Consider the following 144,179-nt stretch of genomic DNA (forward strand, 5'->3'; position numbering starts at 1 on the left):
TGGAAGCACGAAGTTTATAAATTCATAACTGCACCAGAAATAGGTATCACATTTCTGTAAACTGCATCCATCATAGCATCTAAAGCAGACAAATCTGATGTACAATGTTTGCAATGGTTTTGCATCCTGCTCGCAAACAAATGGTGCATTCCTAAGTGGTGTATGATGCATGAATTTTGTCTGCTTTAGATGCATTATTAGGTACAGTTTGCAGAATTGTGATCACACTTTTTATTACCGTGTTAGCATTTTAAACTTTCTTTTAACACTTGCATCTGAAAAGACTAGCATATTATCATGGCCCCTTGGAGTTTGTCTTAGCAGGAGTCTGCTGTATTTCAGGGGAATCTGGTAGTGTGCTTGCTCAACCACCACAAGAATTGGGTGTTTTGATTTGTTCCAGCTTCTTTACTGGTGTATGTGTTGCATTTAGCATTCAGAAATAGTTCATCTCACCTTCTAATGTTGAGTGTAACATGAAAGTGTTCCGCTAAACTTAGAACGTCACTGCAGGTAACTCAGTTTTTGATGTTTTAAATTTTTTTTGATATGTTAGTATTAGGAATGTAAAAGTGGAAAAAGGTGTGTGCGAAGCCGGTCTTGTGGTGGAGAGGGGATGGGATAGCTTAGAAGAGCATGTGTGTGTGGTGCAACTGACTGATCTGCTGCGGACCGCCTGTTGCACTTCGCTCCTCAAAGAAGCAGGGTGTATGCTGAGTGAGCTCCTGAATAGTACTTTGCAATGTGGTGAACACAGTTGAAATCACAGATCCGGCACCTCAAAGAGGTGCGAAGTAATGCCAACACATTTACTGCTGAATCGCCACTTAATTCTGTGGTAATCCAAAATCAGACAAATTGTATTGCTGCAAGTCGTAACGAAATGAGTCATTCTCGCATTGCAAATGTGTCATAAATGCATGAAGGGCAAAGTTTAGGCAAATGCTTGTACTGCCAGTGATTCCCATTCTCGGCAAATGGCTATACCGTTTGTGGGCATGTGCATGAGAATTGGACCTCTTTTGCAATGTTACCATAAATCTGTGGGTTCAAGGTCCACACCTAGGAGGAACGCCCAATTTTTTGTCTCGATGGCTGTGGGATTCTGCTGCTGTACGAAAGGCTGCAGGTTCGACTCCTGGCCATGGCAGCTGCAGGCTGCTGCATGAATGTTATAGAAACCGAAGTTCTCAGTCAATTGCAAGCCCTCCATTAGGGCATCTCTCATAGCCCTACGAATCGCCAGACGCCTGCAGGTACATATTTTCATTGTATACCACTGCCTTACAAGTTTTATTGATCACTTTAGGATTCAGCAATAATTGAGTTCTCTGTAAGAGTAGACTGCAATGTTCACCAGCATTAATACTAATAGTGGTTGTATACTATTGTTACCAGAGTACTAAGTTTATACCACTGCCTGCACCAGCCAGTTCATTAGAAACCACACCAAACACCAAGGTTATCAAAAACAGTTTAATCTCTCTCAAGAAAAAAAAAGGGGGGGTGGGGGGGTGGGGGTAGGTTGGCCAGGTCAGCCCCCCCCCTGCTTTGCTATTGCAACATTCTGCTTTTGTAACGGCCTTGCATACCCAGAGCTTGCCGAAGCAGGTGCCCCAGTTCTTTATACCGCGCACTACTGCATCACCTAAACAGTCTATGTAGGCAAGCGGCTTTAAAACCATGCTGCAAAGTACGCTAATGGTCATGGTCTACCTCAGACCACCTAAGAGCTGCAATCAACCACACTGCTTTACAAAAAATGAAGCAACCGTCAGTTTCCCTTGCACGCAGGGCATCAACAGTCTACAACCAGAAACCAACATAGTTGGAATGGTATAGAAGGCCGAAGCTTGACAAGCACTGCTGAGAAAAACAGTTTTGGCCCAGCATATTGTTATCCCCCCTCCCCAACCCTTAGAACATTCCCAGAGGTCCCATCTCTCCCCCAATGTGTTCTCTCTCATAAAATGATAAACAACAAAACAGTTGCAGCCAAGTTTTGATTGCAGCAGTTTCGCTCACGCGAATGCATACAGGAATGCACTGTGATGCATAGTAACTCCAAAGCCTTGGCTCCTTCCATTTTGTTTATACACTGTGTACAAAACTATTCATTTGCTAAAGTTAAAAAAAAAAGAAAACGGGAAAAAAAAGATGAATCTAATATAGACAAGACTGCAACGCTCACTCCCCCATTTCCACTTGCAGGTGTGTGTGTGTATGTAGAGCAGGCAAGTTCTTTTCTTCCTCCTTTTTCACATTCTTTTTTTCAGCATTTGTATCTTTCACATACACACACACACTGCTTATGCAGTTGCACAAACCCCTGTCCAATGTTAGCGCCAGTGGCATCAGTGCGCTGGCCAATGTGTTACACCTGACAGTTACGCACGTATAAAATTAGTGCTAGAAGCTACACACAATCAAACTTGTAGAATGAACAAATAAAGAGAGGTAGGGGAAAGGGGGGCAGGGAGGGCAAAAGAACTAATTCAGTGAAAGCAGTTGTCGTGTGCAGAAAAAAAAAAAACTGAAATGGGCACAATTCGGAGGCACACAGGCTTCCCCAAGCAGTGCTAAGGGTTCTGTGGCCTCACCCTAGAGTGTCCCATCACGCCTTCTCTCAATTCCCTCATTAAGTACACGCAGACACATGACACCACATGTGAGTCAGTCATTTCTTGGCAGAGAGAGTGAGACAGCAGGAGATGTGTGCGGAGAGAGTTAAGTCCCACACAAGAAGTTGTTCTCCGATGACTCCCAACAACGAAGCGTCGCGCCTTTGGTCCTTCTGGCGGCGAGTTGAGGACGAAGCAGCTCCGAAGTATGTGCGACGGCATTAAAAAAAAATGCGAACCATTTGGCGAAGAACCAAACACGACGAACACACACGCACATCTGACGCAGGAAACGACAACTGTGTGCCGCGCTGACGCGCACTCACAACACCGCAGCACAGCAGGGGTGGGGGGCTTGGGGGGTAAGCGCACCGGCAGAGTGCCGTACGTCTCAAGGGCCCCTTCCCATTTTTCACCTGCGCCCCCTTCCCCTCGAGTAGTTTTTTGTTTTTCTCAGCTCGCAGCAAGTCCCTCTTCCTGTCGAAGAGCGCGAGTGGGATACAAGTCTGCACTGCACAAATCGTTTTCCTGCCGTCCGCACGCACAGAGACGATCGTTGAAGAGAGCGAGAAAGTAACAGGAAGGACACTTGCTCCTCGGCCGTCGTGCAAGTGAGTGCACTGACGGGGAGTTGTACGCAACCAGACAAGTTAAAAAAAAATATATGTGTATTTCACACCATGCACACCGCATCACGCACTTAAGAAAACACAACGAAGGCGCGGACGACAAGACGGAGACCTTGCAGAGGGGAGCGGGTAGGGTCTTGTTGCAGAGATGACACGATGATCTTGTTCTCAAAGGCCTCGTTACATTTTTTTTTCTGCTTCAGTTGCGTGCGCAGAGCCAGAACATGTGGCCCTTTCGCTCCTGCGAAGGTGCATCTCGGCGGGCATAGGGACGGAAGGAGGGGGATGGGAGGCTGGCTTCACTTTTTTTTTTTTTTGCTTCCTGAGTGCTGGGGATTGCCACAGTTCTACACACTAGCCTAGGCAAAGCTTGTCATCCGTCACGTGGGTAGGGCAAGAAGACTATGCTAACGACAGGTGCTGGATGCCCTGCCAGAGTTAACCTGAAGGAGAGCAAGCTACAACCTACCTTTAAGGACAACGCAGAATGACAGCTACAAGAGCTTATTTGCACGAGTGGCATGGTCCTGCAGCTGATGCACAGATCACCTGCCTTTTTTTATTCACTTGTGTTCTGGCTTGCTAGAGTTCCTGTCAAGTGCAGCAGAAAAAAAAGAAACTCAGGTTTCTCTTTTTCACACAAGAAGCCTAGGGTGTTGATAAAAACGTGCGGCGCACACGTTGGAATGGCTCTGAATTTTGTGGCTGGGGTAAGGGGTGGGGACAAGCACTGCTGAAGTTGTGAGCTCATTTAGTTTTCCGGAACGACGAGACAAAAAAAAAAAAAAAAAAAAGAATGCAACAGCGCAGCCTACCGGGTGATACGAGACAAGAAAATGGAACGGGCGGGGAAAAAAAAAAGAAAGAAAAAGGTGTCGGACATGCTAAAACAAGGAGCAACAGAAGTAGTTGAGTGCGTGCGACAGCCGCCTATTGTTTCCACAAGAGGTACACAACATCACTGCATGCAGAGGGAAGGGGGCCTTTCTGTGGCACAGTGTGTCTCTAAAGCGGCCAGTGTCTTTCAAAAAAGAAAAAAAAAGAAAAAAAGGCACACCATCGCTCTGCCTCATCACCTCCTCATCCAGCTTCTCTCTTCTTGGGTGCTTTTTTGATTTTTTTTTACGACGCGACAGTCGAAACAGCAGCAGGATGTGTGCATGTGAGGGTGAAGTTGGGAGAGGTGGGGGAATGCAGCCAATGGAGTGTGGGGTGGGCGAAGGTAAGGGGGCAAACGCTGTGTGCTTGTGCGGCAGGCCTTCGCACGTATCACTCGTGCTTCTTGTCGTGCTCCTCGTTCTCCCAGTCGTGCAGGCCATTGATGTGGCAGTAGCCGTCCAAGAAGCCACCATTCTTTTGGCGACCGTTGGCTGTGTGCTTGACGAAGCCGTTGGTTCCGTTCTTGGCAGTGGCCTCTCCGTTGAGCTTTCCGTTGACCTTGCCGTTGGCGTCTGTGGTGACGGGCGCTGCGCCGTTGGTGCGGCCGTTGGCAACCGCCTTTGAGCGACCCCTGCCGGTGGCAGCGCTCTTGAGCCTCTTGGCGAAGTAGGTGTTCTTGTAGAAGTCCCAGAAAAGGAACCAGAACATGATGGCATGGAAGCCGATCCACCACATGAAGCCACGAGGGTAGTTGCAGTCGGGCCGGAACAGGAGTTGGAATGAGTGCACGAAGATGGCAATGAACTGCACCTGTAGGTAAGCAAGGTGGAACACAGGAGTGAGGCACTGGGCTAGGTTTAACACTGAAGTATGCATGCAGGAATCAAAGCATTATGGATCTTCATCATGATGGACTCTGCTCATATTTTCAGTAAGCTCTGGAACATGCATTGTCACAGTGGGATGGAACCCTAAAAAATTGTGCCCGATTGTTCTAGCTTATCAAGCCCAAGTTGATTAAAGAGTAGAGTATACACACATTTAGCACAGGTTGTCTACAAGTGGCAGAGATAATTTTTCCTTTTAATATGGCCTCATCTGGAATGCTGATGCTACTCCAGTTAAAACTGGGGACATCACCCAACTGTGTGCAAGGCAAGAAGAAGTGGCAAAATGTCACGCTGCTTTTCAGCATCCATGCAAGAGAAGCAACACAGAGACCAGAGCATGCCAAACACTTCTTGGCACAAACAGACTGGTTTTCTTTAGTGTAGGTAGGCAGAGCACAGGGCATACCATCTGAATGGTTGTCATATGCTGCTTCCACCAAAGGTACTTGGACATGTGGGGACCCACTGCTGCCAGTCCATAGTAGAAGTACATCAGGATGTGCACAAAGCTGTTTACAAAGGCAAAGAAAGTGCTGTGGCCACCTGTGGGAAGAAGAATAAAAAACGTTGCTCGTGAACAAAACAACCAACAAGGCTGATGATATTGGGGCCAAAGTGAAGCTCAAATACGAGAACTGCAGTGACTAGTTTCTTGCATGGGTGCACATGGGGGTAAACCCCTTCTGTGCCACACTACTATACTGAATTCTGACCAATAATCTTCTTTCCTGCTGAATCTTTCATGAAAAACAATGTAGAAGTATTTTGAGCATTCTTTTATGTACTATTTCAACAGCACTATTCTAAAAAAAGAAAATGAAATTTATTGCCAGCATGAAAATGAATAATGCAAAAAGATAAAGTATCATCAATGAGCCGAGTTCCTCCTTAACCCATTTTAACAGAAATGTGTGCAAGAAACCAGCTCGTCCTATGGAGGGAAGAGTCTAGATAAAGATTTCAGATATAATTAATAAATAAGCACATGGGCGAAAGTACCATCAACAGTCTCCTGACAACTGATAATCCCAAAAGCACAGATGTGTTGTCACATGCCCTTCTTTTTTAATTTCACACTGTTTTTCCATTGGAAAAAAGGGACCACACATTTACTAGGTTACTTTAAACACTATTATTAATCATTTCTCGACATCCTCCTCAACTTATGATGTTGCAATGATTGGGTAAGTTCATTAATAGATAGCCAATTGTCAACTCACTTCATAAACATTATTGCAAAATGAAAAATGAACTCGTAACTAGCATGAACAAGGCCCATAAACATAGTGCGGTCTGCATAAAACCCTTCATTATTCCAAAATTCTTGGCAACATTCGGCTGGGACAGCTGGTCTATGACAAGCACAAGTCAATATTGCTCTTTCTGACAGTCTTCAGAGCGTTGCTTGCCATGCATGAAATGGAGGATACATTCAGAGTTGATGATGCTGTGCACTGAAGGTTGAAACGGCACGCTCACCTGGTGTAAACTTGACACCCCACCACACACTCATGGGCATCATTCCATGGTGGATGACATGCAGTGTTGAGATGTGTGTGAACTTCTTTCGTAGCACAAAGAATATCTGCAGAGCACAAGCAAACAATTGTACATTGCAAGCCTTCTGGGCAGAGCACCTTCCCAAAATTGATTTATCAGCTGAACATGCACGGCCATTTTCAAAAGTTTATTAAAGCCACAAGATCCATGATAAAACTAAATTGTGGATAACTTCAATTTTATTTGTAGCCTGGCTGCATACAGTTGAATTCAGAAATGCAGCATGGTGGATGTTCATGGTAGCATTGTGTCTACAGTAGAGTACAGATCACAAAACAATTCCCTCCCCCTTTCGCCTGTCCATTAAAACAAAAATTAAAAATACTTATGTCCTTTTTCATACTGTCCATTTTCTTAGTGGTTTACTTATGATGGGCAGTCAAGATTTATTCAGTGTTTTGTAAAAGTTTTGTTTGCATGGTGACAGGAGTTATCACTGATAAACAGCACGAAAGTGCACAATACCATTAGGTAGTTTTGATTGTCACGTCTGCTGGGTGGTTTAATAGGACAGTAATATGTTTTTAAACTGTACAGGCATACGCCATCTACACATAAGTTCTCAGAGTAAATTATTTCATAGAAGTGTTTAGCTGTAATGTATTACGATTTTGTAAATGCTTGGGAACGTGTCGCCAATTTAACCTAGTGAAACTCATCTCGAACAGCGTGACTTATGAAAATGTACTCACTGTGTCAATGAATTCAACAAATTTTGAAATGTAGTACCACCAGGAAAGATGAGTCATCTGAAATATGGAGAAAAGGAAACCCTAAATGAAATTGCACTTCAAGATACTAAAGCCACCTAACTCCACAGTGCCAAGTGAGCTACAACCTTAAACAACAATGAATATACATTAAGCCTTAGCAGTGGTTTACATGTGTAATTTTGCTAAATTGTAACACAGTATTTTCACATCATATTGAAGTGTCACAGGCTTACGGTAAAGGGACATGGGTTTGCAAAAGTAAAGGTCCTTTTACTAGACCAGGAAGAGCAGGAAGAGATGCAAAATTGAAATGAGCATATGTACACAGAATCACCTTTTCTTTTTTCACTGAAATGAATGCCACCACTATACTAAAGAAGAATCTAGCACCGAGCCTCAATCTAAAATCGAACAAAAGCTTCTGCTCAAAGACCATGAAAAAAAGCTATTGCCATTCTTCAAATCAACATATAATGAGAAGGTTCTCAGCGATGTGCTAGCTTTCAAAAATTCCAGCTGAACCCGTCTCACAATGAATGTTGCCACCGCAGACGCACAAAGTGGCAATCTCGTTGCCAACCACAACGCCAAATTATACCATGACAGTATATTTTGTGATCACTTCACCCCAGCTGGAACTTCAAACAATCGCTAGTACGATGTGCTGCAATGGGACAGAGTCATTCGTACAGCAAAACAATGGAAGGACCGGGGGGATGCTTCTGTGATGATGCCACCAGTATGGCGCTGCGATCGGCCGGCATGCCTAGCGTGCGAAATTTAAACATGTGCAAAACTTTAGGCGTTTATAAACTAAAACGCTCTAAAAACTCATTTGAACTTATTATAATTTCAAAAAGAAAAATACAAACGATTAGGATACACCAATAACGCCGCCTAAGCTTGAACGCCTCCAGCCACAGGTCGTGTAGTGTTCCCGATTGTCTGCTTAGCGTTTTGGTTGCAGAAGATAAACACTCGTCTACTCGTTCTGTTCGGTAAGCACAAATATGTTTTTAGTATTCCGAAACACGCGAGGGTGAGAAGCCTGGAAGGAGCAGCTGCACTGCGCCTGGTGGGTTAGACGGGGTTCTTTTCGTGTTGCATGAGCCAGAAAAGCAGTAGCCAGGTTTCACTGAAGAAAAAAAAAAACACTGCTCTTCGACGAACGCAGTTGCCATCATTTGGATACTGAGCCCCATAAAAGGGCACCGAAGGGCAAGAATACAGCCAATGTTATCAATGTGCCCCATTTGAAGCAGCCCGGGGTTGTTCTGATCGTTATGCAGGAACCTCAATGCACACAGACACATACACGAAAGACATTTACAAACCCAACGCTTGCTGTGCACATAATGAATGTGTGCAAAACCACAGCAAGCAATCGGTGAGCTCCACATGTACACGCATGACCTCCGCAACAACCATAACTGCTAATCCCAGAGGCCCTGCGTTGCACCATTCTTTTTCTTCTTGCCAGCAGTGACTCCAGGTTGCAGCGACAAATGGTGCTGCAGTAGACTGGCGTGCTTCAGCAACTCCGGCCGTCATCACAAAAAAAGAGGCACGTTTTGGTCGCTGGACGAAACATTGCCCTATTCCAAACGTCTCTGTTGTGCATGGGGCATTACTGTTTTAGTATGCTTAAGACTACACCACCCTTGTCATCTTGGCACATCCCCTTTAGGGGATTTAGGAGTGTCGAAGTTTTCTGTTCGGGCACACACTCGGTGGTACATACCCGCTGGCACATATCCAGTGACCCAGGTTGGCTACTAGGCCTGACAGTAGCCAGAAGCAAGTTGCCTGTTTGGCCACATACACAGCAGCGCATGTCTGCTCAGCAAGACAGCCCAGTAGATACCAAGAGGCCCAAGCTAGTAGACAACTAGAGTCACGGAGTTAACTTTCTTGCTTTTATTGGTAAATTAATGCTAATCGCACAAAGATATCTAGCCTTTATGAAGGTTTATCACTTAATTAAGGCTCAAGTTACAGGTGCGCTGTTGGCCACTAATTGAAGCCTTTCTATTGTAGCCAATAGCATTTGACTAATAAACGAGTGAGGAGCTCCGAAATTACCAGCATGACTTTGGGGGCCATGTCATGGGAACCAGGGACTCCCACAGAGTTAAAAAACAAATTAAATTATGGGGTTTTATGTGCCAAAACCACTTTCTGATTATGAGGCACGCCATAGTTAGAGACTCCGGAAATTTGGACCACCTGGTGTTCTTTAATGTGCACCTAAATCTAAGTACACGGGTGTTTTCGCTTTTTGCCCCCATCGAAATGCGGCCGCCGTGGCCGGGATTCGATCCCGCGACCTAGTGCTCAGCAGCCCAACACCATAGCCACTGAGCAACCACGGCGGATCCCACAAAGTTCACGGTGCTTAAATTGAAATGATTAGTTTCATTCAAGAAAGCAAGTAATGCCATCACAGTTTCCTTGGAGGTTCATGCAAGCACAATAGAACATGACAGCTTAATAGAACTTCTTAGGCAAGTTGGTGGGGTTTACTAAACATTATTTTCTTGGGCAATAGATTTAACATACGAAACGAAGGGCGTGTGTGTCCTTCCTTTTGTATGTTCCACCTGGCACCCAAAAACATTGTTTAGTAAACATGGCAGCCCGTTGCATGCTTCTTTCAATAAATCGCCTGCATGTAGTGGTAATTCGGTCCACTGAACTCTCTTGTGGATGGACATATGAGGCATTCAGAGGGAAGTTTTAACCTGTGTGCTTTCATAGGCAACACCTTGCTTGATTCCCTACAGGCGGCATAGCACACAATGCTATGGCTGCGACTACACTACATATATAAAAAGCATTGGGTTCACTCATGATATAAGAGGGCCTGTCAGCCTTAAGTATTATCAGAATTAATCACCATCACATATTGTTGCCTGGAAAATAAAAGAAAAGAGCTGTCATACGGAAGTCTCTTTGCTCACCAGTATTGCTTCCCTACTCTCTGTGTAGTCAACGGGCTGGCACTTCCAGTTGTAGTGGCCAAACCAGCCGTAAATGCCCAGCTGCAAAGAATGACCAAAAAAGGCATGTCACAAAGGGCGGCATCACAAACATCAGTGTCCTGAATTGGAAGTACACAACAAAGCAGTCTCTGTAATTAGATGCTCATGCACAAACTTGAACACAGCCTTGCCTCATCACCACCGGCAGCTCCCCAAGTACACTGCAGGATGATAGATTCTTCCAATCATCTCCAATTAACGTTGTCCAGCATCAACCAAATCCACCCCTAGACTTGTTTAGTGTCATCCTCCTAATTTATTCCTCTGCCATAATTCAACTAGGTGTGTTCAGAAAAGAACAGTCAGTGTTGGGGAGGGGGTCCTGACATAAAAAAAAAAAAAAAAATTGTTATGTGGCATCCTTCCACACATTAGAACGGCCTTACATGGAATGGCCTTGTTTTTCCATTACATGCCTTTGCTTCAGTATGAACGAAAATGTAGCTCACACAATTGCACATGTTCGGACTTTGAGTAAAAAAAATTTTCTGTTTTATAATTTTCATGCCTACTTTACACAACTTCACTAATGTAAATAAAACTCGTCTGTGCAAGCCCATAGTACAAACAAAAAGGACAAAGGCTCTTGAACAAAAGGGCAGAAAATGGACCCTTTTCACAATTTTTCACGAGTCTTGTTATCTTGAGTTTCTTTTAAAATTATTTGTGTACATACTTCGCTACATGCTAAATGAGCAACAATATGTATTTAGTCTCTTTTACAGACCATTATCTTTTACTCTGGTGGCAAAATTTTAAAACTTATAGCATCGTAAACTTGACAGTGTCGGCATTCTAATTTTTAAAAATTATTTTCAATTTCACACGAACTTCCGCAGGTTATTTATATAAAAAAAATTAATTATGGGGTTTTACATGCCAAAACCACGACCTGGCTATGAGGCCCACCGTAGTGGGGGACTCCAGAATAATTTGGATCACTTGGGGTTCTTTAATGTGCACCTACATCTAAGTGCACGGGTGTTTTCGTACTTCATCTCCATCGAAATGCGGCCGCCGTGGCCGGGATTCGGTCCCGCGACCTCGTGTTTAACAGCGCAACACCATAGCCACTAAGCTACCACGGCAGGCTTACCTATTTACTGTCACCGGTTATCTACTTTATGAAGTATTATTTTGTTCTAAATACAACAATGCAACAGATTTCTACTGGTGGTGGGTAGTAAAGGGACTATCACGACAGAAGCACGCAGAAACCAAGCTAACAAGAGGCATCATTTACTGCGTTTTAGCAATTATTATCAAAAGTTTTGTACAAGTCCTGGGGTTCTGACTTTATGATAACCTATACATTCTGCAGGAGATGTGAAAGAACATCAGGAATGTTATGCATACATTAAAAACAAAAGCACATTGTGCACTAATTTCTGTGAACCATGTTAGCCACCGAGTCGAAGCTTTCTTTTTTTACTGTGGTATTGTTCATACATTAGCAACCGACAATAAAAGTCTTGCAGGCTTTTCACAGCACTGTGAAAGTCTCAAGAAAAACCAACAGTTGGTGCAGCTTGCTTTTCATAAAAGTGTGCTTGATTGTAATTGTTATGCATAAACACTTAATTACGTTTGGCAAGAAGGGTTTCATTTAGAATAATGTCAACAGCAAATTTTGCCTACTTTTCCACAAGAACAGTTGCATGGGACATTGACATCATAGATTGTGGCTGAGCATATCGCAACAAAATATCACTGTCTCCAAAACTCTTGGCTATGTAATGTCATCACAGTAATATGGTATCGGTATAAATATCACTTTTCTCTATAAGAGCTTAAAAAATACTGAAAATAGCTGCATTTCGTACATTGTAGATACCAAAACATTAAGTTTTCTGTGCTTGTGTTCGTGATTATCATAAAAATTAATATTACTAAGCTGATTTGTGTTGTGTGGGCATTGGACCCCTTAACATCTTTGTTCCATAACCATGCAGGTGGGATAGTGCTTAAGGAACCGTGTATGTAAAGTTAGAGCTGGTATAATTCAGCGATTCCCTTCACTTCATTATATTCCTTTCTCATTTACTGCTCAGGACTGGCTGATCCTGGTAACATAGGCGAACTACTGCTTGGACCACCGACGAAAAAAAGAAAACAGCTGGAGTGGAACCACTACATCTTGGCCCAGGGTGGTCAGAGAGGAACAGGTGAGGTAGGTAGCCTTGTTGATTGTCTCAAATCTCACCCTACGACTCTGCCCTGTCCAGCACGCCAGACACACAACTGTGAAAAACTTAATCACCCACAATTACTATCCGTCACGTCCTCACTTAACGTCTCGATATGACAAGAAGCAGCATAGCAAACCCCCAACAGAGATGCTCACGTCTACTAGTTCACTTTGTAACTGCACCACAAGGTCAAAGTCAAACAAGTCTTGCACGCTTTTCATAGCACTGTTTTAAGGCAGTCTGTCGGGAATTGCACAACGGTTGGCCCACTGACCAGAAGGAATATGGCCAGGCTGACAGCAACCATGAAGAAGTTGTACCCGACCATGACCCAACGCAACTGCATCGGCTCCCGGTTCTTCATCAGGGATGGGCCCAGCACCTTGACAAAGTAGGCGTACGACAGGCAGATCGTCAGTGTCGGCCATGGGCTCTGCATGAAGAGCCATTCCTGCACCCTTGAGTCTGAAATAGAAAAAGATGGAATAGACAGATGAGAAGAGGCCAACAACAGCTAAGATGTACTAACGTCTGCACAAAACCCTGGCAGTATGCATTGACTAATGTTACTGCTGAGTGCGTAAGTATTGAGAATGGCTACACTGTAATGACTGTGTAGTCAAGTACATGAAAAGCACAGCCATGTGCTATTGTGTATGTGTGTGCTCTTTGGTTGTAGTTTGTTTTTCATATATTAGCAAGTGTAGTTATGCTGCTGTGCCACGTAACCCCATTCTTCACTATTGATGCCTACATTGTAGCCATGTGCTAGTGCCACCATTTATGTCCGTGTGAATTTCCACAAAAACAACAGTGCACCGTGATTAATTCATCAACTGAAGCTGTTATAGTGAACAAGTCGTTAGTTGATACGACTGGGCAGAAATAGAACAGCACGCTTAACAGTCTTCCAGATACTAGTATCAAGTGAAATATGTAGCCAAGTGAAGAAAGCTAGATAAAAAGCAAGGCTTTTAGACTGCTTATTGACAAGGTTAACTGCCTGTACCTGATGCAAAATTAACATCAGGAGTCACACATCAGTTGTGCATTTCACAATGTCATTTTATAGCTAATTTTCTAGGTATTGCTCACTGTAACTACAACACAAACTCTCATCCAACTTTTTCACACGTTTGCACATTCTGAAGCAATGTTTGCATGAGACATGACGTGACACTAGGGAAACGTTTGCCGAGTTGGGCAACTATTTTCCTCAAATGAGAACAGCCGATGGTGGCGTGAGCAAAGGCTCTGTCCATGTTTGCATTGTGTGTTTGCCAACTACGCATATGGCAGCATCGTTCTACCAACACAGAGCTCTATATGCCAGCATAACTGGCACTAGGTTACTGAGTAGTTCCGCAAGGTAAAATAGTCATCAGCGAGAATTATTACCCTCTGGTTAGTAATGGTAGTTACAGGGCTTAGCTATATGACTTCTCAGCTGCCCTTTCACTGCTTTCAGAGGAATGTTATTTGTTCATTGACTGGTGACAAATGACACTTCTGTTTTCATGACCATGATGCAGCTTTAATTGGCCACAGCATGACTGCAGATGCACTGGCCGGCTTACTGAAATGTGTCGTAGATGGTCCTGTGTTACATGTTTTGTTCATAGTGGAAGCAACACTATCATGCTCAAATACTGTGCGGCACTGCATGCTCCAATGAATGTATAAGAAACTCCGATGTAGAGACCACAACTCCAGTGAAGCACACGGTGACGCACAGAAAAATCAACCACGACTCCTTTCTTGCCAGAGGTGCTACTGATAAAGCTTCCGTGATCATGTATTGGCAGCCTCAACTTTCCACACGTGTAAACACAATGTTTCGTCATGGAAACTACCAGTCTGCAGTTCCAATATATCTCGGCCTCTTGAACGGCGCATGAGGTACTGCAAAACAGGTGAGACGAGCAAAAAGATCACACGAACGAAGTTTCCAGACAAAACAGATGTCTAAGGATAGCCGCAAGCCAGTGATCACTGTTACTAGCGAAGAGAAATAATGGCGCCGGCTACAACAGCGGGCTCGCCCGATGCGGTAACGCTTTCCGGTAACGCGCTGCCACATGACTGCGCCGTCGTCGTACGGGCACTGTCTGGGCGGGAGGCTGTTTCACACCACGCGCAGCATGACGCTGGGATCAGCAGACCACCACGCGTGTCAGCTGCAGCCGTCCAGATACCGGCGGCCTTTCACAAACGCACCGCACATTACCTTATCCCGTATCGACGTTGCTGTAAGAAAAAGCAACACAAGTGCCGGGGCACTTCTGCTGCTGCGCCGAGGAGGATCCCGTTACTTTGATAACGAAGCCGCGAGGTTTTGGTTGCCAGTGCGGCAAAAGGCGCGACCTTCGTCATGTGTGCGACGCGTCTACGAATCCGCTTTTTTGCTCTCGTCATTTATAGTCGCGCGGCTGCTTTTCTTTTTCTGGTTCGCCGATGAAAGCGGAACCGGCCGGGGGTCAAAGTCGAGGCTAGCTGGAAGGTGGAGGTCGAGCACTCGCAGTACCTTATCCTCGCGGGTGTAGTGCACACTTTGTCTGTGAGCAGTGACGCCCTCGTATCGCGAGAGATTCACATAAGCGACGGGAATCTCTACCGGCGCGCGAACGGCTTCCCGTTAATTACTACCGTCGATTACAAAAAAGTTAATTGTCAACGCGAATTACGTGAAACGCGCTTTCCAGCGTTTCGGTCTGTCTGTGGAAATAATCGGCCAGCAGCTACGATCGAGTAAATCGGTATACGGCAATAAAGCGAGCTCATGCGTAGTACTATACTAGGGTGGCTCTAGCCACCCTCACTATACTACACGTATACCAACGGAGTCATCGCACTAGCAGGATCCCCGACACCCACGCAATCCCGCTACACGTATGGTATCACACAGTATGCCCAACACCAGCAGAATTCCAGGCACCTACGGGATCATGTACACAGACAGGATCCCACACACCATGAGCGATTGAGGTGCCATGCAGGAGCTACGGCAGCACCGATGGCGTCTTGCTAGTTCACGTGTTAGCAACGTTCGTGTTAATGACAGTGGCGCACGGCGGGAGAGACAGGGCATTCCCACCTCTGCTAAATGCTGACATATGTATAAATAACTGTCCTCGTGTACACGCCGAACATACAGGTGCTGCTCGTGGCAACGTATACACATCAGGTGCACGCCTGCAGCGACGGCAGCAAACGGCTAAACGGACAGTTTGGCGCGCTCGCAATGGCGGGGCAGTTTGGGGCCGCGGGAATTGCCTCCGATATTGAGCATGCAAGGCAGAGTGAGATAACTTTTTCAGAGCCAGGAGGTTCAAGATGAAATGGCCGAACGATCAAGCGCAGCGGGAGGCATTCATCGAAACAACCATTCGAATGAAAAACGCTGGAAACGTGCTTTGGGGCCGATAAGATGAGCGCTTCGCAGAAACTGCGGCACTAGTGTGGCGCAACAGTAGCTTGACTAGCATAATTAGCGACATCGCATGTGCTGACTACTTCAAATACGCGCGGGCGCGAGAGATAACTGGAGTGACGCTTACGTCGCTTATGACGCGTTCCGGACGAGTAACTCCCGAGATCGGGAGGCGCACGTTGTGCTGCTTGTGTGCGCCGCGAGATCTCGGAGGCTATGCTCACAGGTACATCGAAGCAGTTCAATATGCTCTTCGCCTGCCCTATATTAATCAGCGGAAAAGGACCGTAAGTCTAGGGAAATATGGCTGAACCTCCGTGCACAATGAGAAATGAAAGGGGTTAAAAGAAAATAAACACGGCGAACAGTAACAATTAACCCAGCCGATTCGCTGCCCATTTTCAAACGAGTTTTATTTCGCATAGCGATACGTGTGGGAAAGTGGCTCGATGATACATATAACTCATATTTGCTAGATAGTGTTCGAAACTAAAATTCGAAGTTCTTGCACTCATGTTTTTTTGCGCTTGAGTACCAGCGCCTGCATGCGTCAGGGCGACGTCACAAATTTCAGATCATTTTCTCGCATTTTGGCTGTTGTGCCGCGGCAGAAATTGAGGAAACTCATGTTCGGCCTTGGGAACCTTCAGAACACAACGTAGTCTGACCTTGTAGTCCAGAAGTTCAGCCTTGGGAACTTTCAGAACACAATGTAGTCCATCTTGTAGGCCAAAAAGCTAACTACAGGTCCAAAGGGATGCCGCGTCATCACCCGTCTGCTCTTTCTTTCCGTCCGGTAGGAGTGGCTTTATTGGCATTGAAGAAGCTTATTTATTTATTTATTTATTTATTTATTTATTTATTTATTTCAAATATTGTTAGCCCTTCCAGACTTACAGGGTGGGAAGGGTGCATTAAATCAATACAGCACCAGCTCAAACTCTTCTTCAAAAGTTTCTAGTGAACAAGCGTTATCAAATACGCGTCGGTCAAGGTTATTCCATTCTGTAATTGTTTTAGGCAGAAACGAATATTTGTAGACGTCAACTCTTGGCACTTAGGACATAGCTGCAAAGGGATGGTTAGTACTTGATGATCGTCTACCGGGCGGCAACCTGTAATCTAAATTGGATCTATTGTGACACGGCTGGTAAAGATATTTAAGCCTGGCAATTTTTCTGCGAACAGCCAAAGTTGGTAGCTCTGCACGTGCTAGAAGTTCCGTTACTAATAAATAATTAAATAAATTATTTAAATAATAAAACTTGTTTTCTTTAATGCCCCTTTAACTAGACATCACGCAATGTACCCAGCAGTTCAGCATTCTCTCACTTCTCTATGCCAAGAATGTAGCCATTTTAGTCGCGCATTATGAACTGCCGCTAAGTACGTCAGAGTTGCACAATTTATGCCAAGGCACTGCATACTCTGCTGAAGTAATCTCGGTGGCGATGCGCCGTACATCTTCTAGTCAGTACTGACGAGATTACGGAGTAATTAAATATCATTTTACCGCAGAATCGCTCACGTCTCGCTGTCGATCCCTTTTTTTTTTTTTTTTCTAATAAGGATATCTGACTGACCATTTCAAAGCATGTGGGAAAGTGTCCCCGGTCGCAAGCATTAGAAGAAAAAGATTATTTTGCCATCGCTAACGGAACGTACAGCACGTCGAGCGTGATATTGCCTTCAGTAAAGTGATCGCATGCAGCAATACTGGGCGCGCTCAATTGAACTGCAGCCGCACACTTAGTATGCAAGGGGCTCAGTTTACAGGCAGCTCTATGCCCGACGTTTTTCCTTGTGACCGCTGGGCATAACTGGCAAAAAAAAAAAGGTCGCGTTCGCGTGCAGGAATACTGAACACGCCTGGCTTATTTGCATTGACGTCATCGCCAAAATTGGGTCGAGAAGCTGCGTAAACAACAAACCTGACAGCACCACAGACGCGTCATGGGCAGAGCGACAAATCGTTAACAGTGATAATCGGTTAAAAATAACCGCCATCGTCAAAAAAAAAAAAAGCGAAGTATGATAATATGGTGCACTGATTTCATCGTGGCCGCCATGTTCGGGTACTAGAACGGTGAGAAGCCGCATCCGTGACGTCACGTGAAAATATACACCAAAAACTTCCTTGCACATTTTAGGGTGCCAGTTTTGTGGGACAACGATAATGGTCAACCTTTCGCGCATTTCCTTTCTGCAACCGAAACGTAAATTCAGACTAACTGGACTCGCTTAACAGCTTTAAATCACAGCACATTAGACAAGGGACGACCGTAGGAACAAGACACAGCGCCCTCCCTTACGACAGTCGTCATGCAAGTCCCACTGCCGGATTATGTTGCATTGAATAGACATTCTGTCGAAATACAATAGAATATCCATTGTATCAAATAAAATTCAACAGAACATCAATTGAATACAATAAAATGAAATCATAAGACAACATGCCTTCAGTAACTACTTTTGCAAGGGGGATAGTGCTCTGTGTGTCTCGTTTCCACGGTATTGCCGTATCTAATGAGATGCGATTTACCTTTCCGTAACACTATGCGACCCGCTACTTTCCTTCTAGGAGTGCCGCGGGACGCTTAAAAGCGCATGGCACTCCCGATTATGTATCGGGTGCGCAGCGTGAGAAATGAAACACGCTGTATTAATAACGAATACATTTCTGCATGTATGACACGACCTGCCACGGTACTTCGATATTACTTGTCTATAATGCAGGTGAAAAGAACCAACGTACTTCGATACTACTTGTCTATAATGCAGGTGAAAAGAACGACCTTTGGAGATATTTGCCGCAGCGTGGAGGTACACCGAAAGAAGTGAACGGGTCAAGCAGCAGCTCTATAGTGGCGACACCTCGTGCCGCGGCTTTCAATTAGAATGCGTCATAAACATTCCTGCATGGCACGACTGTGATTACAAATTACGGCGTTAAGAGCAACACTAAACCAGTCGCTGGGCCGACGTAGTGTTCCGTCAAGGCTATGGAGTTGCGGCCGAGCTACACGGCACAGTGCGAGCTTTCGACGGGCGCCGCATGGGACGGAAACGGCGCTGCTGCGCTTACATCCGCGTGCAACTGCTCACATATACAGTCGCCGTCAGACAGCTTTTCTTTCTTGTTTTGCGCAGTACGTAATTAATAAAATCCCAGCGAGAAAGCTTGCTGTACGTTACCGCAAGGCACTTTTAAGTACTCCATCCAGCAGTAATGGTCATTGCCGAACTCCCTTCGTCAAAATCACGATTTAACTTCTTTGGTGCAAGGGAGACTGTGCGACATGGAGCGCCACTCCCTTGACGTCTTTAAAGACGAAGGAGTTAAATGAAGTTCGCGAGGGCCCGTGCGACAGGGGCATCAAAATTACTTTCCCGTATTTGAGACGCTGTGGCACAGGGAAAGTTTTTGAAATTCGCGAAGTTCAGCCTTTGACTCCTTAGAAAGCAATGCAGTCCATCTTTAGCGATAAATAATTAACTACTCCTTATTAACTACATTAATTTTTTAACTATTAATTAGCTAATGTAGAAGCGCAGCTTACCAACACTTATTTTCATGTTTAGTATTCTTTTTAACGCGCATCCAAGGCACGGTACACGAGCTTTTTTCTATTTTTTTGCATTCCGCCCCCACTGGAGGCATCGAACCTCGTCCGTGACGATTATGTCGCGACACCTTTATCGGCCGTTTAGTAAAACACAGTCACAGTTCCGAGCGCTTTTAGGGGACATGGCGCCCCCGCAAGATGTCTCCACCTTCGCAGCTAGTCCCGTTCGCGTCTTTCACTTTAAACTACGTCCACGCTAACCTGACGCACTTTTTCACTTTGCCAGGGTGCTGCTCTGGACATCGTCACATTCCGCCATATTGTCAAATTATGCAATGGTGGCACTTCGATCCAGAGAGGCCGTAGCAGCGCTCTCAGCCAATCAGAGCGCTCAAGATGGCGAAGTCGACAAGATGGCGGTATTTGTTCCGTGTCCAGAACAGCATCCCGGCACATGTGGTATAACCGATACCTGACGGACAAACTCGGCTTCAGTTCAAAGCCTGCGTCGTTTTGGGTCGGTGTCATTCGCAGACTAGCGACACGGCAAAGTGACGCTAGCTGCAAAACGCACTCGACAGCGAACTCGCTTCACTCGGTCCAACAACGGTGTGCACGCATAGCAACATTTGTAAGAGCAATAATAAACACACACACACACACACACACACACACACACACACACACACACACACACACACACACACGCACACACACGCACACACACACACGCACAGCCCGCAACGAATTGACACACACAGCTCGGAACGATAGACGCCGGTATGTTTTTCGTACACGTGCCATTACCACGGCGTTTGTTTAAGCAACAGAAACAGCAAAAAAGAATCGTTTCGCTATTCACTTCAGCATCGGTAACCGTCGCGTCTGCGTGCCTGTTTGACGTGCGGTTGTCACTCCTGCCGCGGGATGCTTTCAGGAGGAAAAACGGCGCAATGCGCGATGTTGCTGTTCGCACAAAGCTGCATTAAGTTTCGGGACGACATAGCTGGGCTACGGTATTAAGTACCGTGGAGTGACACAATATAAACCTGAATACGAAAGGCAATCATGGGGACACGAAATAAAGTCGCATGCAATACGATTTTAAAAAGAAATATTTAGCAGACGACCATAGCGAGCCGGAGGCGCCAAAACTTCACGATGCCCTGCTCCCACGTGACCACCTTCTGAGTCACGTCACGACACACATACCTGAGAAACGAAATCGAAACTGCTTCGCAGAGAAGCTACTATAGTTACTCTTGAGGGCGCTATGAGGCGTGCTAGTTTTCTATGATATGGAGGGGCTGAGGGCCTTTATTTAACGAAAAAATAAGAGAAAAGGATAAGGAAGGTCGCAAATGACACGTGAGTGTATAGTTATCTTAGGACTCCTGAAAACTTGAGCATCCGAATGCACTAAGCGAAGCGAGTTTGACGTGCCAACGTCCAGAACAAAATCTTCAGGATTTCAGGGTGCTCCGAGCGCTTATTTGAACTCTCCTTAGAGCTGTTTTCAGACCGACGTACGGGGAACTTGTTATCGGCTTATAGTTGGTCTAAATGGCGTAATTCTCGCTAGTGAGCTGCAGTGCTTGAGCAAGGAAATGTCTCGGGGTGCAGCCACTGTTTCGAAGAAGCAGGCGCGTAGACAGGGAGGGTGACCCGGTTTGCCACATGTGAACGATACACGCGCGATTTCGAAGTGCATGTTTATTACGTTCACCGGGCTGGTAGACGCAAACACCCGTGACCAGATTTTGCAAAACGAAGCGAACGGGAAGCAAGCGGGTAAGTGCGTTCGTTGTATGGCGAATTCGCTAAATGCGCATATGTATTAGGCAAAACTGCTGCTGCTGCCGCCGCCGCCGCGAAATGCCGCGTATGTGCGAATCTAGTATTGCGTGTTTTGTTTTTCCCGGAGATGCGGTATCCGCACATGCGGACTTCGCATTCCCGTTTCAAGTGCACCGATCGCGTCGATTGCGATTTTCGCATTTACGGGCACCTAGCCAAAAAGCTTGAATCATTGTCGGTAAAGAGAAGCAAACCATAGAACGTTTTTCGTGCTTGAGCTCATTAATCTATCGAAACAAATGAACAGAAATGGCATCTTGGATAGTCTTGACTAATTGCACGGACAGACGCACAACAATGAAGGAAGCAGCGTTGCTCCTTTCATTCTAGTACCGTGTATCCGTTTCCGCCGTTTCACCGACGAAGATAAAAAATACGCCGCCAGGCAGGTCGTGACGCGTGTGGTAACCGGCGTTGTTATTGGTTGCCCCGTCCACGCCGCAGGAGCGATTTCTCCAAACATCGAAAAATTGCAAAGCGCGAAGAGGTTTGGCAGCTCGCCCGCCGCCGTGTCTGCGTAATCGCGCGTGGCGAAATCACCAAAATAGCACCACACGAAACACGCATCGAAGCTTTTCACCAAGCACGTGCGCGGTTACTAAGCGCTAACCCTGCCGAGGTGACGCAAAGGTAGAGGTTTCGCGACAAAGCGCAATGATAAAACGAAAAAAAAAAAATTGAGAAACTGCAAACGGCAGCCGGCAAAGCGGATGTTCACCTGCGCCGAAGCGAGCCAGCTCCCTCCGCGCAAAATGCCAGTTCCGCAGCACCCGACGCGTGTGTGTCTCACGAACCGACTTGCGTCACACGCAAAGCGGCCGGCTTCACTCGCCGACAAAGTTAGCGGTGACTAACGAGCGCTGCAGCGAAACGGGCCCACAGGCACGGATCCGGCCTTTTCGCTCTTTTTTTTTACGGCGCGACGATATTCGCAAAACGTTTGCGGAACGAGTGCAATTTTTGATTTCCGATTTATAATATGGAGAGAGGGATCACTCAGACTGGTGCCAACGATTAATGCATATTCAAGCTGCCGTTATCTCACGAGAGCTCAATAGCAACGAATCAACAGCCACGCGCTAGTATCTCAAACCTGAACAAGGAGGGAAAACATCGGCTACGGACAAGAGCTATAACATGGGGGGCGTGAGATTGTTCCCTTATCCATTCAAAAGCTGGCCAAAAGCCCAACGCGCCGCCCTTGACTTTCTGGAAACGCGGCACCTCTTAATATATACACGATCTTCTTCCACACATCGGGCTATCACGTTAAATGCTGCATGATCCGCGAGTGACAGCGTCTTACACAATGTGCGCTCTCTCGCGAGCGTGCAGTAGTGGGCACGCGACGCCGACGCAAATCGCCGAGTTCGCACGGACTCGACGCCGCATTTGGACCCAACCCACCTGCACGCACAAACGCCGCCACAGCAGCTGCACATCGCTGAAGTGCTCACACCGGACGCAGCGACAAACATACCGCAGCACGTATTACATAGCCCGCTCGCGGTGGTGTCAAGTAGCCACAGCTTTCGAGAATGAATGGCGCTTTCGCGCGAAGCTACGCGCTGGACACTAGGAAGGAAACGGCCGAAACAGGACCGTCATTGGCGGAGGTACCGTTCCCTCAAAACGACGTGAACGGTGCTGCACGAATAAAAGGCGTATACGCTACCAATGCTCAGTCAACTGGCTGCAGAGATCGGCGAGCTAACCCACCAGGAGGAAAGGCGGAACACGGCAAAGTGTATGTATATATATATATATATATATATATATATATATATATATATATATATATATATATATATATATATATATATAATAAAGAAGGTGAAACGAACAAGGAATCTGCAGCATTCGAGGGCATACTAAACGAGGTCACGGATTCCTCTCGTGCCCGCTCGCAAACTCGAGGGAAAGAACGAGCGGGAGATGGAAAAAAAAAAAAAAAGACAAGGGTGCCATCCGCCCTCCGTAAGAGATCGACCGAGCTACTTAGGGTTAAGCGGGTAAGAGGATACGTCCACTTAACGCGAATTGAGACGGCACCACAACACTCGACCACGAGCGACCAGGAGGGGGTGGAGAGTTCGGCCTTTTGGCGACGACGCCCGCTACTTACGTAACCTGGATGTGTATCGAAGCGAGCGAGCGGGCCCGTCGTGCGGGTCGGCGCGGCACACACGCGAGAGCATCGGAAACCACGGTGCTGCTAAAGCGAGGCAGGCCCGGGCATCGAAAAATAGCGGAGCCCGCACTCAAACCCTCCCATGTTTTTCGGGAATAAACACACACGCCATGCACAGCGCGGCCTACCGCGGAGCCAGCCCTAAGGGGCGGTTGGTTGCCGCGAGAGATGGGAGCTCAGCGCAACCTTCGGTGACCGCGGCGCGGATGACGCTCCCGGCAGCAGCAGCAGCAGCGGCGGCAGGATTTATTCCGAGCACCGCGCAATCCTCCTCTTAGCGCATCGCGAAGCTCGCTACAGTGCCAGGTTAAATGTACGAATACAGGCTTGTTTGTATGGTGGCTGGTACGAGTACCGGCTGTCTGCGTTCTTGTCGGAGTTCGCAGCGAAACACACGCCGCGCACGTTTATTTGTTCTCTGCCTCGTCAAAATCGAACCAAAGCGACTACTACAGTTTCGGGTACCCCTCCACTCCCAAGCCCCCTGGCCGCCCGGCTCTTTAAAAAAGCGTCCTGCAAGGACGTCGTTTGCACGCGTCGAGATCAGCGGGCGTGGAGGGAGGGATGGGAGGAGGGTGCTCGCTTGGCCGTAAGTTTCGCGGTCCGCACTTTTTTGTTGTTGTTGTTTGGTTCGTGTTTTGGTTTCCGTAGGCAGGGCCAGAGAAACCGGCATTAGGCCTAGGCGGTCGCGGTGCCCCGTGCCGAGGGATGCGCTCGAATGAATGGAAAAGGTCACGGAAACGGGCTTACCTCCGCTCTCCAAGGTTTTGTTGTAAAAATCCCGGATTTCGCTGAGCAGGTGGTACATTTTGGGGCGACACTGGATAGCCGACGCACAGTCCACAGTGTCAGAGGTGGATCTCGGGAGAGACCGGGTGGCACTTCACGAGTGTCGGGTCACGTGACCGAGCGGCGCCGCCACCTGGGAACGGTTGGGAGAAACAGAAGAGAGACCCGTTGCAGCAGACGACACCTGAACGGCCGCAGCGGCAGAAGCGAGGCGCGGCCGGCAAAGGGAGAAGAGGCGGGCGTGCCGGTGGCCGGGCTCGCTACCGCCGTCGGCGCGGTCTTTATTTTCTTATCTCGATTGTTCCTTTTCTTTCTTTTTCTTTTTGCTTTCTCTTCTTCCTCTTTTGCTTCTCTAACTGGGCAGACAGGCCGCCGCCTACCGCGCTTAGCGCTCAAACGTGCACGCACCTGGCTTGTGTTGGCGGCACAACGGGACGGTAGGGACACGAAAATCAATTCGGTGACGGCAACAGACGACAACGCGCTGTCGGCCAATATGAATCATCCTAATTCAGTTACAAATCGATCAAGAGAGACCGCTGCGTCGTGTTTGTGTGTGTGTGCGAGCACATGACACGGGGAAACAAAAGAGACGACCGAAGCGCGGATTGCGTTTTTCTTTTTTTTCGTTCGTGTGTTTGCATAGCTTGTCTTCGTGCGCGTGGGACGTTCTCCTTGCGGGATCTACGGTCATTACAGCTACTGCCTCATAAAAACAATAAAACTAAATGGAAATGGCACTTCGGAGATGAGGTTCATTTCGAGAAAGGCGACAACACGGCAGCTAGTAAGGAAACTATTAACGATACGGGAAAGAGGAAATACTGGCTTAACGAGGTGTGTAATGTGGTAGAGGGCACTTAGAAGTGCAGTTACGAGAAGAAAGAGATAGCTTCCAACGCGTTAACGTTCCTGTCTGCGAAAAGAGAACTTATTCCGCGATGACATTTTTCTCTTTTTATGCGTTTTCAGCCCCTCACAGGAGCACTTCCTTATCGTTCCTCTGTGCTTTAGGTGAAGACATCTTTAGACCACGCTTGCGGGCTATTGTCTGGGGGCGCGATTCGCGGGTGAAGGCCGACGCATTTATGTAGCACATAGTTGTCGCATTTCGCCCATGCTTCCAAACTGTACAGTCGTTAACAATGTGAGAGCTGCATACCGAGTTTGTTTTTTAAGCAAGTTATTCATGATGCATGGATTCGAACCCGACATGTTGATATGTCGCAAGTAACTTTCCCAGTTGAGCATTCGGTCAAATTTAAATACCTTAATTCGTGTTAACCACTATGGCATATTTTCCGATGAAGTAGGGTCGCGGATTCGGTGAGATACAGAAATGTACATGCTATGACTAAGCGAACCGCCATCTGAGTGAAATTGACACTAGTTGAACTTAAATGAACTGTCAAACGTAAACACTGAACAGACGATACTAAGCTCTCTCTCTCTCTCTCTTAATAGAAGGTATTTAGGAATTATTGCTGCCTTTAAATGGAGCCGGTTGCACTTCTTTCGCATAAAATTGCAGATACTGTAAATGCAAGCTTCAGGAATAAAACAATCGCACAATTCGTCCTAGCATAAGTCCTATTTCGTTCCTTAAAGAAAAGAACTGTCTGCGACTACTAAAGACATGGAACACAGCGTCGTACATCAGTCTTCCTGCAATCGTACAGTCGCGAAGAGACGACATATCACGCTAGACGATATTTGTTTCATATTTCGTACTTGCGCACATGACCCGAGCTAGCAGAAACGTAAGCTCGGCGAAATGTCGCGTTATGCAGACATCGCAGGAGCCGCCTACTTAATCGGCCGTTTTTCTTAATTTTTCATCTATTCCTTCTTTCTTTCCTTATTTCATTTTTTTTTTCGGGGAGATTAAACTGTCGGATCACTTTTATAAAGTTTATTCCCCCTCGGGGTACTTGGCACGGTTGCATAGGTCATGACAAAAAGCACTTGTGCTGGCGACCTTTATATTTATTTATGATTTGTTTACTTTTTTAGTACGTTCTAGCGTGCCGTTAACCTCGTACCGTATGTAGCATGTTTCGGCACCGCGGAAAAATGAAGCGCTGTTAAGTGTCGGTTGGACCAGCAATACACTTCCCCACCAATCTTCATTATTATTACTTTTTTTATCCAGTGCGCACACCTCGTACAAGATTTCTGCTAAATCGCTACGCCTCCATTACTGTTCCACTTCAGTTGCGCATTTGGGACATGTGCAACACCAATAATTAGGGAGTCAATCAGCGATAACTTTCGCTAATTATCTAACGTGTAGATTGCGATTTGTCTGGAAGTGTTGTCCGTCGATTCAAGTATGGTCCGTTCGATATGACATAATTGCGTTATCTACCGCAGTCTGAGTGTACAGAAGCCTGCCTTCCCCCCGATAATAATAATAATAATAATAATAATAATAATAATAATAATAATAATAATAATAATAATAAAATCTGGTGTACAAGATTCCATGATCGGAACCGGAAGCAGACGAAGATGAAGCAAGATACCGAGACTGTCAAGGAAGAGAAGAAGAGGAAGACAGCAGGCAGGAATAGAATATCGCGACTTGGGATGGTATTTCAATTTCCAATTGTAGCTAGCATCGAATACAGTTTACGTTGCTTGCTAAGAAAACATCTTCCAGCCGACAAAGGAACGCATTTGGAAGACATCTCTGCGATTCGACGCTACCCTGCGTCGTCGGTTGCCATGTGTTATCAAACGCACGCATAACAACCGCGACGCGTTTTCGGCTCCTAAATTAGTTCCGGTGCATGCAGCTTGCAAAAGCATAGCCTTCGAGATTTACTTCCGACTCTCAGAGGCAACCGTCGCTGAGACGTGGGTTTGGACACCGCATGTGCAAACCTACACTTTAAAAATAGTTCACACCATCTGGGCCGTATCTTTGTCACACGAAAAATGTCGTCTGTCTTTGTTGCGTTTCATTTCTTGAAACTTCTGTTCTCGCTACTTTCCTGTTAAGAACGGTACGCAACGCTGATAACGCGCATGCCGTTCGTGAACGGGAAGTATTGAGCGTGCAGCGTTAATGAAAGGAAAGACACACAAGAAATAATCATGAGCCATTCCACTCTGTGAAGGCGAATGACCAGCGAAGCTGTTTAGCACCCGACACAGAGTTGTCATAGAATTTTGAACAAAGGTATGCGAACATATTTGCTGTCCTGATCGGTGGTCATTGTGACGATGAGCACGTACACGGATTCTCGTACCACTTCTGTTCTTAAATGCATCCGTCACGCACGACAATGAATGGCTCATCGCCCCTTAAGCAATGGTTCATACCACTGTAAATTTAAAAAAACAAGAATTTAACGCGGCCTTCTCATTACGACGACAGAAGAGATATGAAATTATACGCTGGAATGATGAGCGGCGTCGGAGCCATTTGAGAAAGCTGACGACGACGAAAAACGCGAGAGCTAGTTCGCGGGTTGTTCGGAGACGATGGAAATGCCCTAGCTATACACAGCTTCGTTGTAACAGATGACGATCATGTTTCTGGGACAAAAAGATACGCCCCAAAGGGTGTAAATTGTTTTGGGGGCTATATATTCCAAACAAAACGTAGCTTGTGTTTCCAGGCAGCCGTCGCACTAAGCAGCTAACCGTCGTGAAAACAAAATAGCTTTGAATAAAACCGTGGCAAGGTTTCGAAAAAAAAAAGAAGAAGGAAAATGGCGGGAGTATCCATTCGGCGACAGTAGCTGGTGCTCAAATCTATGCCCCAGGGATAGTGGCCTTTGAGTAACAAAAACAGATCTCGAAGGCTATGTTTTTGCGGAGTGCAGGTGCTGGAAGTAATTGTGGAGCCAGAAATACGTCATGGTGACCACGTTTCGAACATTTCCTATTCGCAGGCAGTGCACGCAATTTTCAGCTCTGCATGAACGCTAGTTGCACAACAATACAGAACAGTTCGCCCTGTACAACAATGATTGTGAATTGGTGTTGTTTTTACGAGAGATAGGGCTTTGGCCTGAACAAGCAAAAGGAAATGCTGCGCAGAACAATATACTAAGGCACAGAGCCGAGTTTTCAAAATGATTGAATGTTTAACTCACGTCATCTTTTGTTGAGGGGGGAAAAAAAAAAGAAAGGAATGATTTGTCGATTGTTGCCGTGCTAATTTATTCGAAGAAACGAGAAATTTATTTAAGAAGGATAGTTGCGAGGTTGGCATAGTATATCTGGTGCGCAAACGTGGAAACCTGAAAGGTCAAATTAGGAGCACGTCTAAAAAAAATAAAGAAACAAGAAATATATGTATTTCTTTTTTTTTTTTCTGAACTGAATATCTCATGTTTTTGTTTCGTCATCAAATTATTTATTGCTTTGGACTTTCAAGCCGACATCGATCAATCAACCCATTCACTTGAGCTTTCGACACAATGTAATCATCAACATAATGTGCTTCTTTTTTTCAAACGGCAAAGGATATTGGATTATGATTAGAGAAACTCACCCGAACTAGCAAAGCTGCAGAGGCAAGTTCGTCCTCGTTTACTATGCAATATAAGGGAACTCAGCTATTCAACAGTTTTGAGTCGAATAAATGACTGACTTAAGAAAATGGTAGTAGTAGAAGTAAATGTTTGACAGGCCGGGCTCCATCAAAAATGTGACCTCCGGGAAGGCCTCAAAAAAAGAAGGGGGGGGGGGAACCGGTACCTTGCCACCAAAGTGATAATTTTGGGTACCTAATCACGTTCTTCAGCTTCCGGTTCCCTATGTTAGCGAAAACATCTTAAACTGCCGCGAGTCCTTTTGTCCTTTGACAACGTCACCATAGCGGGCAACCTACCTAGTAGACAGCGGAGGTCGTACCAGACAGCGAACGAGGAGCTGTGCTAAGCTCCGCTCGCCTGCCACTACAAGTTTCTCACTGCATGCGTGTCGCGTTTTTGCACGTGTGTGCGAATAGCGATTTTTGAGACCGAATCGGATACGAATCGAATAGTGCCAGAAGCGAATCGAATCGAATACTTTTCGGGTAGTTTTCGAATAATGAATAGCCGTTATCACAATTAATATAGAACGATGTTCACATCCCAGTATTCTTAAAGTTAGCAAGTTTGTGCCACTACATAGCACGTTATAAAGAGTTGTTTGTTAAAAGCACAAATGAAGCACTAGGAGCGAACAAGTAGTTTCTTAGCATGCACAGGACTTCAGAGAGTGCAGATGATCACTGTAGAGACTGTAAAGTATGGTTACCTAAGTGACGTAACCTGCTTCACTCCGAAAGTTCTCATGTTTTATGTCTATTATACGACCGCGGGAGTGAAAATTTACCGCACTTTTGCTCCAGTTTTATGCTTATTTGGGCGCAGTCGACGTTTTGAAGTATTCGAAAAGTGTTCGCAAAATATTAGCATTTACGAATAGTGACTGTTCGATTCGTAGACAGAATCCAATAGGACACTATTCACTTCGTTATTCGAAAGTTTCGAATATTCGCACACGCCCACGCTTCTTTTTTTTTTTTTTTGTATGTGTGTAAGCTGCCAAAGTGCGGTAGCACTGTTCAGTATACCGCAATGAGTATGTACGCAATCTGCTTTTGTCCATTTATTTTTTTGTTTTGCACAGATAAACTTTCATTTGTATTCTTCAAGCTCTGCATGTGTACGATAAGTTCTTACGTCTTAATATGTATGTGTAAAGCTCGCTGGCACGCCATAGTTCTGATCCCCCTTCTCATTACTCGTTGTGTTCAGTGTATCCGTCTTAGTGCAACTTATAGACTACGGTCTTTTTTGAAGCGAATCTCTCTTTACATACCCGCCCCTCGCCCCTGGCCTCACTCCGATTTCAACATAGCTTGTGAACGACGTAGCGCATAAGTATAAAAAATTGCAGGATATTAAACTTGTGACCTTTCGTGTGCATAAACATTGGACAGGATTAAGCACTGCACAGGATGAAATTAAACGCAATTGTGCGCATCGCCGTTGGATGTATTTCATTTAATTACCAGCTGCACTAAGGCTTCGCTTTACATATATTCCAATATGAGCGTTGGATCTGCATAATTTTTTCGTCTTTGTAGATACTTCCACAGTGCGGAGCTCTCTGTTATCAGAAATTGTAGAGCCCATGCAGCCACGTACAATCGAGCGCAAAAGTCTGCGAGACCCCGGCATATGGAAAAAAGAAATTAATTTCTTCTAGTACGGCTGTGCAACGTGAAATTATATTAAAACATGGCGGTGATCAAGCAGGCGCAGGTGGGCAGTGCACTTGATTTCAGCCTAGGCTGAGAAGAAAAAAGACATTTAGCGGCAACTCTGGTCCTTAAGCGTTTGCACTAGTCTGTACAGGTACACTGAGAAATTAGACTTGCGAAGCTGTAGCATAGTGCATCGAGGTACATTCTCCTTGCGATGCGTACAGCGTGTGCTCGACTGCCAGTAGAACTAAGACGCGCCGGTTTGCTTAGTCGGGTTCATCGATCGTCAGCGTATTAATGCATTTTTTTTCTTCTAAGCATACAGAGCAGGCAACTGCCTGAAACATCTCACCGTGTAGGTTTAATGACGACAATGCTGACGTTTACAAAGCTACTGCATCAGTTCACAGTTCTTTCGCTAGTACGTCAAGCTGTCAAATTTAATTACTCTCACTAAATTCTTCGAAAAGGCTGCCAGGCGACGTAGAGGGAATGAAATCAGCAGGAACGCACGCAGAATCTTTAAAATGATTTCGCTTGAGTTCTTACTCCGCTCACGTAGCATCTGCTGATCAACCGGCTGGTAAGTTATTGCGATTAAAGCATTTGTAAAAAAAAGAAAGACAAAGAATAAAAACACATTAAAAGGTCAGCGGTTGAGTCAACGACCAGTTCCTCCATTCACAGCAGTGAGAAAGATCTGAAGGATCGCATGTCACTGAACTTCTTGCGCGGGCAGGGAATCACGATGGGTGCGCGCATGGCCTCCGTGATCTCACGTTGTGTTAATCTCGGAGGCCACGGTGGGTGTGGTTGTGTCACAGACTCTCTGAAGGACTGGGATTCGTTGTCGCTGTAAATTAGTAGCCCTTAATATAAACATCACGTGGGCGGGGAAAATCGCTGGCTCACTCACAAACACGATCCTCCACTAACCCACTCAATCTGTACGAACAGACGCGCTTGCTAACCATGATACCTCACTGTCGTACCCAAAGCGGGCTCGCTGGCCCACTCATTCGCTTACCTACTCAATCTTTAGACCGTTCACTCGCTTTCACTCGCTCGCTCACTAATTCCGGTGACGCACGAAGTTGTAGGGCTCGCTCGCCCAATCACTCGCTTATCAGCTCACTCGTTGATAGCACGTCCGCTCGCTCGCTCACTCACTCACTCAAAACAGTCTTTTTCGCCTCCCTTTTTCAGCGAGACGCTTCCTGAGAGCGGCATGTGTCGCACGTTTCCGTGCTCGCTTCCGCGCTACTTCCTCCAAACCGGTGGTGGGGGAGAGGAAGAGAAAGAGGGTGAGAAAAAAAACCACAAGAATGGGTAAGATGAGAATTTGAGAAGCGTGTGGGGGGTAGCCGTCGCTCTCGTCGTCTTCGGCTATGCCGGCCGGATTCGGCGTGGCACGGCGACCTCGGGCGACCCCGAAAAGAAAAAACAAGAAAAAAACGGCGCAGCGGTGCTCGGTGCGACGCTGCCGCGCGCCATGCCGTCTGGCAAACGCCGGGACGACACACTAACCCTTGCGTCAAACGGCGGTTGCTGCTTCTACGCGCGCTGCCTGCGACGAGCCGTTGCCGCTGACAACGCGACGCCGACAGTATGCGCGTTCGTTTCGCTAGTTGCGTGCAGCGCTGCGAACGCTCGGGGAGCGTGCGGAGGCGGCATGCAGTCACAAGTGCGCGGCAGAAAATAGTGCCGAGTCTTTCGTGTCCGCAGTGAAGTGAAATGTAATGAATGAATGAATGAATGAATGAATGAATGAATGAATGCATGAATGAATGACGGAACGACGGTAAATGTGGACGAAAGAAAATAATAAGAGAGCGAGAGAGTGAAATAAATGTGCCGTTCTTCGCACTGCTGGCGAGAACGCAGGCTAACGTTCGTAAAGCTGTGACAACCATCTGCGAATAAGGCGACAACGTTTGAAAACCGATATCGGGGAAGCCTTGCCTGCTCTAACGGGTGCGTTTACCATAGGTCAGAGTGTCACTACATACGGCCTTCCCAGCATAATACGCGCGCAGGGACCTGCATTAGAGGGGGTCAAACTGTCTCGCAAAGACCCTCTCCCATCCATCCGTCCACTCATCGATTTGCGTACCGTCCTCCCCCCCTCCCCGGACCTGCGAGGAGGGGCCATGGCCCACCTGCCACCCTGTGTGCGCACGTCTGTGTTTCATGCGTCCATGGGTCGACGAAACTTCGCCATGCTGCGTGTAGAGGGGCGGACAAAAGTAACTGGAACACGGGAGCTGTGGCGGAACTGCACCCCATTGCAGCCTCAGGGCTAGCAATTGGATCACGCATGTGTGCCGGGCGACTGCCACTTCACACATTTCGATCCCTCTCTTTACCCGTGGACCGGAGGTCGTTCGCAGCATCTGCGACTGAACACTCGTCAGCGCGATGTCGCTGATGGCACAGCTGTTTCTGTAGTTTGCACGCGCGCCTCTGGGACACCGCTGACGGGTGTAGCTATGCTATGAGCGACATCACTTTAGCGACTGTTAGCAGCAAAAGCTGCGAACGACGCTCCATTCCACGGGTAAAGAGAGAGATCGAAAGGTGTGAAGTGGCAATAAGCGCCAGCCTGCTCACATGCCTGATGCGACTTCTATAACTTACCTCCGAGGCCGCGCTGGGGTGCAGTTTGGCCACAGCTCTCTTGTTCCAATTACTTTTGTCCGCACCTGCACGTGCGGGTCACATACAATGTACCCAGCCACTACATGCCTTTGGGAAACCAATGTGACTGCTTGTAATCTTAAACAAGTGTCCGTGTCTGTGCGATCGTTCAATGAGGTGTAGCGTTCACCCGCGTGGGAAACTCCCGCGTTCATTGCGCTGGGCCTGTCCGGAAGAATTCCAACTTTTTTTTACTTATTTGTTTATTTTCAGCCAGTCACCGACGAAGAGGCCGAGCATTCCCGCTTACTCGACAACAGCAGTAAAATAAAGGCCAGCAGGTAGGTACCATTCGATCATTACATGCACGTCAATAATATTAATTAAGCGCACAACAACATCAACAGCGGCAAGTATAGAAATGAAAGAGGGAAAATATAACGAGAAAAGCAGGCACATTATTAAAGGGCCGAATATTAAAGAACGCAGTATTTGAACCTGCAGCAAAGTGGCTTGTTGACGATGTATTCGTTTACGAAAAGAGAATATCCTTAAGCGCTATTGTTGCGTCTTTCTCGAGAATCAGACGAGCAGTTGTGTTCACGCTGAGCGGTCGCGAGACGCCCGTTTCCTGCGTCTCCGTATGTTCTCCGTCTGTTCCTGCGGGCAGGCGACTGCAGCCGCCAGCTGTCTTCTTCCAGATACTCGCTGCTTTGATTCGCGAACGCCGCGAAGCTCGCTTCAACGATGTAGCGCGCTGTCACATGCGGCTAACCACACTCGCCAGTGACAATATAAACGGGCGCGAGTGTACCCGATTCAACGCATGTCGTTTTATTTTTTATTATCTTTCCAAGCATACGTTCCGGGGATGAATCTGTTTGCTTTCCCGCGCAAGCTTTTCTAATGGGAAGCATTACTTCGGAGTCTGTCCGCCGCGGTAGCTTACAGTGGCACGGCGTTGCGTCGCTGAGCTCGAGGTCCCGGGTTCGTTCCCGGCCGCGGCGGCCGCATTTCTTTCGGGACGAAGTGCAAGAAACGCTCAAGCAGACGGCAGAAGCGTAACCGCGGTCTACTACATTGTACGGCAGGCATTAACAAATCCTGACTGGCAGCTTACCACTGTCGTTGAAAAGAAAAGTGTAAAGTCATTGCATTCTACCGCTGCTAACGTACGATGCGGAAACTTGGAGGTTAACAAAAGAAGCTCGAGAACAAGTTAAGGACCGCGCAAGGAGCAATGGTAGGAAAAAGGTTAAATGTAACGTTAACAGCCATAGAAAGCGGTGCGGACCAGAGAGGAAACGTGGATATAGCCGATATTCTAGTTGAGATTTAGAGAGAAAAGAAAAAAGAATGGAGCTGGGCAGGTCATGTAATGCGTGGTGCAGATACCCGGCGGACTGTTATAATTACAGAATTGGTGCCAACTGAAGGGAAACGCAGTTGAGGACTGCAGAAGTGGAGTAATGAAATGAGTAAATTTGCAGGTGCCAGTTGGAATCAGCTAACGCAAGACAGGGGTAATTGGAGATCACTGGGAGAGCGTTCGTCATGCAGTGGACATAGAAATATGATGATGCTGATCATGATGATGGTGATGATGACGATGAGAACTGTACTTTGTTCTTCCAAAGCCGTGCATTGCCTCCCGGGTGTTGAGAATTTCACTCCCCGCTGTTGCAGTTATCGCAACATAAGAGTATGAACCTCACAAACCCCATCACATGTCTCTCGTGCCGCCTCGGACGTACGTTGCGCATTTCTTCAGTCGCCGCGTTCACTAGTCAGCGTAGCCGGGGCCAGCTGCATATGCCTGCATGCAAAACAGGCCTTGTCAGCGGACGCGGCCAAGGCTGCAGACACACAGGCGCAGCTGTGAGACTCTGTCGTACGAGGAAAGAAGGAGGAGAATAAGCTGGGCGAGCGTAACGACCCACGAGGCAAGGATGAACCGTTAGACAAAAGGAGGAGTCGGTTGCGAGCGTCTCGGAGCAATCTCGGCAGCTGTTGCCATTGTTAGAGATGGATACGGCAGCCACTTCGCAGGTGCTAAGAGGGTTCTCTCAAAGAGGAAGGCCCTGCAGGATTCCTCTGGCCAAAATGAACGCGCATGTCCAGAAGGAAGTGTTGGTGTACCGAATCGTCTTGATGAACCAAGGGAAGCGCGGGTGTTTCAAAGCTACGCACTCGGCTGGGCACCGACCTGGTGCGCTATAGGGAGTATTCGCGTGACCTAACGCTCACGATTTTGTTGTCCTGTTCGCGGCTTTCACTGCACGGCTGTGGATGAGCTAATCGATCGAGATAAAGCGCAGATTTTCACCGTGCTGGATGTATGGCGGCCACGATGACGTCAGTACCTGCCGCCATAAGTGGGCATGGTCTTAAGTGGCCTAACTTCACGAAACACTACAGCGAAGGAGGGAGGCACACGCACCAAGCGCTGCATAAAGGGTGTGTCTGAGTAACAAAAAAACAGATCTCGAAGGCTACGCTATTGCGGGCTGCGCGCACCGAAAGTGTTTGTGGAGCCGAAAACATGCCGCGGCCGCCATGCACTGTAGAATTACGCCATTTTTGTCGAATTCGCCATCTTGTGAGCTCCGGTTGGCTGGCAAGGTTGGCTGCGCCGTCTGTGAGCGACTCAAAACGCCAGCATGGCGGAATACGAACGCGTTCGCACCAGTGTCGTCCGAGCAGACGACGCTGGTCTAGTCCACGTTTAACCTTAGCGCTGCACACTTAGGATTATCGATCACGAACTTGCCCTGTCAGCCACCCGGCCAAGTCGCATAGACGTTGCAAGGCACGCTAGGTGACAGTACAGTGAATATATGCGAAGTGACAATACAAGCATTACAATGTGCTTCCAACAGTACCGTATATTAAAAACAGAAGAAATAATTCTAACTATCAACAGAATGCCAATAACATCTGTATGACTTTATGTAGAAAACTAGCATGTGCTTTGTAAGGTCGAACGACCATCGAAACTACTTGCTTTTGCGCACATGCCGAATGGCTAATAGCTTTCGCGACGTCACGCTATTCACGAGGCGGATATTACAGACATTTCTTACGTAAACACCTCTTTATTCTTCGTTTACTTTTTTAGCAGCTCGAAAATTGAAGCGCCTGCTCCTTTGCCATTTTGTGTGTGCTGCTCTTAGAAAAAAAAGAACATGCTTGTCGAGCCTCTTTGAGACTCGTTGCCCTTCGTTCGAGTGCAGAGCGTTAATTAGCTGCGTCAAGGTTTCCGTCACAAGTGAGCGTGACATATGTCCAGCACAACTTGGACTCGCGCCTAGCTGTCGCCTCACACACCACGTCACGGAGCTGCTTCCTAGTGCCCATGATCTCATCAGTTTTTTATGCCGCAGTGTTTATAGCATAGCTCTGTATGCTGCCGCCATCGCCCCTGGCATGTGTTATGTGCGCATGCTCGGCAACCGGTGTGTAGGTACAGTGATCGCGTAGCTGGTGTGTGAGTGCAGAGTAGTGGGCAGCACCGGCTATCGTAAACTGGTGTAATGCTTGTCCTATATAGAACGATCGAATAACCCTCTCTGGTTCAACGATTCCAGCAGGAATCATTTCGGGAAATATATACGACCGTCGAGAAAATCAAACAACAAAGCTATGCTCAGCAATGTGAGCGTCAGCAATATAAAAAAGAAAACATAATTTGTCGACTTTGCGCGGCAAGGAAATGTGGCTTTCGCTAATATTTCGCACGTGTCCATGCCTATAGGCCTCCACTATTAATTTTCGTAGCCTTATGCAGGTAAACTGCTTTGGGTGGCTCCAGAATGGTCTTCAAACATTGTGTGATTACATTTTACACCATTACGAGTGCTGATTGAGAAGTCTGAAGAAGAAAAGGGATGCTTGTATACAACACAACCGCCGCGGTGGCTAAGTTAAGCACGAAGTCGCGGGATCAAATCTCGGCCGCGGCGGCCGCATTTCTACGGAGGCGAAATGCAAAGAATGCCCGAGCCCCGTGTGTTGAGGGCAGGTTAAAGTGGTCAAAATTAATCCGGAGTCCCCCACCATACAGCGTGCCTCATAATCAAATCGTGGCTTTAAAGCACGTAAAACTTCATGCAGAACTTTAAAAAGAAATGCTTACATCATATTGGGTTTTCGGTATAGTCATTGCCAAAAACTGCAGCGGGATTCTTATTTTCCCCCGTCTTTTGTAATTCGTATCCACATGATATGATATTCTTTCGCTTCGTCGAAAAAATTCGGATTATAAAGGGTTTAAGCGTCTCTGCAGCACCTTCTATCTCCCAAATCGTTAGCGGATGTCCGATCCCGCCAGATGGACTATTCCACGCGAGCTGCAGCCCGACTGTGCTGCAATGTCTAGTGGCCATCAAGCACACCGAGCCAGGTATTCAGTCAAAAGTACACAGCTCCACGTCCAACAGTCCCGACTCTAGCTCGGACAGCGACCCCCAATTCGTACTGAGAAAACAGAAAAAAAAAAAACAGAAAGTTTCCGTCCATCGACGATGTAGAGAACGAAGTTACAAAGGAAACGACTGCGGATTGTTCGTAAATAAAGCTGCGCAGCAGGAGAAAAAAACAACAACAACAAGAACTTCCTGTTTCGTAGAGAAACCATCTAGCGCAATGCTATGAACTGTACTGAGGATAACTTTTATTTTATAAATCTCCTTCTACCTGGTGTATTTCCGCAAAAATCGCTCGATTAGCCATTGACGATTAGAAGGCAGTATACGAACAATGACCACACGAGAAGAGATCACAAGGTCCTTTTAAACACCGAATTTCAACCAATGTTTGCGAAGGTTTTGTTGGGAATAGAAGCGAGATTCATCTTCTAGTGCGTAGCGCAAAGATTTGTGAAAAAGAACGGACACGAATCGACGCGCACGCAAGCGTTGCGTTCGTTTTTTATTAAGTTTTCTGCGCCAAGGACTTGAAGATGTGTCGTATAATTGACAACAGAGGGGGTGAGGGCGGTGAGTTACAACTGGAAGCTGTTTCGAAAGTAATCGTTCCAAACTGTCTCACCGGCGACGCACGCGCTGCTAGTACTACCGGCATTTTCAAGCAAAATCGTACCCATTGCACTCGTCAAGATGACTGTGGCGTGCGCGAGCGAGATCAAGCGTAATTAAAGCGAATGGATTTACGAACTATAAGAATCAAGGTGACACTAACTTTCCAGGCTTCTCGCTCGCAGAACGATCCTTCGTAGCCAGCTTCCAGTTTATGCGGAGCAGTTCAGGAAATAAATAAATAAATAAATAAATAAACCACGCTTTCGTTCTGGAGCTGTAGCGGTATTATGTCAAAGAGCATACGCATGAAGAGAAAACTCGAAGCTATGCAACACCCTCTCAATATTGAGAGGGTGTTGAGCTATGTACGCGCCCCACCTCCAAAAGTGCTCTCTCTCCAGCTGAGCACATCACGTGGGTTCGCAAGGGACCTGGGGAGTGTGCGTTGCGAACGCGTTCGCTCTTTCTGAATGACAGCAAAGATTCGCTCTTTCTTTCCGGTGTACGCATGGCGTTTCGCAATTGGCATAGAGGGGCTGTCACGGTATACGGACTGACGACAGCATGGTGCCTGTCACTCCTTTTGACATTCCTCTTTGTTACTTTTTTTTTCTTTCTACTGCCGTGCGCTTGGATGGCATGTTCCATCTTTTACTTTCTTCTTCTTTTTTCTTGTTTAGTCGACCTTTGCTTAGAGAGAGTGGTTCGGCTTCGTCACAGACGCGTGGCGGTGAGATAATATCGGCGAGGTTCCGCATTCAGTTCGTTCGCAACACGCAACGTTTGGCGCCTTGCCCGCAATATTTGTCGGGCGTAGAAATGAGCGGTATATATATATATATAACTCGCCAGTCGTAAATCTTCGCGCGTCGCCGTCGGCGGCGTCTTCTATATTCCACCGCGACGGAAGGCAGCAATTTGCACCGATTTTCACGCCTGCTTCACGCTCTATAGGCACCGCGCATCGACCAGATGGCGCTGCGACACCGCTTTATACTTGAAAGACAGCTGATTGAATGCAAAATAGAGGATGCAAAAAGCGCCAGGGAGTTTGACATAGACGGCTGCCTGAGAACAAGGGCGTATACAAGTACGAATATTCGTAACTGGGCGTTACTTGTGTGCGCTGTGGAAAACGTCCGGAGGCGACTCGGATCCTGCATATTGCGTTGGAATGCGAAGGTATCCAAAGAGTGGGAAAGCAGGGAATCTCCGCCTTCCCGAAGCGCTTGTTTTCAAAACTGATGAAATCGTTAACTGGTCGAAGGTAGAGATCTGCGACAGAGACGATTCAAACAGTAGCAAAAAAAAAAAAAAGTAGAAGAAGAAGAAAAAAAAGGCTTGAAATATATGGAACAGGGATCGTCACAGGCATAGGAGCCAGTGTTATATTACGAAATTATGACGCGTGAGTAGCCCACACAGGTTATATGTAACTATATTTGTCACCACCCCGACTTCGATGGGATACCGTTAGAACTTATCATCATCAGCAGCAGCAGCACCACCACCACCACCACGACCACCATCATCATAATCATCATTTGTCCCCCACATCGTAGCCGCCTACAAGGGCTGTGAAGACAATGCAACGACGCACAAACGACGGGAGGCATACATGCTTCATCGCTCGTCTCAGCTCACGTCTGTTGACGCTTTCTTATTTCGAGTTCTGCACTGTGCCCAGTCACGTGCACATACCACGTGATCTGCGACGTTTGCAGATCGCGGACACTCTTGCCTCGTGGTAAACGATCGGGGATGATTGCTGTCGTCGGTTCGATTTGAAAACTTCAACATTACCGACACCCTTATACGTTTCGCGGCTTGAGGAACGCAGAACCACTACGTGTTCCCGACTTTCACCTGGGGGTTACGTCGGCAACCTTGTCCGACAACTCGGCGCCTCGTGCTGATACCAACGTCAAATACTTGCGAACTTTGACAGCCTTCACGCCGTCAGCGCCATCCGATCTGTTCGTCGGTGCTCCCAACAGGCTTCGCAATCGCCTCGTCTTGGCTCAGAACCTCCGTCGTATCCGTACCGTCGTCGACCACCTTATCCAAAGCTCACGTTTCCGTAGCGCCTTTTCCGCTGAAGCCGACTACGAAAAACTGGGTTCGGCGTGTTCGTGAATCTGCGAAAGTGTGTTGCAGTGTACGTTCGAGGCGACTTTAGTTCGCATATATGTGGTTAAGACAGCTTGCAGCGCGTCTCAGAAACGAGGGCGTGGCGAGAAAGAAAATACCCGACTGTTACTTTCAGGTGAGTTTGCGAAGGCACGTTGTAGTGAGTGAGGTTGTCGTTCGTTCGTGTTACAGACTGACAGGCGTGCAAACGCGACCACAAGAAGGAAAGAACTGGACAATGCAAACGCCGTTTTGTCGCCGTTTGTGTCGTTCTCTTCATAGATAGATAGCGCTTGACGAAAACGGCAAGAAAGAAAATCAGGAGGGAAAAATCTGTAGGATAAATGCAAGAAACAGTGCCTTGCTATTTGAGGCCCCGAGCTGGCTGCTTGAGGGCAAGAACATACCGGAGAAAATATGCGCCACAGGATAATGGATGTGTGTGATGCAAAATAAATAAATAAATAAATAAATAAATAAATAATAATAACAACGAGAGAGGGAGAGCGAGAGACTTGAAACGATTTGGCAGATCGTAATGGAATGCTAAGGTATTGGGAGTGCCCACCTTGCATCAGCGTTGGGATTCAGAGAAGGTGGAAGGATTAACGGATGAGCAGTCGAGATAAGTAAGAGTAGATTTGAGTATTTGTGGAAGAAAAAGCAGAAAAGGACATTGAAAGAAGCGGAGTCATTGCAAGTGTAGGTAACCGTGTAATATAGCGATATACGTTTTCAATACGAAAGTTAAGATCGAGATCAGGTGGGCAAACGCTAGATGGCGATAAGTGTTGTAAAACCTGAATAACTCGAGCAGGCTAGGTGACTATTTCTATCCGCCACGTTTCAAAGATGTCAATAGGACCATCATCCTTACCACGAGTCCCTGCCAACTTGCCCAACTTTCAGCAGTTCTACAGCAAGTGTCACAAGGGCACTCTAGCCCACGATTGAGCCCGATCGTGCTTGATCGCGGCCGAAAGTGCATCGTGTGCCACCCGTATTTGTGTCATTTATTCGACGCTAGTATAACTCAGAGGACGCGATGATGTGAACGGCAAGCCTGTGGTGCTTGCTGGGGAACGCAACAATGCAGTTGTTATTGAGGTGTCACCTTCTACGAAATGTTTGATTTCGTTAGAAAAAAATTCGTTATACTCATAGTTTATTAGGAGCGTGTTGCGAGGCTGTTTCATTCGTACTAGGAGGGTTAAACGATGGCATGCTTTCGCACGAAGGCGACACAAGGACACACGACTGTCGCTTCGTTTTACTGTGTTGCTTTACTTGTGTTGAAAGCTGCACTGTGCTTCTTAGTTTTTTTTCGTCAACTTCTTATGAGGAAGCAACAGTATGCTCCTAACCCGCTGCGGTGGCCCAGCGGCTGTGGCATTGCGCTGCTGAGGGCGACGTCGAGGGTTCGGTTCCCGACCGCGGCTACCCCATTCTGATGGGGGCGAAAAGCAAGTACGCTGGTATGTTTTAGATTTAGGTCTACGTTAGGGTTGGAGGCACTGCGTGTCACGTACGTTACGAGTGATTTCGGGAGTATTTAATAGCCCTACCTTAGGGAGCGCATCCTGGTACCGGTGACCACATATGTCTATTGGGATATATAATGAAAGTTAGAGCGATCAATATCTTCAGCGTACTGTTCCGCCCATGCGTGGGCGGTTACGTAGCACGTAACTCTTAATTGAACGTAATGAAAGAAACTATAGCTCATCTATATTTTGCATCACTTATGTAGGTAGATAGGTTGTAAAATGTTAGTAAATGTCCGTCCGACGTATTAACTACCGCGGTTGCTAACATTTCACTACCTGTCTTTCTTTAAGGAGTGCAGCTAAAAAACCCATTAATCGACACCCCGCATGTTAAATAAGCATATCTGTAAGGGAAACTCTACTACTACTACTACTACTACTACTACTGCTACTACTACTATTACCGAGACATGCGGTTGAAGCGGCTTATACAGAACGATAGCGTGTCCCGCAGTAGGCGATCGAGACGGGCATGTTTTGCGGGTCATTGGCAGAGCGTCCGAAATTGCTGCGGTCGTGGGGGTGGGGGGGGGGGGGCGATGATCAGCGGGCTGCGTAGGCATCGTTAAACGCTTCCCGGTTGGCGCACTGTACAACGGCGCGCGCGAACCACTCGACGCTCCTCGAGAGCGCCGGCGTTTGCGCTTCGGCGCGTCCGCATTCATACGTGCATCAAAGTTCGCGCGCACCGACGCCGCCACGTACGGAGACCGTGACCCGGAAAAGTCCGCTCGCCGTCGCTCCCCGCTCGAACGCGTGCGCTTCCCCAATTGAGTGCCCGTACGTTCTCGTCCGGGCAAAGTTGCGTGCAGCACACGAACTATACGTGGCCTCCGAGATTAAGCGGTGGGTGCCGCCCGATCTCTGAGGCTATGCACTACGCGCACAGTATTCTGTACTAGCGTACTAGAGAAAACCCTAGCGCTGCAGTCATTTGGCTACCACGGGTAATTGTGGGAAGTATTCGCGGATTTGTTCGATATCCGTGCTTGTGGCTTCCGGCGAGTTCACGCGGCTTTTGTCACTACGCTTCTTTATCTGGCTTTATTTGCCAGAATTTCGAAGCAATTCTGTGTTCTTCTAAATGCGGAAGGCGACGAGACTCCGCGTAGATGCTTAATCACAGCGAATTGTTGCATTTATGAAGCAATGCTTTGTTGAAAATGAGCAGTTTGCAAAGTCACAAAGCCGTTCGAAGCCAGAAAGACTAATCTTAGGCAAATCCGTGTATTAAGCATCATTCCCATCTAGTTAAGCTAATCCAGTAACGTAGCTATGGCCAAATCGCCATATTTGCAGCTCCCGTAGACGCTAGCGCCAGAGTTCCCTCTGGTATTTTTTTTTTCTTTTAAGAAACTCTGTGGCGCTACGAAACCCGCAGAGGTGCCGAAGCACACGGGTACGCTCTCCTCCCTACCTGGGCGACGCAAACTAGTGCGCCCACGTCCTGACGCCTTTATCCGAGACTGACTTCTTTGAGTGTGTAGATAAGCTTGCCAGCCAGCAAAGTGGTCACAGGGGCTGCGTTTGTTCATCGCGGCAGTAGCCTTTGCCGGGATGTTTGAGATTAGTGAAATAGGACAGGTTTCCGAGCTCTCTCGCTGCTCAAAGTCGCCGTCATGATGACGTCGTTGTAGGCATCTTGACTAAGAACTTAGAAAGCGCCACGACAGTCACGAAGTGCGCGCGGGAGACCCAAGGATAACAAAAAAAAAAAAAAAAAATGGTGTGCGGTAGAGGGGGGGGGGGAGCGAGGGCGTAGTTGTGAGAAAGCCACGTACGCATGTCAGCGGAGCACTTGTAACGGCTGAAACCGTTTCGTATACAGCCACTCCTGCTTCCGAAACACTGCACGGAACAGAATAGAGGGGAATGTGCTCGAGTCTCCGGGCGGCGCGCGCGTAAGGTGATGGCGGAAAGGTACTACGAAGGCGAAGTTCGTGCGCCTGATGGGAGGAGGAGGGGAGGTTGTTGTTGAGGAGGGTAGCCGTTAGCCAGGCGCTCGCTTCAGTAACGGCTTTTATATCTGGGCTACGCTCGGGTACACACACACACGTACGCACATGCGCGTACTAAGTCGTCGTATTTGTTGATGTTGTTCTTCTGGCTTCGCCGAACACCGACGTCTGCTGGCCCACCTTCTCCAAGGCGGCGGCTTGGAATGTGGGCCACCGGGCCGGGAATGCCCCGCTTTTTTTTCGGGCGCGCGCTTCGCACGCAGGCATACGAACGCGCGTGCGTACGTGGGAGAGGAAGAGATAGAGAGATGAGTGAAGAAGTTTATATAGAGGCAACAAAACGGAATACGGGTGGGAGAGAGTAGGAGAGGAGGGTAGATGGCGCGATCAGCCGCCGGGTTTTGTAGTTATTCCACATCCTGTGCGCCTCGACAAAACGGTGCAGCTGTCCGATGTTTGGCCGCGCACGTTGAGGCATGGTCAAGTGCGCAGGTGCGCGCGACAAAGTAGTGCGCAGCGTCTGAACGGAACTTAGCTCCATCATCGTGGCGCAATCTAAATTAAGCTCAGTGCAACGCTAACCTCTGTCCCTCTCCTCCCACCGTACGCATTTGCGAGCTGTCAGTCTCATTACTTTGTGACAGTGTTTACTTACTCCGACGTTACCCGCCGCGGTGGCTTAGTGGTTGTGGTGTTGTGCCGCAAAGATCGAGGTCGCGGGATCAAATCCCGCGGGATGAAACTGACTGAGCGCATGCATACATACAAGAAGTGCGAGAGACCAGCGCTTCTTCGATTGCGTATTTCTTACTGCTCAAAGGCAAATATTTCTGATCGAAGCAATTCGCTGTAGCACGAAGCCATCTGGTTGTTTGCTTGCCGTCAGCTTGGCGTTGCCAGAAGCACACGTCGTCGTCGCCGCGGAAGAACACAATTCATTCGCGGCGCGCGCTCTTGGACGCCGCTGCACGAGTTTAGTGAGTCAAGGCGTAGCCGACTCTCTATGAGTCGTCGCGCGCTCAGTGGCCCAGTCTGTAGCTGCCGAGGAAAACGAAGCGGATAAGAGAGGGGAGACACCGATGAAGACACGAACAAAATAAAAGGTATGCTGCTACCGAGCAGGAACCGGGTCTGCGTCGCCCGTGGCCGTATAAAAAGATCCGGCAGGTCGGATCTCTTTTCCTCCTCCTCTGCGAGGTGCGTAGCGGGAGGCTCACGTGTTGTGTGCGTGCGAGAGACGGTCTACAGCAGGCCGCCGCCGCCGTTGCTGTGAACTTGACCTAGAGCCCCGAGCGCACGGGCGACTCGCACCAGCGCGGCACTTCGTCGAGGATGGCGCGCGGAGCACCGGTCGGATGACGGGAGCACTTCCGTTGCATGACGCTTCTAGCGGACCCTCGAGAGTCTGCGCTCGCTTCGCGTGGCACAGTCACGTCACACCCACCATTGCGTGGGCTCGCATTGGCGAAAAAAGGGGACCCTCTCTTATGACGTCGTAAGTTGCAGCGTCACCACTTATGTCGTCAATACGCTTTTTGTAAGTCCCAGCACCTGTAGGTCACACTCATCGTCAACCGCGTGGCGTCACTGCTCAGGCCTTGCGGAGCTGTTGCTTCGCGGCGCGTCACAGTTGCGTTGAGGGGGCTAAATGACGTCGTACATTAGAATGTGACGTCACATGACGTAATCATGTTCTGAACGTCCATCTTCCGATCCACCATACATTCTTTCGACATCCCCAAGTGCAAGCAGAGCGCGGAATTAGTGGTCGCCCTTTAGGAGGGCGTAATCAGCAATACGCATGTCACGGCCTGCTTGTGACGCTAGGCTGGTTGATTTCCTTTTTTTCGAGCAATCTGACATGTTGTCCCTGAATATCAAAACTTTTAACAATAGCATGTGCCAGGGTATTGTGCTCCGTAGTGTATACACAGCGGAATAAATCTGTTTGCTTGACGTTCTTTAACGTGCCCCCATCTGGCTAGACGAGTGTTTTCACGAGGTGCTCAGTTACAGGTCGCCAAAGCCACTGCCACAGCCGGGGGCGCAGAGACGACATCAGACTTAAGCGCTTTAATAGACACGTCGAAAGTGCACGCGCTACGGCAAAATTAACGCAGGGTGAAATTTCGTCGATGCTACGCCTCAAGGGCGAAAATTTAGGCTCAAGTATTTCCGAGAACAAAAGTATAAATGATCGAGAAAAACCTAAAGAGGCCGCCAAAGTACCACGCGATAAGCACCGCCGCGTACTTCCCGCTTTCTCGCGTGCTAGCCGAAGGCAGGCGTACATGGCGCGCAAAGCAATGATCTCAGCGCACGCAATGTCTTTTCTCGCTAGCTTTGAAAGCCGACCGTGCTGCTTGTGCACCATGTAAAAGGTGCGCGGGAACCATGAAGTGCGCTTAAACGTTCCTAAAGGGATACTACAGGATCAACAACACTGAAGTATCAATTTAGAAAGTCTATTCCTGCTCGTTTAGCGGTGAAAGGTCGACTATTAGCAGAGAAAATGAATGCCCAATTTTATTTTTCTTTAGACGAAAGCGCTTGACGTCACTAAAGACGCGGACGGAGCATACTCAATCAACACGGATGCCAACCCCCAAGTGATCCTTTGTTCGAAGACACACACGCATCTTTATGGCATCCCGTTTACAAAGCGAAAGCAATCATCCCGACACATAAAAGCACAGAAAACGGAATACGACTCGCGCAGGCTTCTGGCTGAAATCTGTGCACCGCGGAACGTTATAGTGTTCGATATACGTCACATTTCAACGCATTCTCTCGTATTTGGGAAAACGTTGCCTTCGTATAGGCAACGTTTTCCGAAACTTGTCAGGTTGAGAAATCGGTTTCTCTGGAACGCAACGTAGACCTTTACCTATAAGCACAGTTAACTTATAGACCGGAGTATAGACGCCGTCAAAATCCACGACGTCGCGACCTGGTCTTACGTCCGCGGTCGGCGCCGCTGTAGTCGTCTTTTGTCCTCGAGTCTTTTCTGGCTTTATGAAGCCTCCTTTCAGAGTAGTTCTGCCCATTTCTGTGTCGCAGAAGCGTAACTTAATGTCTGTGTCGTCACCACCGCGAGCTATTGCGGGAACTTAACGGTGGCGGCGCCACTTCTCCTTTGTGCCTTCCGGCTTCGCAAGCGTCCTGTCACGATAAGAGCTTAAGCAGCTGAAGTCAATATTTATCTCTAGTGTCCCATTTGAAATATGGGACGTGCAGGCTACGCCCACAGATGAGTTGACATTACTCCCTTGCTTCCTAAGAGTTCAAAGGCAGCACCTATACGCCGACCTTTACATCACCGGCACCACTCAGCCAGCGTGTCTGGCCCCTCGCGTCCTCTCTCCAAGGATTCTGGTGTCTACGCGTCCACGCTTCCACCATCATGTTGCCCATACGATGCGTACACAGACAGCCGCGCAAATGGCCGACCTCTCTTCTTTCCTGCTTCCGAAATAACACAACCGCCGCCCGCTCGCCCGGTCGGCAGCGCGGCGGCAGCGCAGGCTCTGTAATCGCTACGCGGCGCGGGACTCTTTTTTTTTTTTTTCTTTTCATCGCGCCGAAAGTACGGCGACGCGTACTAAGCAGGCCGCGCTCGCTATTACAGCCGCCGTTGACGTCGCCGCCACCGCTGCGGGCGTTTCCACAAAGGCGACGCAACCGACGCCAAAGCAAGCGAAAGAGGGAGGCGCAAACGGGCGCGTCTTTTACCTGCCAGCCTAGCTGCTCGACACCGGCGCGTTGCGCGCGCGGCATTCACTCTAACCCGCTTCGCACGGTCGCGTTATACTTGTTTTCCTAACCGGGAAGTGAGTGCGCGGGGTTCCCGCTTCTGCTGCTGCTCAGCGAAGAACGCTACCGCCGTCAGCCAGGCGGGAAGCCGACGGAACAAGAGCGTTTAAGTGCATAATGTAACAGAGCCGCGACGACTGCTGGCTCGAGGCTTAACCGCGCTTGCGGGTACCCACCGGGCGGGAGATTGCCAAATCGAGTGGGATGTATTTAAAGCAGCAACGGCGACGGCGGCGGTGTGCGCTTATTGCTGTAGGGCTTGAGGGCGCTGGGCAGCTGCGGAGCGCCGTGCCGCGAATGGGCAAATGGCGCTTTCGCTGTCAGGTGAGGCCCAGATGGACGTATGTACAAGCCTCATCGGGATGGACTCCACGTTTTGTCGGCCGCGTAAACGAGGGGGAGGGAAAACGCAGGCAAAGGAGTTCAGGGCTGCGCTTGTGTTGAGAACCAAGAATGCACGCACGAACGGTCTTTCCAGCGAGCGTGTGTGCGCGCCTGTACGAGCGGAAAGTGGACTGAGCGGAAGATACAAAGTGGCTGGCGACGGCTGGTGACCCAGTAATGCGCGCCGATACGCGGTGCCGACGGTTTCGATTCCGTGCTGTTCGGTGTTCGGCGACTGCATGCCAATGAGTGCTGAGCCAAGAAGAACAGGCGAGGGCTTGCTTGCGCTGGAATAATCTTCTCAGCATCTTCACTGATTCAAGAGGAAGCGATCAGCTATGCTGCTGCGGTATCCAGCGTGTGTCATCGCTTTGTGTTCGGACGGGATGCTTGGTGAAGGACATCCAAGCTCGCAGCCCAGATGTGTTGGCTTTTCCCGTCTTGCGGAAGAATTCTGTGTAGCGCGGCTCATAAGTACAGCGCGCAGTGGGCTGAACCAGGTTAGGGTAGGTCGGGTTAGGTTTCGAACAAACGTATAGCAGACGTGAAAACAACAGCGCCTCGTCTGTTCCCTTGCCATCAACCCCTTTGCCCTCTTGCGTCCACACTTATAGTCACTAACGCCGTTTTGTTTTGCTTCAGGTGCAGTCAGGCAAACATCGCCCGGTCTCCGGCTCGGATAACTCTGTCCTGCACCGGTCACCGGATGTTATTCTTTAGCGAGCCGTTATAATTTGAATTTCACTTTCCTGCCTTCTCGCTTGGAGCAGCGCGACACCGCATGAAGCAGCAGGACCAGAGGCTAAACGAGGACGTGTGTCTGCTCGCGCGCATGGACGCACGCACAAGGCCGGTGCCTGTCGACGTGTGCACTTCAACGTACACGCCGCCGTCAGCACTTCCGCTATGACCCACTGACTCCGGCTATAATATGTAGCAGTTGGCCTAGCGCTCTTTCCTATACTAGATGCCTGCCGACACGCTTCCAGCATCTCTTAAACCGTCTCCCTCGCTCTCTGCCTTCAAACCGACGTCCTGTCACAAATCAAGAACGCGCGCGCACGCAACCACCACCACCACCGCCACCTTCCACGGTTCCTGGCTGCAGCCTTCAGATATGGTTGCCATCCGCACGCAACTGGAGCACGCTTCGCTTGGCGTCTGGCGCGAGCTCGTTATCGCCATCACGCATGGCTGCCGCCGCTATCCTGAAGCTCACTTCCTTCCTTGCATCGCGTCTTTTTTTTTTTTTCTTAAGGAGCGCGGGATAAAGTGGCCCAGTCACGCCCTTCCTATGCGAACCTTCGTTCCATATAGGCGAAGAAGCAACCCGTTCTGGCCTACACCGAGGAAGCACGGTGTCGTTGTAAGGATATCGTCAAAGTATGTCACCATATTGTCAGTATAGGTTAATCGCCCAATAGGTACGTTTACGCGAATTCTACGAAGACTGTCGGCTTGGTAGGCTCGTCAGACTGATTCGTGGAATGTCCGGTCGTCCAGTTCATGGCGGGTTGGGCCGTAGGAACATCGGCGCGCGTTGGCTCGGCTCGGCTCGACCCGCTTGGCGAAATGCATGTAAAGTCGGTCGGGTCGGTTTGGATCAGCCCGGCTTCCGGCTCGACCAGCTCGCGGCGAGTTCACGTAACCGGAGCTTATGTCCAATGCACCGGTGAACCGTTGCATTGTAGCCTTTGAATGAACCGGTCAAATGCACCGAAGCCGAGCATCATTAAATTCGGCCAGTTCTCGGGACCGCGGGCCAACCAACACACAGTGACCACGACTCATATTCTGTCGCGGAATAGTTCGGGAGTGCGCCTAAATTTGCCGCGACAGTTGCACTGTCCGTCGCCGGGGGACCTTCTCTGACCCTCAGTAGAGCTATTGTGACTACTGACTATTGTGACTACTGACAGTAGAGCTATTGTGACTATTGACTACCTTTGGGAGTCGTACTCTATACCCTCAGCAACAACACCCAGTAGTCCCGGAGTACGCTAAAACGGCATAATCGTAGTCATATTCAGGTGCGAACCATTTATCGCTAACTGAATGTTCGGCGCTAGGTTAGGGTTTATATATGATAGCCTCTTTCGGACTCGTCAAGCGTGCGAAAAACGACCGCCATATTACACTCACTATACGAAAAGTTATCGGTCTGTGCACTGTAATGGAAAGTACTGCGTTCCTTCGCATTACATGCTTTTCGTAGAGCCGCTGAAGTATACGTCGTCGCGCCTCCCAAGAGCCGTGGGGCGGCCGCACGCCTTCAGCACGCGCGTCGCTGCATGAAATTAGTGTGCGACACGCGGCATAACTGTACACAGAGTGCTCGAGTCAATGTCACTGTGCGCTCGAAACAAGGCGCGCTGTGCGGCAGCGGACGTATACGTGAAGCGCGTGAAGTTAACGATGTACGGGTAAAAAATTAGGGCGACGAGCAAGAAGCGGAAAAGTTAGCGAAAATCGGTAAGTGCGCGGCGCACTAACCGTGCACGTGCCGCGCTTATGCAAAGTTAGCGGTCTTATTTCCACGTTATGTGCAAGCATCGCAGTAAATGCACCAGTAGCGGCACTATCAAACAGGTAACTTCTTCCAATAACCCGCCGGGTAATATGCGTATATACTCCTCAAAACAAGGCCAGCGATGCATCGACGTTGAGCGACTTGCAGGAGACGCGTAGCGAACATGTGCGAGGCACGGAGTGTAATTCACGTGACCGGACCTCCTCCCTTCATTAGAGAGTTTTAGATTAGGGCGACGCAAGCGTTGGGACCCCCCTAGCGCTTGGGGCCGCGGTACTGCGCATGCGCAGACCGTCTCTATCGACGCCCAGTAGTTATGTTGCGCAGTGCGCCGTAGGTCACGTGATCGAGCTAAACGGCATGTATAGCAGGCAACCCTTAAGCATACGCTCCGATGATCCTGCACGGAGTGACACTGAAGTCATTATGGCAATAACGGCCAAAGGCCAAGGTTCACGTACCCATGCTGGCGCGCCTGCGCCTGCGCAGATGGTGCAGGACACATCGTACACGTTCAAGCGCTTTCGCGCGCCGGCAATCGTATACGTGTAGTTTGGCCTTAAGGTGTACGTCAAGTCCATGGACGTGAGGCTACGCGGACATTTCCAAAAGCTGGTTCAACAGCTCGTAATAGCTCTTGGTGCAAAAAGGGAATCAGGATAACAAACTACACAACATTGAAGGTATAATGACGTCGTTAGGTGACGGGGTGCAATCGGATTGCCAAGATATTCACCCAGCAAGACCTGTAGGAAACGTCCGCCTTCCAGAAGAGGATGGAAGCCTTAACTAATGAGTAGAGAAACGCAAGAGATGTTTAGAGTATCGGCGGGGAAAAAAAAATCAGTAAAGAGATTCATAGAAGCGGAGCCGTTTACAGGCATAGGTATAACTGTACAATACAGATATAAATGTTTTGATGAAGAGAGGAATATCAAGGAGAGTTAGGCAAAACGCTAGACTGATATATACATGCATATAATACATGATTAGCTCACTAAACCAGGCTAGGTGACTATTTGTCGCCTCTCCGTTTCGAAGGGGATGCCAGTAGAGGCCATCATCATCGTCACCATCATGAAGCGTACAGTAATGCTTCTTCCCAGGAGTTGTGGAGCGGTGTGCCAACACCGGGCCGTATAGATGCGGTGAACCAATGAGGGTGCAGTGCTTTTCAAAAGTTACCATGCCACGTTGCAGCAGGTATACAGTATATGGGGAACAGTGCCGGCGCGGACAGACTGAAGCCGTCCGGTCCTTCGACGATACTCCTCGTTTCGCGAACGTGAAGAGCACGTCTTTTCCGCAAGGCATCGTAGCTTGCGCCGAAGCGCAGGACCTGGAAGCGCCGGACCTGGCGTCGTCGACACTATCGAGACGTCACAACGCAGAGCAAGATGTGCCGACGTCAAGCAGCGATAAGACTGGGGAGGACGACGTTGCTCATAGCAATAAAAAAATGACAAACAGGATTGCTGCGCGTTTTCTTTCTTTCTTTTTTCTTTTTTACGGTCCAGCCGGAGCGATTGCAGGAACGCAGCGAGCCGACGTATAGTGACGTCATGACGTGTCCCCCCCGTTCTGGGTACTGGAAGCGAAACTATTTCGTGAACACAACTATTATAGTAAGCTATTTAGGGAGTTTTGACGCTAGACGTTATTTGACGTTATTTAGGGAGTTTGACGTTATTTAGGGAGTTTTGAGTGTTTGGATTTTCATTTAAAGGAAATAAATAAATAAATATATAAATAACAGGAAAGAATAAGAAGAAATACAAGTAGAAAATATGGCTCCTTCAATCGACATCTTTAAAATCGTTAGCCTTGGGTATGACGTTCTGGTCCGTTCCCTGCGTCCTCGTAAAAATGCTTCTGATACCAGAGTTGAGTGAAAGAGCTGGCGGTCATATACTTTCACTTCCTCCTTACCGTTATAGCCTCCATAGAGGTGATATATATATGCGGATAGTGAAAAACCGGCTGCCATCGTTTCCACTCTTGGCCCCCCGCGCACTTATGTCCACGACTTTTCGGGAAGTCGATTCAAGCGCGGCCACTGACCAACAGGTTGGCCAACCATCGGCGCAGCGCTTCCAGAAGCCACAAACTTCGACACACCGCACAAGTGGAGAAGGACCGACGACAAGGCCATTCCTTCTTTTTCATTGCTTCTTCATTGACTCTCTTCGTCGCGCGTGTGCGTACTTATTTCTGCAGACGCTTTCGTACGGGCAGGCAAAAAAAGAAAAAAAAAGAAGAGTCGAAAAACAAGAACGACGTAGAGGAAGGTGCTGTCTTCTTCCCCGGACGGCGGAAGAACTGTAACGGTACCGTACGTATATTACGGTCCTCCGGGCCCCTTCGTCTATATGCGACCGTATTGTGCGCTCCCCCTTCCCTTTCTGGTTCGTTTATTTCATCTTTCTTTTTCGGACGTTTTCCCCCATAGATTTCCTCGTTCCGAGTTCACCACGCTCGTGCTCGTGGCTGCTATACAAAGGACGCGCGCAATACCTCGAAAGAAGAAGAGGCCCAGAACGGTTTCTTTGCTTCCACGCTGGGATGCCGTATATAAGGAGTCCCTTATTTTTCTCGGGCGCCTGCTATACCGGGCGTCCGCTACTCACGGTTCGCCTCCGGCTCACTTCATTATTTAGTTATTTCTTTATTATTACTTTAGGAGGTGCACAAAGGGGGTATATACGCCGCTCGGTTTCGGTATCGTGGTGACGTTGACGTATGGTTAAGAAGTGTACTATCAGGCTGTGTGTGTGTGTGTGTGTGTGTGTGTGTGTGTGTGTGTGTGTGTGTGTGTGTGTGTGTGTGTGTGTGTGTGTGTGTGTGTGTGTGTGTGTGTGTGTGTGTGTGTGTGTGTGTGTGTGTGTGTTCATTCGTTCGTTCGTTCGTTTCCCCGCTTGAGCCATGCGAGCGTGACGATTTCATCGGCGAGTCGTTGGCAGGTCTGCATGAGTTGTGGACGCCTCGTCGCGTTGAATGATTGCCTTTCCGCATGTACGTGTGTTAGGGGGAGAAACAAGAAGAGAGAGAAAAATAACCGACCTGCTTTTCGAAATTTTCGCCTACATTCCCTATGCACATTTCGAATAGCATCGACGAACGAGTTCCTTCTGTGTGCTCCCGCGGTTTCCTGCGCGAACTTGAATGGCTTGCTCGTTTCCAGCCCTACGTGTTCTCCCGTATCGTCGTGAGACTCAGTGGAACGACGTCTCAGGATTCCTCGCAGTAACGGGGCTTGGCTACGACCACCACCTAATACGTCACGCGTTGGGCCTCCGTGTCTGTACTCTGTTCCTTCCTCGCATTTATGTAAAGCGTGCGAGATAGAGACGACGTATACACCTCAGAATAAAGGACGCGACCACCGTAGAATAGGCCTGCGGAAGCTGGTGTACTGCGGAGTAGCCTCGTGACGTCACATACGCCGTATTGTTGTCATATTCACACCTTCCACTGTGCAGCTGGAGATAAGCCAACCGAGATAACCAGTAGCTCTTCGTCGCGCTGGCGGCACGACATTATGACAGCCTCGATGACGTCAGTGCATATTGGATGTTCCTTACAAGCGCGTAGCTGTTGTGTGCGCGCTTTGTAGATATCTATATTTTGATCTTGTCTATAAATCTCGCATCCGGTGCAATGCGTAGTAGGGCCTACACGTGGTGGTGCAACTCTTGAGTAGGCTGCTTTCCCACAAGCGGCGAGGTTATTTAAGCGGAATGTAAATTTTTGGCGAGTCGATGTACAGCGTACAGCACAACCTATACGGTACAGCGCGGTACAAGAGAGGCGCGGAGCAACGGCGTTTTTTATCTCCAGTTCATATCTTTGTGCCTTTCTTGTTTCTGCGCTGTATCTTGACGTCATAAAGTATTTGAACTATTTTTTTTAAGGAAATGAAGCCAGTGCCAGAGATTGTTAAATATTTTGAATACCATGTTGGTTGTGAAACCCTTGACGGAATGCTTATCACAACTCGAATATGTATATATGGTTCTTAACTTCGGCCCGCCGCGCTGCTTCCGCGGCCGAGAAACCACTACGGAAAGCCTTGCGTGGTGATATAATCCGATTTTCGCTCGTCTTCGACCACTGCTGTAAGCACTCCGAATCGTCCGTGGTCAATAACTCTCCAAGCAGAGCGACGATCGGCGCGAATGCCTTTGCGAGCGGCCGTATAGTAGCAAGAACAGGTCAACTTCTGAGGCATGCCGGACCCGGTCTGTACGTTACTGCGACCGCCGCCTTGGCCTGCTAAGGGACGATTTACGCTCAAGCCGCCCATCGCCGCGAGCCGCACCGCACGCTTGCGGTTGCGCGAAAAATTGCACGTATCCAGCACTTGCGCACAAATTACCGTTTACATTGTGTGCACAGTGTATATGTTACACATTGTAAACCGAAATTTGTGCACAAGTGTTTGATACGTTGCAATATTTCGCGCGACCGCACGCGTGCGGTGCGGCTTGCGGTTGCGTGAAAAATTGGACGTATCCAGCACTTGTGCACAAATTACCGTTTACATTGTGTAGACAGTGTATACCTTACACATTGTAAACCAAAATTTGTGCACAAGTGTTTGATACGTGCAATCTTTTGCGCGACCGCACGCGTGCGGTGCGGCTTGCGGTTGCGCGAAAAATGGACGTATCGAGCACTTGTGCGCAAATTACCGTATACATTGTGTACACAGTGTATACCTTACGCATTGTAAACCGAAATTTGTGCACAAGTGTTTGATACGTGCAATTTTTCGCGCGACCGCACGCGTGCGGTGCGGCTTGCGGCGATGGGCGGCTCGAGCGTAAATCGGCCCTAAGGGAGGCGGGTCACGGACGCTCTCCCTGCCGAATTCCCTGCAGAATTGATCTGTGCATTATGTCTGCACATGTAAGTCCACATAATGTTTACAGGCTAAACAGCCTTAGACTTCGCGTAGCCCAGCTGCAAACAACTGCTCCGAAATCTGTGTATGAAGAATAACGAGAACCGATGAAGTGGCTTTAATTTTTTTGTTGGAGTGACGTGAAGCCAACAGCATAGGGGAAATTATCTGTTGCTCCCGATTGGAGTGAAGAAATAAGGGAGCGTGGTATGAAAGTGGTCGAAATGACAGCTTGCTGCCCGTGGGAGCCGAACCCACAACATCCGCATTGCGCGTGCGGTACACTACCGTCGAACAACAGTGGCGGCCGTGCTCCCGGCGACCTTCTTGGGCATCTGCGTATACGTGCAATGGATCTAGCCGTGGGAGTGTTAGCCAGCGCGGCTCGCGGTCACAGCGCCGCTCGCTGTCAGTAGTAGTTTGTATCAGTTTAAAGAAAGTCATTTTCCGGTATGCTTTCCTTGGCTCCGTTGCGACTGCTTCAATACCTGTGCGCCACGAATGCGCAAAAATTGATTAGACTTACCAACTAACTTTTGTGCGCATAATATAGACTGTCTTTAGCCTTGACGCAGACGAACGTACGAGTCTATAGGAAGGCAAGTCAACTTAGTGGCAGTCTTTAGAATGCCTAGAGGTCGCCTATATCTATTTTTGGTTGGTTCTCGAATACTAACATAGATGGCGCACCGCCAGGTCACGCTCTTTATTATGTTTTTTCAGCCAACGCTGAGACCCAGCGCGATCGCGGTACGGTGGTCGTGCTCAGACTGTATATTTCAGTGTTCACTTTCGTCGCAGCCTATATTTACACTGGGCTTTAATTGCTACGGCAGCAGCAGCACGGCATTTATGTTCTTTTTTCGGTATTCACGCGCGCGCCTTCCTGAAAGCAATTTGCTGGCGCGCGGTATACGCGAGTGCCCCTACGCTGCGCTTCTCCCATCGTTTTTTTTTTTTTTTTGCACAGCGGTGTTACAGCGAGCTAGGGGACGAGAGGCAGGGTCGAGCGAGCGAGCAAAGGGACGTGTTTTTCCTGAACGGGCAAGCCATCACTCACATACATGCCTTGTTACATTTGCATGTGCCGCCGAGTACAGAAGGGACGCGCCTCTGCACGGGTAGCACCTCGCTTCTCGCCCTTACACAAGTGGTTGCATACATTATAGGCGATGTTATTTAAAGCCTGCACGCGCACCGATGCCGCGTCGTTTCGCGGCCTGGTCATGCGGAAACTTGCGCGCGTATACCGGAAGAAGTTGGCGGGATTACGATCGGTCAGCGAAGGGGTATAAATAGCCGCCACAAACGCGTTTCATGAGGACACGAGAGGTTCGGCAAAGATTACGATGGCTGTCCAGTGACGACGAACAAAAGTGAAAAGGAATATGGACGTATTCACAGAACAGAGAGAGAGAGAGAGAGAGAGAGAGAGAGAGAGAGAGAGAGAGAGAGAGGAAAGGGGACGTGTACGTATAGAAGAGACAGCGAGGTTAGCCAGCACCGATACACAATATCCACGTAAGCACGCGCGCACTCGATCCGAATCCACCGCGTAAGTTGTGTGCCGACTCGTCTGCGTTCACGCACGATAGGTCATATTGGAGCCCCGTATATATCCCAGCCCTGAACTGCTGTTGCAGCGAACGATGACACAAGTAGCGTGCACCGGAACCGCAGGCGTCATCCATGGAGCAACGTTTCCCCACGTGTCACGAAAGGTCGCCCAGCTCGACGTTTCACTGCTGCGAAAACCGCTCTGCAGCGTTCTGAATTCGCGCGAAGAGGGCGTGACGACGTACACGCCTCGGGTGGTGGGTCGCGCATTGCAGGTTGCGCTCACAAAAACCTGACTCGACGACAGAGTTTGCTGGAACTCGTTGCGGTCCGGTCGAGGTCGCAGTGACAGCGCGCGTCGAGCGGTATACAGCGCGAGCAGCGCGTTCGAGTCTTCGTTTGTGGCGTCGAACCGCCGTCCCGACTAGACTGCGTTGTATAGCCCGAGACACGTGCGGGAGGACCCGTAGTACAATTACTGGCACCAACAACCGCGTGTCCAGCAAGTTTCCAGCAAGCGAGTCGTGCGACCTGAACCAACAACAGTATCCGACGAAATTCACGTTGCAGGTTGCGACGACTTTATACAGCACCCCGATCGTACTTTTGCGAATAACTGTGTCCACCATTTCCCAGCAAACCCAGCGTACAATCCTATATAGTACCAACAAGCACGCCCAATAAGTTCCCTGTAGAACATTCGCGCGTCTAATTGTTGTACTAACAGCGTCCATCAAGTTTCCAAGCAAAACCATCGTGCGACTAGTCGTTGCCAGCAGCCACGTCCAAGTTTCCATTACTTGGACGTGGTTGGCGAGCATAGTGGTGCCAACAACTGCGTCCAACAAGTTCCCATGGCAGTTGAACATAAGCTGGTTCCAACGTCTGAGTCGGCAAGCTTTCCGATACTTAACATTCGTCCCACAAATTGGGCTTCGTTTCTTTCTTTGACGCATTTGCGTTTACATCCTTCGAAAGAGGGTCGAGCTAAATCACCATGTCCACACAGTGCGCGCTCCGTCCGACTGATCATCGTTTACATGAGGCGAAGCTCAGCCCGACAGCGCGATTCGAACATCGGATTCGCGCAAGGTCCCCGAATGGCTCGCGCAGTCACGCTAACTATATTTTCCGCGCTGCCTCGCAGTTTACCCGATGACTCGTGCGGCCCGCGAAGCTTCACGAAAATCACTACGTGTGCATACAGCTTTCGCTATGGTCGCGCTGCGTAAAGAAGCGGTTTGCATGGAACGTGCACAGCTGGCGTCTATATGCAACGAATACTGGCAACGCGCGTGTTACATGAGCCGCAAAGAGGAGTTACTGTCGCTGCTCAAGGACGAAAATATGCAGGACAAGCGCAACTGTAGGCGCAGCTGTATACTTCGCTTTAACTTCGCTCGCCATGCTGTAAGCGGCGGTTGACAGAGCGCGAAATTGCGTGCCGGTTATGCCGCGCGAAAGAAAGCAGTGTGCACAGTTCCGCATTCGCGCCTCTTTTGAAGGATGGCGTTCTCGTTTTGCGCGCATACCAAGATTAGACACGACTTAAAACTGTCACTAAGCCTTTCTGTAACAGAGATGCGTTCCAGAGAAGCACGTCGCTCGAGCTTCGGTGCAGCGAAGCGCGCTGAGCAAAGCGTGCGGCTCGTCGGAGTCGTCCGGTCGCGGTTCCTATAGTCACTCCGGAGCATGCAGTGCACGGAATTAACCGGGAACGAATGTTTACGTAGCGGGCTTGTTCGCCTACATCAATGCGATGAATGCGATGCAGCCGAAACGGGAAGCAAGTCAGCAACTTCATACACGGTACGTCTTCGGGAGACATAAATCGTCTCTTGTGTTGGCATTACGAGGCGCGCGAAGAAGCTCGGGGAATTCCACGTTCCCCTGCGACGTTATAAGAGCCTCGAGAACGGGTACTCTTCGTGTAGGAAAACTACGCACCTAATCATCACCTATATAGTTACGCGCCGTTAGGCAGGTCTCGCCTGCGCTTGCTTCCTGGAGCCGGACCATTTTATTACTGTACCGCGCGTAGCGCTTCTTAACGCTCACTCACTATAAGCTTACTCTTTATGGGTTCTCTGCACACTTAAGGTCTTGTCGACGGCGTATCTCGCCGAAAGTGTAAGTTGTCGCGTGTCCGGAATGATTGCACGCTGTGACCTTGCCCGGGAAATGCGGTTGTCTAATAAAATAATTACGCTTAAACGTTACCGCTAAAACTAAACAGACGCAAATGAAAGGTGTGCGCGGCTTCTTTGCAACCCTGTGCACCGCCGAAGAAAAATTCGTGACCTTCCGGTGACCCGAATTCCGCGGACCAAGGTGGTCCCACATCTTCATCAACGTCACCAGCATGAAGCTCAGCGTGCACGATATCGATAACTTGCAACGACATACGTCCCTGTCCATCGCGCCTTTTTCTGTAGCAATAACCGGGCTTTAGCCGCAACAAAATTAACTTTAGCGTATATATATATATATATATATTGCATCGGCAAGCTCGCTTTCTAGAATTCTCAGTTTGTCAACAATCGGCATGAACGACATACGGCTCACGTTACCAACTGAGTGACTCCTTCTTTGTGGTATTGTGTATCGTACTATACATTTCCAAGCTATAATGGTGCAGGAAGGCTATCGACGACACCGCGACAACACTGCTTTGAGATAATTGACAGTGTTTTCCCTGTATTTGGCTCCATTCTGTGTCACTGTTGAAGCGATGGCGTAATCGAATTCCAATTTATGCTCTCTCTTACGTTAATGAGGTGCTCGGGAAGCTTCTGGGCGTGCTTTGGCCGCTTGAGAGGGAGCGGCCGACACTCTGACGCGGAGGAACACGCGATGGTAGGGACACGTGATTCACGTGCCAGCGTTCCTGATATTATATATATATATATATATATATATATATATATATATATATATATATATATATATATAGGCTTACACCAACTGTATATAGTTTCGGTTCGACTGTCACATTACTGGCAAGAGCGTGTACTGAAAAGCTATATGGAGTTCTGGTAACGCCTCTTTTTTTTTTTTTGTGGGAGTATAACTGATTGTCCAAACAAGTACGTTTGCCCCCTTTTGGTCCATTCACAGCCAAAGTGCAGTATATCTGAGAGTACGGGAACACTCGAAAATATAGTTGAGTCTGAGACGAGCAGTCACTTTCGGAAGGAGGCTGCCAGCGTTGCCTTTGTAGTTAAGCGCTAACCACACGGAAGCGCGCCTTCTCGGCGTTTTGCCGCCCGCCGACTGACCGCATACATTTTGTAGTGCGAGATGATTGCGCTCCAATACGACCTAAGTATGTTCCATTCAGTTAACGATTCAAAGATAGCGCATGATACGGATACCGCTATAATACGACCTTAAGTGTGTTCCATTCAGTTAACGATTCAAAGATAGCGCACGATACGGATACCGCACGTGGTTACGGCGCCTCTAAATCACAATACGGGACACGGATGCACCGACCGCGTGAGACGGCGCGCCTGGGAAGCGTCGAAAGAATGCTGTATGAACCGAGCTGTATGTATAGTTGCCGTTACAGAGCATCCGAGTTCTTTCTGGATGGGCGCCTGTGCATTATCGTATGTTTGTCCACGAGCGCGTAATCAAAGGGCGCAGCGGATATGCCACATATCCAGGAGTAATACACGCCCCTAGTCCTTACCGCTTGATGCCAAGAACGTACAAATGGCCGAGATAAACAAAAAGTCGAGGGAACTTAGGTATCCCCTACGCGGATGAATGCCAAGGCATTGCGACGTCTTCCAGATGACGACTAATTTTCCGAAACGTAAGGGTATTGTTTTCACGTTGCTGTGTATCTTTTATCACATCACGTGCCTCGGCCTTGTTCGCGTGCTTAGGTGGACGTCTAAAGGAGCCGGGCGTAGCTACTGACTGGATGTTAGAAGGCTTGTCCATTGGAGCGCACCACAGAACTCACTGAAATCACTGCACCTACCGGCAGTGGGTCAGTGCCGTCAGCGTCTTCGCAGAGGGAGGGGCAGTATGCATGGGAGCGCTGGCAGGATGAGCGGCAACGGAGCGAGCTGTGTAATAAAACGACGATGAACGCGCGACCAGTGGCACGAGCGTCTTTCTGTGACCACGTGACTTTTTCTACGTATCCGGCTTCGCCGCCAGATTTTCCGTTTGTGAGTAATATAATGCCTTCGTATTAAAATAGTAATAGACGATGGAGACGTGAGACTGAGTCCGCCGAGTTGACTTATGACTCATTTTTCTGACCGAGGGCAGTGCGGACTAAGATGCGAAGTGCTGGAGGGAGTTGCAGGCGCGAAGAAAATGAATACAGCAAGAAAGAGTGGAGAGGGCGAAAGCAACGGACCCGGAAGTGGAACCGCCGGCGCTCTCAGTTCTTTCTCTGCCGTGACTCTATACTTCCTCAATTCGCGCGCGGCAATGGTTGCAACACCACCCTCGGTCGGCCGAGCTGCGCGTATAGGTGAACGGTAATGAGAGAAAGAAGGAGAGGAAGGAACGGCCGTTGGGCACTGGCTTCGATGGTCGAGGTTAATCGCAGCAGGCCTTATTTTGGTAACCCCCAAAAAAGGAACGTGAGACACCCCTTGTAAAATGTCTCGCTTAGAAGCTGTGATGAAAGGAAGAAAGAACGAAAGAATAGAAAACAGAGAAGCTTGCTGAAAACGGTGCTTTAGCGTTTGCGATACGCTATAGGTCCACTATGCGCATGCGCTGATGGATACTCGCAGTATAATGGAGCGCGCTGTGTACAGTGCATTCACCGAAGCGCACATGCGGAAAAGGATGAGGAAACCATGACGTCACGCGTTCAGGTTGTGCGTATTCTCGTCTTCGTCCTGTTTATTTCGTCGCACTGTCGGGGCGTTGTATCTTTGCAGCGCGATGGCTTTTTTTTTCTGTTTTCAAGCACGTTTTGCTGGTTGTATCGTATTCACCGGTCTATAGTTGGCGCCCTGTGTATTATAGTGCGCAGTGACGAATATCGGCTCATCAGCAATATCCTTATGAGATTCCTTCCTTCGTTTTTCTTTTTCATTTTTTTTTCAATGCGAAGCATTCTTTGACTCATTCTTGGCACTTCGCGGTAGGTAGGTAGGTTCATGTCTCACCTCGCTTTAAAGAAAATAAAATAATGTGTGAGGAACGCGGGAATCGAACCTTTGCCGCCGAGCGCAACATCCGCGTGTTCTAACCATTTGAAGTGCTGAAGGATTAAAAAAAAAAAAAATCTAGACACATTTGCACCAGTGTGCACCTGACTTACTCATCTGCCTGTATTGTGAACTGTCTGCGTAATGATAAACAAGGCAATAAAGAAGGAGAAACATTCAGTGCTGATTTAGCAGTACATGCGAGAGGAAGGCGTTACAGCATTACGTCGCACCTCTTTGAGGTCCCGGAAGCATGATTTAAACCGCGTTCGCCACACTGCAAAGGGTTCTTCAGGCGCTCACTGTATACATCAACTGACGGTGGCGTGCTCAGTACCACCGTCAATTATATTTCGTTCCTCGAAGACGCAGGACGTGTGTCAAATGAGCCCCTGAGGCGCGTACACTTTGCACGCACACTTTTTTTTTCCACCCTCCTAACGCATTAACAAAAATGGGCCACGGTCGCACGCATGCTTCCGTCGTTCCAAAGGCCAGCCAGCTCTTTGAGACACTCCACTACTGCGAATGCCCCGGAGCACTCTCCTTCTCCACACTTATTTTATATCGCTCGAACATCCCCCTCATCCTTCCCTACACCTGGGACGAGCTGGACCGCGCCAACGTGAGAGCTGCACCTTACACTATGGCCACTGCTGGCAGCCCGCATCATGCACACCAATAGGTCCACACAAATTGACTCACCGTTAACACCAGCTGGAGACTCGGGACTGCAGCAGCGACGACGGCTCGCACTAAGAGTCGTTACGAAATAACGTGTATCTGTCTCTCACTCTCTCTTTGAAACACTTAGCTCGCGCGCCCCGTGCCACTTTGTCGTCTTCGTTCCTTGCGACTGCTCGAGCCATGCGTACTAGGTTGCACTACGTCGGCGCGCGCACTCCGTGAGGCCTTGTCGTCGTCCTCCTTCAATTGCGGCGGCTCGCGCTTCGAGGCGCCGTGTTATAGACTGAACTATCTCCGGGACCTGTCCACTTAGCCCAGTTCCATTCTCGTAGCGGCTTACGCTATACGTAGAAACTGCGCGACGTCGTGCAGACTTCGTGATCGCCCAATTTATTTCGAGTTCTAACATTTCTTCGTCGAATTACAAATGATGCCATCGTCGTTTTATCGTGCACCACATGAAATATAGCCACGTGTGAGTACGATTGTATAACACGTACGTATAGGTCGCTGATGGCGTCACAATCCGTGTTTCTTTCCCTTGCTACGCGTGTCCACTACACCTACACCCAACACTACACCCAACTACACTACACACCACACTACACTACACCCAACACTCGCCATGTCGTAGACTCGCGTCGAACGGGCAGCGTAGAACTCGTGTCACTGCCGTCATAGGGGTCGTTTACAACGCGGTTGTCGACCTGCTGCTGTTGTCACACGCACACACGTACGCTCGCGACCACACACACACACGCGCGCGCGCACACACCTGCTCTGTTTACAAAAACGCGTTGGTCCATCTGGCATTATTTTGTGGCACCCCAAACAATGTTGGATAGCCAGGCAGTACTGCATGCAGAATGCTTCGCATAACATAGATTCCTACAATGCGTGGGTTCTTCACATTATTTTTCTTTATTTACCGTTTTTGTTAGATGCTGATGCTCTTCCGTCTCTTTCGTATGCGGTCACAACGCACTGTACAGATAGCGATGTGGCCGCATGCCAAATAATATTGATTCATCGATATCGTAGGGTTATAGAATGACTGATTTCTATTAAGCTCTGGACGTTGCCAGCCATCACGTCGATCGTCAGGGCGATAAGTTGTTTGGCGACCGAAGGATGATGACGTTAAGTTAATAGACGACTTACACGTCTCAACTAGCCTTCTCCCATAGCGCATTGCAGCCGTTTACGTGCATTCGATGAGCTAGAAATGCGACGCGATGCACCACTGGTCGAACTCACGTAGACGCGGCTCGCGTCTTGTAGGAGCGCATGCTTCAGGGGGGTATTCTGTAACCTCCGTATTCAGAAATGCAACTTAATTTGAAGCTCGGGCTTGACTTGATATAAATGACGCCTCGTGCGAACGCGCCGAAGACGGTCATTGCGTTTGTTTTGGTGCGCTGACGACAGGCGTAGTTTAAATCAAGTCAAGCATGGGCTTCAAGTTAAGATGCATTTCTGAATACGGGGGTAAGAGTCCACCTAGTGGACTGTCCATTTCGGCCGCTGCTGATTGGCTGGGGCCGCTCGTCTCCTCCGCGCTCGTACAGCTGCATCCAATCAGCAGCGGCCGAAATGGACAGTCCACGAGGTGGACTCTTACAGAATACCCGACGAATATATTTGTGTCTCGCTGTCCACACATCGAAAACGTCTTCAAGGAAGGAAATACATCACGTGCAGACCCGCTCAGCGCGAAATGACTTCCTTATTAGCATATATGTATACGGACCGCGGACTACATAGATCGGCAAGTACGAAACTCGGGAGAAGTCGCGGCACCAGGTTTAATGACTAGAAGGCCAATCGGAGGTTCGGCCGAAGGTACAGACAGCAGCAAAAGTTTACGGTATGCGGTGTATGTGAATTCCTGCACTGCTGAGGCATGTCACTTCGTATTTAAGGAATCACTGTGTAGGTGGCAAAGGCTACTACATGTTGCAACATTTAATTCGAGGCTGTGTGACCACGCTTCGCGAGAATTCAGCTTCTCGGCAGATCCTGCATCCCGTAAACTTTTGCGGTTGACTGTGCACTACGTATACAGGCGCAAAAAAAAAAAAGAAAAGAAAAGAAAATTAAACTTCATTGCGCGTTGCTTTGTCACGTTCGTTGCACGCTTGTGTCGTTCTCTTTCTGAATGCCATCCCGCAGATCCTGTTCGCAGTTGCCCATAGCAGTGCGTTTCCAAAGCGGAGATTACAAAGGAGAAAAGAAAAGAAGGTATTCTGCATTGTGCTAAGGATGACAAAGTGATCCGAAAGCCTCCGGAGGTTAAACGCCGACCGCGCTGCGACGTGCAGACGAATGACGTGCCCTTTTAGATAATTGAATGTCGCGTTTTTGAACTCTCACCATGTTAGAAATCCAGCTGCTGGGCGATCTATACTGCTATCGCATAATGCGGATCGACGCACGCAGAGAACGAAAAGACTAACGAGACGTTGCACTTCAGCCTTAAGCCGCGTGCTGATGTCTGTCGCGCTTTAATCCTGGCAGTGACGTGCGGCCTTTGTGGTTGCCGCTAACAACTGCTCTAAAATTCAACTTTTCGCAGATCTCCGTATGCTTTTCACGCCGGCTGTATGTTCGTATAGTGACATGCAGTGAGCGATATTGGAATAACTAACCTTGTATAAACGACGTCCTATGGCTTCGGAGAACGATATCACAGCGGCCTAGCTGAAGAATGTCCTTTATGAATCCATATAACACCCCTGATAAAGGGGCCTTTAAGGAAATAAACTGACCTGATCTGACCTGATACTTGTATATACGGTGTCACGGTCCGTGTGCGGCGACTGCGTCTGGTGGAGCTCGTGTCGACCGCATCGTCACGCCTCGTATAACTTTCACGGCGCTCCGTGGTTTTATGGGTTCGCCTTCGAACGCGCGGATACTCTTGCAGGGTGACCAGGTCACAGACTCAGCAAAAATATCCACGAAACGGCCCTTATAAAGTGGCACTGAAGAGATAAACATGTAGAGCTCTATAAGTAAATTACCCTTCTTAGAAAGAAAAAGAAAATTCATGAGCCATTCCACCCTCTGAAGGTGAATGAACAGCGAAGCTGTTGAGAACCACGACTACAACTTGTGATGGTGGTATGCAATGCTTTATGGTTTTGTAGTAATGGTAGTAGTGCTATGTTAGAGTAGCGGTAGGAATTGCATGTAGTAATCGTAATTTTGACGGCACGCCGTTGCCCGTGGCTGTGCTGCCACAACGTTGAAATAGGTTGCTAGGCTGCTTATTCTATACATGAAAGGATAGGGCCGTCACGCTCCACGTCGAAGGCTGGCGGCAGCTTTCGCAACACTAACATTTATCGGGAAACGTTTGCGGGGGGAGGGGGGGGGGGGTGCTTCGTGCTTCGTGTTGCTATCACGAGCGCATTTTCATCAATTATGTGGTTCAGATGCCTTTTTTTGAGCTTGTTCATTATTGAGACGTATGCTGTTCTGCATGTTGTATGCATGATTCCAAAGGATGTCAGCACTGTTCGCTTCACTTTGCTGAGTGCTTGCAGCCTCTGTATTACGAGGGGGATGAACCATTGCATTTTTGCTTGTTTAGGGGGGTACGAGCCATTGCTGCTGATTATAATTTTCTTTTGTTAGAAGAAGGTCACAAATTTTTTGCGTCGTCTGCTGCTTGCATGGTTAGTCGGTAATGATTGGCTACATTGAAGAGCATGGAAAACTGTGCGAGTCGGTATTGATCTGTGGCAAAATAAGCAGCAGCGCACTCAAAACCAAGGTGAAGGAAGACGTAGCTAGACACGACACAAGCGCTTGCGTCGTGTCTTCCTTCGTCTTCGTTTTCGACGCGCTGTTGCTTGTTTTGCCACAAATTGGCTACATGTATTCTTGGCTGAACTGAACTTGGCAGGTTTCGAGAACTTTTCCTGGCGCCGAAATTGGCCGGAATGCGAAAAGGCAATTTGAAATCCCCGAGTTTTTCTCCTCTCTCGCTAGATTCAAGAAATTTAAGTTTCGCCTTCGTTTGCCAATAATCGATCGCGTTGTTTCGAAGGAACTGAAAGAGTTTTGAACTAATATTCGACCAGTCTCTTAACGGACTAAGTATGCTTAACTTTCGTACATCTCACGAGAACATGCAATACCGGCCGCTGTGGCTCATTGGCTGCGGCGTCCTGCTCAGCTCGAGGTTGCGGGTTCGAGTCAGCGCCGCGGCGGCCGCGTTTCTATGACTGTGAAATGCAAACAAGGCTCGTGTACTTCGATGTAAGTGCACGATAATAAAGAACCCCGGACGGGAAATAACACTTGCTACAATTACTAATAAAATACTATACTTCTCACGTAGGCACAGTGTTGCTTTGGGGCGTTATAATCATGCAAACATAATTTAAACACCGGACATGCGTTTACAGAGCATAGAAAGAGAATCGGGCTAGCAATAGGCGGCCTTCCGGACATGGCGTCGTCAATGTCGTGTTTTGTGGCTCTGCGATCGCTTCCGGTGCATACCGTCACGGAAAGCATAGCCTTCGAGATCTGTTATTGTTAAAGCAAACTCCGCGATTCACTCGGTCTAGGAATTTGCGTTAAATACACAGTCGCGAGCTGATCTGAATCGAGGATTGTGCGCTTAGGGCTAAATGCAGTTCTCGAGACAGTTATCACGTGCGAGTCGCCCGAGCTCCTTGAAGACCTTAAGAAAAAGCCTTGAACTCGATCCACTCGGCCGTCACTGCTAAGCGCTCCTTCATGGGCGGTGTCTTGCGGCTGACCTGATTAGATACCGCGGGTCGCGCCGTATGAGAACCCGTGGGCGTACAATGCTCCTCTCGGGCTAATGTCGTTTTAACAAGCTCGTCTCACGCACACTCGCTCTTATGGTATCATGTCCAGCGCGGGCACCCTGAAGGTTTGTCTTAAGTGGCATCGGGCGTTTCCGGTTGTTCGTACGTTTGCGCCGTTTCGTATTCAAGGAGATGCCGACAGGAAGGCCGCGCGGCTTTGCGAACGATACGTTTTGAATGCGGTGCTCGCACGTTCGCGCGCGCACGCACGCAGATTAGTGGCGGACGCGAAATGATAGTGGTATAGAACGATTCGTTGAGATGAGATCGAGCGTTCCGTTTCTGAGGGTTGGCCTCGGGGTCTCTGCTGTCAGGTCGTTGGATGTCGTGGATTAGCCGCTTCCGTTTCTTCCAAGGGTTGACGTACGTGTCCTTCCACCACGCAAGCGCGAACCCTAATGTGGTCTTCTGAAGAAATCGTGGCTTGCACGGTCGGAAGACCTGAGGTCTTCGGCTATTCTTATATGTCGATCTTGAGATTGGCTCGGCTTATAGTCCGCCCTGAACGTTTGATATAGCTGTGTATCGCGGTGTTATCTTATTCTTGAGTGCACTAATATATCATCGCCGTACAAGCTGTAGATTTTCCCTCGAAGTATTTCAGTTCGAAGTTCAACACCTTCTAGAAGCGCGAGCTTGAGTTCTTCCATGCGAATACACACGTGTATAGCACCTGCTACACACACATCAAAGGGTGCCATAAATGCTTTAAGCATGTTTGACCCGTATTCACACACACACAAAAAAAGTTCTTACGCTATAGAACTGTTGCACTGAAGCTTTGACTTCTACTAGATGGCTAATTCCAAAACTATACACAAGGGTGAGCGTAAGAACGGGCAAAGAAGGGCTACATCGGTCCTATTTACGCGTGTCCATTGTTTGGCCGCGTTTTTACTCACAGCCCGAGTCTATAGTTCTGATGTTGGACCGTTAGAAGAAGCAGGTCGATTCTACGCTCTCACAATATTTGAAGAGGGTGGGGGGGGGGGGGTAGCGCTCAGGAAGCCGTTCTTGACAACAAGGCCCCGATAGCAACAACCGGTTGCCAACGCCAGACCACGACTCCCATACGCAAACACTTGTTTGCATGTATGGGCTTGGCATCTATATCCGGGAATTTCACGGTCGCACACGTACAACACAGCGAGTACCTGACGCAATCGATCTGTCCTCCCCGCGTAACTTAATTGTTCGCGTGTTCCGAGCACGAATATGTAGATCAACGTGTCACGTTAATGTAGTACCGCACGCGGGCGGCAACAGCTTATGCGAGACCTCAGATAGAAAGTCGCACGAGGTCGGCGCTTGTTAGCGTGAGAGCGTACCCTACTTAATCCCGCTGCTTTTTGTGGCGTTTAATTAAACCACATCGACGACGTCCCCGTCCTACTCTGCGTAAAGGGGTGCGGGGGGTGCCGCTTGAAGCCTCCTGCGTGACAGCCATGAGAATAGCGCTGGTCGCTATTTCAGCTGTGCGCAGTGATATCTATAAGGGCGGGGTGACGGTGGACGGGGATGACAGAAATGCCGTCAAAGCAGGTTGCATGCGTTGTCCGCAGGTGCGTCGGCGGAACGTCGCGTAAAGATATAGATACCGTGAGACATTTTGCGTACGTAGCACGTCGCCTGCGCTTCCGATAGCTGCTGTCGCAATGCGCGGGCAAGCGCGTGTACTGCTAGTGCTGACATATATAGTAGTTTATCTATAACGAAACAAAAAAAAAAGCGTGAAATGAACGACTCGCGGGATCTTAAAACCCTATAGAAAAAATACTCGCAAGCTTCAGAGCGCACTGAGGGCCGGTTTACGCTGGAGCCACACAGCCCGCCTGCCGCACGCGTGCGGTCGTGCGGCTCGAGCGTAAATATGGGCCTTAAATAATAAGTGGTGTCCAATGCTACGCCACAGCGTCTGTTGCCTCTGAGTAACAGAAACATATTTCGGAGGTTATGCTGTCGCGGGTGGCATACACCGGAAGCGATTTTGGAGCAGAAAACATGTCACAGCCGCCATGATTTAGAAACCAATTAGTGTTACGTTTTTTCGGGAGAGGTGTGTGTGTGTGTGTGTGTGTGTGTGTGTGTGTGTGTGTGTGTGTGTGCGTGCGTGCGTGCGTGCGTGCGTGCGTGCGTGCGTGCGTGCGTGCGTGCGTGCGTGCGTGCGTGCGTGCGTGCGTGCGTGCGTGTGTGTGTGTGTGTGTGTGTGTGTGTGTGTGTGTGTGTGTGTGTGTGTGTGTGTGTGTGTGTGTGTGTGTGTGTGTGTGTGTGTGTGTGTGTGTGTGTGTGTGTGTGTGTGTGTGTGTGTGTGTGTGTGTGTGTGTGTGTGAGAGAGGCAGAATGTGTTCACGGTGGATCGACAGCGTGACTTGCTCCGACACGCTCGGTCGTCTGCTACGCGGCTACTGGCTGCGCTGTCCGATACAGCCATTCACTTCGGGAGATGAAGTGTGTACAGCATGCAACCTTGTAGTGTGTAGTGTAAGAAGTGCATACTACGTTGGTCTTCTATCGTGGCTGGAGGCCTTGAAAGGCAAGATCGAGCGACCGGCCATGTTGGCCCCGAAACAACTTTCGCTTCTCCAGTTCACACGCCAAATCGCTCGCACCCATCTGATCCCCGCTCGCCGCAGACAAATGTCCTTCTTTTGACTAAGAGATCGCGATGGCTGTTTGGTCGGTGATTTGGGCGAGAGCTACACCGGCGTTAACGTTATGTACGAACTTGCAGGCACGGTCGGTTGCGCTTGCTCTCCGCGGCAAGGCCGAGGAGTGTTCTTGAAACAAGAAAGAAATAGAAAGTGCATTTGGCGTCGCGTCTATCGGCACTGGCGATCTCGGAGACCTGCACCTGACTACATCGGCGCCATCTCGTCGAGCCTTGACGGCGTGTAGACAATTGTAAACCGTATGCTAACTGCTTTCGCTTTCACGTCGCAGGCGGGCGGCTGAAAAAAGACGATGCGAAGATATTTCACGCTGTATATTGGTCCTATTGGCTTGGCGTGAGTGATACGTACGTGCAGCCGCGGTCATACTTAACCCGCACTATAAGACACGTCCTTAGCGGCTCAATTAGCACAAACGCAGGCTGTATGCCTTGGAACCAATGTACTATATGTGTGTGTGTGTGTGTGTGTGTGTGTGTGTGTGTGTGTGTGTGTGTGTGTGTGTGTGTGTGTGTGTGTGTGTGTGTGTGTGTGTGTGTGTGTAATGTGGAGAGAGAGAGAGAGAGAGAGAGAGAGAGAGAGAGAGAGAGAGAGAGAGAGAGAGAGAGAAAGAGAGATTCCGTGGAAGGCTCGCGAATTGAGATCTGCGCGAGCACGCACGAGTTGCGCATTAGATATGCGTGCAGCATGTATATGCATGCATAGCATGCACAGGGGCACATGGTCCAGGGTTTCGCGATAAATAAATGCTTCATGATATAGACGTCGGTCTGTGCAGAGTGTTCCAGATACTGCGAGAAAGAAAGAGCGAAGGAAAGAAAGAAACGAAAATACTAAAGCGTTAGCGTTGCACCAACGTTCTGGGTCAAGAACGCCAGCGGAGAGAAAGCGAAAGCCGGCTCCGTATGAGAAACGTTGTTGGCGAGACCGGAGTCATTCTTTTTTTTTTTCTCTCACTCTCACCCTCTAATCTCCGTGGCCTTGCCCGTTGCTGCGCGAAGGACTCACCGGGCGCCCGGCGGAGTCCGGGACAACGAGAGCCTATCGAACGAAAGAGTGAAGAAAAGCGGGGGACTAAAATAAAACGAAGGCGAGAAAGAAAAAAGGCTTCCGGTTGCTAATCAAGTGAAAAGCTAGTTGACATTTCAGAACACACACAGTTTTTTTTCACGACGTGGCAGACACTGTAAGTAGTCGTCAGTGTGAGTGCGTAGCACCTGACGTAATGATTGGCAATAAATTTGGATCAGGGTGTCATCCGTCCGGTTCTTGTTGTCGCGAGTCGCCTCCTCTGCATCCATCTTCTAGACCTTCCAGATGTCACATCAAAAGGCGGAACAGCGCTGTCTGTCTCGGGCTATTCTTATATATCACGTTTGAAGCAAAAGAAAGAAAAAAGTAGAGGTAACAAAAAGGACAGGTGGTATATATAAAGAAGGAAGATAATTTAATTTCACAACAGGTGGAAACTCACTCGGCCGACATTTAAATAGTCTTTCTGCGCAAGAAGAACACAAAGGGGCGAAAATACAGAGACATGCGTGACGTCAATAGCAGAAGTCATCAGCGCAGGTAGTCACAAGCGCGAAATTCAGAAATGAACAGGTTTGTTTATTTTTTTCGTGGGGCTAATAAATAACACTTTTTTTTTTCTCGGCGAACAAACTCTCAGAGACATTCACAATAGCTACCTGCCCGTTAAGCCTATTTCTGTATTCGACTTCTGCGTCCCTTTGTAGCTTGGACCCTATCATCGGCTAAGGTACGTGGACGCGTAATCATCGCCGTCAATCGCCAGTGGCCGCTCCCGCCGCCTTATCGCGGCTTCTTTTTGTTTATGGTCCTTTCCTGCAGGCGATCTCCTTTTCTTTTTGATCCATTATATTTCGCCTTGGGTGTTCCGAGAGGAGTCTTAGCTTTATTGAGGCCATCTGTCGTAACAACGTGAAACCAGGAAGCCGTGTTTACCGCCAAGCGAACTGGGTCGTACGCTGTGTCGCTCGCCGCGCGATAGGGGAGAAGGTAAATAAATAAAAAGAAAGAGGCTTATTCGTTCGGCGAGACGCCACAATGAGTTAATGCCGCTCGCATGCCCGTGCATGGAAGTCCGGCGGCGAGCTTTTTTCGGCTGTTCGCGAGGAGCGCTGGTTTGCTCTGACGTCGCACGGGTTGCATGACGTCACTTCCTCGAGGCGAACCGAAGGTAGCGTAAGCGTGGCGTTAGCGGTTTCCGTTCTGTTCATATGTAATGATGCGAGCTCGAAAGAAGAGTTTAATGATCGCACAAAGGCGTCAGCCCTGCGATTTGATTCGGCTATAACGAGGCACTTGACGGTGGCTGTGCTTGGCCCACGGTGACCCGCGAAGATAAACGATTGGTATTAGCGTGTCGTACGCTATGGAAGACGTAGACGGGAACAGCAGCGCTAGTGGCGATATCTCGTGGCGCTTTGGTAAACTAAGAAGCGCAGATAGAGAGAGAGAGAATAAACGCAGACCTTTCTTTATGATCATGCAGGCAATGTTTTGCCTGAATTCATTTAGCCATTAGGCTCAGAGGCCCTCCCCAATTACATTACCTTTGTAGTAAACTATTTAAAACAATGACGAATGAGAACCGTTTTCATCATCGTAATTTATTTTCATACGAAGGCGCTTGTGACTCACTCGTTATAAGCTTATATAAGCGCGCATATTAGCTCGCGTAAACTGACGTGTCGGAAACTACTTAAATATTGAAAAAGTGGACTTGCCGGCTGCTGCTGCAGTGGTGGTGATGCTGATCATCATCATCATGTTGCGTTTGATGAGAAATGTAAGCACATAGCGAAACAAAGTAAATTTTGGCCGTCAATCGACAGTGGCTATCGCAGTCGTCTAGCAACTGCGCTATAATATATATATATATATATATATATATATATATATATATATATATATATATATATATATATATATATATATATATATATTATAGCGCAGTTGCTAGATGACTGTGGTTGAATTAAAGTGGATGAAAAAACAACTCGCCGCAGCTTCCCACCTGCGGCAAGTTTTTTTTTCATCCATTTTAATTACCATTAATTTATCGTTTCTTTATTTCATTTATTAATCACAAGTAATTTCCCCTATGTTGTCCTTGGTGTCAGTGTTTGTTGGGTTCCTACGATATGACTAATAATAATCGGGCCCCTCGGTTAAGCCCATTTCATCTCGTTTATATATATATATATATATATATATATATATATATATATATATATATATATATATATATATATTAGTACAGAAGTAATGTTACTTGCTTAGAGTACGTATTCAGATTGAGCAAAATAGCTTCAGCCGGAGTTTTAGTAAGCCCATAAATGAAAAGTCTCGAGACAAGCCGTCGTCTCTATACACACGTTGGGCAGTTTATTCTGCGTTCTGCTTACTATAACCTTGGGCTTCCGCGTCTGCCTCTAAACACGTGCGCGCAATTAACAGCCATCTCGGGCGTCTTCTTCTAAGCGTCGCAAATGATTTAAGAAGAACGCGTAAACAGAAAACAAGAAAAAGACGCATTGTCGTAGTTACACGTATGAAGAGACACGTTGTTTTTCCTTGAAACAATAATCGGATATTCCTCCTGCTGTGTCGTCCGGGGTGTTGTTATGTTTGCATCTGGGGTTCCTGTTCGTGTTTTCGTATTCGCCGACGGTGAGGAAGTGCAAAGAAAGCGCGGTCCTTTCGAGCGTTCCAGCCTCGGTCACAAAGCAGTGAACCACAGGGCGCTGCGTGACTCTCTCAAAGGGTGCATGCAGCACTCCCTATAGAGTAAGATTTAAATGCCGTGCTAGAGGCCGTACGAACGGATAATAGCGCCGGATTTCCTCCGAGTCATCTTCGCATGAAGCTGCACACAGAATAGTGTGGCTGACAAAGACAGATAGGTCCGCGTTGAAGAAAAGAGAGAGAGAGAGAGAAAAGAAAAGGAGAAAATATCGAGGAGGAAAGAGATGGAGAAAGGAAGAGTGGGAACCGTAGAAAAGGAAGCGGCCTTCGGCATGTAAATATCGACCTTCGCACCACATATGCAAATGAGGGTGAGACGGCGCGTGTTCGATTGGCGATGCGGACACCTGTTCGGTCCCCGGAGAGTGCCGATTGTTTCTCGATTCACCACCGCGTCCGGTAGAGGGAAGGAATGAGCGCTCGAGTACAGACCGATCGGCCGTGTAAGTACACAGGCAGGCGGGCGTCCCCGTTGCGGACGTCCATGCAAATCGTGCCGCTGGGTCGTATCTGCGCACTTTCGACCCGCGCGCCTTCCTCCTTCCTTTCGTCGCCGCTGACACCGCTGGTCCAACGTATTCGTCCGCGCGCGAGCCTTATTGACAACCTGCCGAAACCGTTTGTTTCCCCGTATTCCTTTCTTCACAAGCCGCGCATCTGAGAAAACAGCGGCGACCTCGCCCTTGCGCGATCCTAATCTCGTTGTTGTCTCATCCGCAAGCGATGGATGAGTCGTCGCTTCGGTGCGAACGGTGTGGGCCATATTTCATTCGCGCCTCTTCCGGTATATACGGGAATTTTATAAGGTCTCCTTTTTTTATCTTCCTTACTTTGTTATTACGCTGCGTGGAGTTCCACGAGGAGATCTTGTGACGCGCACTGCGGAAACTGCAAGCAAGACGGCAATGGTTGGGAAAAAAGAAAAACAAAGCACCCATTTCTTAGCTCTGGTCATTGAAATCACTCCACGGAGTTTCCTACCAAAAAAAAAAAAAAAAGGAAGGAAGAAAGAATTTAAAAAAGTGACCTCTGGAGCCAGTGTCTATAGAACTGCAAGCATGGCGGTTCAGTCAGCACGAGAATGATTGTTAGTATACGAGGGCGAATCAGAAATTCTTTGGCCCTATTTTTTTTTTAAGCCAAGATAAGGCTGCGAATGCGAAGTCAACATACCTATTTCCAGCGGTGGACCTTTGTTGGACTGGCTCGGCCTTATCTGCCCGTAGCTCCGCGGCAAGGCGCTGCTGTCAATTGTTGAAGATGGCGGTTGTACTTCACACGTCCACGGCGTACGAGCAACGAAGTGTGATTAGTTTTCTATGGAGGAAGGGACAAATATCCATCGAAATCCACGGGGAAATGCAGCCCACGTAGGGGCAAAGGTGTCTCGCCTTGAGAAGTGTGAAGTGGTGGTGTTGTGAGTTCGCAAAAGGCTGCCAAGACTTGCATGACAATGAGCGTTCGGGGAGGCCGCGTGCGTCGCTGACTGACGACAACTGGGAGAGTCTGGCCCACCCAACATACAGTCCGGTAATCGACCCTAGTGATTTCCACGTTTTCAGTTCGCTGATGAAGTTCCTGCCAGGACAGCGATTCACGTACAGCGATGAAGCCAATACAGCAGTCCGACGGTAGTTCCACAGTCAGCCGGGCGAATTATACTACAGGGGCATCTCAAATTTGGTGCTGCGATGGGACAAACGTCTGAACTGGTGTCGGAACGGTGTGAAAAAATAGTGTAAATTACGTAGAATAGTACGTATATTTATAATTACCTGTATGTACCTTACTTTGGCTGATAAAAAATAGGGGCAAATACTTTCTAATTCGCTCTCGTACATGGATTTTGCCTAAACTTCGTACTACTGGCTTCAGATGACTTTGCGACTTTGCAAGCTGATAATGTTCGACAAACCATTGCTTTATAAATGCGACAGCTCTCTTTGGTTACGCTTGTTCGCAGCATCTTATCGCCTTTAGTGTTTCGCAAGATAGGACTGCTTCGAAATTTTCGCTAACAAAAGCAGCGAAAGCGTAGCATAAATAAATCAACAAGGACGTCCGCAGCCACAGATACGAAGATCGCACAAGTTCATATACTAATAATAATTCCAACCGAAGTTATGCACAATCGCAACACCCGAGTTCGCCCTAGTAACTTTAGTAAGAAACTCATGGCTCCAGGTACAACCTGCCGCGCTTGCCGAGCGACACCTAGATAACTTCCGGGCTTCCGCGTCACGTGGCGTGACGTCATCTCAAGAGGCCGGCGGCCCGTGAAATCAAAGCGGGGCAACGGGTACGGTTGGCGCGTTCATATTATTTACAAAGTACCCGTATAGAACAAGCCCGTGCGCCACAAATACTCTATGTAATAGCTGTCCCGTATGATGAAATGAATCATATAGGCTTTCGTACGATACGGTACGACGATATGATGTTGTTGGACGTGAAGGGTGCGGGACATCAGGATCTTCGCATAAATATTATTTGCGAGGGCAGCGTAGTTCTCGCAATAAATGACGTAATGTCACGCGATTAACAAAAATCGAAAGTCGTCGCGGTCTCGTGCTGGTTTCTCTGTGTCTGTTATAAATCATTACACCGCCGCTCGCTCGTGACGTCGAAGTGACGTAGCACTCCAAAAGATGGACACGCGAGATTGTTGTTTGTTTCGTATGGCCTTGTCGTAAGTGAGTGGTGCTGATGGCCAACTGTCGTGACGTCATGTAAAGGAAGGTTCTCGGGACAATGTCACAGCCGTATGCATAATGCGTCAATCCTTCGTAGATTTTTCGTCGTCCACGGACTGAGGCATCCTTTCTATTTCGACTTTTGAGGCGCGGCCAATCCAGCAGTGTGGCGATCTCTGGCTCGTTTTGGATAAATGCGGACCTGGTGCACCCACCGATGCGTGTATCAGTGAAGCAACGACATTACTGCCTGGATACGACACATTCGTGTTTGTGGCAAGCTCGGATCATTGTGGGAGGACGGGGTGGTTGGGGGGCGGAAGGAATTGTCAGTATTCCCCTGGGAAGGGTGCTTCTTAAGGCTGACTATATGCCTATATCCTTTGCGAGCTTTTTGCGTGGCAGTCAGAGAGTTAAAACAAGAAAGTGTACGGGCAGGTGTCGAGTATTAAGCTTACTGTAGAACTTTCACATCTGTGCCAATAAATGACTCGCTGCCGTGTATATTTTGATTGTAAGTGCAGTGAGCGCATAATAGCAGCTAATATATGGTGAACACAGTAAAAATGTTTGTACATTTAAGCGTGCCTGGCCTGTCCCATGGCTAACGCCCTCACACTTCAGGCGTAAGATCGAATGTTTGATGGGGACGAATGAGGTTTTTTTTTTTTTTTTCAGCGACTTTTCGTGGCAAGTAATCGTGATGATAGCTGCGGCAGACGACACGAATTCAGCATGAAATGAACTTTAATAGCTATCGCTGATCAACTCTGGTGTCAGATATTTCGGTGGACATCAGGTGGTCAGAAATAAGAACAGCTTTTTCACCACCTTTAGCTAGTGCTGCAACCTGGCTGGTTTTCTAACGGCACAGCCGATTTTTCCATCGCGGTACCGGCTGTCGGTTTTATCACCATACCCGCACGACATTTGTCGGTTTTTCTGTTCTGATCAAATCGGCACGGTTATGAGCTGCATCGCAAATGCACTGCCGGGGCGGGGCGTTCAATCATGTAGCAGACAACTGTATCGTCGCAAGTGGAGTCATTCCTAATTCCTTGAACTTGCCACCGCCTTGTTATCCGAAGTTGCGAGACAGAACCGTCGATCCTTTCGTTTAAATATAATATAGGAAAAGCACAGGTTCAGAACTGACTGCTAGAGTGCGCGCATGGAATATTTCTCTGCGGTTTGGCAAAGGTGCAGCATCACACATTTTGTCATCTAGACGTTTTTCCGGTTTTTAACAAGTTATCGATATACTTTATGAATAGATTGTTTGCGACACCATCATGCATATTTTAAAAGCGTACCAAATTTTATATAAAGCATTTCCGAAAGCTTTAACCATGTAATGTTTGTATTCGACATATCGCAACATTGTTTGCTTCTATTTCGTTGTAATTTTCATGCAGTATGTACTTTTGACGCCCCCTCCCCAGTCTCTCTCTCTCTCTCTCTCTCTCTGTCTCTCTCCGTATTTTTTTTTTTCTAGGTGAAGGTAGCAACCCTACCTTAACGATGCAAAAATGTCACACTGTGTGGGTCTGGAATGTCTTCATTGTCAGCCTGATTCTGTTATTATTTCGAAAGTGACAACTCGCAGTATAGCGAGACAGCGTCGTCTTTGTCATGAACGATGTTCCTTTTACTGCGCAGAATGCCCGGTTTGCGTTGTCATGCCACATCCCCCCGGCTCTTACTTTTACCTCGTGCGCAGACAAATGATCTAACAATTCAGCGGCCCGCAAACAATCACGCACGACCGCAGCCCAGGCACGAACTTATGCACTTAATCACGGAAGACTGAAAAGCTGGGGCGCGCCGCGCGTGAGCGAGTCGGCGAAAAGGCGATGTTATGCATAGATGTATATGCAGCGCTTCCACGCGAACGCTGTAGCCGCGCACGGTGAGCTGGGAATTGCGTGCAGCACGCCCTCGATCCGAGAGTCTGCCACTATGCGTTGTATCACTGCTCAAAAACCGGTGAAACGCCGTCAATATGTACTTCGAATCAACCAATCGGGAGAACGAGCTCCCAAGAGTAGTGCTCCCAATGTGTTCATCCGCGGCGGGGACATCTGAGGAGACGCCTCTTCGCTATACTGTGAAGAACAGTAAGCAGACGACACTCTCCTGGAATTCCGCTAGAGAGCTTTGTTTAGTGTTCAGACATCTTTATTTTTGGGAAATGTAAAAGCAGACGACCACGCAGATAGAAGGCATCAGCGAACTCACTACATCAGGTACTGGCTATTGGACATGTGCCATTTTCGTCTCGAACGCGTTATCCTTTTCTTGCGCGTTCTGTCTTAGCCGTCTGTTATGGGCCGTGGTCAAGAATAGATCAGTTCTAAATACATGTATATGGTTCGTTATGCCGTATTATTCGGTACCGATGTCTGCTTGCTTGGACGCGTGCTTCTTTGGGACGGCAGCAGATAAGAAAGAAATTACAGCACATATCGGTTCTACATTCTATTAACTAATTCGAATGACAACTGCAGCACGCGTCGCAGATTCATCAGCGCCGCGCGGTTGTAGCAATGGCGAACGGCTTGCCCTGCGCGCCGCAAAGTAGCGCCCGATTCGAACGACCGCGCGCACCATAGTGAGCCTGTTAGACAAGCGTCCTTTAAACGTTCAGGACGTGGTTAAACAGTTACTGGTTCGGTAATGTAAACTACCGAGATTATCAACAAGTACTGACGCAACTAAACTCGCTCGCTGTCTACACTGCACCGAACAGCACAGCTCTGGCTTAAAACGCGGATGAGGACAATTGGGGAAAAAAACGTGAAAAATGCCCGCGTTGTTTATCCGCACGCGAACGTGCGCACCCTTGCAGCGGTAAAGGACGGGGGGTAATTCCGGCTGGTTTGCGAGGTTCGTTCGAAATGTGGTGAGCTTTTGTTCTTGTTACATTGTTTCTCGGATTGTGCGCGCGAAGGTAGGTGTATAATGTTACGTCAGAGTTGCGAAACGGCGAAACAACGAGTTAGCGTTGACCATAATGTCCCCGCCGAAGCTAGCGCTCACGCGCCACGGACAATGTCGAGTTCGCATTATGAACGCATTCCTACGCCGCGTGCCCTTCCGCGTCGGCAAGTAATCCACCCAGTCTCGAACATAGTTGCGAACCTCCAGTGTACGTCTTCAAAGCTTCCGCTGCAAGGCGCTATAAAGCAAAATACGCAATTGCTGAGAGGGCTTGTATTTAAACGCTGTGAAGTGTGAGACTAAATCGTCTGCGAGATTGATTCAATCAATCATCCTATGGCCGCCATGTTGGAGGACCATCACGGTAAGAAGCTGCGTCCAAGACGTCACGTACATGCTACTCTGCAGCGAGCCTCCGCCGCCACCGCCTCACAAGAGAGCGTTGTGGAACTCCGTTGAAGAACTTCGCTGTAAGATTGTTAACAGGTCTACTTCCTCTGAACTAATTGTGATCCACGGACTTCTAAATGTGTCGTCTGAAGAAGTGCATCGACAGTTGTCGGCAAGAACTGTGAGTCCACCTGTCCATAGGCTTGCTCCCAGAGATTGTGTAGATTTGATAGCAAAACATCTATGGAGGATTAGCTGCCTGGATGAACATTTGTGAAGGTCTTCCGCGCCATTTTCAGTGCTCTCCCTAATCTAACAATAAGGGGTCGAATTTACGAGGCTTTTCGTTCGTAATTGGTCTTTTTCGTTGGCCGGCCGCCTTCGCTGACGATATGTCCAGCATCAGGATTGGCCGGAATTTCTCTCTTACGAACAATTCCAGCGCAAGAGCCATTTACGAATGTAAGTGTGTCCCTCGTGTCGAGACAGAGCGGCACGTGGGCACAAACGGGATGACACGCGGAATCTCGTTCAAAGAGAGGGTTTCGACGAGACGGAGGAGATCCGGGAGTGGGGAGGGAATCTCTCGGAGAGGCGTGCTCCACCGCACGGCTCCTCGTCGACTGTGCACCGCTCATTGTGTGCTAATGCACGCGATTGTCGCGACAGATAGGATTCTACCTCGTCTGTTTGTTCTTCTTTTTGTTTCTTTTTCTGCGCGCCCATCCTGGCCGCGGTACTCAAACGCTCCTGTTGCTGCCGCGCGCTGTGTGCTTCCCCAGGTCCACACGGCGGATGTACCGAGGTCGCGGCTTCCGCACGGTCGCCCTATAGCTCGTGCACCAGAACCGTTAACGCTTTCTTTCTTTCTTTCTTTCTTTTCTTTCTTTCTTTCTTTCTTTCTTTCTTTCTTTCTTTCTTTCTTTCTTTCTTTCTTTCTTTCTTTCTTTCTTTCGTTCTTAAAAATTCAGTCGGTAGACTTAGCGATTCCTCCAGCTCATGAACTCGTTCACTGCGACGAGTGGCGTAGCCTGGAAATTTTTGTCGCCTGAAAGGGGAGGGGGGAGGGGGGAGGGGGTGTAACACGTGCCTATACCTACCTGACTGCGCCCATGACTGCGACAGCTGCTGGTTATCGCAGCAGGAACCGCCACCTTCTCAAGGACAACTTCCTGTTTGCGATGCGGAGCAATATCGTCTCTTCACTCTTCAGCAAAATTACACCCTTTGGGTCGTATCTTGCCGCACAACAGTAATCGTCATCTGTCGCGTCCGCATTTCCTTTCTTTAACGCTGCGAGCCAGGTACTTACAAGCCACGAACGGCATGAGCGTTATCAGCATGACAGAGCATTCTCGACAGGAAAGTAGCGATCGCAGGGTTTTCAAGAGAGTAGACGCAAGCGAGACAGATGACGATTGTTGTTGTGTGGCAAATGTATACCCCAAAGGGTGTACATTTGTTTAAGGGTGTTCGTCGGTCCGTTGCAGTCACGTGCGTGCTGCAGCCTCCGAGATACACGCACAGACGCCGCCACCGATCTCGGAGTGGACGATAGGCGAAAGTCTTAGCGCACGCGTCTAACTCGCCCTATAACCACGGTTACTGTCGAAATCTGAGAGACGCCTTGCGAACGCTTGGACGACGCAAGGAGCCGAAGGAGGCAGAGACGCGAAAGCGCCAACTCCGCGTGCGCTGGCATTTTATTTTACGATTCTAGCCCGACGCCCGCCATCTTGGTGTATAGTTCAAGGGAGATGCGCGGAGAGACAGGCTCGCGGATTTCGCATATCGCCCCCTAGACGAAAGTTACGCGACATCTCGGAGGTTCGCACGTCCGGCTTTCTCGCTGCACATTGGCGTGAAAGGGCGTGAGTTCGATACCCCGTCGCGGCGGCTATGGACAAGATTCGATTGGATTGACTTCGTGGTAACGAAAAACAACAGCAACTGAATGCTAAGACGAAAAACGCAGATCGCACTTCGAGGCAGATGTCGTGTCGTGCACTCCCGTATGTATCACTCGTCTTATCGTTTCGTCTGTTACCACGAAAAGTTCCGTTTATGTTGGCCATGCGATTGGGGAAGACGAGGCCCGTAGGCTGCGACGGTGTAACGAAAAGGATCTGCGGACGCAGCGAGCTGCAGCTCTGAATTCCGGAGCGCTGTCGCAGTCAACGAGATAATGTCGCGTCGGAGATGCGCAGTCAGCAGCGTATACTGCGAGAAGTCGTACTACCTCCTTGCGGCGACCGCTTAATCCGCCCGCCGCTTTTACCGACGAATAATCGTTTGGCGCAGTTCCAGCAATAACAGGCTTCGCTCGGCGAAGCCCTCGCTTAGGCGAGCTTTCAGCCGAGGTCACCTGGACAAGTGAATGGTCTCGCGGTGCGCAGACCGCTTAATGCGGCGCCACCTCTTGCGTAATTAGTGTAAAAGAAACGTGCACTGAAAGAAAGCCGAAGTATCAGCGCGTAATACGCGTGGCCTAACCGCCTTTTATTTATTTCTTTTCTTAATCGCCCCCTTTCTTGCATTCTTTCTCCGTGCCAATTTATTACGCGGTTACGCTCACATATTCGCGGAAATGCTGGCGCACCCGCGCGCCTTGCGATGTCTTGATCTGTCAAATCGACGTCGCGCAAATACGCGTTGGGGAAGGAAAAAAAAAAAAAAAAACACGCCTGACGGAGGAACTAGGAGGAACGGCCTTGAATTGTCTGAACGCGTAATACTAGATGCACCGGTAGCTTTGGTTCAGTGGTTACGTAGAGTGGCGTTGTAGCTCTGAGCCCGAAGTCGTCGGTTACACGCTCTGCCGCGAAGGCTGCATTTCCGTAAGGGCGAAATGACTATTCCTAATAGTTGGATTTGCAATGTGCTACTGAGAGCGTGACTATATAACACGGAAATGTCTGTCTGAAGTAACGCCTGGCTAGATTCGATGTACGAAAAGAAAGGAAAGAGTCCGTACTACCGCATGCAGTTGGCTACATGCGATCGGCACAATTTATGAAAAGTCATACAAGCGGATCGCTTGGACGCCGAGTGGACACGATTGCCTCTTTTTCATGCGAAAACCTCTTACGGATGCACGCATAGCGGCAGCAATCAATCAATCAATCAATCAATCAATCAATCAATCAATCAATCAATCAATCAATCAATCAATCAATCAATCAATTTGTTTTAGGGCGGATACAACAGTAGTTACAAGTCGGAGAATATGTAGAATCAGGTCCTAACGTTAGAAACCGCAGACCGGACCTCCTATATCAGTTCAATAAAAGGTCATATAGCAAACAATATCGGGGATATAGAAGACGATAACGTCCTCATTTAAAAATAGCGCCAAAAGCTCCAGTAGTTGCACTAAAGATCATCACGAAACAGCTAAATTTAATGCGACGCGATGGTGATAAAGGTCGGCGCAAACGGCAACGACGCGGCGCTCTATGCCTGCGGCATCTATCGATTAAACTCGCAAGCTCGAAAAAAAAAAAAGAAAAAAAATGCACAGAGAAAGTCCTCTCGGCGAAACGGTTCACCTGTCTGTCTTCCCTCATCCTTTTTTTGATCCCTCACCCTCCGCGTCTGCAAGGTTGTCAAAAGCGCGTTCAGCACTCACGGCACGCTCTTCCAATGCTTCGTTTCCCAACGATCTTGCTTGCTCGTTCCAGGAATGACGTGTGCCTGCACACAGCTGCCCAGCCGTTAACTCATCGCCTAACTGCGCGCCTGCGATGAGTGTTGTCACGCATATACGGCGCGCCTCGCGATGCACGAGTCGAGGCGGAAATGTGTACGAAAAAAAAGCGACTGACATTTGACAGATGGTCCGATAATAATGATGAAATTCTGACGAGTTTTCTCAGACGGGCCGAAATCACGATACGATCATGAGGCACGCCGCAGTGCGGGGACTCCGGATTGATTTTGACCGCACGAGATTCTTCACCGTGCATCCGTGCAATGCACACGTATACGGGTCCGCTCTTTCATTTCGGCCCCTTGGAAATGCGGCCGGGATTCGACCCCGTTCCTTTGGGCCTAGCAGCGCAACGCCAAAGCCACTGTATACGCCACCACTGTGGGTGGCAGATAGCGACTCCCTCCCACAACTGCGCTCTACACCATAGAGCCTCCTCCTGGTTCGCCGATTGGTTGGGTCTCAGTAAAATTATGAAAAAAAAGAAAGATTACAGGATTTGATGGTGTTCAGCAACTGCACGGCGAGACACGAGAGACGACGTATGTAGGCTCCGAATATACAGCGCACATCAAGCAAGGTAGACGAGCGTTATTGCATTTTCATGCATCTTCATGCATGATTGCATGATTCAGTGCCCTTTGCTGTACTCTTCGTCTAGCTCTCTCCTTTCCTGGTTCCTTGTTTACTTTTCTTTATTTTTTTTTTGCAATTATAGAGCCGGCTGATTTTTTTATGAGCCTTCAACGTCTTCCCGTCGCAAGATTCGTGAGATCAGCTTCTGCGAACTTGCGCCGTTGATTTGGCTACTAACCTGACCCCGGCTGACCGTCAGCTGACCTGAAACGCTGGCTGCCCGAAAAGTATAGGGTTAGCTTTGTCCATCTACAGTGGCTAACAAAAGCCAGTTTGATCTTGCAGCAGCGTCCGGCTGCTACACTTGCTTGACAGTGCCACAGGAACTGAGCCTGCGTTCGCAAAACTTCGTGCACCCTTTGTGGCAACCTTTGCTGTGCCTGTTATTATATATTTATTTATTTATTTATTTATTTATTTATTTATTTCAGAATACTGCAGGCCAACGGTTATGGCCCATGTAGGAGGTGCTATACAAGGCATGGAAATACACTGTGACGTAAAGAGGAAAAAGAAAAAAAAAGGAAGAACTGCCGTTTAAGAGATTGCCGCTAATAAACAAGCAGAAAAATATGTATACACATACATATTTTTACATATATACACGTATACGCACATATACAGCACTCATTCACTCAAACAAATGCTCTTCTAGAGCTTTAAGAAAATTAGGGGACTTGAACATGGCCCCCGGAAGACAGTTCCAGTCGGAAACGGACCTCGGGAAAAAACTGTGTTTTAAGGTTTCAGTTCTTGCAAAAATTGGTTCCAGTAAATGACTTCCTCCTGTGTGGTGTGTTCGTCTAGACGACAGCTGTTTAAGTATTGTGGGATGCGAAATGTTTAGTTTATGTGCTAAAAGGCTGTGCATGAACAACAAACGGGACATTTTCCTACGTATATGGGCTACCCGCGGAACGCACGTCAGACCTGTTCTCTTCTGGAAATTATTTCCCCCACACAAGACCAGCACAGTTTGTTTCTATTTTTTTCTTGGCTGTGTCACCACTACTTATTGCGGCTGTCAGACGCGCATCTTCCCAATCGTCGAAGCGATTGAAAATGAAAACAGTGCCGCTGTGGAGAGAGAGAGAGAGAGAGAGAGAAGGAAAGCGAAATAAATCAATATGAAGATAACCAGCCTGTAAGCTTCGGTATAACAGCCTAAAAACCACGCGCACCAACCGGCATCGACTTAATGACTCGCAAACTCCAGAGCTCGGAAGGCGATATCAAGGCGATGCCCAATGCCGTTTAGAACCAAGTAGGCCAGCGAAACAGCCGAAACAATCGAGCAAGCGGCCATTGAATGGTGAGCAGAGAAACGAGAGTGACCAAGGACGCAGTTTGAAATAACGCCGCGGAGCCGCACGGCGACGTTCTCCTGTCGAAAAAAAAAAAACAAAAAAAAACCGCATCAACAAGTATGCGCGGGAGTTTGCAGGTGAGGGGGGAGAGACCAGGCCACGGCCAGCCTTCCGATCTGACCTGTTTTCGTAGTCACGTGTTTGTGCGCGCGCGTGTGTTTGTTTGTTTGCGACTTTGGCCGGTTGTGAAACTTTGCGCCGCCGCACGGACTTTCTTGAATGGGAGCTGACTTTGGGAGCCGTATACGCAGCCCTACGGACGCACGATGGCGCGGTCCAGACGACATCGGTCGCGACCACACACCTTGCCCGTCTCCGAGGGACATGCGTTCTTCAAGGAAACATCGTAGTGCTTGCTTCAAAGGTTAGTTAAAAAAAAAAAAAAAGACACACGCTTGTCTAGACAGATTTGTTCTTTTTTTTTTTTTTTTTTTTAGCTAGACGGTTCTTTCAATAGATGAAGCGCCAATAGCGACGGCACACAGGAAGGAACGCAGACAGGAAGCGCCTTGTCCTGTCTGTGTTCATTCCTGTGTGCCGTCACTATTGGCGCTTCATCTATTGAAGTCCTATGCACCAACTAGCCAGCCCTACAACCTGTTTTACTGTAGACGGTTCTTATTTTCTTAGGTACCTTAGGGCGTGCTAATCATTCGCTATGCACACAATTTGTCCGATTGCCGAGCATTAGGTTATAAATTTATCACCAGGGATTTTCTCCGATTACCGAGTGTATAGATTATAAACACCAGGGGACGAATGTCGGAATTGCGATGCGGACTTCGAACATTTTGATGTTTTAAACTGAATCGGGCAGTAGGCAAACAAACAAATGTGTCACGTGTTCACTGGTACAATGTATAATAATAATATTTGGGGTTTTACGTGCCAAAACCACTTTCTGATTATGAGGCACGCCGTAGTGGAGGACTCCGGAAATTTTGACCACCTGGGGTTCTTTAACGTGCACCTAAATCTAAGCACACGGGTGTTTTCGCATTTCGCCCCCATCGAAATGCGGCCGCCGTGGCCGGGATTCGATCCCGCGACCTCGTGCTCAGCAGCCCAACACCATAGCCACTGAGCAACCGCGGCGGGTACAATGTATAACGACGACTCGGCACGTAAGCATTGATGAGCAGGCCCGCGTGCAACAATGCAGGGCATATTCTCTTGATTTGCACGCTTCCACGTGACCGCGACGGCAGACAATAAGCAGCGAACGTTACGCAAGAGAGGCGACGCGATTGAAACCCGCTCTCATGTCGCGCGCTACTCGAAAGAGCCTTTGTCATTTGCATATCGGTCATCGAGGCACAATTTGGCCGCTGATGTTTCTCGCATATTAAACATAATAAAATTTTATTGTTTTTCATTTAAAGATATCTTGCAGAGCCCAAGTGGAGGGGGAGGGGGAGGCGATACGTGAAAAACATACCGTGTAATCTTCAGTGAAAGCGTCACGCGTAAACAATATTTTTTTGCAGTGCAATATTTCTACGCAATATTTTGAAATGAAATTCTCACAATAACTTTTAAAAAATTATTATTACTGTTACAAGAAAAGTAGTAGGCGTCAGCTATTACATTGTGACTAAATATCTTAAATTTATTTTCATTTCAGTAATGTCTTTCTTTTTTACCCCCTTTCGACACGAGGAAGTTTGTCGTCATTTGACAATAGACAGCCTCTGCCGTTTCGAGGTTCCTTCGTTTTTGTTTTTGTCCATTTTTTCGCATATATTTATGGCAGCTGAAGTGTACGTTTAGGTTCCTTAGAAAATCACTCGGCGTAGACATTTGCATAAACTTCGCTTTATTCACTTCAGCAGTTCCTAGACGAGGACTGCTAAACGTTTTTTCTAAATATGCAAATTTTGTAGTCGTATTATAACAAGCGACTCAGCAGACAAGAGTTTCGTCACCCCTTTTTTTTACTCCATCTTTCGCTGACAGTTTGGAAGCAATGTTCAAGAGCTTATTACAAAAGAATCATTCGTCGCCCTAGCGAAACAGTGACGTGAAAACATGTGCGTGTCTGTGCCTTCGCGGTTAGAATGGCTTTAATGATATGCTCTATTGAGAGTTGCCGGCGCGGCACTGCAGGTGTCGGCTGAGAAATGCAGTATATAAAGAACGATCGGAGCCACGCAAACGCCAAACCCACCTACCGACACACATACACACACAGGTTAAGTTATTCACGAGGTCTCATTCAGATCTGTACTACTCAGAAAAAAAAAAAAGTAGAGCGCTATGAGTGACAGATTTGCACAATGTGGGAAAAACACACAGAACCGGAGAGCTTGGGTTTTCACAAAGGAGTTTCACTCCGTCGTTCGCTGCATCTACGGACGATTGTGTCGCGATCACGGCACGAACAGCTAGCTGTCATGCTTGTTCAAAGGCTCGAACTGAGTTATCGCTTTTGTTGAGAAGGCCGCGCAGCCGTCGCGCTCTTCTACGCCTCACTTCGTTATGCGCGCTTCTTCGTTAAAACGAGTCAAGATAATTGTGTCAGCAGCATCGCACAGATTGTGTCAGTGATGGCTTCGCTGCAGGAGTCGTTGCGGGCGAGCGGCGTGCGAACGAAGAAGCGTTTCCGACTGCAGCTACGCAATCGATTGCGAAAGCCGCATCAACCTTTCACGTAATTACAGGTCTTCGGTACACAAGCAGTCCAGGTTCATTTCAGTAGATGGACGCTGCCGTGTACAAGGCGCCGTGGCCTTGCTAAAAACGAACGAACGAACGAACGAACGAACGAACGAACGAACGAACGAACGAACGAACGAACGAACGAACGAACGAACTGGCGAACGAACGAACTGGCGAACGAACGAACGAACGAACGAACGAACGAACGAACGAACGAACGAACGAACGAACGAACGAACGAACGAACGAACGAACGAACGAACGAACGAACGAACGAACGAACGAACGGACGGACGGACGGACGAACGAACGAACGAACGAACGAACGAACGAACGAACGAACGAACGAACGAACGAACGAAATATCTGCTGCGCATGTGCGTTGTCGTAAACGAGACGATGCTGCACCCGAGTGTTTTAGTGAAAACAACTTCGCATTGCTGGTCGTTCGCATAGTGTCGTTAGCATACATCGCTTCCATCTTCTTTCCGAGTCGTTTATTTCTCGTTGCTCGTGCAGTTTATCCTGCTACTGCAGTAGTTTCCTCCTCGCGACTGATTGTGCAGCCACGCTTTCTGTGAGCTTTGGTCGACAGTCTCGCGGGCTATATTTTCAGATTCAGTTTTGCACAATGTGACTTAATCGCGCAACTATCTATACGTATGCAATCGAGGGGAAAACTGCACCGCCGCTCAATTTGCTCCCGCTGTTCTCGAAGATATATTTCATTTGTGATTTTCGAACGTGAACATTACGCATACCTGCCAGCTCTCGCACCGGCCGGCGTATGTCTTCCAACCCACTTTGGTCAGCAGAACACAGTGAGGCAGGGCTACAAATCCAGCTTTTGCTCCCATAATCACTACATACTCTTGCGAACGAGGCCGCGCGCTGACCAGGACAGTCGTGCCTCGGTATTTAAAAGAATGGTCTCATTACTGAGCGCTGTTAGCTCGTCGTGTGGTCCTACGCTCGTCCGTAAAATACTCGTTCTTCTGTTACTCTTTCTTTTCTTTTCTTTTTCTAGCGTGTCTCAGGCCACGAAGGGGCTGGGAAGCGTCCGCAATTAATATGCCGCCGAGAGGACAGAGAGGGCCCCTAATTAAAATTGTTTAAATGAACAGGGAAATGGCGCGGCAAAATGCGCCCACGCATGCCGCCGCCATACCCGCGAGTCTCTCAAGGCGAGCCAACAGTCGTTCTCCGCTGAGGCCCGCCCGTCTCGGGGGTTTCCTATACGCGTGTAGACCACCATCGCCACTGGCAGCTCGCCTCGCGAGTAACGGCGAGAGCAGCAGCAGCAACAACAACAGCAGCAGCAGCAGCACACCGTTATCTGATGAGGTCGTCGCCTTCGAAGCTGGCCTACATATATATATATTTTTTAGGTCTCCTACTCTTTCCAGGCAGCCGCTCTGTGGAGGAACCGCGAGTGCTAAGTACCGGCGATGCGTATTCAAGCGGGCAGTCAGGCAGGCAGGTTGCCTTTTCGCGGAAACAAGCGCTCTCCCATGCGGACGCGACGGCTGCCGGTGCCGCAGGGAACCGGACATCATATATATATATATATATATATATATATATATATATATATATATATATATATATATATATATATATATATATATGACAGGCGAGCAAAGTACCGCCGGGCAGGGAAGGGTCCCACACGTGGTCAACGATACCCTTCCCCTATACCACGCTGGGCGGCAGCCATTTTCGTGCCGCTTCTGCATCGCCGTAGTTGAGTCACGTTGCGAGGTAGGCGAGGGTGCCGCCGCGGTGTCGCGAATATGTAAGGTACCGGTATATGTGCGTGTGAATGCGAGGACCTCGACGAAGCCGGGAGGACGCTCTGGATTGCGAACGGCTATCTCCTGTTCGTCACTGGCGGCCGGCCATTTTCCTGCCTTTGTGGCGCTGTCTCGGTGTAGTGGTCCGCGTGTCGTCGATGCGTTTAACTGGCGACGGGGTGCCGGCAGGGAGAAGGAAAGAGAAAAGTAGAAGGCAGGGAGGTTAACCAGAATAACGTCCGGTTGGCTACCCTACACCGGGGGTAGGGGAAAACAAAAATCACAGGGAGAGAGAGGAGGGAAGGAAAGAAGGAAATTGCGGCGAGTTCGCTGACGCGTGTGGTCTTACAGAAATTTCATTAATAGTCACAGATGGTCGCACAAACCCGTCGTGCGTCGTACGAGGCAGAGCCTCGTACGTACGGCATGGGCCACCGTTAAAGGGGACAGCTGATTGTCGCCACCACGCTACAGTTGGAATATGACGTGGACGTCCGCAGATCGTAGTATTCTTTACGGTTAGATCTGGAACGTGTCACATTGGCAATTTTTCCCCCGATAAAGTTAAACAAATATTGAAGTTTTGTTGACTTTAATTGTAATTTCTGAAGATATTGCCCGTGACATTCGCGAATGCTTTCTCCACTCGTTGACTGTGCAGCGCTGCCATAATTGCTGGCGCTTCTACTGAATTTAATTGAATACTTTATTCAAGTGTTCATGTTCACACTTAGGAGGGGAGAAGAAAACGCGGCAACGCTTGAAGGGGCTCTCCCACCTGGGACGACATTCGCACACGAGCCGTGCCTGCAGAACACAGCGAACGCCTTTTAGTAATCCGAGCATGAAAGGCACGAATTGGTTATATTCTGCAGACTTCTCAGTTGCCCGATTGGTGGCGCTGAGAATAGTCATTGTTGAATATCCCTTTCTAAGGCGATGACCTGGTCCTCCGGATTGGCTGCAAGCCAGTTGTTGCCCTGAATCTATTCGAAATCGCCTTATTGGGTTCACTGGAGAACGGGCCGTACTATATCTACGTTACGCGACCCCCTGTCAGGAACTTGGGGTCCTGGAAAAGGCTATATCGGGAACCACAGGTGCCGTCCTCCTTTCTGTTATTCTCCTTCGACGGCCAACCACTTTCCTGTTGTCATTCGCTGACTGTCTACACGTGCACCTGAGCCGTTCTAACGATCGCCGAAGCGGGCAAGGCGTTCAGAGAACGATTTGCCAAACTCCATCGCCGGCCCCAACCTATGTGCCCCGAAAACCGGCTTCATCGAAGAGAAAAAACGCTCGTACGACCCGCGGCGTCCACGTCCGGGCGGCTAACGATGCCGTGAATACAGGGCGGCGGCTAAGGCTTCGGCTAAGGCTTAAGGAGGCCGACTGAATGGGGCGACGTGTGCGTACACGGTCAGTGTGCAGGTCACACGCATCGTATACGTCATCGTGAGGAAGTGATTCTAGACTTCACGACTAGGCCGCGCCGTGCGGTTTTTCTCTCTTCCGGGACTGCTGCCGGTTGCAGGAGCGCGCTCGCGGAAGTATGTTCCGGATTGCTCGGAACAGGCGCGTATCCCTGCACGTGGCTACAATGACTCTAGAAACGGGTACGTCTTCCTGTGGCTTCCTTGTCCTTCCGTCAGAGATGAAGGGTAACGCACGCGTATATGAACAACTGAGCAAGGTTAGTCTTTTTATTTTTATTTATTTATTTATTTATTTTTTACTTTCGAAGGTACGGCGGCTCAGATGACTACACCGTATTGTGAAGGAAAAAAAAATGTCATCCGCCCGCCTGTGCAGCACGAAGCTGCAAAGGAAACCCAGGCGGGTTTCCTTCAAAATTCGTCTTGCTCGGTGGATCGAACCCGGGACCAACGCCTTTCCGTAGCGGCCGCGCTTTCTTTCTGATAAACCCGTATGGGTTTCCGTTTTAGCTTAGTGTGTACAGTTGCGTGGATGACGATTGACTCTCTTTCGGGAACCTTTCTCTATACCTTGCGTGCTTCCGCGGAACTGATTTGCCACTACATCGAATTATAGAGAAAAAGGTTACACAACCCAGCAAGCTTCGAGAAATCTTCCCTGCGCTATAACACGGCACAAAATACGAGACAATGCTTTGAAATCCGTGATGTCACCGTCTACTGTTCCGGCGTCTGAGGCTCCGGCGCGAAATTCGAGTGAGGGACGTTGGGCCTTTCTTTTTTTTTTGTCCTTGCCAAATGCACGGCAATTATGTTTTAAATGAGTATACTTTGCCGGCCTAAACTTGTTTAACTTTGCTCCTTAGTTGCTCTTTAAAGGGATCTCAAGAGGAAAGCAATTGTAGCTGTGTCAGTAAATTACCCTTCTGCAACACTAAAAAAGTAAAAAAAAAAAAAGAAAGGTCAGAAAGAACGCGAAAAGAAAAGGCGGGTGGCGACGCCGTATTGAAGTTCGCGCACCAGCTCACTGTGACGTCATAGATTTTGACAGCGCCTTTTCGGGCTTAGCTTATTTTTTTTTTTATTGGTGTAGACGGACTGCATTGTATTTTAAGGTAGCCAAACACTGAGCTTAGCAAGTTCCGAGAATCTTTACTTAAGCCACAACGAGGCCTAAGTACGATTTAAAAAGAAAAATCTGTGACGTCACACCGGTGTACAGGCGGCGCTGGGGTTCCGAAGCGAAATGCCACGAGACAAACAACGCGCGCACGCGGGAAGACAGTCGAGGAGCACTTGCGTCCTTGTAACGCGTGCTGTATAGGGCGTCCCTTCCTCGTTTGCACGCTCTAGCTCTTCTGGCGACGCGAATTTGTTATCTCTTTATATTCCCAGCCCTTAGTGTCACGGTTGGCTGGGACGACCGCGCGGAGGACGCCCTGTAGGTGGGAGTGTGCGCACGTTCGCCGGGTTACGTCCTCATTTTTTTGTTCTTAGTTTTTTCTGATCGGCCGCAATGTGCAGCGTATGCAGTTTTTGCGGAACCGTCGTGGCACCGCCGAACTTCGGCACGCGGCGTTCGCGTCGCAGTACCGCCACGCTCGGAAACTTGAGCGAGGTCTCGCGTGCAGCCTTCGGGGGAGGGCCGGCACACTCCAAATTGTTTCGCTGATAAAGAGACTCCTTCGTATGAAACTCTGCGGCTAAACTGACCGTCGGTGTCTTGTAACGCAGGGTGGAACACAACGACAGAGCAAGGACGAAACGCAGGAGAGCGGGCTATGCGAACATCGATGAACTCGGTGGACGGGAACGCGAGGCGTCGGGATTACGCGAGCATCGAACACACGAGGACCACGATTCGAGGCTGCTCGCGTTAACCTTGACCGAAGGCGCGAAGCTCACAGTAAGGTGCCGCCGTGGAACAAATCATCAGCGACGCGATAATAATAATAAATAAATAAATAAATATCTCTGGTCTCCGTTGACTGTTTTACAACAACAAGAGTGCGTCGGCCAGGGGCGTGAGCGAATGAATAAGTATGAGCTTGCGTGCAGTTTTATGGGTTGGCCCTGCGGATTAATTCCGTCACTTCTCCGCATGAACGCTTTACGCAGTCGTTATGGTGTGAACACATGGGCGAGGTGATCGCATAGGTGACGGGCTATCAAGTTGTACAACGACAGCGAGCGCGCGTTTCCTGATCGCTTCGACAGCGCCCGTAGATCCACCACACGCATACAGTCCTCGATCCATTCGAGACAACTGCGCATTGCGTAACACGATCGCGGTGACCTCTGGGAGAAACTTTCCGGGCTGGAATATTTAAGGAACGCGGGTCAATTCGATGTCTGACGCTTCGTCCTTCGGGCGAGGCACTTCGATTCGATCCAGCTTGAGTGGACCGTTTCAGTTTCTACTGCAGCACGCATGATTCCCGGTGAAATCGACAAGCACGAATGTGTGAGGACTGCTTATTAATCGGCACTAGACCAACGTCAACACTGACCCGAATGCGGTACCGTTTAGCTGGAGCACGGTCCGATGAATCTGCGGGGTTTCCTTCGGTGACGAGGCGCGACGTCCCGCGTCTATAGGGTGCCGAGGGTCATTCCTCGAAAGTGAGCCTTAGAAATCGATTGCGCACCACGACGTTGACGCTTACGACGTTAGCCTTCCGCGTGGTGCGTGGAGTTTGGCCCGCGTTCGAATCGCGAACGTACACCTCAAGGCCCAACGCTGCAGGAATTGCATCGCTCGAGGCTCCGTCGAACGTTGAGATACGCGCCGAAGGTATACTTGTCGTTCCCGGCGCTGCGATTGCTAATACATATACGTATGTATACGTTGCGCCGGTGGTCTCGTGAAAAAAAGAAAAAGTTTGCCTTGCCGTCGTCACGCTTCAGTACGGACACGTGAGTACAAACGCGTCGAACATTCCGAGCACGTTCGCGAGCCAACGGAACCTTTGATTCGACGCGCGCTGGAAGAAACGTTGCGTCAACGCACTGCCTAAAGATAATTTGCCCGAGGCTTAGCAATTCAGTTAAACGTCCCGAAGGCTTTGGGAAAGCCTGTCGCTTGGAGACAGACATTAAAGAAAAATGAAAAAAAAAATGGCCGTGGTGCCGATAATGTTGAAACCTATCCGTCGCTATATGAAACCAGTTTGCTTTGTGTGCATTTTTTTTTTGTGACTCTAAATTTCATTATCTTGTTGAGAGGCGTTTACATTTGGTAGGATCTTACATTATAAAAAATTAATAATACGTACTGAGTACTTTTCCGTCCGCCCACCATATGTTAGATTTCGTGCCTTTTTGCGCGGCGCAGATGTATTCGGTTTACTGCCTGGATTCGTTGAGACCGCTTACTCTACACACCATGGCATGGTTCGGGCGTTTACGCGACCTCGGAAATCTCAACGTATTCCTTGCAAAGCCTGATGCACCTTCTCAAATGAGTGGCACTTTGCAGCATTGAAATAGGAGAGAAAGCTTATGGAAACCGGAGTCAATTTCTAACTATATCGTATTATAGGGGTTAAAAAAAAAAGTACCTACGCAGGTTACGTTTTCTTGTGCCTCTTCTGATGTTGGCCCGTGTTTTAGCGCTACGAACGAGGTGTTTCAACCTCGGAGCTTCTCTATTCCTAGACATTCGCTCGAGTTCAGTGAGCCAAGAAACTGCGCCGAGGCTTTCGTGGAACCAGCAGCGCGGTCCGGACAGTGCAGTCGGTGAGCGTAGGCTACGATGACGAATGTGGCGAGAGCGTTGCAGCTGTGTTTGACGCGTCTGAGAATACGCGTGCTTTGATCGGACACTGCAGCCGTACTCCGCACCTTTTCCGCGTGCGATACATTGCGCTCGGAACACCGAAAGCGCGGACCATGCATCGTTTTAGTCGAAGCGGCCTCCTTCCACATCGGGGCCGCTCGGCTAGCTTAAGCTTTAATTAATGTTTCTCTAAAGCAGGACCTCACACAGGCATACATAGCCTGCCCCGACAACATCCACAGACGCTTACATATGATCGAAATTTAAGTCAAATTATGGGGTTTTACGTGCCAAAACCACGATCTGATGAGTAGGATTCGCTTGTTTTTTGTCCTGTCGTGCTGAAACATATTTACTGCTTGTTTTTTGTCTTTTTTTCCCCTCTTTTTGATATTACGCAGGTTATTGTATATACTAGTCAATCTCCAGCGCAACAATAACTCGGCGCTTGGAAAGTAGCCTTCCCTAAGAGTCGCCTGACGATAGGAATCAAACTGCCACTGCCCATTCATACGTGAGCAGCGGGGCGTCCATAGTGCCGCATTTTCGTACAACGAAAGGGACAAAGTGGCCTAGAAAATACGGAAATGACCGCATAGTGACGCGTTCTTCAGTCGTATACGGAAGTACCAAGAAGCTAGGTTCCAGAGGTGGCAGGGAGCCCCTTCCTTCCTGGATCGATCACGCGAGTACCAAGAGTACACGAAGATGAAAACGAACATAAAGAAAGTGCTCAGCAATTGGTAGCTTTGTCGGCTCGTGGTAATAGAAACTTTGAACTTGTCTAGCGGCGAAGGTCAATAAGGATTCCCACAGTCCCCAAGGAAAATGTTGCATTGTTTCGATCGAGACTAGGTCACGCATGTAGTGCGGATCTCTTTACGTGTAGCGAATAAATAATAACGAAATAATTGTACAGATTTCACGCACTAGTGGGAACAGATTTCACGCACTGTGGGAATCTTTGTTATGCGAAGGATTTCGCGGGCACCTGACTATCCAGCATTATTTGGGGTTCTGCAAAACGATACCAGGTGGACCAGCTTGTTCCTGCAAGTTGAGTAGTTTGTGTGTGTGTCGCGAGCGTGCGTGCGTGTGGTGACAGAAGCACGACTACAAGCACGTTGTAGAGGATGGTATACGACAGCACTGGCATGATTTCCACGCCATCCGTTGGACGCGAGCCTACGACACAGGGATTGTTGGTACACAGGTACCAGGTAGTGGACACGCGTAGCAAGCGAAATAAATACGGATTAGACGTCATCAGTGACCCTACGTGTTATACAATCGACGATGGCATTTGTGCTTCCGCGAAAGAACTTGAAATAAATTGGCCGATCGTGAAGACTGTACATGGTTGCGCAATTTATACGTAGCGTAGGCAGCTTAGGAATGTGCTGGGCAAGGTGGGCCAGTCCCGGAGGTGGTGCAGTTTAACACGACGCCTCAAAGCGCGAGCTGCCACAAGGAAAGAAGGCGACAAGGTAGTACGGGGCGCATGCGCCGAGTATTTCAAAGAACTGCTTGGTTTTGGAACGAGAGACAAAAAAAAAAAGAACAAAAGAGCGATCGTCATCCAATGGCTACATCATCCGGCTGCCGTGCTCGACGGCACAGGTTCGATTACCACGTTTGTCACGTGTTGTTTTAATTTTTTCTTAAGGCGACGCGTAGGACAAGAACCGGCCTACCCACCGCAAAGTGCCAAGAATGAGGCAAAGAATACGCTTCGAATTCGAAAGGGTCAATACGCCCGAAATAAACCGCGCTGATGCATTGTCCGGCCACATATATTTTTTTTTTTGTAAATCGCTGACCGCCAGGTAGAGGGGAGATTAAGAACGCGTACCGGCACTCGCGAGGAAACCAATATGCAAATAAGAGTCAGTGGGTCGTTCTACCACTCACCGATAGTCGAAGTCAGTGGCGCGTCGTCGTCGACTAGGTTGCGAAGGAGAAGAGGAGGTCCTCCCCGTCGGTCGTCGTCGGATCCCCGTCGAGTCCGGCTCTTGCGGAAAGGCGACGGAGTTGGCTTGACGCGATGGAATCCCGCACGGTCGACGTCGGCAAACAGAACGCAGAGGGAACGAAAGAAGATGGCTTCGACGAAGCGGGGAGAAGGAAGTGAGAAGGCCGGAGGAAGAAGAAGAAAACAAACACGAAGCTCAAATCGACCGCGAGGTTGGGAAAGGATGCTCGGGCGGGCGAGGGAAAAAGTCGACTCGTCGTCGCTTCGACCTCTGCGCTTTTTCTTTCACGCTGTCGAGGCGTGAGGCGGTTAAACGAAGTCCCGTGACTCTCCTGCCTGCCTTTGCTTCTCGTAGAACTTCTTGTGCCCCCACTTGTGCTTTGCAGCCGGCAGGAGTATATCAAAGAAAGAATGCTCGGTTGCGCTGCTGTTCCGGTGGTACTCTCGGTGGTTGAAGCCTGATTGGCTCTCAACTTTGTCGCCCCCTATCCTCTCGGCGAGTTTTCGCGAGAAGGGGCACAGGTTCTTGCGATGAAATGGATGAAAGACAGCTCACGTTCACTGTGCTTCTCACTGCCGCTGTGCTTCTCCGTAGAGTGTAGTTATTCCAATCACACTGGTCTCGATGGTGCAGACTACGCAGGCGGCACAGAAGCTCGCGATTGGCTCGCGGTAACCGAAGACCCCCCTTTTTTTTTCTTCTTTCGTGCGAGCAAGCTTAGATGAAGAAAACACGGACACGAGGTTGACCCTACTCTCGTTTTCTCCTCTGATCAGTTTTAGATAGAGGGAGTGAGCGTAGATAACCCGATGCTGCTGCCTCTACTTAGAAGGAGGTAGGCGTTGCTCAAGAACTGCGGGCGCTTCTTCCAGAAGACCCGTTTCTCAGGTTCTGGAATTTTGGGATACTAAGAGGCGAGGAGCCGGTGCCTCTTCCTCGTTACTCTATCTGTCTTTCGAGGATAATTATTGACGCGTTGCACAATGACTAAGAAGCAGCAAGCCTCGCTGAGGAGGGGAGATAGACGAGGAATTCGAGAATCTGTCTTTTTTTTTTCTTGGCCTTCACTTTTTACAGCAGTTAGTGTCTTTCTTCTTTTTTCTTTCTTTTTTTTCAAGCCGGCTGCGTCGACTCCTTCACGGGGTAACAACGCGGGGGTGAGGGGGGATTCCCTAGCTGGCCGATAAGCTCGGCGTCTTCGGTAGCCAACCGAACGCGTAAGGCCAGGCAGGAAGGCACCGGTGGGCACAGGAGTAGTCTGGACGAAGAAACGAGTAAGTCCTCGCCTCTTGCGTCCGCTAGTCGAGTCGAGAACCTCGCCGAACTGCCGCCGGTTCACACAGCGCACAAACAGATCGTCGCCCGAAGAGAGTTGCCGTCGGACACGTAGGTACGGAGACGGCGAAGGTGTAAGCGATGTCGAAGAGTAGAACGTTGCGCGCACACAAAGGCTCCGAGCGCTTCCCTGGGGGCGGTGGGCCCCGGAGAAGAACAGATGGTGGTCGGATGATGGTGGCGGAGCTATCACGCGCACCACACCAGGAATCAAACTCGGGGGGTACCAAAGAAAAAATAAAACAAACGCAAAAAAAAATAAAAAAAATTAGCTCCCGTGGGAGTGGACGGAGTTTGGAATCGTTTGCGACGTGGTCGCAACTTTCGTGCGAGCGCGTCTTCGCTTAGAAGTGGGACGCGCGGCTATTTAAACTCCGACCGGTGCGCGGGCGCGCTGGAGGAGAGTCGTAGAGAGCGAGGGAAAGAAACGTTGCGCGAATTCGTCCCTAGATGGCGCTGCTCGCCTAATGACGTCACGAAGGGGAAAAGAGAGAGCGAGCGTGGTGCTTGACGTAGCGAACGCGTTGGCGGTTTGTGCTTTCTCTTCACGCGGAGCGGCTGTGTGCCGAGCAATGGCTTCTTTTTGCCCGTGATGGAGCTGTCGGTGACGAGAACAGATGGACGGATCCTTGCGCAGTTCAGATGTTGAACGCTTCGAAGCGATACGTCGCTTTGACGCACTTCCCGAGAATCATCGATGCGCAGGGGTGGCCGGGAAGGATCTGATATTGGCCGAACAAAGCGTATTCGGTTTCTGTGGCTGGTCAGGTAGAATATGGTGGGACTTGAAAATTGCAAACGTTGTTCGTGCGTAAATGCTTTTGCTGCCACTGGACGGCCACCTTTGCTAATAATGCTTTCGCTATGAAAGCCGCGGCTGGTGGTTTGGTTGCCCCTATAGGAACAGCTCTAGCTTGCCAACAGCTTCGGAAATGAGAGCCCTGATTCTGGAACAGACGACGTAACACTTAACGAACGCTTTGCCACAAATAGCTACCGTTTCTAATGCCATAGGGTTTTCGGGAAAAATTACGAGAAGGAACTGTGCTGCTAGTGTCTACGGAAGCTGCAAGCGTGGTGATTCAACTACTAACGTGCACGAATGACCGGTGTTGCCTGATCTTTCTGCCTTGGAACAACTACCACGCTTCGCAAGTTAGTTTCCTTAGGGCGATATCGAGTTATAATGAATACATTGTTGCGCTAACAGGAAAGTAACGACTTAGGAGGGCAAAAGAGAGAGAGACAGAAAAGAGGGGTAAGACAGCGAGGTTAACCAGGGGGAAAGATCCGGTTTGCTACCCTACGCTGGGGAGAGAGGGGAGGGGGAGGTAAAGTTGTAACAAAGTAGAGATAAAGAAAGAAAGGAACATAGACATGCAATCACACTCAGTCACTGTGAGTAGGAGGGCAAGTAAGAAACAATAGGTGGAGCGCTGAATTGTTTTTTTCAGACATGGTAAAGAAGGGACACACTGTTCTAGAAATGTAGTTGAGTGTTGAGTGTCTGAACGTTAGAAATGTAGTTTAGTTTGTTACTTGCCGTCCTAAGTCTTTATTTTCCTGTTAGCCCGACAATGTATTACTTAGATCTCAACCAACTCACCCAGCAACAACTTCTGTTGAGTTATAAACGCAGCAATTCGCAATGAATATGCATGTGCGCAGGCAGTTAGCGGCAAGATGCTTTTAGAAAAAAAAAACATGTAGCGTGAAAATTTATAAATATAAAGCGCAATAAATAAATAAGAACGAAACACCTCAAGAATGTCTGAAGCCCGCAAGTAAGAAGTTAAGACAAACCCATGTACTGCCCGTCATTCGCGTGGCAGTTGATCGATCTCAGCGCTAGATTTCCCTCAAGAGATTTTAATAGGAAACTCCATCGCTGAAGTTCCCCCACAGTGCGGCATTGAATTCACGGAGTGACGTGTGTAAATAAAAAAAAATTAAATTATGGGGTTTTACGTGCCAAAACCACTTTCTGATTATGAGGCACGCCGTAGTGGAGGACTCAGGAAATTTCGACCACCTGGGGTTCTTTAACGTGCACCTAAATCTAAGCACACGGGTGTTTTCGCATTTCGCCCCCATCTAAATGCGGCCGCCGTGGCGGGGATTCGATCCCGTGGTGTGTAAATGCCCTAGAAGCTATCATCAGATAACGTGGCGGAGGAAAAACATAGCGGAGATCACTCGCAGTTTTTAATGGAAGTGTATGTAGATATGATGAGCTAAAGGTGAAATGAAAGTGGGTGGTAAAACAACATGTCGCCGGTGGGTGCCGAACCCACAACGTGCCACGACTTGGAAGGCAACGCGCGCGTAGTGCGTAGGCTGTGGGTTCGTATCCCGCCCGCAAGTAGTTCTTTTTTTTCCCGTCCGCTTTCATCTCCCTTTCGCTTATCATTTTTACCGCTTCAGTTAAATAACTACAAATAATTTCCCCTATGCTTACCTTGAGTTCATGTGGTCGTGCCTAACAAAAATCGGACCCCTCAGTTTCCCATCTTCTCGTTTGTTTCGCATCGAAGCTTTTCGATGACGTGCAGTCGTTACATGCTCACGTTTCGAACGTGGGGCTCATTCAAGGTAGTATGAAGGTTGCTTGCTTGTGGCACTTCTTAACGTGTTGCTAATGGGTACACCGAGTTATACATGAGGCGGCCTGCGCAAAAAAAGAAAGTCGATGCATGGTGCGTATATGCTGGCCTTTCCGACCTTGTCGATGCGACTGTTCGGAATTTATCGTGCGGCATGTTCACCACGTTCCCGTGCTGTCGTATCGCGCTGTCCTTTCCAAGAAATGTTTTTGCATCTCCTGGTGGGAAAGAGCAGCAGTAGTCAGAACGAAGCCCGCGAAGCGTTACCTGTCTGCCATCCATACTTGACACTGCACGTCCACCTGGAGCTGGCTTACGCCCCGTAATCTCACAGGAAACCCTGGTCTAATTACCACGCCTGGGCCATCCTGTAGCCATAAGGCCCCGGCCTGCTCGGCGTGCGATCGTCTTGGTCAGAATGTCGCACACGCGACCACCATAAATTTTACCGGGGCACTTTGTAAAGACCGAGTCAACCTGGCGACCAGCTGTTTTATGTGCGCGAGTCGCCGATAGATCGCCAACACGAGGCGCTCGAAACGCTGATATTTTTGTTCTGCGATACGATAGCGTCGCGATCCTTCAAAGAGGACGTATTAGACTATGAGAGATATCACTCCATGCTGTGAATAAAGAAAAAAAAAAGAAGGGAGAAGGGATATCGTTAATGTATAATCATGAATAGCCCAAAGAGATGACGGCCGCAATGCGTGAAAACCGCTCGAACAATTTGACGTCGTTTGGCTGCCAGGATGGCTCGCGGTGGTGGTCAGACATTATTGTTTCTTATTTTTCATGCACGACATTGACACATGCCGCGGTTTTTCAGAACTTATCTGAACCGTGGAGACAGGGAAGTAATTCGACTGGTAATGCATTCTTTGAACTGGGACAACGTCGATAGACAAAATACGTCTGTAGAGTTTGAATGAGACAGTCAAGCAAGACGCTTAAGCTTTAGTGATTTCAACAACCAGTCTTTTTTTTTTTTATTTTGTAGAAAATAGGGGACGACTTCCCCGGGTTCAGCTGGCAGCCCGTTCTCGACACGCTCTGGTGCGAGACCGGCTGCAACCGAAGTGCACATTCATCGACGACGTCCACTCCAGGGTCGTTCGTCTCTACTTTTGCGTCCCCTCTGGCTCCCCCAGGAACGAGCTTTCCGAAGAGAGTGGGGGCGACGCCGCCCGTCTCACCTGTTCATCGCCGCCGTACGCCCATAGGGGTGCACGGCCTTCGGGCAGAGGGCGCCATGGGGGAGGAGGAGGAAGCATCTTCCTCGCTTTGTTTTTGCCACCCAATTATTGAGCATCACAAAAGTTTAATCGTTTATCTCATTCTCTCTCTCTAACTTCGTTTTTAGGCCGATAAGAGAGCGGCATCACGCTTATTTTTCTTGAGGAACAGCTATATCGATACCGCAGAAACCCTCTGGCACCGCTGAAAAAAAGAAAAAAAAGGGTGGGGGGGAGGAACATTAGGCACTGGAATGGTGCGCTCGGTGGTTTAGTATGGCGCGATCACACCGTTCTCGGGGCGTAACGTTTAACGCGGCGGTGCTCGGAGCTCCTCCTGTGGCAACGGTAACTCGATTCGCGATCGGCTCACTCGAATACGTGAGGTAATTTCAGAAACATGCGACATCATATCTGACAAAATGTGGATCGGTTTTATACCAAAGTGCTCGTAACCGATAGAGAGTCACTGACTCGACGTTGCGCGCGACATCGCATTGCCACAAAGTGGTTTGTATGACGTAGTTAAGTGGAGCCACTGTCCGTCTCGCTATAATTATCCGGTTTTCTTGGCGCTTCCCATAGAATGATTCACATGAAAAAGAGACTAATGCGAGGAGTTTAAGGGCTAGTTTTGCGTCAGCGAACCGGCGATGGTAGTCTGGTTTGCAGAGTACGCGTAAACAATCAACACGCTTGCGTCCGATGCCCTCGATTGTCGGCGGCAGCATTTGTGAGATTTGTGTGGAAGATCTTTCGTCTGCGATGTAAAGGAATGCCACTTTTGCGTTTGAGACCCTTGAGATTCGCGAAGACCCTTAATTTGTACAATAACCCCCCATCCCCGTTGTTGATATCTTTCGCCCTGCTGCGTAGCGCTCTGCTAGTTTTTGCACTGATTGATCGCCATTCAGAGCTCAACCACTTGTCAGCCTGATGAACAATGCACGTTGTCACTTATTATAGACGATAATTAGGTCGCCGTTAAAGATGTGCTTAGGAACGAGCCGAGACACGTTTTGTTTGTTTGTTTGTTTATACTGTCAGTCCAAGGAAGGACCATTACAGGAGTGGACAGAAGAACAACAAAAAAGATACAATGTATCGGTAAATGTAGAAGAAAAATACTATACAATAGCAGTATCTGTAAAAAGTGACATGCGGTGATCAAAGAAAAAAACACTCGCAGTATGTGCATCAGAAACAGATTCTATGATGCATTCATATCCGGAATAATAAGATTCTCCAAACCGGCAGTAAAAGCACTGACAGAGGAACATGTGACAAGTGGATTGGGTAATTCATTCCATTCTTTGATCGCCCTAGGAAAGAAACTATACTTGAATATATCATTTCGTGTAACTGGCGGCTGTATGTATAAACTGTGCTTGTGTCTGGAGCATTGATCTGGTGAAATTATACAGAAATCAGTGAAATTAATCTTAACCAGGTTATGAATAGTTAGGTATCAAAATTTCAATCGGTCAAACATAGTTCTGAAGCGGAGAGGTTTGCACGTCTGCATAGTTCAATAGGAGAATGCACGCGCTGATACTTATTAAATATGGATATGGAGGCGAGTCGTTGAACTCTGTCCAATTTATGGCGGTTGGTTGCAGTGTGCGAGTCCCATACAATGTTAGCGTATTCAATAACTGGCCTTACTAATGTCTTATATGCCAAGCTTTTCACTTCAGGAGTTGCGCTGTTCAGTCGTCGCCTGAGACCCCCTAAGACTCTATTTGCCCTGCTACACACCTGATTGATATGCGTATTCCATCTCAAATCTTGAGTAAATATTAGTCCTAGATATTTATATTCTGTTACTCGTTTTAGTTCCTGTGGACCGATGCTGTATTTGTACCGCAAAGTCACCTTATTTCTTTTTATGGTCATACAAACTGGTTTTACTGGGTTCAGTGACATTTGCCATTCATTGCACCATTTTAATATTCTTTGTACATCGTTGTTAAGTTCTAACTGGTCACTTAAGGATTCGATCCTATTGTAAGTAACGCAGTCGTCTGCAACCAACCTTAGTGGAACAGTTATATCAGAAGGCAAATCATTAATAAATATAAGAAATAAAAGAGGACCCAGGACACTACCTTGGGGTACTCCAGACAAAACCGGTTTGGGCATGGTTTTAATTTTATTTACTTCAACATACTGCTCACGAGACTGAAGGTAGGGTGTAAGCCACTTAGTAATATTTGGATTTCTAAATATTTCATTCATTTTTAACAGGAGTTTGGGATGTGATACTTTGTCGAACGCCTTGGCGAAGTCTAAAAAAATTAGGTCAACCTGTCCTCGGCAATTTAATGTTTAATTTAATGTTGAACGACGTTATTGCAGACATCCACTTGCGAAAACCATGTTGTGCTGGTGATAATAAATTGTAAGCTTCCAGGTAATTTGACAGTTGTTTACAAACTATATGCTCAAGCAGTTTGGAGCAGGTACTCGTAAGAGAAATATGCCTGTAGATTCCTACCTCAGATGTGCTCCCACTTTTGTGAACTGGAATTATTTTAGCTTGCTTCCAGGCTGTAGGAAATGTTCCCGGGGTGAGCGAAGATTGAAAGACTACGGTAAGATATTTAGCAACCCACGGAGCATACCTATATGAGAACTCATTCGGGATGCTGTCGGGGCCGGGGGATTTCTTAATGAAGGGTCAGGATTCCTGCCTCGTTGATGAGAAGGTCAGATGCTGAAGGTCAGTCAGAGGTGTCATGGAAGTACGGAAGTGTGCCATCATCATTGGGGAACACAGAGGAAAAAAAGGAATTGAAATTTTCTGTACGTTCTGGGTAATCCTTTCATCCTCATCTTCATGTCGTTTTTTAGAAGGGTTCACATATCTTCAAAATTTACTAGGTGCGTTAAAGAATTTCTCCTTGGATTCCTTGATCACACGGTTTAAGTCGAGCCTCATGTTATGAAGCAAAGTCTTGTTTTGGGCGCTAGGATCTCGAGAACAAGCTTTTCGTTTCCTTTTTATCCTCCGTTTGACATGTATTATTTCCCTTGTAATCCACGGGTTATTTCGTTTACATTTTTTCACGCCTATGGGGATAAATCGCGTAATGCAATGCATCGCAACCTTGGAAAAAAAAGTCCCAGAGATCGTCAGTGCCACCATGGGATTCATAAACAGACATAAAGTTATCAAACGACCTTTCAAGGTAATCCAAGACACTAACATCATCAGCAGCTTGAAAGTTTAGGTATTGGATGCTTGAATCCTGGTGCAAAGGGTACGATGACATGTTCAAGGACAGAATAACCATCTTGTCGTCAGATAGCCCTTCATCAACACTACAGTGAACCACATGCGGTGTCAAAGCATTTGAGATTAATATAAGATCAAGTACAGATGACCTTGTTGCACACACCCTAGTATATTGGTTAACAAGCTGGCTTAAATTGTAGGAATATAATAAATCTAAAAACATCTCAGAAGATGTAACATCTGTGTCTCCGGCTACATATAAATCCCAATCAATAGCCGGGAGATTAAAATCACCTAGTAACAGTATGCTATCTTGCTCTTTCACGTACGTTTCCATGAATTCTCTTAGCAGCAAAATGTGTTCTACTGGGGAGTTCGGAGGCCTGTATACCGCTCCGATGAATACAGTGCGATTATTCAATTTTGTAGTAATCCATACAGCCTCAATATTTCCTGGTACTTCTAAAGTGGAAAATATGATGTTTCGTTTCACCAAAACGGCCGCGCCTCCGCCTCTTCCATCTCGATCCCTCCTAACCAGCGAATGTCCGGGTGGCGCGATTTCGCTATCGAGTATATTTTTATGCAACCAGGTTTCAGCGATTACAGCAATGTCAGGTGTGTGATCAATAACTAGAGCTTCAAGCGCATGCGCTTTGTTTATCAGGTTTCTTGCATTTACGTTGATTATTTTGAAACCAGCATGTTGGCCCTGCATGCGTCAATTATCACTTGCTCCTGAATCAGTTCGCAGTTTGCACCTTTTCTCACGTTCTTCATTCCAGCTGTACAGCGTATTGTTTACCTTTAATTTATCAAAAAGTTTTACCTTCATTCCTGTATTCTTCTCCTCACTTTCCGAGGCCCATAGCTTTTTTCTTATTCCCTGTACTCTGATCTCGTTTCGTATGTCCAGCACGAAAGGTCCCGTAAACGTTTATCTGCAGCTTTATTCTTAGATGTGAAAGGGGCATACGATAACGTATTACATGAGGCCATTCTCGACGCTCTTGTGACGGTTGGCCTAGGTGATCGAGTATTCTTGTGGATTGCAAGTTACCTATCTGCAAAATCATTTTATGTGTTAACTGACGATGGCCCAATTACGCGGCGCTATACCAGCAGGGGCGTTCCTCAAGGTGGTGCTCTCAGCCCGACGCTATTCAACCTCGCTCTTATTGGGCTTGCTGAATACTTGCCAACTACTACCAAAATTTTAATATACACAGACCACATCTGTGTCTGGACTTCGGCAGTCACACGTCCTCAGATACATGCACGGCTTCAAAGAGCGGCTACTTTGACAGCAAGCTACTTGTGTGAACAAGGTCTCAGCATATCACCAGAAAAATGCGCCCTAGTGGCATTTACTCGCAATCCAATGACGCCTTATGTCATCTCAATCAATGGGCGGACCATTTCCTATGTCAGAACCCACAGATTTCTTGGCGTAATTATCGACCGAGACCTCTGTTGGAGCCCGCACGTGGCCTACATGAAACGGCACCTGACAGCAACCTCCCAGTTGTTTAAATACTTGACAGGAAAGACGTGGGGAATGTCAGTAGACGCAATGCTGTGACTCTACAGAGCTCTCTTTCTCGGTTTTTTAAGATATAGTCTACCTGTACTGAACAACACCTGCAAGACAAATATTCGTGTTCTGCAGGCAGCACAAGCTCAAGCACTCAGAGTTTGTCTTAGTTTGCCCAGATGCACGTCAACTGAGGCAACTATTGCGATTGCTCGGGACCATCCAATGCAAACACACATCACGGTGGAAGCCCTGAGAACGCATATCAGACATTTTGCACGTGCCCCCTATCACCACCTTGCAACACTACCTTCAGACAGGCACCAAGCATCATTGTCTAAAACTATCGTCAGATACAACGACAAACTTACCTCGGGCTTCACCGCTGCATCTAAACCATCGATACCCCCTTGGTGCCTTCTCAGCTCCCACAGTCCATCTCAGAGTACCAGGAATCGGGAAAAAGTCTGAGCTGTCGTCGCCTGTGCTGAAACAACTGTCTCTGCTTCTTCTGCTCGAGAGGTACGCAGACAGTGCACATATTTATACTGATGGTTCCGCAAACATCCAGTGTTCGTCCGGTGCTGTGGTCATCCCAGCAAGAGTTATTACCGTCAGCTTTAGGACTGACCACCCAACGACATCTACATCTATGGAACTAGCTGCTCTTCGCGCTGCACTTTGTTTCGTCAATCGGGAACCACCTCGACAATGGTCAATTTTCAGTGACTCAAAGGCAGCCCTACAATCTGTGCTATCAGCTCTGCGTCGCGGACCATTCGAACAGCTGGTGCTCGATATTAGATGCCTACTCCATACATCACATGAGAAAGGACATCACGTGACGTTTCAGTGGCTGTCAAGTCAATGCGGCGTCATAGGAAATGAAGACGCCGATAAAGCCGCTCGGACAGCTCTCGAAGACACACAGGAAGAGGCCATACCACTTTCACGGTCCGACGCAGCCAGCAGACTTTGAGTGCTTGCACGGGAGATCACGCTCTCTCTATGGTGCACACCAAGCAGCCAGACCAACTGGAGCAATCGTCAACACGACCTGCCCTCCTTGATGCATCTCTGTATGCCAACTGGACTCCGCCGAAGTGAGGCCACCCTGCTTTATCGCTTATGGCTAGGGGTGGCCTTCACAAAATCTTACTCGTTTCGCATTGGAATGGCCGACAACGCTATCTGCAATGCCTGTCTTTGCGAGGAGACGCTGGAACACATTCTGTGCGACTGTCCTGAATATAATGTTCAGAGACAGTCCATGGCGTCCGTTCTAGTGCACCTTGACAATAGACCATTGTCAGTTGCAACCATTTTCACATATCGCCTACAGAAGACATCGCAGCTGAAGGAGACGAAGGGACTACTTCGGTTTATGAAGGAGACGGGCTTGGACAAGCGGCTGTGACAGTGATGTCACGTACCGCGCTAGAGTGACAGACTGTAACCAAAGATGTGTGCCGTGTTATGTGCTCTCTATCTCTTCTCCCCATCTTTCATCCCCCACCATCCCGCTCCCATGTGTAGGGTAGCAAACCGGTTAATCTAAACTGGTTAACCTCCCTGCCTTCCTTCTCCACTATTCGTTTCTTCCTTCCTTCCTGTACTCCTTTAGAAAAATCTTCGCTTACGCTGTAATCCGTATCTTTCAATTTTGTGCAGTTCTGCAAAACTTTTATTTTACCCTGCCACCCTCAGGATGATTGGTTCTCGGACTCTCGCGTTATCGAAGATAACGTATTCTCTAATATCTTTCTTCATGCGCTACATGTCCAGGACAAATGCGCAACACAAATGTATGATATATTTGTAGACGCCAGCGTGGGGTTCATACGTCCTGATCGTACGCTTCGACGCAGGCCGCGTTCGGTGGCTGCCATCCAGTACCGACCATGCCACCGCACGAAAACCGTTGTGTATTTCCCCTTCCGGGATTATAAAAGTTCCGAGATTATAAAAGTTCCGAGATTATAAAAAAGCTAACTATCAAGCCATCAACAGAGAACTATGCATATTTCTAGACACTTTCCTACCACTTTATCTGCAACGCTCCATAGAAACTAACTGGTCTATCTTCAAAAATAAAATAAGTGAGCTTATCACCAAACACGTACCCCTTCGATCCGTCTATGCTAACAATAAAGCACCATGGTACAGCACATATCTTAATCGGTTATCGAACAGGAAAAAACGTTTATTCCGTACAGCGAAACATTCCTCAAAACAGACACATTGGCTAGCATATAAACACGCAGCAATTTCATATATTAAAGCCCTAAGGTCAGCCAAATTTTCATTCCTTAATTGTACACTTCCAAATTTATTGAAGACTAATCCAAAACGCTTCTGGGAAGCCATACGAGGAAACAACCATAAAACTGGAATCTCATTGCTAACAACTTCTGGGGACCCAGTACCTGACCTATTGTATTCTACCGTGCTTAACAATACCTTCACTCAGTCATTCTCATCACCTCAGACCCCTGATCCGATGCCCGAGATAAAATCAACTAACTACCATTTCATGGATCCCATCGTTTTCGACGCAACTGGTATCAAAGCCATAGTACAAAACTTAAAACCTAAAGCATCATGTGGGGTAGATGAAATTAACACTATATTCTTACAAAACACAGCGGAATACTGTTCAATCCTACTAGAACGCATTTACTCACAATCTTACAACTCTGGCACCTTACCGTATGATTGGAAAATTGGCAAAGTAATCCCCATTCACAAAACCGGACCAACCCATGATCCACACAACTACAGACCTATTTCACTTACATCTGTACCATGCAAAGTTATGGAGCATATAATATACACACACCTGGTTAATTTTCTTGAAAATAACAACTTCTTCACAGTTATGCAGCATGGATTCCGTAAAAACTTCTCTTGTGATACTCAGCTTATCCTCTTCACTAATGCCCTACATGCCAATTTAGATTCTGGTTTTTTAACAGATTGTATATTTCTCGACTTCTCTAAAGCATTTGACAAAGTGAACCATGCATTGCTTCTTCATAAATTAGGCGTTCTAAACATCGACCCCTCCGTAATTAATTGGATTCGCGCGTTTCTGACATCACGTGTTCAATATGTAACCACTAATGACGCTAACTCACCTTTAGCCCCAGTTGACTCCGGCGTCCCGCAAGGGTCTGTGCTCGGTCCTTTATTATTCCTAATTTATATTAATGACTTGCCCACTCACGTTTCCTCGAACATTTGTCTTTTTGCGGATGACTGCGTCTTGTATCGTAAAATAACTAATTCTTCAGATATTCTACTAATTCAGGAGGATCTCAATAACATAAATGAGTGGTGTCGTACATGGCGCATGGAATTAAACATTAGAAAGTGTAAGACTATGAGGATTTCTCGTACTAACGTCATCTGCCCCACCTATACGCTAAATAACATCCCACTAGAATGTGTAACGTCATATCGATACTTGGGGGTTCACATTGCCAGCAATCTATCCTGGAAAACTCACATTGATCACTTAACATCTAAGGCCACTCGCACGCTGGGATACTTTCGTCGAAAATTTTCTCAAGCACCATCATCACTAAAACTCTTATTGTACACAACTTACATTCGCCCACAACTAGAGTACGCGTCATCAGTATGGGACCCCGGTCATGACACCCTCATACACTCTCTAGAGGCAATACAGAATTGATCAGCCCGTTTCATTCTCACCAACTACCAAAGAACTGCGAGTGTCACTAACATGAAAGCTCTCCTTCACCTCCCGCTGTTATCAACCCGTAGAAAACTATCTCGCATATGTCTTTTCCATAAAATCTACTACCATAACACATATTTACGCTCTATCTTTGTCCAACCACCACCATACATTTCATCTCGCATAGACCACCGCCAAAAGGTAAACATTCCGCACTGCAACACCGTCGGCTTTTCATACTCATTTCTTCCCCAAACGAGCAAAGATTGGAATAACTTACCCGCATTACTTACAAGCATTATTGACACCAATAACTTTAAAAGCACACTTCAAAGCTTCATGTTATAAATAATTGTTGCGTTTGCTTGTTCTGTATAATAACTGCTTTTATGCCATTGTTTTACATTATTGCTTGTATTTTTATATCGTATGTTCTTTCCTTTCTTTATTTTGTTCCGCCATGTATTTTTGCCACGCTCACAAGTTTCTATTTACCATTCTTGTTTTGTATACGATGTTTTTTGCCATGTTGTTTGCCTTCCCTCCTTATTTTGTGATTGCCTCTGTATTTACTTACTTTGCCCCTCCCCTCTGCAATGTACAACCGTACCTTGAGGGTATGATAAATAAATAAATAAATAAATAAATAAATAAATAAATAAATAAATAAATAAATAAATAAATAAATAAACAGCTTCGCTGTGAGGTTACCTCGTATCGCACCTTCAAAACTAAAATGAAATGCAGCAATGCAGCGTCGTTCTCACCGAACAAGAACCACTACAATAATTCGTTATCTTGGTATTGCTCAAGAATGTGAACGGCCCGCAAGGACCTTTTCTTTTTTGAGCAAGGAGTGCCCATATTGAAGAGCTACTCTGCGAAGTAGTGACTACTTCCATCTATATGATTCGGAGTGGTTGCAAGCGAAGGCCGACTAGTGCAGCTTAAGCCCTGCACTGATGCACAGCCGTACGCCACTGCGTATGTTTGCTGCAGGCGATATCGCGCGTGATATCGCTGTCATTGTATTGTGCTTCGGGCGGCGCTGATAAATATTTGACGCAATGTGTCATTGTGAAATAGCTTACTCTTTGTGCAATGAGAAGGAGCGAACAAATGAAAGGTAGCGGGGTTAGCCAGGAGTGAGTCCAGGGGCGGCTTGCACGAACATTTCATAAGGACTAAGCGACCGTTTGCGACAACGCTGATAATTTTCCTTACGTCGGCATCTGCAGTGGGCATAAACACTTGATTTTCTGTTCTTCTCTCAATATTTTCCTCTCCTTTCCCTTCCCCCAAGCGCAGAGTAGACAACAGGGGGGCTTGCAAGAACATTTAATAACGAAATAATAACTAGTTTAAGAACGCGTTCTTAAAGGTTCGATAGACAATGCCTAGTCCGCACAAGAACGCGTTCTCAAATTCATTGTTATTTTCGTTATTAAATGTTCGTGCAAGCCCCCCTGTTGTCTACTCTGCGCTTGGGGAAGGGAAAGGAGAGGAAAATATTGAGAGAAGAACAGAAAGTCAAGTGTTTATGTCCACTGGAGATGCCGACGTAAAGAAAATTATCAGTGCTATCGCAGACGGTCGCTTTAGTACGGTGTGAGCGCCATTTCATTCTTTAGATTACTGTCATCATCAGTCCGGTTGCCTTGAGAATTGGCAGTAGCACTCTTGCGGACATCTGCAGCTGTGACGCGCGAAACCGTAGTCCCAAGATTTTGTTCAACAAGAAAGGTGTTCCGTCTAGCTGGCCTTATAACGGCGCGGAGGGCAAGCATTTCATCTTCGAGTGACTGGCCCGCGGTATCCCCATTTTCGGGGATACGATCGCTTTCGTGAGATTTCGCGTGAATTGGCACCGGGAGGTGTCGACGTATACGCACGACGAGCGACGACATGCCACGCTGTCGTCTCACAAGTGCCGGTGTCGGCCGCATACTTCGGCGCGTCCGCCGTGCCGATCGAGTCACGTGACATCTCGCGAGAATGATCGTATCCTCGGAAGCGGTCGCCCGAGAATATCCCGCTTGGCAGTGGCACAGAAAGTTTTCTACGGTTTCTTCACAACCATTGGGCGAATTTCTACAAAAAATAATTAATCTGCACGAGTGGCAGAAAAAAAAGAAAGAAAACCAGAAAACGAAGCAGTGTCAAACTTTCTTTCCAGTCCCGATGTAATGTTTATGAAAAGAAAGCGCACGCTCTATATTTGTACCCCATCGTTTCATGAGGAGATCTCAACAGCCTCAGCCGCATTGTATAACTGTTATACAACCAAATGCTTACGTCACATGCCGAGGTTCGGAAAGAATTATTGCCGTACGGCACTGTATGACAGTTTAACAGGTTGCGCTTCGAAACGCGCGCAATTGTTTGAAAACAAGAAAAGAAAAAAAAAGGGAAACTTTATTCAACCGATGCACGCAAGTGCTGCAGGCGCTTACGCACTGAATACTTTCGACTTGCGTTGGTATGGGTTATACAAACGCTAGACACAAGTTCAGCAATGTAGAATGCGATTGCGCAAGACGTGTTATATATGAGAGTGCTACAAGCTACTAAGCCACATATATTGCCAAGTGTGATACATTTTCCGCTCTTGGAACAAACGGAAGCAAATTTCGCCCAACCAACTTAGTTTCCTCGGTAACAATTCGTACTATTTTAATATGATCTTCAGTTCTACCGCTGCTATCGGTGCCAGCATCAACTCAGTGGTTATAGCTAGTTGCTATCTTGCACGCTCTCCACCGTGTCACCGGCTACCTATTCAAACTGACAGAAATATTGCTTTATTAGCCGCGCTAACCGAAACACACTTGCAACAGTGCCAAAGCAATTCGCTTACGGCGTGTGCCTTCTAAACTGATACCTTCGTAACGGACAGTGAGACTACGGAGATCAAGGTTCGTGCACGAAATGGCGCCGTGATGTCTCTGAGGCAGTCCGTCCCGAACTGCACCGCTGAACGACGGCAATGCGATTTTGCAACTTACCGAAGTCTTTCATTTAGTGGCGTCGTCGTCGTCGCCGTGCTGTCCCGCCATTGACGCCGCATGCGTCGCTCGCGCGCTAAGGGTTAGAGGGTCTCCCCCAGAGGCCGAGTGTGGATGAGGCCGCGAAAACGACGGAAGCGAAGTGAACTTGCCGTGCGTCAGTGCTCCCCTCAGTCAGCTCGGTGGTGGAGGCAGTTCTGCCTTCCGCTACCGTTGTGTGCGGCCGCATACTGTAAGCGCACTGCCGTTCCTGTGGAGCTGGGGCGTGTGAGTACGCGCTGGTCTGAGCTGAACGGACAGTAAATGTCAAGCTAACGTTATCTAACAAAATAAAGAAAAAGAAAATCAAGCGGGTTCAACTCCAGTTAGGATTTGCGTAATACTAAGCCTTCACTGTTTGGTAGAGAACGGTCATTACGAATTGTGTAACAAACACTGTGCTGCCTGCAGCGAACGGTTAATTGGTTCAACGACGTGTCGCGAATTGATGCGGGGTGCAGGGCGTGGTGCTGCTTGTAATACGCAGTGAGCGACCCAAGTTCGAGTCAGAGAGATTCGTTGAAGAGCAGCACATAGGTAGTCGCGCACACCTACTGGAACTGCCCCTGTTTTCTTTTTTTTTTTTTTGCTGCACTACCTTCGTGATCGGGCCACACATTATAAAGCGAAGTTTTCTTTGCCCACCCTCCGGTTTGACGTGGCTATTGCTTCGGTCGCTTAGTATTTTGGTGGATATATGTATGTATATATATATATATATATATATATATATATATATATATATATATATATATATATATATATATATATATATATATATATATATATATATATGTAGATAAGGGGGTTAACCGATGACCGGTTTTTTATTGACCATATCATAAGAAGCCAACAAACAATGGCACTGAAGGCAACATAGGAGAAACTACTTGTACTTACTAATTGAATTAAATAGATAATAAATAAATGGAAATGAAAGTGGATGAAGAAACAACTTGCCACAAGTGGGGAACGATCCCACGTCTTCGTGCGATGGGTTTATTAACCAGGTGCCTTCACCCAAAAGGGATCACGTACTCGTGACGCCTGCGACAGATAGGATATCTCACATCCACCGCCGAGGCTTGTGAGTGGTGGCGCTGGCTGACACTCCCAGGGTTGGCTTTAGTAGTAAAGTAACATAAATGCCCATAAACATAAACTATCGGCGCCGATAATCTCCAGTAATATATATATATATATATATATATATATATATATATATATATATATATATATATATATATATATAGAAAGGTTGGAGTGCATAGGGATAGAGCAGGCATAGCTGATATTAAGAGAAAAAAATGGAGCTCATATAATGAGTAGGACAGATAACTGGCCGACCATTCGCGTTACAGAATGGGTGTCAAGGGAAGGGAAGCGGACTAGGTGGGGGGATGAAATTAGTAAAATTGAAAGTGCAATAAGTTCAAATCAGCTAGTCCAAGGCGGGGTTAATTGGAGATCGCTGGGAGCTAGAGGCCTTTTTCCTACAGCGGACCCAACTAATAGGCTCATGGTGATGATGATACAAAGTTTATATTTGCATCCAATCAGAGTACCAGCGAACGGGCCTATATAAATTAGTGCAAGTATGTGCACCCCTGTCCTGCGTAAGAAAAAAAAAACAATCCTACATAAAACCTGAACATATAATGTCGGCTAACAGGTATATCTAAAGTGCACCTCCTTGACAATAAAATGGTGAATTATATTGTCACGGTCCACCGAAAACAGGACACGAGGACGTGGACTTGCCCGTGTGTCGTTATGTCCTGGATATTGTAAGACGTGTTACAAAATGGGCCTGTTTAAGAGATCATGCGTAAAGCCGGTTATGTTCTGGAAAAGAACAACAACGGAGGTCGGGACTTTCCCGGAGTTTATAAGGTACGCCGGCCGCCCCCGTAAGACACTATCGGTTGGACCGGAATGACGTCAAGCCTCTGAACGGTTCGAATGCTCTAGGACTAAGGCGTAGTTCCTTCTCCTGTTCGAGAAGTGTACAATTGACTTTGATTTCTTATTTTTTAGACTTGATTTTCTTTTCTATTTCGTATGGATAAGGCGCTGGAAACGTCCTGCAGAAGTTGCATCCAAAATCAGTAGCCTCGTGGCCCGAAGTAGGTTGAAAAACAGGATGCGAGGGCTTGTGCCCCCGGCATTCTTTTTTTTTTTTTTGTCAACACGCACATATCCGGCGTTTATCTTACATATCTTGACTTTTGTAGACATTTTGTCGTGAAAAAGAGCTTCAACGGTGTTTTTTGTTTTAACTTCAGGTAGAGCATCTTTAAGGCAGACGTCGAAAGGAGGCAACAAAAGGGGGAATTGGTAAGGACAATACAGGGGAAAAACAAAAACGTAAGAGCCAGCAGAATAAATAATAAATGAATAAATCAAGAACAAAACAAGAAAGGCCCCGCGGACCATTCTCGCTGAGACCCATAATTTTGTTGCTACCCGCCGTGGTTGCTCAGTGGCTATGGTGTTAGGCTGCTAAGCACAAGGTCGCGGGATCGAATCCCGGCCACGGCGGCCGCATTTCGATGGGGGCGAAATGAGAAAACACCCGTTTACTTAGATTTAGGCGCACGTTAAAGAACCCCACGTGATCGAAATTTCCGGAGTCCTCCACTACGGCCTGCCTCATAATCAGAAAGTGGGTTTGGCACGTAAAACTCCGTAATTTATTTTTTTAATTTTGTTGCTACCGTGAATACTTGAAGAAATGAAATGTGAGAAAGTTATTGAAAATGTGGTTTCCTCTCCTACAAATCCTGCAAGAAAGGAAAGAAAGATAATATGAAACCAGTTAAAAGATAAAATAGAGAATACCTGACGAATGCGATAGCAGAACATTTGCTGCCCACTCATTTGTAGGCATAACTGAAACGTAGCTTTCTGGCAGTTCATTTGAATAGTCTCACCTGTGGGTGTGACTGTTCGCATCAGTACACATGGCGACCTAATTGTAACAGGCCATGTGACTGACAATTCTTTCTTGTCTGAAACTTCCTCCAATTTACGCACTTCCGCCAGCAGTTCCGCAACACAACGCCAGGTTTCTTCTGTGATTGTTCTACTTTGCAGTGGGCCAAGGAGCCTGCGAATCTGGCAGTTCTTTTTGAGCTTCACGGCCGAAATTGCATGCGCATGTTTTAGATGATTTTATTTTTCGCATTGAAACAGTGACCCTCTATACGTACATAACCGCTCGAATAGAGTAATGTAAACGGAGTTAGAATTATATATGCTCACGAGATCAGGGACAGCATATATGTTGTACAAATAATTGTCGCCGTAAATATTTGCGCAACTTTCATAGTAACCGACGCAACTGAGAATTTACACGGTATCAACAAACGGCAGCTTTACGTGCCAGCGATGCACACAATGCAATGCCTCGTTCACTGCAGTACTGCTCGTTCTGGCCTCCGAAAGGCACGCACTGACGCCACTGCTCTCAGAGCACAAAGCCTCGCACTAACTGCCCCAGCACTGTTGTTGTTGTTGCGCGATTACTCATTGGTTAGCGCGCTCGACTCCGCAAATAAACATTGTTTCCAGTGGCGTAGTAACGGGAGGAAGGAGGGGTGTGTGGAGTGTGCCACAGGTGCCATTTAGTGGGGGGGGGGGGGGAGAGTCATATTTATTTATTTGTCTATTATATGTCTATTATATGTCTATTATATGTCGTATGCCTGAAGACTCCCCTCTTTTCGCCAGCTTGACTGGGCGTAAATAGTAAATAATGCTCATGTAACCAGCAGCCCGAGCTCGTGTACCCGATGTATCAGATGCGTAGCGGCGCTGAATGGTCGGCTACAGCTTTATCAACATCCTACGTAGCAATTGCGCGAATGCGCGGGATAAAAAAGATTAATTCGCCGGGTGGTCACTAAAATATACTCGCCTTAGCACAACATTTCATGTGCGGTGCGCCCATCATGGTTTGTGCGTCGTCAGTGTGCATGCAGTGTTCCACTTATCAGTTTTGTATCGTTCGTCGTATTTTTGTATCACTTTCGCGGTGTTTAATTAAAACGCGGTCTCCTAGTCCTAGCTGACCGTCTCTTCATCATTTTCTTGTTGTTGTTGTTTGACTTCATGTCACAAATACAGTGTCTTGTTTTAGCTGCACGGAATTTTACATAAAGGTGGCTCTTGTCAGAGTATTCCCCCGATATTCTATCAGGTTGTGTGTCTTTGTGACCACTGGGAACTCCTTATCGTCAAAGATGTGGCAGATAATTAATAAGGGTGTCATAAATAACTGCTTAATTAGCAATTATAGAGGTAACATTGCAATTCGGTTATTGAGAGCCAAAGTCACACTATGAACTCAACAAAAAACTTTTTCTCTAAGCAAAGTCGTCTCGGGTGGTAGAGCCTGCAGTACTTTGCCACTGCGAGCGGCCCGGTATGACAGTATACCGAAAGAATAGGAAGTAGCGCACAAGTGACGTCGATCTCTCTGTCCTCTCCATTGCGAGTGCGGGCCAAGAGTAGCGCAACTCTCTCTCTCTCTCTCTCTCTCTCTCTCTCTCTCTCTCTCTCTCTCTCTCTCTCTCTCTCTCTCGCATGACGACGCCAGGAATCGACGCGAAGCGTGCTCTGTTCCTTTCCCAACCTTGTGGCTCTACCGAAGCTCGGATAATCACGTTTGACAGGAGCAGCAAATGAAGACAGGCTTTGTGGATCGGAATGAGGAGAACTCGTAATTGCCATAGCACTGGCGCCCGCGCAGTAGGGAAGCAGCTGGCGTTTTCCAATAGGTTGGGGAGATCAGCGTCACTGACACGCTATTTAATTTCATTTTCGTTTGGGTTCAGGGCTGCCCACAGCCAAAATACCGCACGCCGTTATACCTACGACGATTTTTTGTGAAGTTGTTGTTGGGCAACATATGACTGTCGGGGTTCAATTTTGCGAATGCAATTTGACTCTAACATCGTTAATTAAAGCTTTATTGAAGTATTTTTGCTACTTGTGCGCCTTATTTTCCAGGAGGCCGCATCTGTATTGGCTGGCAAGCTTTACAGTCTGGCAGCAGATGTGCAAATGCGTCTATCACAAGTTATCAGTGCAGCACCCTGTGTTATTTGGTGCAGAAAATAATACATGGTGTGTATGCCTGCTACATTCGCGATCTCTGGGAACGAAATACAAAAAAAGGGGGGGGGGGACATGCGTGGTATCCACGGCGGCTGTGTTGGTGTTGAAACATCAACCCCCCCCCCCCATCCTTCCGCGGAAATTTTCGATATCCTCGCCTTCCTGAATACACCCTGGGGGGAGGGGGAAGGGGGGACATGGGAAGGGGGGGGCAGAAGGCCTAAGGGCCTTGGGTGCCAGACGACCTAGCTACGCCACTGATTCTTTCTCTGTCATGATTTCAAATCTCGGTAGAAGCGGTTGTGGATGAAGTTTTTTTTCTTCGCACTGTAGTAATGCCGAAGCTGGCGATGACAATGTGACCTAACGACGACAAAAACCGTCGTTGAGTGTCGTCGATAACCAGAACGGCCGTCGTCAGCATAAAACAACGGACGGACAAGGCAGAACGAATTTCCAGCGCTCCTGCTTTCTATCTTTGTGTGTGTGTGTGTCTGTATAGTGAACTCCGTAGAGAGATTCCAGCGCACAGTATATAACATTACAACCTGTGTAAAAAAATACAAAATGAATCAATCAATTAAAAAAAAAAACTTCATCTCTGTAATGAAGAACTGCCTCATTTATTTGAAAGTCATTGGACTGAAAAGCGAGGGAGTAATGTGTCCTGCTTTCTTTGTCTATGTGTATAGTGAATTCCATAGAAAGGGTTCAGCGTGCAGCGTGAACCTACAACCTGCGTATTTCAAATCGGACGTTGCGGACCGTGTTCAGCGAGGCAAATCCTGCCATCTCCAGTAAAAAAAAAAAAAAAAAAAAAAAAAAGAAAAAAGAAGAGAGAGAGAGAGAGAGAGAGAGAGAGAGAGAGAGAGAGAGAGAGAGAGAGAGAGAGAGAGAGAGAGAAATTTGGGTGTGGAGCGCATTGACTTTTATATAATCGCCGTGTTTTTTATAGATGAACCCGTTGGGGAAACTATGCTTCTGGGTGCGCTCGTCGAACATCTGCGGTCTGGGGAAATTCCCGAAAGATTTCGACACGATTGGCCGAAAGCCAGCATCGGGCCTCAATGGTGCCGCACTAACGCAGGGTTTTTCTGTCTCGTCTTTAACGGCATTCGAACAACAAACAGCAGCGTTCAATCAGACCGTCGGTCGGCGGGTGTTGCTGCTTTCCCAGCTCAGATATGCATCGCGGCGCGCGCATAATGACATCTGCCCATGATAACTTATCGTGCTCGTTTGGTGGGGGCGGCTTTTGAGAACGTGTACAGCCTGACTCGTGCTCCACGTTCTGTTCCAGCGGAAACTCTACCGAAGCACTGAAGAAGTTCAAAAGGCGAAACCCAACAATGATGCAGCTTAACGGGATTAACGGATTAACGGAAGCTTAACGGATTTTCCTTTCAAACTCAAATGCAGTAGATTTAGTTTTCTTGAAATATCGACGCAACCTAACCTAACCTAACCCAACCTAACCTGACCTGCAGTGAATCTATGTGTGGACGTGCTGGTAAACGTACTTGGGGATCATCTTGGCTTCGAAGTTGGCGCACCGTGGTGTTACGTCACCCACTGGGAGCTCGTCTGCTGTCGCTGAAATGCTCTGTAACCTAACTTAACCGAACCTTCCTGACCGAGTCAGAGCTGGGCGACGGGAAAGTTGCCTGATATGTGCGTTCCCCTACAATTCTTGATTAAAAAATAAAAAAATAGAAAAACATACGCGCGTATCAGAGTATCCTGTCACACGCGCATTGTTTAAATGAAGCGTCGTAAAGAATGAGGGAATTGTCCACAAGTATTTATCGTTATCCCACTGCGGTTAAAGATTAGGTTATATGATGCATTGTTTTGCTGCGCTAAGCTGTATACGTATCGAAACGTCCCTGTAACGTCACGGTACCTTATGACGTCACGGCTGCCTTTAACCTCGGGGTTCATTGTGATATTATACGGTCACTTGTAAGATCGCGGCAGCCGGCCGGTGCAGAATGTGACGACAGTACAAAGTGCCGTTCAAGTGAAGAGAAACCTTGAGTATTGCTTCTCTAAGCACTCGTTTTTGCGTTGCTGTGTTACGCGTTTTGCTGTGCTACCTGGCGTTGCTATGTCACGCGTTACGTCTCATTGCAGCGAAGCTGCTTAGCACAGTGATTGACCTGGGGCTGCTTAGTCGGTGTACCTTTATTGTAAACAACGTTGCCTATCACTAGTGTCGGTGGCAATGCATAGTAATTCTACGGGAACCGATTAATTCACAGAAAGCGGCACTACGCCTCTAACATCTTCGCAAGTATTGTTTAATCAAACTTCCAAACAGACCCCGAGTTTAAGGAATGCACTGGAACTCTGTGAAAACTGTTGAAACCGGATACTTCGCCCCTAAGAACACCTTATGTTGAAAGAATGCTTATGAAACGTACTCATCCTGCTAAATTTACGCAGGACTCATTTGGATTCGGACTCGTGACTTAACATTTGATATGCGGGATTTCACAGGTCTCTCACCGGCTAAAACCCGTCCTTTACTCTACTAGGAAAAAAAAAAACAATCAATAGCTGGCCCGTATGACATTGACCTCTACTCAGTGGGCGTCATGCAAGAGCCACAGTGCTAAGTTTATTTAAATTTTTGTTTTTCACTCTATGATACCCTTAGCTTCGGGAGTCGACAAATCGAAATGGGGTTTTCAGTTTCGGCAAGTTCGCATTTATAGTTTGAAAATTTCCTCTGATGTTACCTCTGTTTTGGTTGAGTTGAGCCTTTGGCAATGTTTCAAAATACCGTTGGTGTTGTTTCATTAACGGAAGGAGATGCCCTGCAAAAAATGTACTGAAGGCTAGATTAAACTGTTTTCTTTTAGGTTTATTATTATTATTCTTTTTTGGTCATACAGTATTGCGAGCAACAGCCTTCTCCACGTGTCGTTTTTCTTTGTGTTACAGGGGAAAACAACAGAAACCGGGAAATTCTCTTAGGCTACACGTCGCTTTTGTGCATACTACGTAAGTGCAACGAAATGAGCCCGCTCGGTAAGTCTTAAATATAGTGCAATGACTCCTTAGAAAGTAAAAGAAAAAGTGCACCCGTATGCACAAAACTTCTCTTTCGCAAAAAACTTTTCTCATTGGCCACTGCCTGGGCATCCGCCACTGGCGACAGAGAACGGCGTTTAACGAGTTGATTACGTCGGCAGGGACGGTAGTTACATGAGAACAATTTTCTGAACACGAACCCTTGGCATTGAAGCGCGCATTCACAGCAACGCGTGGGGCAGACTGGTCAGTTTATTTTTTCCTTTATGCACGATATTTAAGGGGTGTCGGCGCCTTCATGTGGCTGCAGCCGCTTCCTTTCGCATCCTATATATGTGATGTCATGTTGATATGATTAATAAAAATCGGGCCCCTCGGTTAAGCCCCTATCTTCTCGTTTATTAGAAAGCGAGGGTCTCGAATCCGACAACATTGATGCCTTCAAGTAGCACGTGTGGGTTTATTGACCAGTTGCCTTCACCCAAAATGATCACGTTCTCGTGACGCCTGCGGCAGAAAGGATGTTCCACGTCCGCAGCCACGATTTGTGAGCGGTGGCGCTGGCTAACACTCCCAGGGTTAGTTCTAGTAGTAACACATAAATACCCCAGAAAGCAGATAGGAAGACGGCGCCGTGGTAGCTCAATTGCTAAGAGCATCGCACGCGCAATGCGAAGACGTGGGATCGTTCCCCACCTGCGGCAAGTAGTTTTTTTCATCCACTTTCAATTCCATTAATTTATATTTTTTTTTTTTCAGTTAGCAAGTGCAAGTAATTTTCCCTGCGTTGTCCTTGGTGTCTTTATTTGTTGGCTTCTTATGTTATGATTAATAAAGATCGGGCCCCTCGGCTAACTCCCTTTCTTCTCGCACGTGTACCTAGTTCACTCTACACTATGCCATCGTCAGCCACACTCTCTCCCTTTCCCTTTTCCTTACGCAGAGTAGCAGGCCCCCACTACGGCGTGCCTCACAATATAGAGTTTTAGCTGGGCGTCCGCAACCACCCACGTACGCAGCGCGCGAGGTTGTGCTTACGTAGCGAAGCGCGCGCGCACGGAATGGCAGTAGTTGACGGGACGCAAAAGTTGAGATGGGTATTGCTGACTTGCACGTGCCGGAGCCGGTATGTGTGCTAATCAGCGCCGCCATATATTCCCCCTCCTGAAGCTGTGTAGCCAATATCAGCCGCCAAGAAGTCAAACCACAAGCCGTTAGTCTCATATCTTCGGCAAGAGTAGAATCTAGTACACTCTAGGCAAGAGCCACATCTAAAAATGCGCTCTCGTGGACACGCGAGGGCGTCCCTCACACCCCGCAGCGGACGCAACGCAGCTTTTGAAAAGCTGCGGTCTCACGCAAGAGAACGCGCGTGCGTGCTCCTGCCTACTGCGCCAGCGCACTGTCGCCTCCGCGGGCTGCTGCGGACGCCCGACTGAAACTGTCTAATCATGTCGTGGTTTCGGAATGCGAAACCGCAAGATTTAATGTAATGTTGTCCGCACGTAAACGGGCATATAAGCGAGCTATTGCTTACTTTTGCCAGTCATCTACGAAAGTTCCTGCTACCGGTCGCTTAAAAAGACAAACGAAGAAAATATCACCTCGTGCTTTTTTATCTAGTTGACTCTCGATTAAGGTTCCCTCTAGCTCTTGAGCCGCAACTGGCCGAGCTCCAGCGTTCTTATTGCCTTTTATTTTTTAAAATTCTGTCCCGTTTCGTCTGCGCGTTGATCCGGAAGCTCGCGGCATACCAAACGTGTCTGACATCACGTCCTGCCGGTGTGCAACCTCTCGGTCGCGTATCGCTCGTCGCTACAGGCTTGATTCTCGGTTCTCAGCGTGGTAGCGGAAGGTGCAGAAAGCGAAAGTGTGTCAGCGGTGCGTGTTTGGCGTTATTGCTTAAACGCGTTCAAGGCTACGTTGCGGAGGCCCACGGCGGCGTCGCCTTCGACCGAAAGAAAGCATTCCGGGGGACTCGGCGCGACCTTGCCTCCGGCCTCTACTTCGCGCTCGACTCGGGTGAGTTCACGTCCGAGTTGGCGTTACGCTCCGAACTTCAGGAGCATAGAAATGCTAGGCAAGTTGCTATCAGTATTAATGGTTGAAAGGGGAAAACTTAGCAAAAAAAAAAAAAAAAGAGTGATAGAGAGAATTGACTCGCTAACCCGGCCCTGCGGAAGTGGATGCCCAGCGAAACTGTTGAAAACCACTACTACAGCTACTGAGGGGGTTACGCAATGCTTTATGGCTTTAGAGTAATGGTAGTAACTGTAATATTCACAGCACGCCGCCGCTGGTCGTATTGCCGTTTCTTTTCCCTTTGCCGCTCCCCGGATTCACGCTGCTTCTCGGGAGTCCTAAAGCCCCTCCATCCACGCGCCACCGCCGCTTTCTTCCGGTCGGCGGAAACGTGTATGGAGGGGCTTTAGGGAGTCCTAGCTATGCGTCGCCTACTCATAGCAGTGCTACGACAGTGAAGTCAGTTGCTATAGGCTGGTTATTTTATATATAAAAGCTAGTTACGTCACTTCATACGTCGCAAAAGATTAATCTTCACCGGAAAACGTATGCAAGGAGCGCTACGTGCTTCGCATTGTTATCAGGAGCGCCTTATCAATGATGTGGTTTGCATGCTTGTGCTGGGTGCTTGTACTTTAGTGAAACGAATGCTGTGCTGTATATTGTACGCGTGATAACAAAGAACGCATGCACTTTTCGCTTCAACCGCTGAAGCTTTTAGTTTTTTGCTGAAGGTACTTTTTTCCATGAGGACGTGCCGCGAAAAATTCCGACCAACTAGTGTGAGTTAGTGACTGAGTGAGTGTCAACTTTATTATTAGAAGGGGTGAGGGATAAGGGAGGCTAAGCTACGTAGGCTTCCAGGTTGTGCTTCACGATGGCGTCTTCCGCTCGTGCCAGGACCCGTGTTTGGATGTCTCGGTCGGTGCTGGAGAGAAGGGCCTCCCATTGTTCGTCGGTGGGGCGTGGCGAGACGAGGTCGGTGGGCGGGGGGTCTTCCGTGCAACCCCAGAGGATGTGGTTCAAGGAGGCAACGTCGCCGCACAGGCAGCAGCGTGGATCAATGACACCAGGGTGGATGTGCGAATAAACTAGGGGGCTCGGAAAGGTGCGGGTCTGGAGGCGATGCCAGGCGATCTCGGACCGCTTGGGAAGACTGCCATGTGGGGGTGGGTAGGCGTACCGTTCGAGGCGATAGTGTTGGGTAATGTCGTGGTAGGTGACCAGGGGCTCCGGCACCGGTGCGTCCGACGCGGAGGGGCCCACCGCTCGGTCGACGAATCCTCGAGCGTGTTGGTGAGCCGACTCGTTGCCGGGGTGACCCGAGTGGGCGGGGACCCAGACCTCGGATCAACTAGAGGCTAACAGTTAAAGCTAACAGGAAATGGACAAGTCGTGCGTTGCTCTAAATTCTTGCGTTTTACGCGTCAAAACCACGTTCTGATTGAGAGGTGCACGCCGTAGTGAGTGAGTGAGTGAGTGAGTGAGTGAGTGAGTGAGTGAGTGAGTGAGTGAGTGAGTGAGTGAGTGAGTGAGTGAGTGAGTGAGTGAGAAAAGTTTATTTAGAATCCGAACGATTCGCGTCCGGCGAGTTAGTAGGCTGGGGCACCCGCCGAAGTTACGGCCAAGAGTTCTTGCCTCTCGGCGGCTTCCTTGGCCCACTGGACTGCCCAGAGTTGGTCTTCCAGGTTCGAGCTGAGCAGCGCGGCCTGCCATCGTGCGCGGAGGCTGTTGATGCAGGCTTCGCTCGCATTGTCCTGTATTAGCCCCTGACATTCCCATAGCATGTGTTCTAGCGTGGCTCTGGTGTCACACACTTTGCATCTATCTGTTGTGTATATGTCTGGATAAATAGCGTGCATTAGTATCGGGCTATTGTATGATTTGGTTTGTAGTTGTCGCCACTGGACAGCTTGCGATCTAGTGAGCTGTGGATGGGGTGGTGGATAAGTGCACCTTTGCATCCTGTAATGGTTGGTGATGTCGTTGAACCATAGTTCTGAGGGCCCTTTCGAGGGTGTACGTTCGTCGCCGCTTGGAAAGTCAGTCCTCGAGCTATGTTGTGTGCCGCCGCGTTAGGGTTTGCCTTTTCTGTGTATGTTTAGCGCCTCAGCTGATCCGGCCGCTCGCGAAGTTGCGTACTGCCGTCTGGGAATCGCTGATTATATAGTATGCGTTGGTTTGTGCTATGGCTAAATCTATAGCCGCTTCCTCCGCCGTTTCGATGCCTGTCGTGTTTATAGTCAAACTTGTGCAGCATTGTCTGTTGTGGTTAAGTACTGCTGCGACAAAGCTGCGTTTGTGTTGGTATAACCTGCAGCGTCTGACTGCGTCCTTGTTCCTTCCGTACTTCTTCGCCATTTTCTTTGCCCTGCTTTTTCTCCTGTCCTCGTGGTGTACAGGATGCATATTCTTGGGCAAGGGGGGGTTCCTTGAGTTTGGCCCTTATTTCGTTGGGTATGTCCCGTTTGTCCCCGTGTTGTATGTGGTAGCGGATCCCTAATTTTTCTAGGATGTGTCTGCCCGGCGTCGTCTTGGAGAGGGGTTCGTATTGCGTTATACGTTGCGCTTCTATTAGCTCCTCTAGCGTGTTGTGCAGTCCCAGCTCTAGGAGTTTCGCCGTGTTCGTGCTTAGCATGAGTCCAATCGCCTGTTTGTATATCTTCCTAAGCAGGCCGTCTAGCTTCTTCTTTTCTGCGGCGCACCATCTGTGCTATGCCGCTGCATACGTGATCTGACTTATGACGAACGCCTGGATGATTCTCATACTGCTTGCTTCTTTCATTCCCTCGTGCCTGTTGGTGATTCTCTTGATCAATCGCATCGTCTGAGAAACTCTGGTTTCGATTTTGCGAATAGTTTCTCCGTTGGTGCCCTTGGCTTCTATGATCATTCCCAACACTCTTATTCTCTCGACTTTAGGTATGGGTTGTCCATCTTGGGTCATGAGTTGTATGTCTTTGTAGGTTTGTGTGTTGTAGTTCTTGGGTGGTCTCCCCTTTGGCGTTTGTATGTACAGTAACAGCTCAGAATTTTCGGCCGAGCATGTTAGACCGGTGCCTTCTAGGTATTTCTCGACTGTTTCAACAGCTCCTTGTAATCTATGTTCAATCGATCCATCACTGCCATCGTTTATCCATAGCGTGATGTCGTCTGCGTAGATTGTGTGGTTAAGGCCTTCGATTATTTGCAATTTGCTAGGAAGACCATTCAGAGCCAGGTTAAAGAGCATAGGTGATATAAGTGATCCCTGCTGTGTGCCTGCACTGCCGATAGGCACTTTCTTGGACCTTGGGTTTAATTTTGACAACCTGGAATTACTTAACGTTCACCCAATGCACGGTACGCGAGCGCCTTTTCAGAAATTCCAGAAATTCGCCTGCCCCCGTGCTTTGGGCTGCCTGCTTTCTTCGCAAAGCGATAGTACTGTGGTCCGCGGAGCAGCCCGTAAGCGCTTAGCGCAGCGTGCTTCGTCATGGCGCACGCTGCCATGACGAACTGTTCTTTTTTTTCATGTTTCTTTATACGTTATGGAGCGATAGAGAGAGAGAGAGATAAAATAAGATAATGCAGAGAAAGGCAGGGAGGTTAACCAGAGGTACTTCCGGTTGGCTACCCTGCGCAGGGGGAAGGGTTAAGGGGGGTAAAGAGAGAAATAAAGTGGAAGGGGGAGATAGATAGAAAGAAAGAAAGAGAGACAAGCACGAACAAAGCGCGTACACTACAGAGCGGTAAGGGGCAGCATTCTTAGAGTCTGTCGTGAAGCCCCGTAGACCGCAGGAACCTTAATAACGCGAGTAAGGCCTTCAACGCGGATGTTCTTTCGGAGCATTGGCCTAAAGCTTTTAGTTCTGATAGTGGACGATCGTCCAACTGGTCCAGTACTCTGCACATCACTTGTCTCTGAGCACTATATCGCGGGCAGACACAGATAATATGTGCGAGCGTCTCGTCGATGTTGCATGTGTTGCACGTGGGGCTGTTGGCCATTCCAATGAGGACAGCATATGAGTTCGTAAAGGCAACGCCTAGCCACAGACGGTAGAGCATGGTCTGTTCACGTCGTGGTAATCCAGGCGGGAGGTGCATCCGTATGTCCGGAGACAACGAACGCAACCGGCACATGGTGAAGACATTTGAGTCCCACAGGGGCAAAGAACAATCACGGGACACCAATCGCAGCCCAGCCGCAGCGTCTGTTCGCGAAAGCGGAATGCAGACTCGTTGACCACTTTCATGTGCAGATAGGGCGGCTTCGTCGGCGTGGTCATTCCCGCTGATGTTACAATGTCCTGGGAGCCACCTAAAGATTATGTTGTGTCCCTTCTCATGGCTTTGATGGTATATGTGCCGAATTTCTGAGGCCAGTTGTTCATTGGGTCCGTGGCGCATTGGGCTTCGTATGCACTGAAGGGCTGCCTTGGAGTCACTAAAGACTGTCCATTGTTGCGGTGGCTTCTGCTTAATGAAATCAAGTGCAGCACGGACCACCGCGAGTTCTGCACCCGTCGATGTGGTCACACATGAAGTTCTTAATTTGATTTCCTCAGATTTTGCCGGGATAATGACTGCAGCGGCAGAGCTGTTGAGTTTTACTGAACCATCTGTGTATGCATGTTGCCCGAATCTGTGCACGTTGTGAATGTGCTCCAAAGTTGCTGGTTTCAAAGCTTGCAATGACGCTCCAGCTTTCTTTCTGATTCCTGGAATTGTCAGTTGCACTTTTGGCCGGTGCAGACACCACAATGGATCTGATAATCGTGTAGCGGGCGTGAATTCTGATAACAAGTAGGACTGATGTCTTACAATAGTTTTGGCAAAAGTTGAAAGTGGCCTTTTTGCTGGCAAGCAAGCAAGATGGGAGGGAATCCGAGTCAGGTGTCGGATTTGCGCTCTCAGGACAACTGAATCAATGTGGACTGTCAAAGGAACGTCTCTGGCTATGACCACTGTCGCAATGGATGACGTAGTTTTGGGGATGCCGAGACAAGTCCTGAGTGCTTGGGCTTGCACTCTCTGGAGCTTGCGGATATTCATAGTGCAAGTATTTCCTAGTACAGGTAAGCTGGGTACCGCAGGAAGCCCAAAAACAGGGCTTTATATAGTTGCAACATTGACGGTACTGTTGCGCCCCAGGACTTCCCGCCGATAAACGCAAGAAGGTCCACAATGGCGGCCAAACGCTTTGTCATGTACGAGATGTGAGGGCTCCAAGACAAGTCTCTATCAATGATGACGCCAAGAAATTGGTGCGTTCGTCTATATCGTATAATTTGGTCAATAATCCGCAAAGCATACGGGGCCATTGCTGTGCGAGTAAAAGCAACGAGTGCACATTTCTCAGCGGAAAGCTCCAGGCCTTGTCTTCTTAGGTGTGCCGACACAACTGTTGAGGCTTTCTGAAGTTGTGCGCGGACTTGTACACGTGTCATGCCTGAAGCCAATATACAAATGTCGTCTGCATATACGAAGAGCTGAACGGTTTGCGGTAACGAATCAGCGAGACCAACAAGCACCAGGTTGAAAAGGGTAGGGCTGAGTACTCCGCCTTGCGGTACACCACGACTGGTATAGCTAGGCGGCGTTGGTGCGTCTTCAGTCAAAATAAAGAAAGATCTGCCATTCAAATAGTTGCCTATCCAGCGAAAGGTGTGTCCACCAATCCCTACAGCTTTTAAGGCGGCCAGAATTGCACGATGGTCTACATTGTCGTACGCACCTTTATCATCAAGGAATAGGGCCGTAGTGATTCGTTTCAGATGTTTCTGGTGTCGTACGTATGTCACCAGGTCGATAACGCTATCTCTTGACGAGCGGCCGCGTCGAAAACCAGCCATTACCTCTAAATAGACGTTGTGAAATTCCAAGTACCATTCTAATCGTGTAAGGATCATTCTCTCCATTACCTTGCCGACACAGCTGGCCAGTGCTATCGGAGGGTAAGATGACAATTCCAATGGGGATTTGCCAGCCTTGAGTAGTGGAACAAGCCGACTGGATTTCCACGTTGTAGGGACCAGGCCGTCACGCCATGATGCGTTGTATAGGCCAAGAAGGGCATCTCTGGCCTCTTGACCAAGGTTTGCAAGCGCAGACTATGTGATGCCATCGTGTCCTGGTGACGAAGATCGCCTGCATCCAGCAAGTGCGGCCTCCAGTTCTTCTATGGAGAAAGGAGCATCCATACGAGGATCTTTGAAGCAAGGGGGAACAATGGGAATAGGTGCGCAGGGTGAATACGTGAGCGCTGGACCCGCGATTCTTGCGCAGTAATCTTCGGCTACCTCGACTTCTCGGCGTCCTTGATGTAGGGCTAAAGACTTAAATGGACGACGCTGTTGAGGAGCTCTTCGAAGTCCACGGATTGTTGTCCATACAACCGACAGAGGTTTACGCGGGTCGAGAGACTCACAAAACGATTTCCAGCGCTGATTTTGCAGTACAGCAAGGCGACGCTGAATTTTCTTTTAAATGCGTCTGGCCTCTCTAAAGTCGTAGAACTATTTGGTCCGTCTGTACCGTCGCTCCGCTCGCCCGCGGATTGCACGGAGGCTCTGAATTTCCTAATCAAAATCTGTGTATTTCTCTAATGGCCGAAATGAACGCATAGCATCCTGCATAGCCTTGGCGATCTCAAATTCTAGTGTGGACGAAATGCCTTCGTGTCATGCATCTTCCATAAGTGATTTAAACACGGGCCAATCTATTGTTTGTTAAAAATTTGATGGAACGGATTTGGTGAGGCCTTTTATCTTCAGGTAGGTAGGAATATGGTCGCTTCCTTGAGTTTCTATATCTGCGAACCAATGGACGCAGCGAGTGAGGCATCGCGAAACAAAAGCTAAGTCTAAACAACTACTGTACGTCCGGCCGCGCAGAAACGTGGGACTGCCATCATTTAGGCAACAAGGTTCATGGTCGAAAGCAAAGGACACGAAGTTTCTTACTTTGGAAATTATCTGGTTGCTTCCCCAAAGTGAATGATGCGCGTTGAAGTCCCCAACAAAAATCCATGGACCAGGTGTCGCATCTATAACGGCACTCAGTCTCTGCCTATCGAAACGACTTGATGGAGAAAGGTAAACGCCCACTAAAGTAAACGCAAGTTTTTGTTTTTTCACGGTCAAACACACATACTGATTACTGTCAAGTCAGTTCACACGGTATGTAGATGATCACTTTGCTAATGTCATTACAAGTCGATGACACATGAGGTTCATAGCCTGAGATCCGGACGGGTTTCTGTAGCTTCGGTTCACAGACGACAACAATGGGGAATCGACTGGTGAAAGCGAAATGGCGAAAATCAACGTGAGATTTCAGGCCACGGGCATTCCATTGCATAATAGATGCTTCCTTGACTTGTCTGAAGAACGGCTGACGCGGTAGAGCCTTTGTGCTTGCTACTCTAGGCTCGCAAGAACCGGATCCAAGCCGTCCAGCACTTGTAGTGCACCTCAAGCCGATGGCGCCTGCATGTCATTTATCAACGCGCGAATGACTTTCATTAGAGATTTTATTATGGCGATTACTTGCTTGTCTTGACCTCGCAAGTGATCTGTGCCCTCATTGGTGGGTCGGTAGTCCACCGTCGACCTTTGTTGGGCTGGATGACTTAATGTCGGAAGTGCAGGGTCAGTCGTTTGCAGTAGAGGTAATCACTGCGTCACCAGACACCGTGTTAGTGTGGGTGAGCGCCTTGGGAGCACTAGCCTGAGGAAGTAGCGTCTGTCTTGCGACGGTATCAGTATTTCTAGTAGACGAGGATCGTCTGCGGTGACGGCGGACACGATGCAGTCGCACTTTGGTGGCGGCCCCTCTGTGAGTTGAGTTGTCTCTCACCATTTGTTTTAGGACTTTCCGCTCTGTCTTGTATCTCGGGCAGTCTTTCGACGATGCTTCATGGGGACCAGAACGATTGGCACACTTGAAGTGAGTCGCACGGCTAGCATCAGCGCCGTGCTGCTCAGAACATCTTGCGCACACGGTCGAATTTTCGCATATGCCGCTGGCATGCCCGATCTTCAAACAATTACGGCACTGAAGTGGTCTTGGAACGAACGGTCGCACTGGATGACGTAAAAAATCCAACTTTCACGTGAGACGGCAAGATACCTCCCTTGAGAGTTGCCCTCATACAGCGTGAATCTCCTAGGCGACGGATTTCAATAATGGTTACATCTGCTGTGGCGGGGGTTTGACCAAAATAGGCAGATCGTTGTCGTCGTTTGACTCATCGACATCATTAATCACACCTGATATAGTATTGCTGTCCTGTGGTATTATGGTGCGAACATTTATCTTGCCCAGCATTTTCTCTGTACTCAAGATATCCAATGCTGCTCTATTCTTGACATCAACAGCGAGAATGTTCTTACGGGTGTTAACGGATGGAGCGATAGCTGCTCGGTGGGCCAATGTGTTATCGCTCCGCGAAGAAAGCAGACGACGGAAAGCAGGGCGAAGGGGGTGGGGGTGGAAGGGTATGCGCATTGCTCAAATGGCGACACCCTCTCTATTATCTTTTTTAATCGAAAGCGTTGTAGCTACTGCTTGCGTGTTGCAGCTCATGTTGAGCGCGATAGCACAAACTCGTGTCCAAACCCCCAGAATGGCAGTGCCGAGGTTACACAACGGGTATGTGTCCTTAAACATATTAAAGCGGTTGCACCCCATTCTTAACCGACACCTCCGCGTCTACCACGGCCGCTTGACGGTTAACCAGCGCAACGAAATTGCATCCAGAATACTCTATGTAAATATACTGCGTAGATTCAACTGGGGTGCAGCGATTACAAGATTTACTGTGTCGATGTATCATTTCATTTGGCACTGTGGTCCTCAGCGAATAATAAGAAGGAAGCGTTTATTTGTGGCGATGCTTTGGCCCTGTCGCCAATTGGCAACGATATTGCCGCTTCGTGTGCCTGCAGTAGTAATCTGTGGTGTGTCACTACATTGTTTTAATGCTAATTGTTCAATGTTACAATGTCATGTTCAGTGACATGACAGACCAACTCGACCAGTTCTCGCTTCCACTGAGCTCCGGGCTTTGCTGGTTCTGTTTTTTGCGTGGTCTGACGAAGTGATATCGCACTAAACGTTTTAACACCTCAACAACTGTATAGAGGGTGCTGTTCCTATGTAAATCACATAGGAACAAACATGATTATGGTACAGGGCATATAGGATTTTCCAATTGGGTTGTCTTCTCCCGCGGATAAATACCCTCACCCTTAAGGGGCAAGAACGAATCGTTGATGAGGACAAATGAGGTATTGTTTCTTGGCGGCCGTTTGTGACAGTCAAACACGACGAAAGCTGCTACAGATGACACGAGAACAGCATGACGTAAATTTGCATAGCTATGAGGACCGTCTTGATATAGCGCGCAACGGGACCGCTCAACAGAAACGAAGACGAACACAGTTGCGCACGTGTTCGTCTTCCTTTCGGTTGTGCCGTCCCGTTGCGCGCTACGTCAGGATGGTCCTCCTGTCAGAATACCAACTAACGCAACTCTTTTATTGCATAGCTATGTCGTTGTCAAATTGTCCTGTCGGATACTTCGAAGTGAGTTATAAGTGGTCATAATTAGTACTCTCTTTTTTTAAAACTATGGCTTCTCTTGTCCTCAGATGCAGTTTGAGCCCGCCATATCGCGTACAACTTTTATTGTGATAGGAATTATATGGACACTCCAGACGCATTTCTGCCGTCGGCGTCGGTGTGACGTCCTCAGGGAAGTCCGAGCACGATAACATCGTCGCCGCTCACCGTATGCTGCACGTGCGAGTGAACTCGAACGTTTGTTTGTTCGAGGTCACCTGAGGATCGCGGATCAGTCTCGCGCGCGCAGGAGAGGAAAGCGGGTAGGAAGCCCCGCCGGGGGTAGGGGGCGCGCAATTCCGGCGGCTGCTGCATATGGCCAGGCCGCGCGGGCGCCTTATCTTGAAAGCGATCTGCGATGTGGACAAAGTTCGCCGAGAGCTGGTGGCTTCGTATGCACCGTGCTTTCGACGCTTTTAGTTCGCTTTGAAGCGACAGGCAACACGAAGGTCAATTCGCTCACTGCTGCTGCCGCACTTTCTCACCCCGGCGTTTTGACAGCGAATTTCCGCGGCCATCGAGTGAGGTGTGTTCATGTTCACCTGTGTGCATGTGATATTGTTATTGTTATTTTAGTAAGCGAATGTTTACATGCTTATACGGCCGATAAAGCTAGTATCCTCACTTCGTATAGCTAATTTGCGATCGCAATCGATGCTTCTCCTTTCGGGCGAAACTGCGATTTCTTTCATAGCCTTAAGGGACAACTGCAACGAAATTTCACTTTGCCTAAGCATGTACCACCACATAAGTATATGCTATCACTGAATCAATTTTGGAAAAGTTGCAGGTCTGGTCTGCAGCAGCTTCTAGAAAGCACCTAAGTATACGACGCGTGCATCCGGCCGTTGTCGCTTTGACGTAAGTTTCAGCATTACGGTTCCGAGATTACTAATGGACTTCGAGAACTCCGGTAGAAACAGAAGAAAAAAACATAATACTGATAGAGCAAAAGAGAACAGGACAGCGAGGACCTCGCTGTCCTGTTCACTGTTTGCTTTTATTTTTTTCGTTTCCTCCGAAGCGCTGGAAATACATCAGGTATTTGAAATCCAACTAGCCCAGCATTCTGTCGTAACCCTCCGATATTTTTCAGCGTCCGCAGATACCGCATTATCTGGTAGGCCAGGCCGATCGATCGAGGAGATACGCGTTCTAGGCTATGCGTCTCTTTATTTCGTGAAGAATGCGATTTCAATAAACCAGTTGTTAGTCTGCGTTCGTCCTCTCTTCTTTTACCTCGGTGTCTCGTCCCCAGCGCAGTTTAAGTTGACGAAGTAATGTCTTACCGACTAGCCACCCAACACACTCCCCTCGAGTGTGCGTCTCTTGTTTGTTTTAACGACTTTATTAAGCGAAATACCTACTATGGTCTTATGCGGCGAGCGGTAATGACGGCGTTCTTTTTTCAGCTTTCAACGTTGACAACATTTCAAAGTGTTGCTCCGGAGCTCATTAGACACACGTGTTACCTGTTTGAGGAGTGAAGTGCGACTATATACATACATATACACACACCTTTTTCCATTTTGATAATGCTAACGCTTCGCGCGGGCGACGTTTTTTGCGGTGGTCGCAGGGGTCCTCGGCACCCCAAACAACGTCGTCCGCTGTGAATGTCAAGTTCGTCGGACGTGCAGCATTTCTTGAAGGTAGTCTGGATAGTCTACAGACTGATTTTTGCTGAGTGGCGCGCTTACGGTGACGATCTCGCGCGCGAGTTGTTGCGTTTGTCTGGTATCGCGCGTGCGGGGGACGATATTGCGCGCTCTGCACGAGAACACCTGATTAGCGGTAAAGTCAGTGCCGCAGTCACGAGCACTGAGCCAGACGCAAGAGGATGAAAGAGCATCATCGCGGCGCTAGAACACTTTAGAAAATGACATAGTTTCGTTGTCTGCGCGCGCGACTGCACGGCGTGGGAACAAGCAGACGAAACAAAAGTGCATCCCTCTTGCTGCCGTGCGAAGTAAGACAAAAACACGAATGCGTTGAGTTTGCGTGTTTTTATTATTTATCTAAACTTTAGCTCGTCTATTGAAGCAACGGATTACACAAATAACCGATGTTGCCTTGAATAATTCTCGAAGTACGTGTCGCTGTGAGTGACGTCACAACACTGCCATGTGCGTAGCCGTGCTTGTGCGATTGACGTCGACTCTGCGGCTGCGAGGGAGCGCGGCGCCCGCGAGGAGAAGAGAAAACGGCTTTTGGTTTCAAATTTAGGCTCTTTGCGCGGCGCGTAGGGATGTAATACTTAGCAGACGCGATCGTTAGCACGCATTATATGCACTGCGCTTGTCAGGTCAAAATGGCTAGACCTGGTTTAAAGCGTCCGTGACGAAGGAACTCCGCTGGCTCTGCTCTTTTGCTAGCTTTGTTCTCGAATATAGGTCGACACCATTCTTCCGTCACGAATATAAGTGGATAGCTCAATTAGGGTAACATTATCGAAAAAAAAAAGACGAAAAGGTCTACGTATATTCGGATAAACACGGTCGGCTTACACGCGGTTCGAATTTCGTTGGAGTCGTGATACAAACGAGTGCACTTAAGGGTGTAGCTCGATGAGAGAAAACTCTTCCTCCTCGACGTGTCATCGCCGAGCGAATATCACTTCATTCGCCCGCTTTGTTCGCTGAACTGAAACGAACCGAAGTGCAGGAAACGACCGATTCTTAACCGCGTATTGCCCTCTTAGCGCGCTGCCTTTGCATGCTGTGGAAGCATGGACAGAGGCGGTACACGATTAGCCGCCGTAATTGTGTTCTGGTGCGTTGGGTCTTCTAGATATGCTGTGTACAAACGCGCACGGGGGGCTTTCCGCGAAGGTTTCCTAACAGACCGCACGAGATATTGAAATGCGCCGAAGGCTAGAGATGTGTGGGCGCAAAATAGGCAAAGAAAAACATCTCTTTAATCGCACGCGTGCTGTTGATGAACGGGTCGTTTAGCTTGCTTTTTTGCCAGCCACTTAATAAATACTCTGCCAGATTGCGGCGACTGACCTCGTCCTTGAAATGCTTCTCACGTGCTTCGCCATGCGGGCAGTCTGACTTTAAAGTCGCGGGCATCTGTGTAGCGATTAGAATCGCAGTGGCGATGCAAACAACTTCGGGAGTATTTAAAGGCAGGCCTGTCGCGTCGCATTTTTGATCCTATTTATAGCAAAAGACCGCGAGAAATTTTTAAAAAAATTTTATTAGTTACTGTAGGAGTAGCCTTTATGACCCGAAATGCCCCGTTGTGCAGGCGCGTCTTTTGCAGGAACATGAATCATCGCTTCGTGCGGGAATGGCACTGTGCTGTTGCGGAGGAAATGCCTTCTATAACGAAAAAGTGAGCTTCTTTCTTGCTTTTTTTTTAAAACGAAGCCGTCTTGGCGAGTTCTCGCAACCTTTCTTTGACCGTGTCTCTCCGAATAGCTCCACGCAGGACAGCACATACGTGTATACATAACGAATAGGCTCTCCACTGCTCTTACACAGTTGTGTCGCGGTGATCGTCTCCGTTTGCTACGGAATTACGCAATGAAACGACAAATAATACCTAAGTGTCCTTACTGCTGAAGCCAAGCTTTCCTTCTCTTTCTCCACGGGGTTTGGTTTCCTTTGGTCGGTCGTTTACTCGCTGACTGTTGTGGGCGGATCCCTGAGACTGTCGCGTGGGTCGCCTGGTGTGCATGGGTCTCCGCGTCTTGCCGCGTTCACGGCCAGGCACGTAATGGCGATGCTGGCTGTCTGTCTCTCATGACTAAAAATCGATCCACTCCGTTCCCCTGATTCAAGTCGCCCCCTTTTATTTGTGCTGTCTCCGATATACGTGGCCAACATATGACATCAGATTGTGTTCTTTCACTCGGGACGACGGGGAAAGAAGAATGAGGAATACAAGGGGTTAAGCCAGCGTAATACCACTTTCACGAGGTCGGTTTCCATAACCACTGAAACCGAAGACCATTGAAATCCGTGCGCCTAGTCGGCTTTGCTCAAGCTCGCCGAAGGGGGCCAGCCAATGGGGCTCGCGGATTTAAATCATCTCAATTTATTTAAATTGCGATCAATTGGAAGCACGCGAGTGAAGGTGGTGCAAAACAGGCTGGCTACGCATTCAATAGACGAGCAGTAGACAGAGGGATCACTCAAAATGAAACAGGGAGAGAGAGAGGGAGAGAGAGCGTATTAACCTGCACGGAATACCGCGCGTTACCGGTGACGTGAACTGCAGCAACAACGCTCCATTTGCGACACCTTGCCCGACTGCAGCGCGTTAGGCGCGTCTGCATTTTACATCTGAGTTGTTGTCGAGAAAAAAAAAAAAACGGGGCCTCATGTTAGCTTTTACGTAGGTCCCGAGACCTTCCACTAAGTGTTATATGGGTGATGACTGCAATTTTACTGCACCGGGGCAATTTACGGTGCAGTTTTACTGCGCCGGTAAACCAGGTACTCCGCAAAGTGCAATGCGTTTGCGGACAAGCTGTAAAACGGTCTAATAAGATGCGCAGATTGGAGAAAGAGGAGGACGCAAGGCAAATAGAAAGATGGTAGCGGGAGGTCTTTCAGGTAGGGTTCTTGTTTGCTACCCTACTTGAGGGAAAGGGAGCAACAAAGATGGGAAATGGGGGAGCGAATGAGCACTGAGCACTCGCGCCTGATGACGTATGGAACTGCCCACACGGTAAATCAGGCCAATTTGATGGCGTTGCCCAGGCCCGGTTGTTCTGCTAGCGTTCGAACTGCGTATTTTCGCAGTGGACGTGCGCGCAGCGACTGTTCTACAGTGCGAGAAAGAGAAACGCTTCAGAGAAAGGCTCAATATCCCCGAGCGGCCTAACGCTGCCGGAAGGAAGAGATTCTGAACGGTGTTTGCAGAGGCGGTATGTTCTATATTTTTTTTTGTATTGTCTATTCCGCCTTTCCCGTGCTGGGCAGCCAACCAGACACAATTCTGGTTAACATCCCTGCTTTCTCCCTTTCTTTCCTCCTCCTCCTGTATCTGACTCTGGGAACCACCTTCTATATGTAACCACCTGCAACAATGGCTTATAAACAATAATAAATTCGATTCTGATCCTTATAAAATACCGCTTCCTAGCTGTTACGTAACACCGATATTCGTCGTAAAGAATCAGAAACTCCAAGTCGATTGGAACGCTGCCTACTCCAAACGTTTTTCACCGTCACTGTCTCGCTCTTAATGAGCCCCTTATAAAGGCGGAGAGGCGGCATAAATACTTTCGTTACGAGGGCAACATGTTCGGTTGCGATTGCGGCTGCGCACCGATGCTGCCACCTTGTCACGCTTCTTGTGGCCTTGGCTCCGCTATGCAGAGATCGGACATGGACAGTGGCCATTCTTACCACACATTGTGACGCGCTCATGGACTTTATTGGGACAGACAGCCTCGCATTACAAAAGTCACTGCAAAAATTTTCATCGACATTGGTTGGTCGGGAGGGTGGATGGGAAAAGTGAGATAAGTGCAGGATTCTGGCTCCATTCCATTCCTGGACTGCTGCTGCTTTCCGTTGCCAGGTATGGTACAACAACAACAACAACAACAAAAAAGCTGTCGTGGCCAATGTTGTGACTTGTCTTCTGTTAGGACAACAACTGCTTTCCTCGACGGCGCTTATGCAGCGCAGTTTTCCCCACCGCCAACCGCGGGGAGGAGAATAAGCAAGTTGTGGAAGTCGAAATCCTGGAAGAAAAAAGAAAAAGGACATCATTTGCACATGTATGCCAATCTGAGCAACTGAAGTATGAGAGACAGTGAAGTCTGTATAATGCGACGTCTCGCACTATTTGGAAGTATACCAAGAGTCTCTCTTGGCGGTAATTCTTATGACGATTCATCACCGACGTCCCGATCATGCGGCTTCTTCGGGGGCACCCACGCAGGCCCCGTTGAGGGACAACGCACTCCAAGGTCCCCAGGGGCCTTAACGCGAACAGCTTTCACCGCTGCAGCCGTACGAACTCCCAGCTGACCTCCAGCGTGGAGGCTATGCAATCGCGGCGTCAGAAACAAAGAAATAACGAATTACTGGTTAAGAAAACAGCATGTACAAGTTGTATAGTTGAGTTTATGCGCAAGATAACATTTAATTTTATAGAGTTTGTCATTAACTTTCACAGCAAACTGGGGACTCCAACGCACGTTGCGTCGCATGCACCTTTCATATTGACCGTGCACGTCGTCGCACGCTGGCCTTCACCGTCGCAGGAAAGCCGTTGATGAACTCTCCTTACCAGCTTCGCTGCAAAACGGGGTGTTCAGGTACTCAAGGAGTAGAAGGGGAGGCAAGGGGGGTTGTGTTTGGCAGGTTCTTGCGGGGTCATTGTCGAAACGTAGGCTCCAGAGACGTTCCTTGTTTGACCACTGTCGATCCCTCCTGGTCTGCATCTAAACTGTGGACGTCTGTATTGTCTTGATTGTCTACATTATAGGGCTTTTTGTTGCACTCCGCACACTTCTTGTTGAGATGCGCTTCAATATGATGCAGGATTTTGGCAAGCGGACACTTAACAGGAGTGCACTGATCACTTCAAGTCTTCTTTTCCCCTATGAACCTCTGTCTTATTTGATTTGCAGAGATTTTTTTCTGTATCTGCTGTCTTTATGTCACCCTCAATAGACTCTCTTTTGACGTGCTATTGAACGACTCGCATGAATGCGGCAAACGAATACGCGGCCGTGATAGACTGATCATTTAACACACTGATCATCTTGTAAGCCTGTGTTTTAAGACGTGAAAATTCCGTTATGTATACATTTTTTTTTTCAACACAGTTTTTGTTGAGGTTCAATTGAGTATCGGTGCACGATTTTGACAAAGGTAATGTTCAGCAGCAATAACACGACTGAAGTGTATTAGACGCCGCTTCTCCACACCTTGTCTTGTCGAGGCGAAACGTGCGTCTCAAAACAGAATAACTTTATTTAATGAAAAGAAAAGGGGTGTTCGGAGCGGGTGGGTGGGTCCCAAGTCAAGCGTGTATCGAGGACGCATCGCGCCGGCTTTGAACGACGGTCGGGTCGGGCCTTTGTGTTTCAATCTAATCACCCTTGCAGTCGATGCATCGGACAGCGCATGACACATTCGTTGCCGGAGGAAATGGGACGCTGTCGTTCCCTTCGGCGCGTGTGTTGTGTGTGAGGGCTTGCCCTCGGACGGAAAGGTTGTCGTTCCTGTTTTGACGTGTGTTCGAGTTAGACACAGTGTAGTACATGGTTAAACGTGCGTATCCAAAGTGACGTGTTCTGCTGGGCAGCTTAAGTAAGACTGCGCGATCACTAAAGATCGTGAAGTTACAGCGCTTTATATACTCGCCCCGTGTTTAGGATTCTTTTTTTTTATTTCGCTGGGCTTGCCTTAAGGCAAATGCACAAAATAGTTCTTCTTTTTTTCTTTTGCCGGCTTACTTCAATAACCTGCTCAATATATACGAGTGTTTCAGGGACGACCGTCTTGGGTGATTTGTTGTGGACTGGAGACAAAGCGGTAATTTTTTTCTCATCGCAATTTGCAGTAGCGAAGAACGAAGCGGTAGTAATTCGTGAGATGAAAATTCGGCCGGACACGTAATCCCTATGCTGCAAAACGCGTTGCAAAAGATGAACAGCTTTGCACCGTTCAATTAACCGCTCGAGGAGAGCTTGTAGCGTAATATAGATCTCAAGATGTGTTGCTATATTTGCTCTATTTTTAATGCAGAAGCATTATATGGCCCATTACTCGAAGACGCGTCGGCGTGAACGATTGTACCAAAAGTGACCGACGGCGGTCAAATGGTTGGATTGACGTCAGGTTTCTCCGGGAGGTTCCTGCAAACAAAGTAAAATTAATGGCTTTGAAACATAAGAAATGGTAAATTTCGTTATGAGTGGCAAGCGAACCCGGGTTTCCCCGATGCCACGGTGGCTCTTTTCTTTTTGAATTATTACACGAGAGCAGAATTTTCCGCAAAACAGGACAAACAATAATAATATAATATTTGGGGTTTTACGTGCCAAAACCACTTTCTGATTATGAGGCACGCCGTAGTGGAGGACTCCGGAAATTTTGACCACCTGGGGTTCTTTAACGTGCACCTAAATCTAAGCACACGGGTGTTTTCGCATTTCGCCCCCATCGAAATGCGGCCGCCGTGGCCGGGATTCGATCCCGCGACCTCGTGCTCAGCAGCCCAACACCATAGCCACTGAGCAACCACGGCGGGTAGGACAAACAAAGCGCTACAGTATATTAAGTGATTGAAAGCACATTCAGGGGTCTGGCAAGCACGTGCAAGCGTCCAATAAAGACATCCACTCCGGCGCTGTTCCCTGTGCAGCGTACACACTATGAACGTAGGCACCAAATTCCCGAAAAAAAAAAAAAACCCCGACCGAGTGCTTAGCGGTGGTTCAGCGTACCCGTCACACATTCTACTGCGTCAAAGGCTATGTAGGCTAAGTAGCATGAACATGTTATACGGTGGGTCACAGGGACCTTTAAAAGGTAGTTAGGAACCGAATTGTGCATGGCGTGATACCTGAATCTTTCATAAGTGTTCCTTGGAGAATGTCCCAGAAGAACACGACATCCCTACAATCTACAAAACAGCGGTCACAATTGTTTCAGCATGCGGGCACAAACGGCAGTTTGTCGACCACGGCACGAAACAGCCCCCTTTTTTTCAACGAGGTTCTGAGAGAAAGGGTTGCAGTATGTAACTTAAAGAAAAAAAAAGTTTTGATTCCTGAAGGAATAATCAATCTATGGACACGCTTAGTACATCTAGGTAGTAACATTCGAAATAAGGCGCAAGATAACGGGGAGCAGGAAACAACGTGTCTATGACTGCAGCAGAAATGTGTCTGCGGGAGGCACTGAAAATATCAGCCGTATTAAAGCCAGCCTTTAGAGAACTGGAAGGCTTCAATAACCTCCTTCAAGAAGCCCCAAGGAGCCCAGCCCTTTGGTGGATCTCTGACAGATGATGGCATAACTATTTCTGGAAAGTAATTGATTAATCGAAGTTGTAACGTCTCTCCTAGAAATGTAAACAGTCCATTTCTAAGACACCACGGTGGCTCTACGGTTCTGGCTGACTAAAAGTGTGGCCTAGTGCATGCGGCGTTGGGCACGCTACGGCGTAGCTAATGGGGAGGTGGGGGCGCCGCGTCATGAGTGTATAAAATGAGCGCATTCATGAGGTTGCGAAGTCTCCAAACGGTATAATGCTTTCGCATTCCCCCACGTAAGCAGTCTCTGCCATTTTTTTTTTTTTACGAATAAAATTTGGTTACCAGCTCGAAGCACAAGCACAAATTAAATATTGGCTGCAGGCATCACGAGGGAGGAGAATCTATACTTTCGCCATTAGTTAGTGACGGAAGATGCCACGTCTCACATGATTCCTTCGGCAAAGAGGTCGTATCGAGCAGTACACAGCACAGTGCGGGTAAACGGAGCCGCATTTGATACGCAGTGGTGCTGGTAACTTTTTGTTAGACAATGTCGCCAGGTCGCGCCCAAAATACCCAGTCTTTAGCTAATGGTTGCCAAGTAATGATGATGATGACTCGCTCAGAATTTTCTCTTATAATTGTTAATTGATGTCTTCGTATAATTTTTATGCCATGGGTTAAATTACCTCTGGTGGCGAATGAGTGGTCGGAGTGTGCCTCCAATTTTCAAAAACTGTGTCAATTGGGTCTCGATATTCTAATTTGCCTAGAAAAGTGTGTGTGTCACGAGACAGAAATGGCAAAAAAAAAAGTCGCGAAAGAAATGTGTACAACATGACTGAATGGGACGTTGTCGAAAGTCCGTAAGAAAGGAAAGTAGTCCGCTGAAGTTCTATAGAAAGTCTATAGCCTGTCTACGCTAACAAGAGCGAAATGCGCCACGACCACTGTAGAAGCGTCGCGTCTCTGCGTGCGTCTCAACACTGTAGTAAAGGACAGCGGGGGCAACGGCATTTTTCCGTTGCGATGGGTGTCCGTCACACACGTACAATATATATACGTATATATGTACACTCTTAAGCAAAATTACACCCTTTTGCCGCACAACGATAATCGTTATCGGTCTTGTCCGCAGTT

The 144,179-nt window shown here is 48.2% G+C and overlaps 2 protein-coding genes and 1 long non-coding RNA gene across 4 annotated transcripts in view; 2 read left to right on the forward strand and 1 right to left on the reverse strand.

Annotated features, from left to right (window-relative positions):
- Positions 1–4,156: 4,156 nt before the first annotated feature.
- Positions 4,157–99,266, reverse strand: LOC142560100 (very long chain fatty acid elongase 7-like). 2 transcript variants are annotated; one of them, XM_075671918.1, is made up of 8 exons: positions 97,542–99,266; positions 24,317–24,488; positions 12,797–12,987; positions 10,253–10,333; positions 7,272–7,328; positions 6,499–6,604; positions 5,426–5,562; positions 4,157–4,939 (listed from the first exon to the last, which is right to left on the reverse strand). In XM_075671918.1, exons 2-8 carry the CDS (start codon positions 24,372–24,374, stop codon positions 4,520–4,522), a joined length of 1,050 nt encoding a protein of 349 aa, XP_075528033.1. In that variant the 5' UTR covers positions 24,375–24,488; positions 97,542–99,266; the 3' UTR covers positions 4,157–4,519. The 2 variants fall into 2 exon arrangements, with proteins under 2 accessions (XP_075528033.1, XP_075528034.1); XM_075671919.1 differs by lacking the exon at positions 97,542–99,266 and adding an exon at positions 62,959–63,038.
- Positions 12,460–85,120, forward strand: LOC142560105 (uncharacterized). The gene is made up of 3 exons (XR_012823306.1): positions 12,460–12,503; positions 33,480–33,547; positions 85,030–85,120. It is a non-coding gene; the product is annotated as an uncharacterized LOC142560105 (long non-coding RNA).
- A 25,043-nt stretch (positions 99,267–124,309) lies between the features above and the next one.
- LOC142560104 (uncharacterized) overlaps positions 124,310–144,179 on the forward strand; it is a 360,402-nt gene continuing 340,532 nt past the window's right edge. The window contains exon 1 of the mRNA XM_075671926.1: positions 124,310–124,474. The gene's annotated coding sequence lies outside the window, so the exon portion shown is untranslated. The remainder of the gene's footprint in view (positions 124,475–144,179) is intronic.

Source organism: Dermacentor variabilis, chromosome 10 (assembly GCF_050947875.1).
Source record: "Dermacentor variabilis isolate Ectoservices chromosome 10, ASM5094787v1, whole genome shotgun sequence".
Lineage (NCBI taxonomy): Eukaryota > Metazoa > Arthropoda > Arachnida > Ixodida > Ixodidae > Dermacentor > Dermacentor variabilis.

What these genes read in the sequence shown, in the direction of transcription:
- LOC142560100 (XM_075671918.1), bottom strand. Translation starts at nt 24,374, where the DNA reads ATGTACCACCTGCTCAGCGAAATCCGGGATTTTTACAACAAAACCTTG. An exon ending in CAAAACCTTGGAGAGCGGAG is followed by an intron (nt 12,988 to 24,316) that starts GTAAGCCCGTTT and finishes TTTCTATTTCAG; the next exon opens with ACTCAAGGGTGCAGGAATGG. An exon ending in GCCTGGCCATATTCCTTCTG is followed by an intron (nt 10,334 to 12,796) that starts GTCAGTGGGCCA and finishes CATTCTTTGCAG; the next exon opens with CTGGGCATTTACGGCTGGTT.